At 41.4% G+C, this 144,179-nt stretch overlaps 2 pseudogenes; one reads left to right on the top strand and one right to left on the bottom strand.

Annotated features, from left to right (window-relative positions):
* Positions 1-42,192: 42,192 nt before the first annotated feature.
* Positions 42,193-48,180, bottom strand: LOC147430334 (uncharacterized; annotated as a pseudogene).
* Positions 48,181-54,287: 6,107 nt separating this feature from the next.
* Positions 54,288-95,411, top strand: LOC147430333 (uncharacterized; annotated as a pseudogene).
* The last annotated feature ends 48,768 nt before the right edge of the window (positions 95,412-144,179 follow it).

Here is a 144,179-nt window from a genome sequence, read left to right as displayed (position 1 = left end):
CATTTGTTTGTGCATGCATTCTGCTCTCTGTCGAGTGTGGAAACACCGACAGTGTTTGTTTGCAAAGAAGTTGATGTGGATGCAATGTACACCATTCTAGGTGTCAATTGGGGCTCTGTTGATGGTTTGCATGATGGTGACTGTTACAAGTGCAATGTGTTCCCCACACAGCTTTGCCTTCGACATTTGAAGGCAAGGTGCACTTTGTATGCACGGTTTAGCTACGAAAGGTGGATGCACAAATGTAGCAAATGGATACCCTTGTAGCTGACGACCAAAGAGGTTCAATCCTTTGAAATTCGTGTGCGCATGCCCAATAATGAGGTGGAGATGGTTGCAGTGAACCCGCATTGGACTCTTGCCAATCTTCGGGAACATTTTGTCATAATGGGATTCGAGGATGTCGGTAATGCAAGTATCAAACTGGAACAACACAACATCTGCTTTGTGCTTGATTAGCTACCTTTTCTTAATTTTTCTAGGTATTTGTATCTTGATTGTCCATTTTTTGGTTGTGTAGATTGGAAGGTGGATGGAGGCCACTATGCTTGTTTACAAAGATTGGGCTACAGACGAAGTCATCTTGTCTAAGTGAATTGGCTTGTAACTTTACTCTTTTATATATTGGATATTTTATTAAAGATTTTGAAAAATTTTAGGGTGTTGTACTTGATTTTGTACTTGAGTTTTAAGGTGTTGTGTAATTTTATTTTTAAAACGCATATTTTTTACTCCTTTCGAGAGGGAACATGTCTATAAACGGGGGACCACCTCCTCATTTTACCATTTTCATCCCATCATTGCAGAGAGACCTAGCATACCCAGTTACGCAAAGAGAAAGCATGGCTACAACTAGTGCTTTAGATGCATTCCTTAGTGAGGCTGGTCATGCAAATCACCCTCAGCTTCATGCATTTTTCACAACCCAACCCGATCTGGAAACCACCTTGACCCTCCACTCTCAATCTCTTAAGCACATCACTTCATACATTTCCACGTTCATGGGGAGATTCATTGTTGAGTTACCAAACCGGCAAGGGCAATGGGTCCTTGAGGGCCTTCTGCACCACATCTACAAAGGGGACATGCCATTTCATCAGCGGCTTGCACGCTTTGCCACCATAGCACAACCCGCCGGACAATATGTGCGGCTTGAAGATGATGATGTGAGAGCAATGTGTAAGGGGAAGATCAAAAACACTTTTTTTTCTTTGTCCAGGCCAAAATGATCTTCCTCCTTCACGAGTGCTCACCAGGCCCTGACGTCTTGCTACCACACTTGCAGATCAGCGGGGTCCTGGCTGATGTGAAGGACCCCAAGTCCGCGCCCATTGACACATCCGTAGAGGAGAGGACGCTTGCCTTGACCTACCTTGTAGGAATTCAAGGCCTTTTGGAGGTTTCTCCATCTGTCAATTTGTCCTCGGGGTTGCCAGAAGGAACCAGCACTCGGGATGCCATCCCTGAGGTAGAGATTACCCGTTTCTCCTGCATTGTGGTGGATGGGGAGGAGTTTGTGTTTTTGCATGATCTGGAGAAATCCTTTGAGCTTGGCATGGATGAGTGTTTCGCCATCCTTGATGCCCATGGCAAGTTTGAGGTTGATACCAACACCTCCCATGACGATGATCTCCTACTGCCCATGGGGAATACTGTGGTGGACATAGTGGTGATCGCACAAGCCGAGGTGGCAGCGGACGAGCAGGCCAAGGTCTCTGAGGAGGAGTTTGTGGCCGTGCAAGCCATGTGTTTAGCTAAACGCACAAGAGTGATTCACTGCTACAACACCTGTTTTGCTTGATCCAAAGGGGAAGTCAAGTGTGGATCTTTACTTGCACCCGGATGCTGATGAGGAGGATCGTAGACAAGAGGTATAGATGCTCACTTAAATTTGATTGTTACAAATGATTTTGTTAATGTTATAACTATTTTTTTTCCATATTTCTCATAAAACCTATGTTTTGCAGGATGTTTTGGAGGTTGACACCTGGGTGCAACGGTCAGGGGGGAGGAGGACGCTGTTCGGACCTCAAGCGGCACTTGCTCACTACCTTGGTACACTTCCGACTAGTGACATGGTGTTTGTGCATGCCGACTACTCCCCCAATGGACGCTACAACATTTTTGCCCTTTGTTCACTCTCCAAGGCGTTGTGCTTAACAACCCTTGCCCAATCGGCCAACCTTGTAGTGCTTGTAAAGAAAGATTTTGCAATATCCACTTTCGGCGTCAACTTTTGCGGGCGCCTCATCGCCCATGTCAACATGAACCAAGCTGTAGGGGTTAATGACACCCAAGAAATCACAACCACTTTCCTTAACAGGGAGCCACCCCAAAAGGCCAAGTGCCAGAAAATTGTAATTCGAAAGATCCTAAAGCAAAAGCCGGATATCATGTAAAGCGTTGATTTCCTTAATCGATCTACTTTTTGGTTTCTATGAATCTCTCTTACTTGCAAGCTTTTGAATTTGTTATATGTTTGGTTTCCAATGTGTATGAGAAGCACCAAAATTATTGATATGCCTACTGAAAGGCTTGGGAGGCCCCAAAATTATTGATATGCCTACTTTGTTATATGTTTGGCTTCCAAAGTTATTGATATGCCTACTAAAGGGCTTGGGAGGCCCCAAAATGGGCTGCCACAAGGGCGCGCATTTGGGTCTTCCATCAGCATATGGAAGGGGCAAATGCGCGCCCTTGTGGCAGCCCATTTTGGATCATCTCAAGCCCTTATAAAGGCTTATCAATACCCATATAATTTACAGTTGCAAAACCCAATCACAAGAGACAACCATGCTTCAAAAATCTATGCTACATGGACTAAGTGGGGCATGCACTTCCTAATGCATCCATGCTATGTGAAGCATTGAAGCAAGGGAAATATCCCTAATGCTTGGTAAAAGTTTCTGGAAAGCCTTGGAAAGGGCTTGGAATGCCCTAAGAATGGCTGCCACAAGGGCACGCATTTTGTCCATTCATTTGCCTTTGGAAGCACCAAATGCACGCCCTTGTGGCAGCCACTTTGGGGGCATTCCAAGCCCTTTCCAAGGCTTTCCAGAAACTTTTTCCATGCATTAGGGATATTTCCCTTGCTTCAATGCTTCACATAGCATGGATGCATCAGGAAGTGCATGCCCCACTTAGCCAAGGTGCTTAACTTAGGCAAGTTTTCACAATGCCAAGCTTTAAGCTACATACATACAAAAGAAGGTAGACAAAACATGGACCACTGCTACATTGCATGGTACACAATTAAAGAAATACAATGCACAAAGAGTGGGGTATACAATCAAAAGACGCTTATATTCAAATTCTTCCCAATCTTGGAAGTTTCGTAGATACAAAAAAGGTTTGATGACTAATTACAAGCTATTGCTCATGGCGCAAACGGCAAGCAAGCTGCATATCCTTGGGCATAATTGTTACACGCTTTGCATGGATGGCACATATGTTCGCATCCTCGAATATGCTAGTTTCCCTTGAACATTACCTAGGACAACTCCCCCCTGGCAATGTTTCTATTGTCCATAATGAATTTACTCCCCAAGGACATTTTATGATGTGGTCGTTGAAAGCTTTGAGCAAGGTTTTGTGTTTGAGCACCATTGCTCAAACTGCGCATCTTGTGTTCCTAGTGCGTAGATTCCTTGTATGCACAACATTTGGCACTTGCTTCCATGGTAAAGTGCTTGCCCAGATAGGGGTACATGCTTCCATTGGCTCAATTGACCCAAAGGCCATAGCACAACCCCTCTTGACTGGGGAGTTGCCTTATGCACAAGAGAGGCGCCAAGAAATGGTCAAGAAAATTATGAACTCCTCATACGTATGATGTAAAATCAACTTTTTGGAAGTAATAAAAAATATTTAAAATTGTCTCTCTATCTTGTACATTCTTTTAAATCTGATCTATCAATTTTTAAAATTATTGTAATTAGTTATAGGTTTCAATAAGCTGTCTTTTTTGCTTGAAGTAACAACCCAGCGGAAGTTGGATGCACACGATACTCCTTTCAACTTACCTTAATTATGGGAAAAGTGTAAAACAGATCTGAGTGAAAAGAAGCGGTATCTCTACAGTAATGCTACAAAAACAATTGCTTTCACTTAATATATATTTTTGAAGTATCCTGGGGGGGCAAGAAAGCCCACCAAGTGCAAAAAAAAGGGTGGCAGCAAGGGCATGCAAATGGCCCATCCATTAGTTTTGGATGGCCAATTTGCGTGCCCTTGTGGCCGCCCTTTTTTTTGCATATGGAACCTATGTTTGCACTCAAGGGTCAGAGTGTGTGAGCAAAGGGGGTGCGTCGCACTCTGCATTGGCGCCATGCAGCATGCATGGCGGGGCCTTGCGACATTTTCCACTTCAATAGCAATCTTGGATTGTCGCGCACGCTCCATTGTGAGCTTATGAGCAAATGTTGTGCCAAAAAACCAGTTGAACATCTCCTTTAAATAATTGGAATGCACCATTCCACCACCATGTCGAGTATTTTTTAAGTACCCCCCCCTTGCTCGATAATGGGACTTCTCCATGCCTTGAGTGCTAAAAATTTCAAGTGATCCATCTTTATGCATAAAAAATGCACCATGCGTAAACAAGATATATTGTTCACATGAGTAAATGATCCACATCATTGAATGAAAACAATCCCTTGTAATAAGTTCACCATGTAACATGGCTTACCATGTAATGTGTGATGTTATTTTCACCCCAAGGAAGGGTGAAGACCTTGGTAAAATCCACCACAGCTTCTTGAAAGGATTGGCGTTCTTCTTCTGTTGTGTTGTTAAGGCCCATAAGCTTGACAATTTATCAAAATGTGCCCAAACTTGCTTGCGCTTGTTTGCAAGCTCGCCATTTGAATAATTGTTAGTAGTAGCTTTGCATAACTCCTTCCAAAGCTCCCAAAGGTTACTTGCATGTTGGTTGCAACTATTTTGAGTAGCATATCGACCTAGCTTTCCTTGGGAAACTTTATTCAAAAAGTGTTTGATTTTTGTCCACTCATTGACACTTGTTGAGCAATTTCATGGGCCTCCCCTGTGTTCTTTGCAGCAATGATAGACACATTTCCACCGTCACAGCCAATGGAATTCAAGAGTGCCTCCACTCTTTCAATCGCATCCTGGGACTTTTCCAATGGTTTCATTGTGAAATCATAGTCAATGTGGAGCTTCAATAGCCTATCAAAAATGTGCATCAATGCGTGTAATGTACAAAAATGTACATTCAGTAGAGGAAATGGAAAGATTGGATTCCAAGTGTGGTCCTTTTAAGCACGGTCTGGGGCATGGAGCATGGGACATCTCAGAATAGACGCTTTCCATTCTCTACTTTCGTCTTTGACATTAGACAATCCAATTCTTGTTCTCCATGCCCTTACCATGGAAGCATGGAACCAACCTTTGCAGTGTCCTTGTGTGATTTTTGTTTGTTAGGTTTGTACCCTCGAGTGCAAAATGGACAAGGCATGAGAGAATAAGCCCCTTGTTTTTAGGCAAGCAAACACTTTATGGTCTTCAAGTCTCCACCTAAGTGCCACTCCACATCATAGCTACCAAAACCCTCAACCTCCAACTTCTGGCCTACCATTTGGGAGTGTATTACTTCTGTGATCCATGGAGCTCTCTCAAAAATCCATGAAAGTACTCCATTAGTCTCTTTGGGCACCTCAATAACACCCAACCACCAAATGTATTTCTTTGATTGCACTCTAAAAGACGGAGTGGGAGATGGCTCGACTGAATCCCTTTGCTTGGTTTGGAAAAGGGCCTCATTCATTAGAGTGACACTTAGCCTCTCTAACCTTTGACCTTTCACTATTTGACACTCATCGAGTTTCAACACAAAAGCAACCTTTGTGTTAAGCACTGCAAAATAAACAGCGCCAAGACCTTATACTTCAAAGTCTATGATAATAACACAACCAAAAGAAAAACGTATAGTGTGTCATCTTCTTCAGGTAACTCGTAAAATCTAAGCATGGCTTGTTGAAGTCTTCTAAGGTCCACCAAAATATTGTTTTACATTGTGTAAGGGAAGCCATTCTCCAAAGGTCTTGTGGATTGTTTCTTACCTTTTCCCCTTGCCTTTGTTGTGCACGAAGCATAAAGGGAAGTTGGCATTGTGTCCTCAATGTGTAGGTATGTCCCAATGCGGGAGAACACATCTTCGTTTGTGGCATTCTTTACGAGCTTGACCTTATGTGGAATGGGAAATAGGTTTTCCACAATGCCATGCTCTTTGTGGGCATCCTTTAGGAGTTGGAAAATAGCCTGATAGGCTTTGGTGTTGATTCCAGTCTCATCACAATCTTGTTGCACGTCATCATCACTAACCACATTTCTCAATATACGCATAAGGTCTTTGGTGACTGCATCCTTAATGTGTTTACCTCCAGGTGATTGTAAGATAGAAATCACATCCTGGGTATTGAGACAACTAGTGAGAAGGTTGACTCGATCATCTTGGCTTGTTCCACCGCATGCCTCCTGGATGAAGTTTCTAGCAACCAATAAAAATAAATGTTAGAAAATAGTTTGAAGTAAGAATGCATCATGCAAGTAAAGACCAAATCACCTTGTGGTTGTCACTCGTAGTTTGTGTGCTCCACCCAAATGTGCAAGAGTTTCAATGGATGAATATGTGGGTTTGTGTTCCCTTGCACCAAGGGGTGTTTCTTTCAAGTATGTGATGGTGTTGGCAAGCTTCATAATGTGGGATTCCTTTTTCTACATTTGTTGTTGAAGAGTTTCAACCACCCTCTCCAAAGAGGAAATACTCTCTTGTAATGCCGCCGTCTTGAGGTGAAGAGCTTGACATTCATGCATCCACATATGCAAAGAAGAACCTGCACCCATACACAACCGCTTGCAATAGACTAACAAGCCTGCTTCTCCCCTCCCAAGAAATTGAAGAAATATCAAAAGGCTATTAAAGGATGGATGGAAGCGGCTTACAGGATCGTAAGGGTACAAATGGCCGTCCACCCAAATGTCAACACTGGTCTCACCAACGGTGCGACGTTCCTATGATGACCTTTGATCACCCTCACATACATTCGTATGATGACCTTTGATCATCCTCACATACGGCCTTTGATGCAAACGTCGTGGGTAAGCAAATATGTATGCTTTTGCTGTGTGGAGTACGTGGTGATGGAAGTATTTTTATGTCCGTGAGCACCATGGAAGTTATTGCATGAGGAAGCAAAGAATGAAAAGATAGAGGGGGAGGGGAAGGGGGAGGGAGAGGGAGGAAGATGGGAGGAGAGAAGGAGGGAGGGGGGGGGAGGGAGAGATTGGGGAGGAGGAGGAAGGTAGGGGTAGGGAGGAAGAGGAGAGGAAGAGAGGAGGGAGGAGAAGGAGAGAACAAAGTGTTTTTTACTTTTTGCAGGAAAAGTTTTTTGAAGAAATGGACTTTCTAGGCTTGTGGGAAAAAAAAAGGGTCAAAAAATGATTTTTGGATGTGTATATATGTTGGGAGGGAGTTTTAAGTAAAAAATAAGTAAAAATGACAAATTTTGACTCTTAGTGACCCACATTTTTGCTTATGTGGTCACACCCCTATACTTCCTTCACTTTAAAAAAGCTAGAGAGAGAAAGTAACCCCTTAGGTCCACATCCTACATTTGGTTTTGAAAAAAGGTTAGAAAAGCCTACTCAAAACTACATTCTTCAACGCCCTTGTCCCCTTAACCCCACACAACATTAGCCTTAATTCCTAAAAATTAGGATTCCTTACAAGGCCAATGCAAGGTCCATATTTCTCCTAATGTGTTGTCAATATGGTACACACAAGGCATGGAAAAGACCCACTACATGGCAAGAATAAGTTACTTTAAGCACACCAGACATGAGGTAGGCAAAGATAGAGACAATAGCCTATTAGACTTACACCAATGGACTTATAGGCGACTCGATGCAGGCTTCTTGTATCTTCTTCTTCTCTCGCTAGAGGAGATCCCCAAGTGGAAAATTTAATCTCTCATTCTCCCCCTCTCGTCTAATAGATATTTATCAATAGTCGTCGGGGGGTGCAGTCGTCACCATTACGGCGGTAAGGGAAGAGATGACCCTTACGGAGGGAGGGATGGGGACACACTTTGGTGCCAGCGTCTCGACCAATGGAGGTGCAGTCATCACCATCACGGAAGCATGGAAACATTAGGAAAAATATGGACTTTGCATGGGCCTTGTAGGGAATCCTAATTTTTAGGGATTAAAGCTAATGTCGTGTAGGGTTAAGGGGATGAGGGCATTGAATAAGGTAGTTTTGAGTAGGCTTTTCTAGCCTTCTAGACAAATGTAGGATGTGGACCTAAGAGGTTACTTTCTCTCTCTAGCTTTTTGAAAGAGAACGAAGTATAGGGTGTGGCCACATCAGCAAAAACGTGGGTCACTAAGAGCCAAAATTTGACTTTTTTTCAAAAGCTCATCTTTACTTAATTTTGACTTAAAACTACCTCCCAACATATATACATATCCAAAAATCATTTTTTGACCCTTTTTTTACCTACAAGCTTTGAAAGTCCATTTTTTCAAAATCTTTTCTCCCAAAAAGTAAAAAAACACTTTGTTCTCTCCTCCTTCTCCCTCCTTTCTCCCTCTCCTCTCCCTCCCTACCTCTACCTTCCTCCTCCTCCCCAATCTCTCCCTCCCCCTCCCTCCCCCTTCTGTCCTCCCATCTTCCTCCCTCTCCCTCCCCCTCCCCCTCCCCCTCCCCCTCTATCTTTTCATCAATTCCTTCCTCACGCAATAGCTGCCATGGTGCTTATGGACATCACAGATCATTCGCTTCCACCACCACGTACTCCACACACCAAAAGCGTACATATTCGCTTGCCCACGGCATTTGCACCGAAGGCTCAATCTGAGGGTGATCAAAGCTCATCACAGGAACATCATGCCTTCAGTGAGACAAATATTGACAATTGGGTGGACGGCCATTTGTACCTTTACGATCCTATAAGCCGCTTCCATGCATCCTTTAATAGCCTTTTGACATTTCTTCAATATCTTGGGAGGGGAGAAGCAGGCTTGTTAGGCTATTGCAAGCGGTTGTGTATGGGTGCAGGTGCTTCTTTGCATATGTGGATGCTTGAATGTTAAGCTCTTAGCTCAAGATGGCGACATTACAAGATAGTATTGCCTCTTTGGAGAGGGAGGTTAAAACTCTTCAACAACAAATGCAGGAAAAGGATTCCCACATTATGAAGCCTGCCAACACCATCACATATGAAAGAAACACCCCTTGGTGCAAGGGAACACAAACGCACGTATTCATCCATTGAAACCATTGCACGTTCAGGTGGAGCACGCAAACGATGAGTGATAGCCACAAGGTGATTTTTTCTTTACTTGCATGATACATTTTTACTTCACAATATTTTCTAACATTTATCTTATTGGTTGCTAGAAACTTCATCCAAGAGGCATGCGGTGGAACAAGCCAAAATGATCGAGTCGACCTTCTCACTAGTTGTCTCAATACCCATGATGTGATTTCTATCTTACAATCACGTGGAGGTAAGCACATTAAGGATGCAGTCATCAAGGATCTTATGTGAAAATTGAGAAATGTGGTTAGTGAAGATGACGTGCAACAAGCTTGTGATGAGGCTGGGATCAAGACCAAAACCTACCAGGCCATTTTTTGACTCCTAAAGGATGCCCTCGAAGAGCGTGGCATTATGGAAAATCTATTTTCCATTCTCGGCACAAGGTCAACCTTGCAAAGAAGTCCACAAACGAAGATGTGTTCTCCCGCATTGGGGCATACCTACACATTCAGGACACAATGCCAACTTTGCTTTATGCTTCGTGCACAACAAAGGCAAGGGAAAAATGTAAGAAACACTCCATAAGCCCTTCGGAGAAGGGCTTCCCTTACACAATGTGGAACAATATTTTTGTGGACCTTAGAAGGCTTCAACAAGCCACGCTTAGATTTTACGAGTTACATGAAGAAGGTGACACACTATACTTCTTTCTTTTGGTTGTGTTCTTATCATAGACTTTGAAGTATAAGGTCTTGCCACTATTTATTTTGCAGTGCTTGGCACAAAGGTTGCTTTTGTGTTGAAACTCGATGAGTGTCAATAGTAAAAGGCCAAAGGCTAGAGAGGCTAAGCGTTGTGAGCGGGGGGAAAACACACATAGCGCCTCTATAATGACCCGACACACACTCTTGGAATGATACACACACACACACACACACTAGGGGGCACCACTCGGCTTACACAACACACCTGGCCGAGACAGGGAACACACCTATGGAGTGAGAGGAGAGAGACTATCCATTTACCCACTCCACACAAAGAGATACACACACACACACCCAAAAAATCTCAGCTCAAAAGGGGAGAATTTATGATGTTTAGATACAAATGATCTTGGGCCAACACCAATGGGACAAATAGCTCACACAATATGGGTAAAATAAGCCAGATACAATCACAAACTGGAGCAGAAGCCTCGCTCATAGGAGAAACTTACACAGCCAAAAAAACAGAAAAAGAGGGAGGAATTTGGAAAAATGGACAGCGCCATCGCGTCCAGAACGGCCCGAAACCCCAGTCTACAATGTCAAAGTGCTCAAATCCGACCTCGGATGAGCAGTTTACGGCCAAAACAAGCTCTAAAAACCCCAAAAACACACCTTCGACTGTTCCTCCTCTCTTCTCCACGTTTTTTCTGGTCTTCTCTCAGGTTTTTCAGTTCCCACACTTAGCTTTATTAGTTGGTCACCCTTGGCCTTTTAGATGACCTCAAACGGACCCCAAACAAGCCAAAAACTGACCTCGCAGTGCATAGTTGTCACCCTGCTGCATCCATACGCACACCTGGCACACAACTTTTTTCAATAATGCATCCCGCCACCACGTGAAGTGGCCCCAAAATATGGTCCTCATGATGACATTTCTGCATAATTATCACAAGAAAACATCCACGTTGTGTCCGTACTTCTCCGCGTGCAAGTATTGACCCCATTCGCCCTCCTGACGCCACTAGATGCCATCTGACGCATCTGCTTACCTCATGTCGTCGGCCCACAGATAGCTTCCTTGAAAAGTTTTACACGCTACCAACTCCTCATTATTGTAGAAAAAACACACTGGTACTGGTAATAGTGAAAATCGATGCACTATGTACACATTGTCCTACATGTACACATGTGGGCCCCACATAACCACCTGGCTCTGAAAAATGGGTAATCCTTTATTTGATGCACCATGCATGTTTATGTACATATGCGCAATCCCTTGCTCCAAAAAACTCTTGACAGCGTCACTCTAATGAATGAGGCCCTTTTGCAAACCAAGCGAAGATATTTAGCCGAGCCATCTCCCACCCCGTCTTTTAGTGTGCAATCAAAGAAATACATTTGGTGGTTTGGTGCTATTGAGGTGCCCAAAGAGACCAATGGAGTACTTTCATGGATTTTTGAGAGAACTCCATGGATCACAGAAGTAATACACTCCCAAATGGTAGGCCAGAAGTTGGAGGTTGAGGGTTTTGGTAGCTATGATGTGGAGTGGCACTTAGATGGGGACTTAAAGACCATAATTTGTTTGCTTGGCTACAAACAAGGGCCTTCTTCTCTCATGCCTTGTCCCTTTTGCACTCGAGGGTAAAAATCTAGTGAACAGAAATCACACAAGAGCTTTACAAAGGTCGTTTCAATGCTTCCATGGCAAGGGGATGGAGAACAATGGTTGGACTGTCATGATGTTGGAGATGAAGGCAAAGAATGGGAAGTGTCTATTTTGAGATGTCCCATTCTCAATGCCCCAGACCGTGCACAAAAGGACCAAGCTTGGAATCAAATATTTCCATTTCCTCTATTGAATGTACATTTTTGTTTATTACACGCATTCATGTGCATTTTTTATAGGCTATTGAAGCTCCGAATGACTATGCTTTCACAATGAAGCCATTGGAAAAGTCCCACGAAGCGATCAAAAGGGTGGAAGCACTCTTGAATTCCATTGGCTGTCACACGGTGGAAATGTGTCTATGGGTGGATGCATGAATAGATGGCCCGGTTTTAACCGGTTGAAAGTTGCTTTTGGAGGCTTAAAATTTAGGGGGTATGAAACTGGTGTTATGGGCAAGAATTATTTGAATTAAATAATCATGTGGAGGATACAAGATCTTAAAAATTGTGTGGAGGATTCAAAAACACGTGTGGAGCCCACGTTAGACGAATGTTCAGTCGAATGTTTTCATGACTGTACTTCTCCATATCTCTGTGCCTTTCTCCTTCTGCACCTTTCTCAGCTCACTCTACAGCCCCTTGTGCACGCTTCTTATCTTTCACTATGGATAGCAACCTAAGAAAGAGCCCAAGGAATGCATCCCGATAGGTCTCCCCCATAAAGACCCGAAATTCTCCCATGAAGGTATGTCACCTCTCTCTGTCTCTCTCTCTCTCTCTCTCTCTCTCTCTCTCTCTCTCTCTCTCTCTCTCTCTCTCTCTCTCTCTCTCTCTGTTGTGTACATCGGACCTGTATGTATAGTAGAGTATTGAGGTGTGGATACATTGAGTAATGAATATGGATTTATTTCTTTCAGAGACAGAAGTTACAACCTCCTCCCAAAATCAGCCTCTTTGTTCACCCCAAGGATGTGGAGGTGCCATTAAAGGCATTTTGCACGACAAAGGAGGATTTCATAGGGAATATGGGTTAAGTCTTAAGGGGAAAGATGTTAGGAAGTTGACAGATGCAGATGTGCCCATATCCGACTGGATGAAAGTTTTCACGTGTCTTCCAGTGAAGGAGAAAAAAGTGCCGATAAAAACAGGAAGGCTACAAGGCACTCTACCAGCTCTACAAGCAGGTGTACCAATCCAAACCACCAAACTATCTGCTGGGAGTCAAGTTTGCACGCGGATATGTTTATTTTGTATGCACAGGTCCGATAAAGTGGGCTGAGTTTGCATCTGAGGTGGTGAAGAATGTGACCAATGAAGGTCACTTAGATAGGAAAAGAGAACAATGGAAGTTAGAGACTTCCCAAGTATCCATAGGAACCCCAAGTGGTTCTGCCATCTTCTTAGTAAATACCCCATCCGAAAGTACACCAGTCGGAAGTGGGCTTTTTGCGACAACTCAGTCTGCGTTTAGTGTTGAAGTATCAACTTCCTTGCATGAACTACTTGTTGAGGTTAGAAAATCTCATGACAATGTATCAGCCGAGTGTCAGAAGGCTAAGGATTCTGTAGTCAAATCTGTTGTTGATGTGCACCGTTGTGAGGGTGCCCTTGAAACCATCTGAATGCACTTCCCTGATAATGCCAATGTACCAACAGGCTTGCTTGATAGCCTCCAATTAAAATTTGACCAAGCAAAATCCACCCTACAACAGGCACAGGTATGCTTTTAACTCCATCTGATTGTAGTATAATACTTGCAAAGTACCGTACGGTATGATTATAATAACCATACTGTAATGAAACTCTAATAGTGAAAATGGTATTATAAGTGTTACAATACCGGTATTATGGCTCTATCATACCGGTATAGGTAAAAAGCGGTACCACAAGACCGAATAATAAAAAAACATAATATTACGACAATGACATCAATTCGGTAAGGGTAGATGACAATACCGGTAGGATGTAATCATACCGGTAGGATATAATCCTACCGATATGATAACATTCTACCGGTATGATTATATCCTACCGGTATGATTACATCTTACCGGTATGGTTATATCCTACCGGTATGATTATATCCTACTGGTATGGTTACATCCGACCGGTATGGTTAGATCCGACCGGTATGATAAAATCCAACCGGTTTGATGTTATGCTTCCGGTATAATGTTATCCTACCGGTATGATGTTACTGGATTTTATCCTACCGATATGATGTATATACTATCCAGTATAATAACATCATACTGGTGGGATAACATCATACCAGCAGGATGTAATCATACGGTATGATAACATCATTATATCGATCTTCAAGCATTCATACCGATTTTATACCTGTCTGACATTGTCCGATAACAGAGGTCTCTTGCCTATAGGAAGAATTATCCAAATGCTTGGAGCGTGAGGAAACCTTTGGTCTCTGTGTCACGTTTGTGACAGACATGATTAGTCAACCAATGCTACCTAAAACCATAGTCTTGCCTGCACGAGTTTCAGCTCCTGGACATAGTGTTGTTCTCATTGATGTGTGCAATGCTTGTGGTGTAAAAATTCATGATCACAATCGCTCAAGCCATGTTGTTCTATTGCCTTGTTCACATGCATACCATGAATTCTGCTATGATCACTTGGCTGAGAAAGGAAAGTGCCTGCTTAAGGATTGCCCCGGAGTTATTTCTGCAGAAGACCAATCCCTTCTAAAGAAGAAGCCAGTTGAACCATGGCCAAAAACAGGTGAGAAAATTGTTTCAATGGGTAAGAAACACACCATTGTTTTAATTAGGTGGTTGATTTTTCTCTTCTCTGATGTTTTTTCAGAGTCAAGCTGCTTCAGAACTACTGTCGGTAAAGACACAGGGAACGATGCAGTGACGCCTGCATACAAGACACTTGTGGAGGTTTTGCTTGATGAAAGTGTCCCTGGTAATGCTGAGAAACCTGTTTTGGAAACAACAAAAGAAGAACAAAACTTTGAGGTAAAGGAGCAGAGTACGACTGGTGCTAAAGGGAAAACCCAGAATGAGGAAGACGATGTGTTGCTAGACACTAGCGTGCGGGTGACAAGATCAAAGACCCCGAGAAAACGAGGCCAATGTGGCAAGAGTAAGTTTTTTCATTGATTAAGGCTCTAATAAGTGATCTTTTGCTGCACAGCTTTCTAAAGCTGATGGTCGTGTAGATGTCAGGCTGGAGGGAAGTCCCAAGGAGACCCTTGCTCAGCATATAAGAAAGGCAAAAAAAATAAAATCGAGAAGACTGCAGATTAGAAGTCTGATATGGAGCAAAAAAGCAAGGAAGAGGAAGTATCCCAGGGGCAGCCAGAAGAAGAGATGGACATAGAAGACACTAAGGAGATGCAAAATACCGGCACAAGTTCTGACCCTAAACCCAGAGCCTGCAAAAGATTATAGTTTGCCCCCCCTATGTTTCTTTTTATGTAACCACTTCTGAAATTAATATAACTTTCTTTCCCATTCAGTCGATGTCTCTTTCATCTTGTGACTTTTTGAACATTGTGTATTTTTATTGTATGATTTCAATCTGTAGATATGTACTAATTGCATATTTAAATTTGAGTCTTGTGTAATTTTGCATCTGCAGATATGTTTTCAGTTGAAGAATGACACCTTGCAGATAGGTTCAGGGCTGACAAGCAGGATGGCAGGGCTAACATTCGTGCAATATGGAATTGCTTGTTGTCTCCTGCAGTGCTCGTGTTTCCTCTATGGTATAGACTAATTAAAAGAATCCCACTGATATGGCCAAGGGCACCACCTCTGTTGAGCGTCCAGCGTAGGGTTCTCATTTTGGACCTTAATGGATTACTGCTCAAGAAATTTGATGAAAAATATGGTGAAGAATTGCCCTACTGGCCAGAAATGCGATATGTTGTTAAAGGGGATACACAGTTTTGGGTAAGGCCCGATGCAGAAGTGTTTCTGAACTTTTGTTTTAGATGGTTTGAAGTGCGGATATGGAGCTGCTGCGAGTTTTGAGAAGCTCAAACGCACGCTAGCGACAGTTTTCCCTGACCACCACAAAAGATTCAATAGAGTGGTAAGTTAGGCGTAGTGCACAAGGGCCCCCTTTAAATTGGGCACGACAGATTAACCAGTGTTCCACAAGAATCTTGAAATTTTTCCTGACCTACCACCTGACACGCTTATCTTTAATGATTCTGGATATAAGCTAATGTTTAATCCATTGGGGTCATTTCTTGTTTTTCCCAAGCTAGAAAAGCAATCTAAGGAAGTGCGCGCCTGTTTTCTGTCAACCACTACCATAAACTGGCTGGCACACTGGTTGATCTCTAAGGATAGAATTGAGTATACAAAAAGGACTATAATTTGTGAAGACGGACAACCTGATGATACCTATTTGCGTCGTTTTTATTGGAAATGGCGGATTGACTTTTTCCAGAAGAAAAGAACAGATTTTTTAAATTAAAAAAAAAGGACTTTTGTCGACACCGGTATGATACTTAGAAGTGACACACACACACACACACACACACACACACACACACACACACACACACACACACACACACACACACACAGAGAGAGAGAATGTATGATACCGGTATGATTCTGAGAAATGACTGGTATGATACCGATATCATACCGTTATGATACCGAGAAGTAATTGGTATGATACCGGTATGATACTGAGAAGTGACAAAGAGAGAGAGAGAGAGAGAGAGAGAGAGAGAGAGAGAGAGAGAGAGAGAGAGAGAGAGAGGGAGAGGGAGAGGGAGAGAGAGAGGGACTTGTATGATACCGGTATGATACTGAGAAGTGACTGGTTTCAAACACAGTTCAGTTTACAGTTAAAGGCAGATATACACAAAATTATGCATTATGTATTTCTTAAGATGGTTACAACTCAAAAGGCATACTATTGTAGATAGACTCACTGACATCAAATGATATAGTATATAGTTTTGAGTTGTTGGGATGGGGTATCATGGGGATTTTGATTACCCGAACAAGATGTGAATATATGAACACCTCTGGCTTTTTGTCCAAAAGCTCGTAGGTCTGCTCATTTATCATACAATAGTAAAACCCTTTGATAGCATAGGATCCTCTCCCAATGATATTGCCCCAGTCATCTTCAGCATCTGAATGAAACTCCTGAATAGCTGCAGTGCATTTCACTATATAGAAATCCACTTTTTCTTCATTGTCATTTGGTGCGGGAACAACAAAATTATCACCAACAATAAGAGCTTGATTGAGGGTGTCATAGTGTCCTTCATACATTGCATCCTCATTTATTTCATCGTCATCGTCTTCCCCTTCTTCTGTAGGCTCCAAAATAAGGTCCAGAAAGGAACGTGTGACTTGCTCACACATCTCCTCCACTTTCCCTGTTTACATGCACTACAGAAACAAGACAGTGAACGTGTTCTCAAAGCAGTTGTATCATGCTCTGAATATGCAAAAACAGAGTGCATTGAGCGGGTATTTTTTACAGCCTTCACATCCCAATTTTTTCCCCTTTCGACATCCCCCAATTCAATCACCCAAAAAATCCTGCTTACATAACGGGCCTCGGATGCATAGGTGGCTGTAGCACCATCTGACAAGGTCCGTCTCAATAATGCCACAACATATGCAGCACAGTCTATCTTTGGGCAGTTTGGCTGCAATTGGTATTGAGTTAAAGACCTTTTTATCACTGCTCCCGCACCGTCGTGTTCTCCCTTACCATGGCCAGATCCAAAAAAGTTCCAAGACATTTTCCATCCTGTAAAAACACTGTAGCTGCATTTTATTCAATGGATAGAAGAAGATTAATATACTCTTGGCATGATAAAATTACCAAAAAAAACATGTATTATAATATTACTGATGTTAGACAAGCATTTTATTACAACTTTAATGCCAATATTATAAGTCTCTATATTAAAACCACCTTCAGATAATGTTTGTTAGAACATGGTATACCTGGCAAGGAAATAGAATGGTCTTCTTGCTTTGAATTGTGAAGCTGCTCCATCAGACCATACCCAATGACACCTTATGTTTATACCAAATTGCTTTAGCCATTCTGCATGTTTCAGAAAACAGTGTTGAACAAAATGTGTGTCATGTTGCTTGTCATCTGAAATGAAGAAGTGAATTGTCTTGTGGATGTCACCTGCATAATATAAAAATCATAAATTATTGAAGGCTTAATACAAAAGAAATAATACTGATCTAGGGTGATGTCGTTACCTGTAATTTGAAAATATGTTATGTGCACAAAAATAGTTACTTGATTTGAATACCAGTGCATGGACTGAATCTCATTTTGTTCTTTGAAACTAAAATTTTCAGCAAAGTCAACAACTGACACAACAACATCTTCTGGAAAGCTTTGTATACATTCCTTATATTGTTCTGCTTGCCATCTATACACAAAATTATGCATTATGTATTTCTTAAGATGGTCTTTGAACATGACTGAGAGATCCTGGCATGATATTTCCTTATGTGACAAGACTTTCCTTTTCTTCTTCTGACCGTCACGCGCAGTTCCTACTTCTAGGTCCTCAAAAATATTCACCACAATCTTTTTAGCAATAAATGCAGCCTCTACAACACAAAAATCTAACTTATCCGGGCCACACCTTTTACATTGACCACTCAAGCAGGCAAAGGCATGGAAGGTGGACGTATCTGATTTTGGACACAATATAGAGTCCAATAAGGCTGTTGCACTCTTGATAGGGTTTTTTGGTGCCTTGCATCCACCATTGTCTTTGCATATGTTGCATTGACATTGGCAATCTTTTCCATGCAGACCGAATACAGAACTTCGCATGTGATTTATGGCATCCTTTAGGAAGGACATTTGAACATGTGAAATGCAGCAGCAAGTATATCGGTCTCTCAATTTCTGCACAAAATATGGCTTCATGTACTCAAACGCACGCTGCCTTATTACAATTTCAGGGTATTGTTCTTTGAAGTTGAGAAAGAGCTCCACCTACAATGAAAAACATATATGGTTAAAGAACATTGAAGAAAACTGCAGGTTTTTATTATCTTTGGAGAAAACATGTGCATTACTATAAACCAGTATTTTTATTTCAAACCAGTATATTTTTTCACTTAATTGGTTAGGCAAACCAGTACATATGAACACATGTCCTTGGTACGTACCAGTGGTATATAAGTGTCAACCAGTTCAAATGTTCTTACTGCTAATGTAAACCAGTCTTTTCATTTAAAACCGGTAGTTATTTACCTAACCAGTACATGTGAGCACTTAACCACGATGTATACCAGTGAGAAATAAGTGTTAAAAAAAATGAACACATGTCCTTGGTACGTACCAGTGGTATATAAGTGTCAACCAGTTCAAATGTTCTTACTGCTGATGTAAACCAGTCTTTTCATTTAAAACCAGTATGTTATTTACCTAACCAGTACATGTGAGCACTTAACCACGATGTATACCAGTGAGAAATAAGTGTTTACAAAAAAATTACTGGATTTGTAAACCAGTATTTTACTTTCAAACCGATATGTTTTTTACCTATCTGACATGACAAACAGTACATGTGAACAATCGACTAGTACATGTGAACACTTAACCACGATGTATACCAGTGAGAAATAAGTGTTAAAAGTTTTTCATTGGTTATGTAAACCAGTTTTTTACCTAACTGGTATGACAAACAGTACATGTGAACACTGGACCAAGATGTTTACTGGCATAAAATGTGTAAACGGTTTTAAATCTATTTACTGGTTATGTAAACCGATATTGTAATATCAAACCGCTATTAGTTTTTATATAACTGGTTATGTAGCATGTCTACTACATACCACATATACTTGACCGAGCTGTAAACTACTGTGAAAATGTGTTAACCAGTTGAAATTAATTTACTCGTTATATAACCGGTCTTTTCATTTCAAACCGGTATTAGTAAGTGCATAATTGGTCGGGTTAACTAGTACATCTTTCACATACCACATATATACACTTGACCAAGTTCTATACTAGTGGGAAAAAAGTGTTAACTAGCTAAAATTAATCTACTAGCTATGTAAACCAGTTTTTTCATTTAAAATTGGTATTAGTTATTACATAACTGGTTAGGTTAACCTAGCATAGAGAACCTAGCACAAACCTGCATACTGAATTCGCTACTAGTGCTAACTCGGACCTGTCAATTGGGGAGCAACTACCATGTGGAAGAGATAAGGCAAGGCGGCAAAGCAAGGAAGGGCATACTATGAACGCTATGCAGGCAGGAGCAGACTCACAGAGTACAATCGCTAGGAAATTTGGGGTTTTTAATTTTAGTCCCGTTTGTTTATACATATCATACGCGTGTGAAAGTATGCGTCTGCAAACGTATGTTTCAGCAAACATACGCGTATGATAAAAACTATGTTTCCATTTATATTCTCCTTCACATCCAATATTTATCTACTCTTAATCTAGGACCAAATACAGATTCCCCTTATTTCCATTTATAACTTCCTTCATATCCGATTTCATATCTACTGTTATCAACCCAATTATAGTGAATCTAGGTAATGAATGAAAATATTAGAAAACAAAAATGGATATAGTGAAGCAAGTTATTACTTGAGATTGTTCAAGAAGATGCACAGGATGTTTGACATATGAATTTCTTCCAATACACTTTCTGTACACATCCTTCTTATTGGGTGAAACACGAGTGTTAGACATCCAAAAAGAGAAGATCAACTCTTTCTCATCAGGTGTTATGAAACCACGATCCATGGGCTGTCGAGCACACAAAGAGATTGGAAAATTGCCATCACCTGCTACCCTCAATCGATTCTTTGCAGCTATGAAGTTCCTCTTGTGCAAATTTAGCAATTTAGATGTAGCTGAAACATTCACTTTTGAGGTAGATGTACACTCAACATTCATAAGCATTGTGGTGATGAACCTTTTAAGAAAGAGATCCTGTCCGCTCTTGGGTAATTTGATTGCATCTATTGTGTTGCGTATGGCTTCAACAAAGGTTGTGTATGCCTTGGGAATTTCAAGGTCTCCAAGAGAAGGATAATTGACAAACTTGCACAAAATATCTGAGCGTGATGCAACATCGAGGGCCTTTGTACGCCGATTGAAGAGCATAACAAGGTCATTGCAAAGTCTTTGACGCTTTGCATCATCAGCACCATTTTGATCATTATCTTCCTCACGTGCTACCTGGTCAAGCTTGTTCTTAGCACGCTGCTCCCTCTTTCTCCTAGCATGATATTCCTTGACCGCATCAACAGCATACCTAGCACACAGTTCACAGTGAGGCTGAGAGCAGTCACATACACTGTGAGATTCTTGCTCCATGCTAGAGAGGGAGATATTGAGCGAGGTGATAGGCCTATAGAGAGCAAGAGTAGTATATGACAGCAATAGATGTGTGATAGGCCTACAAAGTAAAACAGCAATCTGTGCTCCTACACAGAGAGTTAGAGAGAGACAGGAAAACGAGAGAGCGGGAAGACAAAGAGCTGGCTGACGTGCATAGTTAAGAGGTACAGATCCGTCTTCTATATTTAACAAAATGCTGTGGAAATTCTATATTTAATTAAAAATATGTTCAAAAGAATATATCGAACTGAACTAATATAGATGGTTTTATGTACCGGTTATAAAACCTCTGTCCGGGACAAGGTTTTTGGTCCACATATTCATGCATCCACCCCTATCTTTGCTGCAAAGAACGTAAGAGGGAGGCCTATGAAATTTTTGAACAAGGGTCAATGAGTGGACAAAAAGATAGACACTTTTTGAATAAAGTAACCCAAGGAAAGCCTGGTTGATATGATGCTCAAAACAGCTCCAACCAGTAGGCAGGTAACCTTTGGGAACTTTGAAAGGAGTTATGCAAAGCTACTATTGACAATGATTCAAATGGCGAGCTTGCAAACAAACGCAAGCAAGTTTGGGCACATTTTCATAAAATGGTCAAGCTAGCACAACAGAAGAACAATGAAAATCATTTCAAGAAGCCTTGGCATATTTCACCAAGGTCTTCACCCTTTCTTGGGGTGAAAATAACATCACACATTACAGGATAATCTATGTTACATGGTGAACTTATTACAAGGGATTGTTTTCATTGAATAATGTGGATTGTTTTCTTATCTGAACAGCATATCTTGTTTGTGCATGGTGCATTTTTATACACCAATATGGTTCACTTGAGATTTTTAGCACTCAAGGCATGGAGAAGTCCCATTATCGAGCAAGGGGGGTGTACTTCAAAAATACTCGACATGGTGGTGGAATGGTGCAATCCAACAGTTTTGGATGGCTCACCTGCACGCTCTTGTCGCCACCCTTTTTTTTGCATTTTCTATCTTTGTTTTCCCCTTAGGTTATCAAAAATGTTGATATATAGTGAAACCAGATGTTTATGCACCATGAGACTAGATTTTTATATTGTCCCATGTGATTTGGCCTTTCGTTGCAAGGAACTAGTAAGTTGAGTTGAAGGAAGGCATAATGTGCTTGACAAAAATCTTATGTTCATCTTACCTTTTCCAGGGTCCTAGAGTGCAGCAATAGCCTAATTATGCAAAAAAAAAGGGTCGCCACAAGGGCGCGGAGTATAGCCATCCAAAACTTTTGAATGAGCCATCTACGCACCCTTGTCTCCACCCTTTTTTTTTGCATTATCTAGCCTTGTCTTTCCCCCAAGATACCAAAAAAAGTTTAGATTAAGTGAAAGCAAATCTTTATGCAACATGACAGTACAAATTCCAATTCTTTTCACTTAGATGTTTTTTGTATTGTCCCCAAAATTAAGGTAAGTTGAAAGCAGATATCATGTGCATCCCACTTCTGCTATGTTGTTACTTTAAGCAAATAAGACACAACTTATTGAAACACATCACCAATTTCAGCAATTTACAAGATTGAGAGATCACATTGAAAAGAATGTACAAGATAGAGATGCCGTTCAAAGTAGATTTTATTACTTCTAAAAAGTTGATTTTACATCATACATCTAAGGAGCTCATAATTTCTTGACCATTTGCACGTAAGGCAACTTCCCGGTCAGAAGGGACTGCGCTATCGCCTTAGAGTCTGTTGAGACAATGAAAGCATGTATCCCTATCTGCGCAAGCACTTTATCACAGAAGCCAATTCCAAATGTTGTGCATACAAGGGATCTACACACTAGGAACACAAGATGTGTAGTTTGAGCAATTGTGCACAAACACAAAACCTTGCTCAGAGCTTTCAACGACCACATCATAAAATGGCCTTAAGGAGTAAATTCATTATGTACATTGGAAACATCGCCAAGAGGGAGTTGTCCTAGGTAATGCACAAGGGAAGACTGGGGTCCAAAGCCCGCCGTCGGGAGTTTCTAATCACCAAGCAAAAAAAATCGAGTGAAGATAAATCCAAGCAAATTGATACAAGAGCAACAATGGTGAAAGAAAAAAATTATGCCATGCACATTACTTTCACTACCATGAACCTGACACTTAATAGATAAAAAATGATATTTTAGAACCATTATGAAAATTGAATACTCGAGACACACACAATCTCTTCATACTTGAAACGCATATAATTCATTTTCATGTGGCATACCTAGATTTTGTAACGTCAACACACAACCTCGTAAGCCTACAATGCTATGTGAGAGCCTCCTAAAGCTTGAAACAACTCCAATTTTGTAGGCAAGAAAAAACAAGTTCCTAAAGCAAGCGAAAACAAGCGCACTCTCACTCTCTCTCCTCTCAACTTCGCAATGCAACATCCTTGAAATTACCTCCCTTTCCCCTTTCCAAAAAGACATGGATCCGCCCACTACAACTACATCTATGATGTATGCAGTGGCAATGATGAAGTGATGTACCCAATGCATGATGAGCTCAATGCATGATGTGCCCAATGCATGATGAGCAATGTATGATGAGCTCAAGCATACCCAACTGCCTCATGACCATCTCAACTTGAGTATTAAGCTATGAGTTTTCTACTACTTTTTACCAGACTTGACTAATAGTTAATCCATGTTTTTAACACTAGTATTGTAATGGGCCGCAAAAGTGGCTGGTGCCCTTAAAGTGGCTCATGCCTAGATTCCAGTATTTTAAGCATAACTTTTCCATAGGACATAAAAACTTCATGAAACTCTTTGAGCATCTTGTTAGAATGTGTCTAAGGCATGAGAGTCTTTATGTAAGCAACATAGAAGTGTGATAGACTCATTACATATGTATTGAGGGAATTTTCAAAGAAGTGTTAGTCTTTAATTCAAAAACAAATTGATATACCATTAAATCAATCCAATAAACTTATACGCATTTTATTGAATTACTTTTTAGAGATGGACCTGCAATAAAGAAAACTTCAACCCTTGATTTATTTTCTTGACATTTTTTATCAACTCATACTATGTGTCGGGCGAATTTCTCTAAGAGGGTTTTTTGTTTAGACATCTAAATAGCTATTGAATTTTTTTAAAATAGAAGCCTCGTGCCTATACAAGACAATTAAATTCATTGAGAGCCTATTAACATATCGATATGTCATAGATCTACCTAATCTTGTGGTAATTGATTGTTATCTTTTGGATTTGTGAACATAGCTACTGACATACATGAGGTCTTAGAACATATTTTAAGGGAGGAGTCCAAGACAAAAGCGAAGCTGCAAGGTATTTCAAGAAGAGTTAGTAAAAGGGTTGTGGCAAGCTCTAGTTACCAAAAGTTCTTGTCTTGCTTAAGTTCCATGGCATCTTGTGCGTCATTGGCTTCTAAGATGCCTCTTAATTCTCTAAGACCTCCTTATCGCAAATTCAAGGATAAAACAAAGCTTGAAGAGGTTCCTTGTAGGGATCTCCAAAAGGAAGCTTGATCTGCTCATTTTTCTTCGTGAACCACTTTTTGTGAGGACAATTTCTTGCCTAGCTAGCCTTTCATGATCATTAAATAGAAGCGATCGGACCCAAAGTCAAATGCAAGTTCTTCTGCACAGGAAAGGCCCAAGTCTCAAGTGCATTTGCCTGCTAGATGGAGAGGTAAAGTCATGAAGCAACAAATTCTTAAAATCTCCTATGTTGTGAGTGCTCTCACTACTGAAAACTCCCAAGGTCCTAGGATATCTAGGCCAAGATTAAAGAATCTTTTAGTCCTAAATCACATAATGGAAATTTTAATCTTCTAGAGCTTGTCACCTTTACAATAGCATGTAAACAAGAGAAATTGTCACAAGTGCAGATCTATTTCTGCTACATGCCAATGTCTGTGGTTACAATTTAATGTCCTAATCCCTACAATCATGAAAATAAAAATGCCTCACTTTTCTTGTCATCACATTGCAATGGGGTTTGCACTGTCATCTATTCTCAACACCTCAACATTATGCCACCTCACAATTGTTTGCCTAAGGGCACGTATTTGACTGATCTCCTTCCGTAAACCATCTCCAGCGCCACTTCTTTTGCCTATGGTACTACTACAATAGATCCGTGGTCTAATTTACATTTTTTTCAAAAGAAACAACCGTAAAGCGCATGACCGTCCCCCTCCCTGGTTTGGTGCTGCAACCAGTTCGCGCCGTCGCGCGGACTGGTTACAGTAGCAAACCGGGGGCTTTAATGTCGTCACCATTTTAAAGATTGTTTTATAAGTGTAGTCGCTTGGCTTGCTGCGTACGCGCGCACGAGAGAGAGAGAGAGAGAGAGAGAGAGAGAGAGAGAGAGAGAGAGAGAGAGAGAGAGAGAGAGAGAGAGAGAGAGAGAGAGAGAGAGAGAGAGAGAGAGAGAGAGAGAGAGAGAGAGAGAGAGAGAGAGAGACCCTCGTCCTGTAGGTGGCCCTTAATGGCTCAAATTCAAAGTTCAAATCCACAACAAACTAGTCTTGCTTGGTGGGCCTTTCTATATAACATCTATAGGATATAACATGACATATGTAAATTGACATTTAGCATCTAGAACTGAAGGGAACAAGAGAATGACTAAATCTCATGGATAGCTTGTCTATAATTATAATGTCTGCCTCTCTTACGTCCAAATATCGCTCATTGGCCTTATGAATAGAGCGGGGATACTGTTGATTCGTGGTTGGTATCTTGGATTGGTAATAGACTATAGATTCAATGTTGCTAAGTCTCGTTGCTGTCGCTAAGATGGAAAAGTGCCCAGCAGTAATACAAAAGCAAGGGCAACAAGAGTGTCTATTTCATTTTTCTAATGACCTCGAAAATCACTATATATGTGAGGTATGCCGCTCTGCAAGAGGGACATATTTCTAGATTGTGAGCAAAGATTTCACATTGCATGCTCCAATCTTTATACAATGCAATAATTTCAAACCATGACCTAACATATGGACGATAAGCTAGCTTCAAGTTGGTTGCAGTTTTCTCCCTAGCTTATTAACGATTAAATTGTAATCTTCTAGGTCTTGAAAACTTCAAACATATACCTAGTATGGGAGAAACAAGGACATGTATAATAGGGAATCAATTATTTAGAGCTAAAGTAATAATGCACAAGGTGAATTCATTATTGTGATACACCACATGCATTCTACTTGTGTAGTCACTATTGTAATACATCACATGCATTGGCTAGCAACCGTATGCCAAAAATAGCATGTGTAAGTAACATGTGCAAATGTTGATTGACATCGAGTGTATAGTTTTGAAATGAGATCCAAATAAATTGAAGAAAATGAGGTAGTGCAGAAAATTCTAAAACAAGCAAATAGATAAATCATGAATGAAATGCAACAATAGATGAGGTGCTTTACTGACCTGCAATGTTGTACTGATGCTTTTCGATTGTCCAATCTACAAGCCGTTATTTGAGTCAAGCTACAAAAAGCAATGTGAATAGTTAAACATATCATCGTGCAATGAAACGTCACATATTGAAAGTGCAAAGTATACAGTGCACGTCATACAGAGGTGCCATACAGAAGTATGGTGGAGAGCTGGCACTGTGGTCTCTCCGAAAAATTATAAGAAACGGAAGCCGTGCCCTGCCCCGTAGCGTTTATGTGTTGCGCCAAGCAAACGCATGCGCATGGAAATTGGATGCAAATAACGGACCTTACAGTGTTGTCGAGGTTGAGTTGCGCTTGCGTAATTGGAACGTACAGTGTTGTGAATATATGTCCTCCCTGCCATACACAAAACACGCAGATGTAACTTTATGTTCTATGTCCTTTGATCAGTAGTACTATGTAATGGAATTTGCCTATTCAATTTGAGAATAGCGGAATTTAATGAGAGTACTTTCAAGAAATGATTTTGTGAGCATAGCGGGTAGACATAATTGAAGATAGCAACATAATCATAGCAATTAGTTAACTTGGCATAGACAATACTTTTGCAAGAGAGAGAGTTTAAAGAACATGACAACAATTGAGGACCGGATTTATGTGGAGCCGGTCCCCCCTCCAATAGGCATTTGTATTATGATTTCTCCCATAAAGAGAGACTTGTTACAATATAGTCTTTGTGTTCCTTGTGACCTAGGTGATGCCATGAAGATGGAAGGCTTCATGCACCACAAACATAACATAAACTTGAAGAAAGCTTTAACTATCCCAAGCCTCAGTCCCAAGACCTCAAACACCTTCGAAGGTGGAGGGAGCTAGCAGGGAATGAGGGTAGGGAAGAGGAAGAAGGAACATTTCGTAGGAGAAAGAATTAGTTCCTCACTTATCATACTCTTGTTGCTAGCATACATAATAGCATAGTAATGAAGAAGAAGGATATGGCAAGCTTAAGCATTGAAGCATGGCTCTTGGTTGGATTTGCACTCCATAGCCAAGAGTGTTGGTGTAGGCTCTCAACCTCTACTTGCTTGGAGAGGGAGCTCTTGCACTTTGCATATCACACAATGAGAGTGCTTGTGAGTGTGTGTGGGTGAGTATACCCCCTAGGCACCCCCCTAGCTTGCTTGGGTCGACCCCCCCTTGTAGCTCATGCCTGAAGCTCATTGGACCCCTCCAGGCCTAACCAATCACAAGCAAGAGCCATTACAAGCAACATGGGTAGCCTTGGGACAAGTGTCCCCCTTTCCCCTTTGAGAGAGAGTACTTGATAAATGCTAAAACAATTAGATAATTCATGTAATTTATCATTGGACCCCTTTGAAGCCTAGCCAATAGGCTTCAAGCAACACATGAAGGTAACATGGGTAGGGGCCTGACATGTGTCCTTGCTGCCTCTTCAAGTTGGGCTTCCCTTGTGTGTGTGAGTGGGTGTTCTCTCTCTAGCCCCTAGGAAAAGGGCTCGCCCCCCCTCTTGTAGGAATGCTTTTGACTTTTAGGTGATCAAGCACCTTACTCACCAAGCATGACAAAGCACTTGAACTAGGGGGTGTTCCCACAAACATCTCAGGCAAGCTTCTCAAGGCACCTCAAGTACTTTAATCATGCAGCAAGTCAAGCACCTCAAGCATGGAGCCAGTCAAGCACCTCAAGCATCTTAATCAAGCACCTCAAGCATGAAAAACACCTCAAGCATGACAAGCACCTCGAGCTTGGGCCGGGTTCCCACCTCAAGCTCAACCCTAGCTTACTTAAGGTCAAAGGACTTTTACACACATTTATTGGAGGTCTTCAATGAAGCTAACCCTAAGGTCTTATGCTCCATTGGTTAGCCTTGCTCTTTGATAGACCATCTCCCTTTTGGGCCCCTTTACCATTGGCCCCGTGTTGAGATAGATCTATAAGCACATACCTATATCTTAACACTTGTTCCCGTTTATTCTCCCACATTAAGTGATCAATTTAATATGAGAAAATCATTTGGGTTAGTTAGATATTAGATTTTATGACATTACCTCTCTCTTGAAATCATAGTCGTCCTCGACTATGAGGTAGAAAAGATAAAGTCTTAGTCATTAGTCAATCGTACTTAGCGGGTAAAGGATCTCTTTTTACCCTATGACATCTTTCCAAGATGGATGACTAATCCATTTGGTGCTTGGGAGACATAGCTGCCGCAAGCATGTCTGCTCTTTAGTCCATTTTATTCTCCCAAAGTAGAGTGACAAATTCTACTTGGTGTTTGAGAGACGTCGTCATCACAAACATGATTCTAAGCATGCATACTAGTTAAATTTTGTGCACAATTAAAAAGAGGACTAGTCATATAAGACAAAAACATGAGTTATTTAAAAGAAATTTGTACATTTGCTTACTCTAATGTAGCATTGTAAGCATTGACAAGGTTCATACTATCCTTAAGTTGTACTCCTTGCATCCATTTAGCATCTTCAAAAGGATAATTTTTGAACTTAATAAGATACCGTCGGATAATCTTACCATGTCGTAGTACCTTGTCTTCATGCCGAAGGATAGCTTCGGGTTGTAGCACCTCTTCTTGGTCTTCAACTTCGGGAGGGTCTTCAATAATTGGTTCAATTGGTGGCTCTCCTTTGTAGGGCTTAAGTAAGCTTACATGAAAGGCATTGTGTATAAGCCAATGGTTGGGCAACTTGAGTTGATAAGCCGTCTCATTGATAGGCTTCAAGATTTGGAAAGGACCATAGTATCTTTTTGCTAGTTTAGCATAATACTTTTGATGGCCCGTAGGATTTTTGCCCGTCGTTTGCCTTAATCGAGCCTTAGGAAACTTGAGTAAGACCCAATCATTTTCTTTGAACATTAAGGCTCTTCTGTGCTTATCAGCAGCAGCTTTTTGCCTTTGTTGAGAGATGGCTATAGCCTCCCTAATCTTTTGAAAAGATTCTTGTAGGTCACGGCTATACTCATCGGCGGCGAAGATTTTCCCATGTACTTTCAGTAGCAAGGGACTTTTAGGTCTTCCTTCTATGATCTCGAAAGGTGCTTTGCCCGTAGAAGTATGTACAGTATTATTGTAGGCATACTCTACTAGCGGTAAATACTTTTCCCATTGTGAGCGTTGATCTACTTCGGTAACATAAGTCTTGAGTAGATCGAGTATCGTAAGATTGGCTATCTCACTTTGGCCATCCGTTTGTGGGTGATAGGCCGAAGAGAAATTCAATCTTGTTCCTAGATTTTCAAAGAGACCTTTCCAGAAATTACTGGTCATTCTAGGATCTCTATCTGACACGATGGATGTGGGTAATCCATGGTGTTTGAAAATCTGAGATATGAAGAGAGTTGCCATTTGATGTGCCTTAATAGTCTTTTTGACAGGAATAAAATGTGCTTGCTTGCTAAACCTGTCGACTATTGTCCATATTCCTGTATTCCCATGGATAGACTTGGGTAATCCAAAGATGAAATCCATGGATATACTCTCCCATGGTGAATTTGGAATAGGCAATGGCTGGAGTAATCCAGGTTGCTTCCCTCTATCATACTTGGTCTTTTGGCATACTACACATTTTGAAACATACTCTTGTATGTCCACTTTCATGGTAGGCCAATAGAAATACGTCTCTACTCCTCGGAGAGTAGGTTGAATACCTCTATGCCCTGCATATGGAGGAGCATGGGATTCATACATGACCTTCTCACGAAGGGAATGGGTAACACATAGCCTATTGCCGTGAAGAAGATAACCATCCTGCAAGGTGAATGGTTCCTCTTTCTTCCCCAAAGCAAGGGCTGACATTATGTCTCTAAAGTCAGGGTTAGTAGCATACTCATCTATCATAGAGGATAGATCATTGTGAGTAGCTATAGACACCGCATTAACTTTTGGTCGTCGTGAAAGTGCATCGGCAACTTGATTGTGCTTACCAGCTATGTGAGCAATATGAAAATTAAATTGCGAAAGAAAATTTTCCCACCTCATTTGTTTGTCAGAAAGCTTGGTTTGCGTCATGAAATACTTGAGACTTTGGTGGTCGGTTCGTAGGATAAATGGAGTCCCCAATAGGTAGTGCTTCCATGTGTCTAGGGCATGTAGAACAGCTAAAAGCTCTTTCTCATAAATGCCCAAGAATCGTTCATCACCATTGAGCCTTCGGCTCTCATATGCTATGGCATGCCCTTCTTGAAGCAAAACCGCTCCAAGGCAATCACCACAAGCATCACATTGGACCTCAAAGGGCTTTGAGAGATCCGGAAGCACGAGGACTGGTTGGGAAGTAAGCTTCTCTTTGAGTTTTTCAAAAGCATTTTGCTCCTTAGCAGTCCATACAAACTTAACGTTCTTCTTGGTTAAGTCGTGTAGTGGTCCTGCCACTTGAGAGAATTTTGCTATGAAGCGTCTATAGTATGCACACATACCAATAAAGCTTCTTAGCTCATGTAGATTCCTTGGGTTAGGCCATGATTTTATTACCTCTAACTTTGATGGATCCATACGAATACCATCGTGAGAGATAATATGGCCTAGATATTGAATCTCTTGAAGGAAGAATTCACTTTTCTTTTGGTTGAGAAAAAGTTTGTTCTCCCTCAAGGCTTGAAAAATCACTTGGAGATGTTGCTTATGTTCCTCCAAAGACTTGGAGTAGATGATGATATCATCGAAGAACACTCCAGTGAATTTTCGATATGGTCTAAAAATTTTCTCCATCAAACGATTGAACGTAGCTGGTGCATTAGTCAAGCCAAAAGGCATGACTAGATATTCATAAAGACCAAATGTTGTGCGAAACGCGGTCTTTAAGATATCCTCATCCACTATCCTTATTTGATGATAGCCACTCTTAAGGTCAATCCTACTGAAGTAGGTAGAGCCTTGTAGCTTATCAAACAGATCTTCTACCCGAGGTACGGGAAATCTGTTTTTAATAGTGATATGGTTTAGTGCTCGATAGTCCACACACATACGGTATGTACCATCTTTCTTTTGCACTAAAAGGACTGGAGAACAAAAGGGAGAGGAACTAGGCCTCACCATCCCTTTGTCTACCAGCTCTTGTACTTGCCTCATGATCTCCTCTTGTTGAGCTTGTGAGACTCGATAAGGAGGTTTGTTAGGCGGTGAGCTTCCTGGAAGGAGCTCAATACGATGGTCATCATCCCCTCGTTTTGGAGGTAGGTCCATAGGGATATCATCGATGAACACATCTTGGAATCCTTTTAGAAAAGTAGACAAGTCTAACTCTTCTTGATTCCTATCATTTTCATTTGATGAAACATTATTAGCTTTTAGAGACTCTTTGACATAAATCATGTACGCAGAAACTGAGCTCTTCATTGATTTATCAAAAGAAAGAGGATTTACAAGTGGAATAGTGCGACCACGCTCACTAGCATCTACATACATGTTCTTTCCCCTGTAGGTGAAGTAAATTCTCCTTTCAGGGAACTTCATGTTGGCAGCCATGCGATCAAACCATGGTGCCCCTAGGATAACATCCTGATGTTGGAGGGGAGAGATGAAGAAGTCTTCTTTGTCGACATAGCTTTGGACATGAAGCCTCAACTTCCCAATCAAGGGAGTAACGGAGGCTTGTTGTCCCTTGAAAGCTGCATCAGCTGTTACTATATCTCCCATCTCAAAAGCTTGAATGCCCAACTTGGTGGCCAACTCTATTGATATGAAGTTGAGAGTAGAGCCAGGGTCAAACAAGATGAAGGCATCATGCTCTCGTACCTTTCCCCAAGCATAGGAGAGTGATGATCCTTTGCAATGAGCATCCTCTTTTGGAGCTTCGATGGTGGAAGCCCTAGGAGTCTCATTGCGAGTATTCTTCTTGGGGCAAGAACGATAGCCATGTCCTTGCTCCCCACACTTGAAACACTTATGGTCCTTGCGAAAAGCTTCAAGCTCTTCAGGAGAGAGTTTGTTTTTACCTTTGTAAACTCCCTTCTCCTTGGACCGATTGTTGTTGTTGTTGTTGGAAGTGCCTTGGGAATTATTTTGAGCATTGGATTTCCCCTTTGCATCATTTTTATCTTTGTTTTCCATGGGCTTGACATTACGTCTAGCCCCTTGATGGAAATTGATGCGTGAAGCAACCATGGTGTGGTGGATTACTTCGGTAATAGTACCGGGCCGTTGAGAGTTGATATATTCGGCCATCTCTTCAGGTAATCCCGCACAGAATTGCTGTCTTTGCTCGGCAAAGTCTATCTTTTGAAAGACAGTAGCTTTGAGATGTAAATCCCAAAACTTATCTACATACTTGTTGATAGACTCATGAGAGAGGAGCTTCAAGCCGCGCCATTCGGTAAGAACTTTATCTTTAGTATCGCTTAGAAGAAATTGCTTCATGATGGAAACTCGTAGAGTTTTCCATGTCTTTGGGGCTTCTCCATTGCCACGAAGGCTAGCCCACCATTGACGAGCTGATTTTTGGAAGTGCATAGCTACATGGCGTAGCTTGGAGGACTCTGTGAAGCCCTCGTCCCCAAAGGCCGCATCAAATTGCTGGATGAAGGCCAACACTTTGTCGGTAGCACCAAAGGTGCCATCGTAGGTGAGAAAAGAGATACTCTTTCCTCCCTCCTTGAACTTCTTTAGCTTTTGTGACCTTCGCCATGCAGGAAATGATTTGCGATGCCCTCCCCTCTTGTATTCTCTAGGAGAATAGCCATAACTTTCATCGGAAGAGAAGGAAGGTGAAGAAGAAGGAGAAGAGGGTGACCTCTTCCTAGCCCTTTTCTTCCTTTGTTTCCTCTCTTGCCTTTGAGAGTGATGAGGAGAAGGACTATGGGTTGATCTTTTCCTCTTGGGAGGAGTAGGCGATCGTCTAGACCGCCTTCTTCGTGGAGCCACATCTTCAGAAGAACTTAGACTTTCATTGCTTTCTTTCTCTTTGGATTCCTCCTCTTATATGGGAGAGAGTCTTCTTTTGGGGGTCTCTTCAAGAGGCCTCCTAAGCTCTCTCTCCTCTTGGAGAGGAAGGGAAATTCCATAGGCACGAAGTTGTTGAGTAACTTCGGCTTGCAAGGTAGGGTTGCCCATAGCTTGTTGCAACCTAGTCACAAGATAATTCACAAACATGGGAGCATCATCATTAGCACCTTCATGTGCAAAATCAAAGCTATCAATGTTCATTCTACTCTCTTGATTATTGTCAGCCATGTTAACAAAATTTTATGTATGTACTTAGTGTATGCTTTGGCAATTCAAAACCTTAGTTGCCACTCCTCTTAGCCTTTGAAAATCGGCTCTTAAGTATCTACACCCACGGCTCAAAGTGGTTAATTATAGAGAGTAGAGGAGTAGGTCTAACATAGCAGAGTTGCCAAGGGCTAGCTCCTTTCGGACTTCTTATGGCTCAATAATGGTAAAGCCGTAGGCAAGTCTAAACAGACTCCATTATTAAGTCCAAAGCTCCCGAGGTGTGCACCATCCCCCACATAGTGGGCTTAACAAAACCGGTATTAGATCCCAGTTCCACTTACTCTATTATAATTAACAACATCAACCATTTATAGGCTACTTAAGGACCTCTCTTCTTAAGCAAGAAAAGAGAAACCAAATGCTCTGATACCAATGTAATGGAATTTGCCTATTCAATTTGAGAATAGCGGAATTTAATGAGAGTACTTTCAAGAAATGATTTTGCGAGCATAGCGGGTAGACATAATTGAAGATAGCAACATAATCATAGCAATTAGTTAACTTGGCATAGACAATACTTTTGCAAGAGAGAAAGTTTAGAGAACATGACAACAATTGAGGACCGGATTTATGTGGAGCCGGTCCCCCCTCCAATAGGCATTTGTATTATGATTTCTCCCATAAAGAGAGACTTGTTACAATACAGTCTTTGTGTTCCTTGTGACCTAGGTGATGCCATGAAGATGGAAGGCTTCATGCACCACAAACATAACATAAACTTGAAGAAAGCTTTAACTATCCCAAGCCTCAGTCCCAAGACCTCAAACACCTTCGAAGGTGGAGAGAGCTAGCAGGGAATGAGGGTAGGGAAGAGGAAGAAGAAACATTTCGTAGGAGAAAGAATTAGTTCCTCACTTATCATACTCTTGTTGCTAGCATACATAATAGCATAGTAATGAAGAAGAAGGATATGGCAAGCTTAAGCATTGAAGCATGGCTCTTGGTTGGATTTGCACTCCATAGCCAAGAGTGTTGGTGTAGGCTCTCAACCTCTACTTGCTTGGAGAGGGAGCTCTTGCACTTTGCATATCACACAATGAGAGTGCTTGTGAGTGTGTGTGGGTGAGTATACCCCCTAGGCACCCCCCTAGCTTGCTTGGGTCGACCCCCCCTTGTAGCTCATGCCTGAAGCTCATTGGACCCCTCCAGGCCTAGCCAATCACAAGCAAGAGCCATTACAAGCAACATGGGTAGCCTTGGGACAAGTGTCCCCCTTTCCCCTTTGAGAGAGAGGACTTGATAAATGCTAAAACAATTAGATAATTCATGTAATTTATCATTGGACCCCTTTGAAGCGTAGCCAATAGGCTTCAAGCAACACATGAAGGTAACATGGGTAGGGGCCTGACATGTGTCCTTGCTGCCTCTTCAAGTTGGGCTTCCCTTGTGTGTGTGAGTGGGTGTTCTCTCTCTAGCCCCTAGGAAAAGGGCTCGCCCCCCCTCTTGTAGGAATGCTTTTGACTTTTAGGTGATCAAGCACCTTACTCACCAAGCATGACAAAGCACTTGAACTAGGGGGTGTTCCCACAAGCATCTCAGGCAAGCTTCTCAAGGCACCTCAAGTACTTTAATCATGCAGCAAGTCAAGCACCTCAAGCATGGAGCCAGTCAAGCACCTCAAGCATCTTAATCAAGCACCTCAAGCATGAAAAACACCTCAAGCATGACAAGCACCTCGAGCTTGGGCCGGGTTCCCACCTCAAGCTCAGCCCTAGCTTACTTAAGGTCAAAGGACTTTTACACACATTTATTGGAGGTCTTCAATGAAGCTAACCCTAAGGTCTTATGCTCCATTGGTTAGCCTTGCTCTTTGATAGACCATCTCCCTTTTGGGCCCCTTTACCATTGGCCCCGTGTTGAGATAGATCTATAAGCACATACCTATATCTTAACACTTGTTCCCGTTTATTCTCCCACATTAAGTGATCAATTTAATATGAGAAAATCATTTGGGTTAGTTAGATATTAGATTTTATGACAACTATCTATGTGTGTGTGTGTGTGTGTGTGTGTTGTAAGCTGCTTCGGTCATCAATTATGTCTTCTTGCCTCCTTGCTAGCTAACCCGAGTTATGTATCGTGCTTCCTAACTACACATGATAATGGGCATCTTGAGGTTAGCATCCCCATAGCGGAAGGCACTATATTCAATCCGCTCGTCAATAATCAAAATACGCATCTGGTGAACTACTATCACATGACGCTCATGGGCATTAGTATGGGTGGCGTTCCACTCGATATCATTCACCAATGCCTTTCCCTCGACATTGAGTTGTCTGCCACTAATCCCGTCACACTCTTTGCTAAAAGTGCAAGCAGCTAACCATCATAAGCTTCGGTGTGTCGGTCGATCTTGCCAAGCTTTTCTGTCCTCATCTCCACTTCGACGATTACTCTTTCTATTTCTTTGGCCTCTCTTCCGTCTACATCACCAACAACCTGATAGCATCAAAAGGAAAATGTGTTGAACGGGTCTGCTAAGGCAATGAGTTTTGGTGATTCAACTCTAGATTAGGCCAATTGATCATCGACTGAAATCTGATATCTTTTGTTTCAGTATCACTAGAACAGACCACTGCCATGGATTGATCGCACAAAATATTAATCTTTGAGAGTGCTCATCATGTCCAGCTTGTACTACCATACTCAGCTCGTTTCTGCAGGTGCAACTCGCTCCAACTATAGCTCATGCAGATTCAACAACCTTGTGCCCTCGGCCATCCTTCAATGTTCATGGAAATAATATTTTGCAGCAAGTCCCCATGCGTAATTCTAAAGATTCACACCAATTCTTTTCCGCGATGTTTGTCCGTGCATCAGCAAGCCGGGCAGAACCGGAAAGGAGTACTGGAGACCTTTCAAACCTGGTTATATTTGCAGATCATCAAGATGGAGGGTACTTCGGATGCTTGCAGACGTAGTCCTCGAGCTCAAAGTATGGTGTTGACGGGGGCATTGACGAGTTGATCTGGAGATATGTGTGTGTGGAAGATAGAGAGAGATAGATCGGGGCGGCTGTATTCAGGCTTCATTACAAAAGAAGGCCGACTCTCTACCTTGCTCAATTGCTCTCAAAAGCAGCTCGATCTGGACTTCGCAGGTTCTAAGCATCTTCGAGCTTTGTCTGCAGGTTTGTTCGTTGCAAGCAGCTTTTCACGTGGAGTCTTTTTTATTTAGAGCCGTTCATGGCAGCGATGTTTATTTTTTTAAAAAATATATAAAATCTAATGCCACGTGGTGGCTTCTGCGTTCAGATAATAGAAAAAGAGCCTTTGGCTCACCAAGTAAAGAATGCGCTCTGTGTGGTGGTGGTGTGTTGTGTGTTTGTGTGTGTGCGCGCGCGCGCGAAGGTTTCTGCGATGGCAATCACTTCTGAAAGGGCACACACATGATTCTCAAGATTCATCGCAGCGGGAGAGCAGCAAACAGGGCAATGAAGGTCAAGCGTGAGGAATGGGGGGCGATGTTATGATACTGATTATGACAGCCAGCCTGTCTACAAGAAGCGTTTCTACAAGAAGCTACTTTTGCCCCCATGGAGTTTTCGGCCTCTTGATGAAAAGGAAGGGACCTCAGGGCAAGGCTTTCGTCCACTATTTGCCACTTTATGGCGTCAACATGGAGCATGTGACAGAATCCTCTCTTGATCAGCTCCAACTCTGTAGACCCCCAAGGTCCTTGCTCACAATGAGGCCTGCGCATTGTGACTTTGGCAACCTTTGAGGAAATACAAAAGCCACTATGGCTTCTTCGGTATTCTCATAGAAGAGTAGAGCTCCACCTAAGCCATGCTAGATAGAGGATGTGTGGAAGTGGATCACGCATGCAGGCGGTGCAGACTGAACAAGCAATCGGAGGTGTCACTAGTGCTGTTTGTGGTGTTTGGGAGCTTCAACCGTGCGTGAAGCTTCTACAGACCCTCACGAGGCTGCGTCTCCCTCTCGCTGCCTTGTCCCGATTTCCCCTGCTCTGTCCCGTCACACGCTTGCCCTATCCCACCTCAACACTACTCTTCCCCTGTCGTGCCTCAACACTGCTTGCGTCCTTTGTCTGCAGCACGCCTTCACTGGAAAGCTCAATACCCAACACAGAGAGAGAGAGAGAGAGAGAGAGAGAGAGGGTTCACACCTCCTCTAATTTGTGGTTATTCCCAAAATACCTCTCTAATTTTAAAACCTCCCGATAAACGCCACCAAAAATTCCCAAAATACTCTACAATTTCTTCTAATTTAGCCTTGCTTGGAAATTTGGGAAACAACATTTTTGTCTAACAATGTTCTCCTGTCATGACCGCCCATGACATTTATAACCTAGTAAACATCTCTAAAAACAAAAATTTGAAGTTTTTTGCAACTTTTCATAGGAAATTGGTTTCTTCCTCAATAGAAGATGATATAACTAGGATTTGATATGGTATTGTGGTCTCTTAAAATGAAATTGATCATCTTTTTTAGACACCAATGTCTCTACTTGTGACTGCATTGGTAAAGAGTTTGGTCTAAAAAACTCAAAAATAACTTTCCCTTGTCATAAATATAAGTATATACAAAAATGGAGGCTAACCCATCCCAAATGGTACAAGGATATATTAGGAATTTTTGAAATTTGAGGGGTACTTTGCGTATTTCCAACAAATTAGACGCGTATTTTAGTAACTTTTCCTTTGAAAATATCATTATTCTCAGTAGATTCTATGTTTTGAGGTTTATGTAAGATCATGCATGCATATCTCCTATTTTGCCTTACTAAAAATCTCTATTAATGAAGAGTCCTTTCTAAGGAAATCACTAGGATACTAGCATTTAAGTATGCCTCAACTTCACATACTTGTTCGGAGATAGAAGGGTACTAGTCAGAGTTATACTTTGCCACCATAGTAGTGCACACCCTTGTCAACACATTCCCCTTTTTAGGAGGCACATGAGAGAGAGAGAGAGAGAGAGAGAGAGAGAGAGAGAGAGAGAGAGAGGAGAAAGTTCATAAGGCCACAAAAATAATAGATAGGCTCCATAATATTCTTCGAGGGGTAGATCATATTATAATTATGATCAAGTCTAGCATCTTGATGTATCGTTCCAAAGTTCTAATTGTTTTTGGAAGAAACATGAATGAGCAATTTCTACTAGGATAATTGGTGTCCACAAAAAAAGGTACAAATTTTGTCAGATAATGGCTATTATTTTGGTGGAATAAGCTCAGTTTTTGGTTTGCTCAAAAAAACTTGCTCGGTGTTCGGTAAAACTCCCTCCGTCCTGCCAGTTGTCCTTGTTGCAAACTCATCAACCTCCAGGATGTCTTATCATAAACCAGTCAAGGTTAAGAAAAAATACAATGAAGGGTAAAAAAAATAACATGAAAAATAGGATAGAGTTTACCTCCTACTCCTTGTCGTCCTCCTCCCTGTTGCCCTTTCCACCCAAGTCGATGCTCCCTTGCACTGCACCTACGAGCTTTGGATCATCAAGGTGGGGGTTACGCAGCGGAGTAGGCATCCTAGCGGCCTCAGCCTTGGCTTATGTGGCCTGGAATTGTTCCTCATCCACGTGAAACTACTCTACTGCCAGGACCTCTGCACACACAAGTGCAATAGTGTCAATAACAGAGTCCCCAAGTGGCAAGAGCTTGCTTTCAAGGGTATTGGCGCACTGTCCAAGGAAAATTTGGTGCTGGTGCATAGCAGGCTCAAGCATTCATCCATGCGTAGACCAAATTCTTTCTCCAAGTCATGCATAAACATATACTCCTCCTTATCCACTACCACTCACGAGAAGTGGCAGATTTCTACCTCTAGGATAGCCTCATCCATTAATGGTAGTGGCACTGGCGTGTCACTAGGGCCAGCCACAACGATGGATTTCTCAACCACCTCCTCGAGCCCCCTGGGGTACTTAAGACATAGTGTTTGTCCTTCCAGTGCAAGGTTCAATGGGACAGCCTCCTGCTCTGTGGTGTCCTTGATAAAGGACCCAACCTAAAGGTGTGATAGGTGGAGCCCCTCCAAATTAGGTTCCTTGCTCACAAAGAAGATGAATGTTGCGAGCCAAGAAAGGTACTCCCCCCCCAACTTTGCACTTCTCGAGTGCTAACACCCATGGGGCTTGCTCGTCCAAGAAATGGCCTGCGTTGGCAGCAATTTCTTGGAACCGTCTCAACCACTTGAAGAATGGGCAATCACCTTTGTGTATGTAGCACAAAAGATCGCAACACACCCAGATCCCTGCATGTGGGGAGATAGATATGGAATATTTTATGATGTGCTCCTCTATGAATGCTGAAATCTCGGAAAATGCATCCATGTGAAGGGCAATTGTGTCATCAAGGTCGGGGAGACGAGTAAAGAACGTGTGGAGGTTCAACTTCCCTTTGTAGCTGGTGTCCTAAAATAAGAGGATGAAGCGTGACAAAGGGGTGGATGTGGGTGCATATGCAAAGGCTGTGGAGGCGTCCATGTTTAGCCTAGGGTGAAGATGGAGAGTGGAGGAGCTCAAGTGTAGCAAAAGTGAAAAGTGTGGATGAGTTATGGAACCCCCCTTTTATAATGGTCCCTTTTTTAATGAAGGCACTTTCCCCAATTTAAAAAAAGGCACTTTCACCAAACATGAACTTTCATCTCAATGTGAAAAATTATATTCAAAGTCATAATTTGCCGAAGCAAAGCATATTGATTACATTGGGGATTTTTTTCCCAAACTGCAAGAGATACAGAGCACTAGGAAAAATATGGACTCTCCATGGGCCTTGTAAGAATCCCTAATTTCAAGGAAGCCTGCCAAGATTAAGAGGGACAAAGGCTTTGAATGGGGCTGTTTTGGTAGGGTCTCCTCCACCTTTGACCACTAACAAGGTAGGGGGAAGGGGGCGGGTAACCATTTGAAAAGTAGGGAAGGGGGGGGGGGGGGGGTGGTTAAACCATTTGTAAAGTAGGGGGGTAGGGGGGAGAATTCTATCTTATGTCTCTAGCTTTTTGGTCAACTTGTAAGTGGCCTCTTAACTCTCCCATGCCACCTAATCAAATCCGTGGGTCAAAGAGGTAAAAAAAGTGACTTTTTTCAAAAACTTTCAAATAAACTCTATTTCCCCCTAAAAAGTGGCCCCAACATATATACATATAGAAAAAAAGATTTTTAAGCTAAATTACTCATAATTCAGCATTTTTTGACTCCCTCCAAAACTTTTAAGAAATTCCCCCCAAAATTGATCACCTTCCCTCCTAATCTAAGCTCCTCTCCTACACCCATCCCCCTTGCACCTTCACCTGCTCTGCTGCACCTACACACCCATCTCCTTTCCATCTCTCCATCCTTCAAGCTCCATCCTACAATGCCTCTTGACGATATGACCAATGTCCCAGCAAGCTCTTCATGCGGTAGGTCTCCAGGGATTTTCCTGCGCCTACCTCAAGAGGAGTTAGGTCATGGAGCGAGCTTTTTTTTTTTTTTTTTTGCCACCCTCCTTAGCTCTACTTCCTCCTCCTTCCTCCTCTTTCCGCCCATGTGCCTCGTCCCCTCCACTTGCTTCTCCTCCTCCAACATCCTCCCTCCCCTCCACCTTCTTCCTGCATCACCTCCTCTAGCCACCATCCTCTTCCTCCTTCCTTATCCATCTCTTCTACCTCATTCCTCTCTCTCTCTCTCTCTCCTCTTGTCCCCCCCCCCCCCTCTCTCTCTCTCTCTCTCTCTCTCTCTCTCTCTCTCCTCAGACCTTCACTCTTTTCCTTTTTCACACTATTCCGCATACCGCCCCCCACATTGCAAAATGTTTTTTATATAATTGAACCAAAAAGAAAACAATTACTCTGACTTGGGTGCATGTTCACGCTATCGCATGCTAAATTCATTTAGGCTACAATATTCGCACTCTCTCTCTCTCTCTCTCTCTCTCTCTCTCTCTCTCTCTCTCTCCCCCCTTTTCCACACTATTCCGCATACCGCCCCCCACATTGCAATATGTTTTTCTAACCCCTATACCCCCCTCTCTCTCTCTCAATCTATCCATCTGCTACTACCCTCTCTATTCTCCTCTACCCCACCAATCCCGACCCCTACCCCCACTTTGCCATGTGGTTTTTTATGCAATTTACCAAAAAAGAAAACAATTACTCTGACCTGGGTGCATGTGCACGCTATCGCATGCTAAAATCATTTAGGCTACAGTATTTTCATTCTCTCTCTCTCTCTCTCTACCCTCCTTTCCTCCAATGTATCTCTCTCTCTCTCTCTCTCTCTCTCTCTCTCTCTCTCTCTCTCTCTCTTCTGTACATATCTAAAACCAAATAGATTAAAACAAAGATAGAGAGTGGATAGTAATAAGTGACCCAAATAACTGTATTTATTTGATGACGTTAACAGCTAAACAATGATGTGTCCATAATTATCTTGGTCCCTCATCACATGTACATATCTAAATCCAAATAGATTAAAACAAAGACAAAAAGAGGAGACTAAATAATGACCCAAATATTTTTATTTATTTAATGACGTTCAATTACAATATAACAGCTAAACGTTGCTGTGTACACAATGTTCTTGGTTCCCTCATCACATTTTAGGATATGCCATAACCGCATCTCCTCCAAGACCAAATGTCGCATCCATTGTGTGCTCAACTTCCCCACCATGCGCTGCAGAAACTACAATTAAATTTTGGTTAGGGACAACGCTCTTAGCAAAAACTACAGCAATATTAAAAGTTAACTAAGAAGCCGTAGAAGACAGTATTTGAAACCAATCACCTATTAAATGAATCCTATGACACACATTGCATACCCTGTTTGAAAGGCGTGTTCTTGATATAATCCGTTGCTAACCTAGGATATGCATGAAGACCTTCTAGATATGGGAGTAAATTCATGAGGAGCACATTGTCGTTGCTCGCTCCATTGTAACTCCTTACTGTGACAAGCGTATGTGGTGGGTTTTCAATTGCCTTCTCAGAATTGTCATCTACTAGAATGGTGTCCAGAGGGTCCTTGATGTATGAGGCTACCAATTGAAATCTAAAGTTCTTCACAAACACCAAATTGAATTTTGGATGCTTGCCTTCGCAGTGCCTCTCTTCACAATGTCCTTGATGCAGACAAAACTTGAAAAATGTCTCACCATACCCAGCCTCTTTGTATTTACTCTTAATTAAATTGATAATGGGGGTCAGATTTTGCTCTTGTATGGAGCTCCAAAGCCCTACGTCAAATAGCTCAAACACCACTCTCAACAATTGCAATATCCTTGGTCGCAATGACACACCCATTCGGCCTACATTTAGAATATTTACAGCGTGGGAAGGAGCACTTTCCCACCTCCACCGTTTCAACAGGACACCGTTAACATCGAACACTATGAGTTTCCTTTTCGCATGGCAAGAAGGAAGTGTGCCTGTGCCTTCACGACGATCAATTACCAAATGGATCTTACTTAGCATCATATTAGGAGGGATACATAATTCAGTCTTTCACACTAATCGAGGAAGAAAGACACTTACCATTACATAGATGTTCCAATTCTTCCATTGACTCTTGTCGATCTAGCAACAGTACATGTCGACCCATTCGTAGCCCCGGACGTGCCAGAAGACCGCAACCAACATACATTTGTAATACTACATTACCCTCCGCTATATAGAAAGAGAGTAGCTTCTCGTGTAAAGTTGGACTTCTCTCCATGCCCCCTGAAGAGAAATCATCATTCTAAATGTATGAATGGAAATTTAGATAAGCAAATACAATGGAGGTGAACTTTTTGAAAACTCACGGCATACCTCGCCAAGGACAGCCATCCGTTTTGAGTTGCCAATGACTGGCGTTGTAGTAATCAAACATAACGTCCGAATCAGGATTTCGATTCAATCTATAGGCACCAATTTTGCGGAATACAACGATTTCCAAGCATTGCATCTGTGGGACTTAAGACTCATAATGAGGAAGGAATCTATCACGCACTAATTTTCCAAAGAAAGCAAGTAGTTTTACCTACCGTAACACCACCACGGAGGCTGAATGGAGTAGCACACAGGACGATAGTTGTATGGTCAAGATAGTACCCATTTTGATTTGCTAGGCTCGATAATACCCATGCATGTTCTCGACGACATATCAGCACTAGATTTCCCTTCTCATCAAGATACTCCCTGGCAATACCAAAAACCTTTTGGATATGATTTATTTCGAAATGGTTCCATTTGGGGATATTGGGTGATGTTATCCCGACGACGCTTGTGTTGGTTGGTAGATGACAAAATATTGCATCGCAACCTACATTTGTTGTCCCGCCTCGCACCCGAAAGCTTCGCGTAGCTACTATAGCAATTTTTGTGAGTAGGGCACCTACATCTCCTTTGCCCGTCTCATCAGCTGCTCCCATAGGATCAATAGATAAAACCGCTGAATCTGATTTTAAAGAAATGAATATCCAGTTAGTAAGGTGAGACAATAATACCAGGAGTACCTCTGGTTGTTAGCATACCAGAGCTATGTGCCATTGAATTCTGCGCTTCATCGGGAGGGGGAGCGTTGCATTGCACGTTGCATTGCACCATGACATCTAGATATAACAAGCAGGTAAGTGATTGTATTTTAAATACTTAAAGATATCGTCTCTTTGTTGCTACACACTTTCTCACCTCCAACAAGAAGAGCAGGCTCCCCATGATGACCAGTCTCTGCTACATTAGACAATCCTGTTGAAACTTCGGTTATTGTGACGTTCGCATCATCTGCATCCACCCACTACAATAAATACATTGCTTATTGCACAACACATACCACAATCAATCATTCCATACTTACGAGGTAGACCGATAATTGTCTCCATTTCATTAGAGCGTATGGAATCCTGCAATCCTTCACTTTCAGTGGTCGCCTGGCGGTGTAAATGAGCAGGCTCTATATTAATTCCAATCTCTGTGCACTGTCGTTGTGCCTACTCAGGTGCCTCGTCATGCGAAGGAAGAACATGAGGCTCTGAAATGGAATGAGATGCTGGTGGAGCTTGTTCAGGCTCTAGGAAATGACTATGAGCTTGGTTTTTTAGGCTTCTAGGTGTTAATAGGTTCTCTCCCATTGATTGTGTGTCTCCCTCTTGACGTGCTTTCGGACTTGATGTACTTACCTTGTTTAGAGGCATTGGAGTATCTCTGTCCATTACTTGACCTTTACCCTTCTTCGTGCTGCTCTCCTGTCGAGAGCATATAAATTACACGAGTACTATTAGTTCAACCTTTCCATTTAAGCAACAACAAGGGTGTGCGAAAACTTGCCTGGGTAGTTTGTGGGGCTCTTGTAGGTTTAGCAGTTGGAGAAGGTGGCACATCACTTTTGTCTTCATCATCCTCAAACTCCGAAGGACATTCACCATCGCTGCGCCTTGGTTCACAATCCTCCTCCACCTCTTCTTCGTTATCTGTCTCCTCAGTCACAACATCTTTTCCTTTTAGGGAACGTAGGTTCTTACCCTGGCAAAATTAATTTCACGTGCTGCAGTTAAATCCTCACATGACTAGAAAATAGTTTAACTATGGTTTTGTATGCTTTTACCTCTTCTTGATGTCTTTTAACTCTACTGGTCTCTGCCTCCTTGAACTGCTCCTGCTCGTTGGCGGGAAATGTGTCCTTCGCAAAGTCAATGAAAAGAGGACACTCAACATAAACTTTTTTGGGCCACAATGCTGCACGTTGTTCATCCGTATACATGCATGCAGTGTGCTTCACATTGACCCACTCTTTTGTAACTGAAACTTTATCTGTCCGATCCATGATCCGCACCCATCTGGTATACGTTTGCCAAAATATACTTATTGTCATCCACTCAAATTTTTTTAAGATTTAGAAACCAAGTAGGACAAGATTACCTACCTGTAAAATGCCCGTTTGGCGGCCATGTACCTTTCAATCTCTCACACTCCACTTCAAACAATGTGCCACTGTACCACGATTTCCACTCCGTTATAGTTGTCACTAGGGTGTCGTTTTCAAGGAGGCGGCACGATTTCTTCAGCAACGCATACTGTCTCGTAGCCTCGTTCACAAGTCAATTCCACCATGTCTCTCGATGTAACCAAGTGCGAAATACGGAGTGGTCGTCTACATTATTAAACAACTACGTCATTGTTTACTATACTCTTTTTATTTGAAACATTTATAAAAAAATGACCTTACTTAGCGCTGATTTTAGGCGTGGATATAATGTGGTTGGATCATCGCTAACCAAGGCCCTTAGCACATTGCTACGATGATCGACTGGTAGATCGGCACATGCAAGACTGTATATTCGATCATCTATCAACCACTTTGGTCTCCTACTCCAATCTATGTCCATAAGCAATCTAGCAACAAATGTTAAAATTTTTTAAGCAGCACGTGAATGTAAACTTAATTCCCTTTGAAAGAAACCCCTATTTATCTTACCTCCACCACTCCTCTCCTAAGTTAGGATCCGCAATTGCGGATGCCCGTTGCGTATTTTTTCGGGCTTTCTTGTTAGCCATATAGAATGCGTTACGATAATAGGTAGTGAACTCCTCCGTTGAGAGCTCATTTTGCTTATTGCTCACAGATTGCAAAGCCTTTGTATACTTTGCCTGAACCGTGACATTAGTTCATTCTTTGTTTGATCCACTACATTGTCATGGTGAGAATAACGTAAAGGACAATGAAACTTACCGGATATAGAAGTTGGGATAGCACGATAAGAGGGACCTTGTACCAGCGTCTTCGCAACCCCCCACGCTTATTCATTTCAGCATCTAATTCTCGTTGCAACCATCCTGGAACATCTTCCTCCAAACCCTTAAGCAATGTATCCATGTTGGTTGTACCCATTGCTCTTACCATACATAGCATATCTATGAAGGAAGTTTTTACATAGCCTTTGTCATTAATGCTGTGACAACAAAACTTACACCATTAAAAGACTAGGAAGCGATAACCATGCTATAGCTAAGCTTATCAAATTGACTAGGAAGCAAAACTCATGCTATGGCTAAGCTTATCGATTCAACTAGGATGCGTTAATTATGTTATAGCTAAGCTTACCGATTCAAGCGTGCCACCACAGTGAGAACTTCTCCCTCGTTCTCTTTAGTGACCTTAACATGCAAGCTTCCACACAACAATGGTACTTAGGCTCCTCTTTGTGAACTGCAGAGAAAAATTATCTTGCATAGTTTCACAAAATTCATCTCATCTTGATATTGAGTCAGAAACAAAAGTGTATAAAGTAATCTACCTGTATCATTTTTTGCATTCCATGCCCAAAGACGGTGATTCCCATCCCATGTGTACAACATTTTCCCTTTCAGGTCCCCCCACCCGGATTTATGCAAATGTTTCTCAAAGTCCTCATTAAGTTGCATCCAGATTGGATCCCAGGTTTTCCGAATTGCATGACTAACTTCTACTGAATCTAGATCTGGAGTCCTTATTGAAAGCATGAACCTGGCACGATGTGGAACATATCCATTTCTAGAGAACTCCAAAGCTAGATTGTGCACACGATCTTGCACTGGCCGTACCGCTGGATGTGGTAACAAGCGGCACAAGGGCACTGGTGGCAGTGGTACTTTGCGAGTATCCTGTGTAACCGTACTTGAATAGCTTTTGATCTTGTAGTTTGAAACAGGAAATATTAGAGGAGCATACCATTTTAGAAATTACCAACCTGAAGGCGGTGCAAAGTGTCATCGAGCAAATCCCATTTCAGCGTGGATTTCTCGGTAATAGTAAAAAGACCGCAATCTTCATCCCCCGCATCCTCTCTTTCGTCATCTTCTTCACTTGAGTTGTTCGCAATAGGGGCCTTGTCCTTTGATGACGCTGGTACCTCGGATTTTGTAGTGCCCTTTGCATTGGCTTTCACTGGCTTTTGCACTACTTTCACTTTGGTGACTTCTTTCTTTGTGCTAGCACCTTCCTTTTTCAAAGGAATTCTACCCTTTTTCTTTGGGGGCTCCTAGCTAGGGTCCTCTTCTTTATGTGCTCATGTGACCCGCTTGCTTTCAACGACTTCACTTGCTTGATCTGCACTTCTTTTCTTGACACCCGTCGACTACTTGGCCATAGGAAAATAATTATTAGGCTAGGTTACTGGCAAACAAAGATTAATTTCATGAGTAAATACTGTAATAAACTCCGGTGGCTTACCTCTGCAACAAGAGTCTTTGGAGGAGGCTTTGAAATGCTTGGTTTGGGCATTGCACCCGATGCTATGCTAGTGGCTCTTGGAGCGACAAGTATTGAACCCTTGCCTCCAGAGGATACAGTTCGTTGCCCTTTTGCCTGGACACAAAATTTTCGATGTTTCTTTCAAAAGAGAGCATGTAAGACTGAATAAAATTAAGAGGTCTCATTACCAATTCTCTTATCGGCCATGCCACAACTGTAACCACTGCTGCACCTAAGGTGCACACATCATCGTCATGGGTGGAACATGTGGCAAAATGAGACCGGGAGCTGATGCCGATTGGACGGCTACTCCCAACGTGCCTCTAGGCAACTCTCTTCCATGTAGCTTTTCGTGGGTTAGAGATTGTATCATAATTCCTTTCCCAACTTCCTTGCCCTTGCTTAAGAGCACCACGTGCTCATTCTTGCTAAAAGACAAATTTTTCGTAGCCATCTGTTTTCCGCAAGAAATTGAAACTGTCATCAATGCACAAATGCTATGAAGATGGTAAGCTGTATATTAACTATACTAGATTGCATGTGAATAATGAATCTCAAAAAAACAGAATGCTTCGGCATTTGTTCAAAGTCTGACCTGTACAGCCGAATGTGGATGAATGTCCTCTAGATTTTGTTTTCTCCATTACTGCAACACCTTCAACAAAGTAAAGTGGGTTTTGTTTAGTCTTACATCAACATAGAGAGAGAGAGAGAGAGAGAGAGAGAGAGAGAGGGAGAGAGAGAGAGAGAGAGGACAGGGGGAGAGAGAGAGGAAGAGGACGGGGAGACAGAGAGAGAGGAGGTCCGAGAGAGAGAGAGAGAGAGAGAGAGAGAGAGAGAGAGAGAGAGTGGATGATCGACAGAGAGGACAGGGATGGAGAGATGGAGAGAGAAAAGTAGAGGGTGAGGGAGGATGACCAAAAGAGTACAGGGATGGAGATAGAGGACTGGGAGGAAAGGTGAGGGAGAGCAAGAGGAAGAAAGAAAATTGGTGGGAGGGATACAGGAGGAGGGAAGAGGAGAGAGGTGGAGAGGATGAGGGATAGAGAGAGGATAGCTAAGAAGGGAGGAGATGGTGAGAAGGTAGGGGGTATAGAAGTAGGAGGATGGGATGAGGTGGTAGAGAGGGAGGAGGAGGAAAGAAGGGAGGACCATACCTGTCTAGAGCAACAACATAAAATGGTCCTCTCAATCTTTACTCTTCTTTTTATACTATAGAGAGGGGAGAGAGAGACACACATATAAAACACACTCACACAGACACACAATAAAGGCCGACACACTTAAGAGCATTATCACATGGAATCTTTCTTACAACAGTATAATGACCATCACCACTTCCAGGAATAAGGTGAGCGTATGGGCATTCCTCAACTCGCCTAGCACACCTTCCACGAGTAAATCTTTGCATTCTTTGCCCATACAAATTATACCCTGCTTGCCCACCATGCAAGCACAGCTAGATTGAAGGCTAGAGTCTCTCTCTCTCTCTCTCTCTCTCTCTCTCTCTCTCTCTCTGTGTGTGTGTGTGTGTGTGTGTGTGGTGTGTGTGTGTCACGGTATAATGACCATATAAAATTACCAAACCTCAAAATAAAAAAGCAGCGCTCTCTCTCTCTCTCTCTCTCTCTCTCTCTCTCTCTCTCTCTCTCTCTCTCTCTCTCTCTCTCTCTCTCTCTCTCTCTCTCTCTCTCTCTCTCTGTCACGGTATAATGACCATATAAAATTACCAATATTTTGAGGTTTGGTAATTTTATATGGTCATTATACCGTGACACAGAGAGAGAGAGAGAGAGAGAGAGAGAGAGAGAGAGAGAGAGAGAGAGAGAGAGAGAGAGAGAGAGAGAGAGAGAGAGAGAGAGAGAGAGAGAGAGAGAGAGAGAGAGAGAGAGAGAGAGAGAGAGAGATGGCCCTTGTCGGCTAAGCCCGCTGACTGAACATAAGCTAGCCCCTTGTCGGCTTAGCACGCTCACTGATCTCTCGCGTGCCCATTGATGAACACACTGGCCCTTGTCGGCTGAGGCGGCAATACACGCCAGGCTTGACTGCTGCCCAATTCACGCCATGCTTATGACTGAACATAAGCAACTTTTGAGGACGCTTTAATGAACATAAGCTGCCCCATGCTTTTTACTGAAACGGCAGAGGCGGTGGTCAAGAAACGACAGAGGCAGCTGACTGCTTGAAGCGCCGATCAGGACTGTATTTATTTATTTATCCATGGCTCTTGAAGCACCAATATCCTTACTCTACAGATTCCATGTCTCTTGCAGTCGTGGGCATGGTAACAATGGTGGCCTTGATCACGTCCATGTGTGCGCAGTTGCATAAGAGAGTGCAAAAGAATCTCTTGAAGCGCCAAGTGCAAAATAGGCTCTTGAAGCTCTACTTACTTGATGATGAAAGAGATGAAAATGAGCTCGGCTGAGACAAAAACAAACTGTTGCTCTTGTAGTCGTGGGCATGGTAGCAGTGGTGGGCTTGATCACGCCACTAACAAGGCAAGGCTGCTAAAAAAATCGCTTACAGATTAGCCTCAATTGGGGGCTGCCTGCTGCCGTGCGAGGTGTACTTGTGCCCCTTGTCGTCGACCTCTTGTCCCCCTTGCCTGCTGCCTGCTGCCGTCTACCTCTTGTCCCCCTTGTCGGCTAAGGACGTGTCTGGACAGCAGTCGGCTAAGGCCGTTTTTGGCTTCACAGTAGTCGGCTAAGGCCGTTTCTGGCTTGCAGTCGGCTAAGGCCGCTTCTGGACAGCGCTTCTGGACAGTAGGCGTCACCCCTCTGCGGTTCGATAGAGGACCGCTTGGCGGGTGAGAGAGAGAGAGAGAGAGAGAGAGAGAGAGAGAGAGAGAGAGAGAGAGAGAGAGAGAGAGAGAGAGAGAGAGAGAGAGAGAGAGAGAGAGAGAGAGAGAGAGAGAGAGAGAGAGAGAGAGAGAGAGAGCTTACCTTTTTGTGAGCAGTCGGCTAAGGCCGTTTCTGGACAGGAGGGTGGTAGAGAGAGAGAGAGAGAGAGAGAGAGAGAGAGAGAGAGAGAGAGAGAGAGAGAGAGAGAGAGAGAGAGAGAGAGAGAGAGAGAGAGAGCTAGCTTACAGGTTCGTGAGCATGCGCAGGAATTGTTGGCTTTTTAAGAAAACACAGGGAGCAATAGCGATATCGCTATTTCTCCCTTCATTTTTACTTAAAAGTTGGCCAAAAAATTCAATTTAACCAGGCAAAAATCCCCAAAGTTCAAGATTACATCATCTTTATTCCGTGTTGACAATTGAGATTGTTTTTTGCGATCATGTATAAACTTAATGAAGCAATTCATCTTCAAAGCTTACGTAATCCACCCTAAGCTCCACTTTTAGCTCGACTTAAAAAAGGCAAAAAAAAATCATATTTTTGATTTTTAAAATGCCAAAAGATCATGTCCACAATTGACATCGGTTATTGAGATCATGTTTAAAATGCCAGGAATTTATCTTCAAAGCCTACGTAATCCTAGGTAAGCTCTACTTTTAACAAAACTTTATAAAGGCAAAAAATTTTCATTTTTTTTATTTTTAAAATGTCAAGCTATCTATACAAACCTCTATCCACTCTACCTCAATTCTCTCCTCCAACCTCTCTCTCTCTCTCTTGACTATCTATAACATCCTCTATCTACTCTAGCCCATTTCTCTATCATCTTTCCCTCCAGCTGTCCCACATACCTCTCTCTCAGCTGTACTTACATCCCGTGCTCTGAACACCTTCACCACTATCTCTTTCTCTTTCCTCTATCTCCCCTTCTCATCCTCTCCTCCTATCCCTCACTTTGCCAACACATTCCTCCCACCTCCATCTCTCCTCTCTCTCTCTTCTCTCTCCTCTCTCTCCTCTCTCTCTCTCCCTCTCCCTCTCTCACTTCTCTCTCTCTCTCTCTCTCTCTCTCTCTCTCTCTCTCCTGGAAAGCTCTCATTTCATCGTTCCGTGGGTGGTGTGGGGGTTGGCAAACCACACCACCTATCATCAGAAGGATCTTTGTTGGTTCTATCTGGAGCTGACATAAATGCACCAGCTGGTTATAATGTGTTTGCCCTAGCAAAATCTGTTGAAGGTGAACCGTCAACATTTCCTTTACAGAATGCAAGAAAAGGTAATAGCTCTCCTCTTTATGTTTTGGATGCTAAAGTTTCCACAGAGTATGTTGCATTCTTGGATTCCCCTATGAAAGCTACTACAACACTACAATCAGCCGAAATACTGTTGCTTTCTTCTGATGAAGAGAAAGAAGAGTTTCACTTTGACCCCACCAACAAAACAACCCAAAAATGTGGTGGTCGACCTAGACTCCCCACTACATAGGATGTAAGAAAGACCGGGCACCGATCGTGTGATTCCTTTAGCATAGTGGAGCTAGCGTTAAATCCCAATATGAGATCTCCGAAGCTGAGACCTTGATTGCAACATCAGAATGGGAGTGGGTGGAAGAAATTCCATCAAGCTAAAATGGAAACATGGTGTTTCACTTTCCCACCTCAGCCTAATATCAAATGTCAGCTATGGATGGAATGGAGCAATCAGTGGATGGACATGTGTGGACAAAACCAACAACCACAAACATCAAATTACCACACAATAAGGAAAAGCTATTGCGGAGGTGATTTCGAATGTGTGTTGCAGAGTGCTCGAAGTGTTATCTACAGGATAACCCAAACCGTTCGTCTTGGACAGGTATTCATTATTTTTTTTTTTCATGTACAAGGGAAGAGTGTCAAAATCACAATTGTAGGCATGGAATAACAGTAAACTAATGAGAGACCAATGCCTAAATGGTGACTTGCAAAAGTATGGAACCTTGAAGTGCTTCTATTGTCAACATGTGCCTGTATTCGAAAAACCTGCGACAGCCAGGTATACTACATAATGCCAACCGACAAACGCTATTCTCGAGCCATGGTGCACCAAGGCTTCCATGACCATGATGTCAAACTAGGTTCATCCAAAAGTACATTGCAAGGGTGAAGTCTTTGGTGCTGAGGCCGTTGATTCGCTTGGCATCCAAGCTGGGCCGAGAAAAATCCAAATGGAGGTGGTTAAGCTTATTTTCCAAACTGTCCTTCAACCTTCTTCAGGTGAATGCACTTCGCTTGGACAAGTAGAGTTGTCAGTTCTACTTCAAGAAATATTTCCTCTTGTTAAAAGCCAAAGGTATGGGAAATGCATTTTAATATACTTAATAAACTTAGAGTCTTATATATTTCTAAACTTTCATGATGTTCTACACAAAATTAAGAACTGGGTGCATAAATTTCATGGGGAGTCGAGTGCTCGTGGAGAGGAGTCATTGATAATTGACTTAAAGAGACACTTGACATTTGTGTTTATCCACGGAATGCTTTTTCCCGGTCAATCTGATAGAGAGGAGGATAGATGTTTTGTATTCAAGATGTCGACAACAGGTCTTGGCTCAGGCATAGATCTTGTCAATAGAATGCGAAGAAATGGAAATGGAGATCTAAAAAGAGCGTGGGTTTGCTTTGATCACGTTAGACGGGTAGAAGGATGGACAACCATGGCAGCCCATGTTTACAATCCAAGGCAAGTTTTAATTTAATTCTTTTAATTTTATGTTCAATACATCCTACAACCTATTCTAGAACAAATTCTAGAATACTAAACACATATTGACACATACTTAAATGTTAATGTGGCTTTGTCTTGATGTTCAGTGTCCAAGAATTAATGACAATTGCCATATGTGAGATGAAAGAAGAGGACACTATAGCACAGATGATATTTTGGCAACAAATGATCATCGTGCTAGAGCGCAATGGGGTGCCCCCACCAGATTTTGCTGGCTTTATGGCAGATGAAGCCCAAGCAAACTGGAATGCGGTGCGTGCAATTTTCAATGGAGGTCTGGATATGGTGATGAAAGGTAGGGAGAGATCATGCCTTTTCCATTGGGAACAAAGTCTAGGGATCCACACCACAAAATATGTTCTCAATGCATTTCAAGACGAGCACAAACGACTGTGTCGACTGTGGTGGTGCGCGCGTAGCAGTGAAGATGCAGAGGGCCAATATCGGCTCATTCGAGCTTGGTGGGAAATAGGAAAGGTGGTAGATGGGAATCTAGGCCCAATGGAGTGCTGGTTGAGTTGGTGGCATGTGAGGTACCCTCATTGGAGGAAGGAAATTGTTGGTGTAAGTTTTCAAATTTATTCTACAATAGTTTGTAGGATGTCCATTTAATTAGACCCTTCATGATATCAAATAAGTAAATTTATTTATTTTTTTGTAGGATTTAGATGACTATTGCATCGAGGTCGTCCCTCGAACAAATCTCTCAGAGTCACGTCACGCTTCATGGCTAGCAGGCGAAGGTCACAAGCCTAAAATTTCTTTGTACGATGCAATAGTTTCGGATATTGGGAACACTCTTCTTCAACAATCCAAAAGAATGGCACATACAGAGGGTAAGTATATAGGAAGCGGACCAAGCATAAGCAAGATGATAGACAAGGCACCTTCACAACAATTTCACACACCTACTCCATCACAGAGTAGCCGTGCTGTGAACGATGCAATTAGAAGAACTGATCTTCCAAAGGCGCCAGAGTTTTTTGGAGACCGGGTTACAACGACAAGGCGACGCAAGACATTCGGCAATGTTATAGGCGAGGAGGAAAATAGTTCACACAGGCCAGAGTATGTCACTCAAAATGTTGCTCAACAAAGAAAGGCTCGAAAGTTGTGCATTTGGAGATGCATCACAGGTAATCCAAGATAAGTATATGGACGAGGAGAATGAATGGGTGACAATTAGGGCCATCGAGGTTGACATAAATGACACCATGTGGGCAATCCGCAGGTGCAAACCGGGGTCTAAGTTCACTTGCCAAGGAAAAATCAAAGGAGGAAAGTGCAAGAAAAAGGTGAATTTATGCAAAGAGGGAACAACGGCACCAAGTTTCTGGGGGAAACGCAACTGGGAGGGGCGTAACAATGAGACATGGGTATGGTTTTGTAGTGATGATGTCAAACATGTGTGGGATGTTTGTCCATATATTGTAATGCGGCCTCCAAGCCCCACTTGAGTGGCCAGTGGCACAGGGCACGGACTTAACAATGCATGAAGTAAAGTCTTTGCAGCTAGCGGGGTTTCATATCGCAACAGAAACTATGGAAGTTCAAGGGCAAAGGCGTGCCGGCAGGTATAGGACAGGTGTTTCTGAAGAGGCATCGAAAAGGATCGACAATGCTTTAGGACTAGAAAATGGTCATCGAACAAGTGGAAATGGTAAAGATGGTAATCGGTAAGCATGAAGTCTTCATTGCAGTAACACCAAACTCGAAGTTACGTGGTGGAGAAAATATCAAGTCACAGTAGCTAGGAATCCTAGTTGTACTTGCAGAGACTTACAAAGGAGGTTAGGGGAAGGAATGACCTATGTGGCTTGCAAACACTTGTATTATATCTACTTGAGAGTGTTTGGAATGGACATAAACAACAACATGTTCATCCATCAGTCTAGTCTGGCTGATAACGAGCTCAAAACTTTATTGAGTGCAAAAAGACTGTTGTAATAATGTAGCATTTTTTGTGCTATCACATTTACCTTGAGTTGTGCAAATGATGATATTTTGTTTTGAGTTTTCAACAAAATGAATTCTTTCATTGTTGTCTTTTGATATGCAATTAGTGAATGTGTGATGAGAGAGAGAGAGAGAGAGAGAGAGAGAGAGAGAGAGGGTAGAGATAGACAAGTGAGAGAGAAAGAGAGATTAAATAAAGAAAATAAAGAGAGAGACAGATTGATAGACAAAGAGAGAGAGAGAGAGAGAGAGAGAGAGAGAATTCTATCATTGTTGTCTTCTGATATTCAATTAGTAAATGTGTGATGAGAGAGAGAGAGAGAGAGAGAGAGAGAGAGCGGGGGTAGAGATAGACAAGTGAGAGAGAAAGAGAGACTAAATCAAGAAAATAAAGAGAGAGACAGATTGATAGAGAGAGAGAGAGATAGAGATAGACAAGTGAGAGAGAAAGAGAGACAAAATCTGCAAAATGTGGATGAATGTGGATGAGAGAGAGAGAGAGAGAGGAGGTCCTTGAGTAGCGATAAAGAAAGAGTAGCGATAGAGAAAGAAGGAGGTCCTTGAGTAGCGAGAGAGAAAGAGGGAGGGAGGGAGGGAGGGAGGGAGAGAGGGCGCGAGAGAGAGAGAGAGAGAGAGAGAGAGAGAGAGAGAGAGAGAGAGGGAGAGAGGTCAGCTATGACTAGTGAGAAAGAAAGAGAGAGGGAGGGAGAGAGAGAGAGAGAGAGAGAGAGAGAGAGAGAGAGAGAGAGAGAGAGAGAGAGAGAGAGAGAAGACAAGTGAGAGATAAAGAGAGAAAAAATCAGCAAAATAAAAGAGAGAAACAGGATGAGAGAGAGAGAGGAGGTCCTTGAGTAGCGAGAGAGAAAGAGAGAGGGGGGGGGAGGGAGGGAGAGAGGGCAAGAGAGAGAGAGAGAGAGAGAGAGAGAGAGAGAGAGAGAGAGAGGGTAGAGAGAGAGAGAGAGAGAGAGAGGAAGAGAGGAGAGAGAGAGAGAGAGGAGTTCCTTGAGTAGCCCACTAAAATGAAGAGTGGGAGGAGAACCAGCGGCAATGGGCGGTGGTGGTAGGAGGAGGAGTGGCAGATGGTGATAGTGAGCTAACACCACCAACCACCGGTGGTGGACTAGGGTGTTGGTTGTCATGGGGGGTAAGGGGCGGCAATGGGTGGTATAGGTGGTGGAAAAAAAAAAACAAAAAAAAACTCGCTCTAAAGCTCGCTCCATAACCACCCCCCTCAAGAGTATGTTCTGACAAAGAAGACATGCTTGGGTACATTACCTTCAGCCAACGAACGCCGCGCTCAAGGGGAGAAGAATGTGGATCTCTGGACAGAGGGATGCTTGTACCCAAAGGATCCTTCTCTCAATGTCCATCTGCCTTTTACAAACCTTCCATCACTGTTGCAATATGTTGGAAATGGAGAGTAGGGCTTGTTGGGCTACTGCAAGAGACTCAACAGACACGAGATTGCTCGGTCCGGGATCTACTTGCGTCATTGGCAGTTGCTGAATCGGAGTTTCCACAATCTTTAAGATCAGATGCAAACAGCTACTAGTGCGCTCGAGGAGGCAAAGAGCACCATCGCAACCAAGGAAAATGAAATTAAAAAACTTGAGGATACTCTCTCACACATGAAAAGTACTGCCATGGGAGGTAGGGTGAGGAAATGGAAGTTGTCCAAAATTCAGACTCTTGCACCACGTGGTGGGGCAAGAAAACAAAGGGTGACAGCTATGAGGTAAGATGTTTTGTCCCTCATGTTGTTTAAGTCTAGTACCGCTCATCATTGTTGTTTTGGGTAGTAGGAACTTCGTCCAAGAAACGTGCGACGGCAAGAATGCGTCAGCTCGGGCATCTTTACTTTGTTCTTGTTTCAACAAAGAGGACTTATTGGGATGCTTGATGCTCCAGAGGCAAAACACTTGAAAGACACAATCACTAAGAGAGTTCTTAGTGATTTTTCTAATATTGTCACTGACCTAGATGTTTAGGATATTTGTGATGCTGTTGGGATTAGTATGAAGGGCTATCAAGCAATACATCAAGTGTTAAAAGATGCATTAAGAAGCCGAGGAGTCACGGAAAACCTATTCCCACTTCCTCACAGAGTGGCGTTTGCCAAGAGGGTGTCAAATGAAGATGTTGTTCACCGATTAGGGGACTACTTGTATATTGAGGACACAATGTCTCTTCAGCAGCTCCGTAGCAAATCGCAAGGAAGGAAGGGCCGCGGGAAGGGAAGCGGTGCTGTTTCTAATAGTGTGTTGTGGACCGAAGGCTTTGTTTACACCAAATTCAACAATATCTTTGTGGACTTGATATGATTGCAGCAGTCCATGGTTGTTTTCTACAATTTGAGTGATGCAAGTTAGTTTAGGGTTGACTACATGCTCTATGATGTGTCATAACATGCATTCTAAGGCTTTATATTGTTGGCAGTTCTTGAAGGCAAGCTTGTGTTTGTGCTGAAGTTGGATGAGTGTGTAAAATTGTAAAAGGGATAAAGTTGGAGAGAATGAGCATCACGCTTATGAATGAAGCCCTAGCTCATGCCAAGCAATCTTGCAGTTCGATTGAAGTGACAAAGCCCTCTTTTAGTGTGCAATCAGAGAAGAATATATGGTGGCTTGGTGCAATTGAAGTTCCGAAAGAGACACATGAAGTCGTTGCATGGATTTTTAGTAGAATCCCATGGGTCATAGAGGTCATTAAAGCTCAAATAAACGGTGAGAAGCTCATGGTTCCAGGGCGTGGGGAGTTTGATGTTGAATGGCATTTAGGTGGTGATCTAAAGACCATAAAGTACATGCTTGGATGCAAACAAGGTGAAAATTCTTTACTTCCCTACCCATTCTGTGTGAAAGGGCACAAGACAAGTCGAGCAACTCTAGTGGAAGGTCAGGACGAAGATAATGATGATCATATAAATAGGGAGTGGCAAACTTCGGTTCTTTCATGTGATATACTAGAGGTGCCCAATAGGGATAGCAAAGATCCTGGGATAATTCTTAGGATGTTCACATATTTAATGACCCATATAAAATTCTCCCTAAATGGATCACTTATGTTCACATCACATTGATGAATATTATAGGATGCTCAAACAATCAACAATCAACATTCACTACGAAACCAGAGACCTCACTACAATCAAAAGACTCCTTGTAGGGGGTGGAGACGCTCCTTAATGAGATTGGATGTCACCGATCAAGGGTGAACATTGTAGCAGAGACTTGTAGGAAGAAGACATATGAGGTGGCACAGAAGGTTTCCATGAATGGAGCCAAGGCACGTTGATTTTTCAAGAAGATGTCCAAGTCTCCGATGCAGGTACCCAAGGCAAGTGTCGATCTACCAAGTGAGAAGCGGTGGGAGTTGTGGAAAGATTTGTGTTCATGCACGACGGACAAAGATCCCAATGTGGAGGTTGCTAACCAACGCAAGCTAGTATGGTCATTCTTTCAAAAGGTTGTGCACCACCATTGAGCAGCGAGAGGAGTTCAAGAAGGTGCTTTATGAGTTCACAAAGGCCGCTAAGGACGGATGGTCTGAAAGCAAGATTACACACTACATGGTTTGTTTTAACGGACTTAATAGATATGCAATGTTTGAAAATGCAACTTCTCTATTGGCTTATCTCCTTTTTGGTTGTTTTAGCACATTCTCTATGCGCACGGTGCATACTTTATGGACCGCTATGGTTCGCTTGATATATGGAGTACACAAGGCATGGAGAAGTCCCACTATCAAGCAAAAGGAGTCTACTTCAAGAATACTCGGCATGGTGGTGGTGTTCACACTCCAACTACCTCCAAGAGATGTTTAACTGGTTTTTTACGCACACCTTTGGGAGAAATCGCACTATTGAGAAGGCAAGAGAGTCGATGCTAGAAAAGCAGTTATGCAAGGCCTCCCATACTGCAACATCCGAGAAGTGGAAATGCTCGCGAGCGGCCCTAGGCCATGAGGCTTGGCGTGCAACTAAGTATCAAAAAGGCAGCGTTTGGGTGTCGCATCAACCGTCTGCATGATCCAGGTTTACTTGTTAAATTCAATTGGTTTATTTGAGCTTTTCACTTAATTGGCCGCATAGTGTGAAAGGGACCAAATCTCAAAAACCCCTATTTAAAGGTTGAAAGCGCTCATTTTGTCATTTTCCATACTAGGTGCTACCATGGCAAGAACAAAACAAACGGCAAGGATTGCATATCCAGAGGGCCGGGATGGCCAATGAATCCAAGCTACAGCAACAGAAGCTGGAACTTCACAAGCTCAAGGTGAGGTTCACACAGAAGAAGCTAGAGCTTCAAATCAACATGGTGAGTCCTCTACAGCAGCAAAAGAGAGAAGGAAGCATCTCCTTGTTATCTAATCATCGGACTCCAACGATTCTGAGGGCAACACGACGGATGAGAGAGACCAAGGCAAAGAAACAAACAACCAAAAGCAGCCGCCGTCAGAAGGCTCCGAAGAGATGCAAACGGATGAAGATCCCCCATGGGTTGGCGTCAAAATACAAACTTGTCCCGCTCACATGTCTATTGGGGGTAAGACACTCCCTAAAGGGAGTGGACCCACACCATCACATCCGCTCAATAGTGAAGAGCATGAATCAGATGAAGAGTGGGTGGAATCGGATTATGAGGTGTTGGAGGTGCCTGTGCGGCCGAAAAAGAGAAAGAGAATTGTCTACAAGAAGAGGAAGCAAGCTGCCCCAACTCGTGCAACAAATGCACCTCCCCGTCGAACTCAGAAGGTGCAAAAGCCGTGCTTTTGTGGAGATTCGCCACTATCAGAACAGCACCGAGCTCTTGATTCGGAGGGCCCCTTTTGCAAGGGTTTGCAAGGAGGTTTTGCAAATGTACAACACTCAGTTTTGGATGGGCACCGTGGCCATAGAGGCAATCCAAAAGAGGCACAGACCCGTCCGCCTGCCACTTGTCCTTGCTACAAAATCATCAACCTCTGCGACGTCCTGTCATAAACCTATCAAGGTTGAGAAAAAAGACAATGAAGGATAAAAAAATAACATGAAAATTAGGATAGAGTTTACCTCCTACTCCTTGTCGCCCTCCTCCCTGTTGCCCTTTCCATCCAAATCAATGCTCCCATGCACCACAACTACGAGCTTTGGATCATTAGATGGGGGGTTGCGTAGTGGCATAAGCATCCTAGCAGCCTCAACCTTGGCATGCGTGTCTTGGAATTCCTCCTCAGTCACGTGAAATTGCTCTACTTCCAGGATCTCTGCACACACAACTGCAATAGTGTCAGCAATAGAGTCCCCAACTGGCAAGAGCTTGCTTTCAAGGGCATTTGGCGTATTGTTTAAGGGAAATTTGGTGTTGTTGCATAGCACACTCAAGCATTCATCCATGCGTATGCCTAATTCTTTCTCCAAATCATGCATAAACACATGCTCCTCCCCATCCACTACCATTGAGGAGAAGTGGTTTATTTTCACCTTTGGGAAATCTTCATCCGTCGATGGTAGTGGAACTATAATGTCACTAGGGTGAGCCACGACAATGGATTTGTCTATCACCTCCTCAAGCCCCTTGGGGTACTCAAGATGAAGTGTTTGTCCTTCTGCTGCAAGGTTCATGGGGTCAACCGCCTTCTCCTTGGTGTCCTTGATGAAGGACCCAACCTAAAGGTGTGGTAGGCGGAGCTCCTCCATATCAAGTTCCTTGCTCACCAAAAAGATGAATGTTGCCAGCCAAGAAAAGTACTCCACTCCCAACTTGCGCTTCTTGAGCGCTGACACCCCTAGGGTTTGTTCATTTAAGAAATGGCCTGCATCGGTGGCAATTTATTGAAACCGTTGCAACCTCTTGGAGAATGGGCGATCACCTTTGTGTATGTAGCGCAAAAGATCGCAAGGCACCTAGATCCCTGCATGTGGGGAGATAGATACATAATATTTTATGATGGGCTCCTCCATGAACGAAGAAATCTCGGCAAATGCATCCATGTGAAGGGCAATTGTGGCGTCAAGGTCAGGGAGACGAGTAAAGAAGGTGTGGAGGTCCAACTTCCCTTTGTATTTGGTGTCCTCGAGGAAGAGGATGAAGCGTGACAAAGGGGTGAATGTGGGTGCAGATGCAGAGGCTGTGGAGACGTCATGTCTAGCCTCGGGTGTAGATAGAGAGTGGAGGAGCTCAAGAGTTGCAAAAAAGAAAAGTGTGAATGTGTTATGTGGCCCCCCTTTTATAATGGTCCCTTTTTAAAAGAGATTTCTTCCAAAAGAAAAAAAGGTACTTTCACCAAAAACTGATCTTTCATCTCAATGCAAAAGAGTATATTCAAAGACATGAAATCATGTTGATTATATCGTGGATGGTTTTCAAAATTCCAAGAGTTACAAAGTTATAAGGATATCATAGTTCCATCCATGCCCCATTCCTCCTCAACCTTCAATTTGTCTTCCATTCTCTTCCCAATCTACGTACATTCATTACAATAAGCATCCAATGATCGAGAAACTATGATGTATTGAAAATGTGGTGGAAGGATTCTCACCTTGTGACCTTGTAACCAAAATGGCGCTTGTTGAAGGGCCTTAGAACCCATAATAACCAAATGTCCTCGCATATTACTGAGAGTCCAATGCTTGTTCACTTGGACTGCCTCCAAAGCATCGTTGGGCATCCTCATTGCAATGTGAAAGCTTGCAATAGTGCTGTCTGCACTCTGTAAGGGAGTCCACACTCGAAGCTTGCACATCCAACGATCATAGGGAAATATTGTGTACAAGGAGGTGCAGGATTTCAAATAGCGCATTCGAATACCTGAAGCTCCAACCTTACAACGGTACCGGTCCCCATTTTGCATGCCCTCCACAAAACCCCAGTTCTCTTCTAAAAGCCTTCCTAATTCCTCATAATGCACATCTTTACATACAAGCATTGTGGTAGTCTCCACAAATCCAAACTCTTTAAAAATGTGCAAAAAACAATGAATTGGCAAACACCAACTCAAGCCCATAGACCTAGAAGCTTTAGAGTATTTCAAAGAGTTTTGGACATCTATTATCATCTTTTTTTTGGAAGATGCTACCGACCACAAATCTGGCACAGGCCACTCCATACTTAATAAGGAAGTTACTTTGATGGGTTCAAGTGTTCCAAACTCTTGTGTAGAAGTAGGCACAATATAGGAGTGAGAATAGAAAAAAGTCCTTCTTTGAACCAGTTTGGTTGGGCAAAGATGTGCAAACATTGTTACTCCAATATCCGCGTGTATAGCATTGAATGTGCCGGAGAGACTATGCAGCGGTGGCTGCTCCTCCACCAATGTGGATGGAAATAATTATTTACTATAAATGCATGGAAAATCTTAAGTATGAATCCATAATAACATTACACTGTGATTTCACACCTAGCTTTGTATTTTCAAAACATGTACTGACAATGTGTTGGAAATCGAGGTGGTTGTTGCAATTGCATGCTTGACATTGAGAAAACATGTTGCACAATGGCTACGCTCCCCTTGTCTTTTTGGTTCTTGAAGCCAAGGAGATTTCCTTTCCAATGATGATCCAAGTTTGCACGATTCCGCACATGATGAGGGCCAATAGCAGATGGTTGCATGTATACCCAATCACCTTTTCTTAACTCTTGTGGAACACACTCATCATCTATACCTCTTTTGTTGTGGCATGCAAGTGCTGTGACCTCATCCTTTGGCCGCCTTTGCGAAGTAGAGCTGGCCATGGTTGAACAAAGAAAAGTAGTAGGAGGAGTAGGACCTTGCTTGTTGCTACAATGTAGGTGGGATAAAGTGATAGGAGAAGGTGGTTAACCTTTGCTTGGTGTGGCAATGGGAGAACCTTTGCTTGGTGTGGCAATGGAAGGTGGTAGGGGAGGAGGGAGCGAGCTTCCTTGCTGCAGCAATGGAGATGGTGAAGAGAGAGAGAGTGTTGGAGTAGAGAGTGAGTGTGATGGTTGCAACCAAGGAGGGGTTGGAAAAGAGGTTCTAGAGAGAGAAAATCACTTTTTGCATAAGGACTACTTTTGGGGGGGCTCTAGATAGTAAAAATAGAATTTTTTTTATAAAAAAAATAAAGTTTTTGGATGCACGTTTTGACTTTTTGAGTCAAAAAGTGATTTTTTGATCATAAAATAGGTTTAGGGGGGGTTTTAAGAAGATAAGATTTGAGTTTTGAAAATTTTGGAAAATTTCAAAATTTTGGAATTTTTACTAAACCGGATCAAAAAGGAGGGAAGTTGGAGGTTCCATATGCCCCACCCCCCCCAACCCCACCTTCTCACTAGGTAAGAGCCCATTAAGAAGTGTAAGACTACTTTGTCCCCCTACATTTTTGAGGGCATAGAGTGTGTCAGCCACCCTCTTCTCATTGGCTGGCCTCTAATTAACCTTAATCCCAAAGGGACCCTAGAGGGTTCATATTTTTCCTAATGGATCCGTATGTTTTGACAAAATTTGGACCATGGTTGAATAGTATTTGCTGCATTGAAATAAAAAAAATGGTGAGTAGAGTAGGGATTTAGGGAGCATATGTTGTTTTCATATCAAACATGCTAACTCACCATGTAATGAGTGATATGTTGCCTACCCCACCCTACCAGGTATGCCTTCTTCCGATCCAGCAAGGCTGCTTGAAATGATGTGAGCTTACTTTCCTGCCACAAATGATGCTCAACATAGTGGAAGATTTTATCAAGTGATTTCCACATGTTTACCTTGTGATTTTGGATTACCCCACCACCATTTGTGTGCATATGAGAAACACTTGGTTTTTCATCACCCTCCCTCCTAAGAACAGGTCGTTCTTGAAGAACCCCATTTTCGCAGTCTTTTGAACCACTTTGTAGACCTTCCCTGCCAAGCCACCTATTGCCAGACACTCTTTGAACAAGTGAGGGAGGTCCTCACTAGCCGTTTTGCATCTCGAACATCTATCAAAGCCAATACCTTTGGCTAGAATCTTTACTCCTGTCAACAAGGCCCCCCATAATACCTTCCACAAAAGGATCTTCATCTCGCTAGTGGCCATTGTGGGTTGTAGATGGTTCAAATTCCTCACGGTCAAGTTTTATGTGCTAAAAATTGTTCTATTATATGAAAAAGTATGGAGCATTGTCAATGCTTCCACTGATAGCACACCCCCCCCCCCCCCCCCCCCCCCCCAACTAACCTCATGAAACCATGACCTCTAGACTGGCTCTGACATCTATGTACCAAGTTGAAAACCAAGCAAAAATTGCATTTTTAAGGAGACATTTAGAGTTAGAGAAGATGCGGAATCTCTCCAGAGGATCCATCTAGTCTGGGTAGAGTTTGTGGGCCTACCTAGTTGGTTTTGGAATAACATAAAGATGCCTGTAAGCCAACTGGGAACCCCTCTATTTTATTCCTAACAAAAGGGGATTTGGTAGAGATTCCAACCGGGTATGTATAGGCTGGAATGTGGCGAAGACACCACCAAAGAGCATGGTAATCAATGTTGGAGCCGGGCTCATAACTATCCCGCTCAATTTCAGGACCTACTTTGGGGCATGCTTTGATTGCAATAAATTTGGTCACTTTGCCAAGGATTGCCCCATGAAGTCTAAAGAAAATTCTTGTCCTAAAGTGCAAGATTCTATTGTAAGGGACCGTAACCAAGCCTCGTGATAGGGATTCAGTGGTGGACAAGAGTGAGGTAAATAAAAAATAAGATTCAAGAGCAATTGAGGTAAAAGAGGCCATTAAGTGCGTCAAAGTAGATGTACATACGTAGGTGGAGAAGCAAAGTGTCACACTACAATCCCCTGATCACCCAAGAAATAAAAATACTCTTATCTTTCTGACATGTACACATAAACTTTTCTCGACTACGTCAGCCTTGCAAGTCCCTGGGCTGAAGAGGGTGAAAAGAGTGAAGGTGGTAGCAAGAGAATCTAGCCGCTCGAGGTCTGCACACACACATTGTCTCTCCATAGACGCACACATATGCGTGCATGCATGTGCGTGCATGCATGCATGCACACACACACACACACACATTGTCTCTCCATAGCCATCGTAACCTCCTCAGTAGCTTTGAGAGACAGAGAGTGAAGGCAAAGCATGCATTGAGTTTCATTTTAAAAAGAACTTTTAAGTCAGTCCTTAGCAAAACTCTTAACTCAATCCTCGACTCTTGAGCTACCTTCTACATTCACATCCTACCTGAGTGCGAGGTTCTACCCCTCCACGAGAGAGAGAGAGAGAGAGAGAGAGATTGTGTACCATGTGTACGTGGCCAGCTTGCCTATTGCATAGTGCACCCCTCATATTCGAGCCGTCATAGGAAATCTCTCTCTCTCTCTCTCTCTCTTTATTGCATGCCCTGTGCAGTTTCCCACTTCACTAGCTTCTGCTTTTTAAAAAAAAGGCATCCCCTTTGATTCACTTACAAGAAAACCATCCAAAATCATTCTAAAAAGAAAGTCTTAAGAAAAACAAAGCCTCTCCACTAAAGGATTCACTAAAACAAGAGAGAGTTTTTCAAAAACAAAAAAAGCCTCCTAAAGGATCTAGGCCGGTGCAGATGCTTTAGGAGGTTTTGAGAGAGAGAGAGAGAGAGAGAGAGAGAGATTGTGTACCATGTGTACGTGGCCAGCTTGCCTATTGCATAGTGCACCCCTCATATTCGAGCCGTCATAGGAAATCTCTCTCTCTCTCTCTCTCTCTCTTTATTGCATGCCCTGTGCAGTTTCCCACTTCACTAGCTTCTGCCTTTTTTAAAAAAAAGGCATCCCCTTTGATTCACTTAAAAGAAAACCATCCAAAATCATTCTAAAAAGAAAGTCTTAAGAAAAACAAAGCCTCTCCACTAAAGGATTCACTAAAACAAGAGAGAGTTTTTCAAAAACAAAAAAAGCCTCCTAAAGGATCTAGGCCGGTGCAGATGCTTTAGGAGGTTTTTTTCTTCTGAAAACTCTCTTGTTTCAGTGAATCCTATAGTGGGGAGTTTTTTTATCAATTTTTTAACTCTTTCTTTTGTAGTGATTCTTTAAGGAGGCTTTGTTATGCTTTTCTTTTCAAAGGGCCTTCAATGTGAACTTTACAACGAAATCCTAGGTGTCCTACATCCTCTATATGCCTTTTATGCATAAACCAAGAAGGTCTCGAGGCAGCAGTGGTTTTTTTTTTGGGGGGGGGGGGGGTCTTTGGTGGTGGCTCGGCATCGATGCCTGCAAAGCTGGGATTTTAACTACAAAGGGGTGGAGGATCTCCCCGGGGTGGGGGACCGTGGAATCGTGATAACGGATGCTCTTTTTTTTGGCCTCCCAATTTTGAGCGTGGTAGGTGATGGAGATTGAGGGCTCCCCCCTTTTCGTAGTAGAATGTGTTTCTTCAATCATGTCGATCGTGCACGAAGGACATGGTGGATGGAGTGAGAGGCCACCAACATGGTGGGATTCCTCTGGCAGATCTTGATCTTTGACTTTATGTTTTTCTTTTGGCTATGTTTAGCTTTGCATAAGTGTTTAATTGTGTGTATGGGTTCGAGGGCTCCCTATAAAACCCAATGGACTAGTGTCGTTTGATGGTGATCTCTAAGATGCCCTAGCTTAGTTAATAATTGATTACTCAATGTTTGGTTGTTTTGCACATGGCTAGAAAAATACATTTTTCCTAACCAATGAAAATAAGGGCAAACTTGAATTTCTCTCAATTTTTAAGTAAAAAATTGAAGCTTTGCCGATAATTACATTAAACTCGTATAAATTTCCTAGTTTTCTTAAAAGCAAGCTCAAAATGTGGCCCAAATTTTGCAATTTCAATTGGTTAAAACACGCTGAAGAGTTAAAAAAAAACGTTCATTCACTTTCGTATTTTAGAATAGCTTTTAAGTCTCTTGTCACACTAGGGCGCCTATGCCACCCTCCTTTTGGAGATGGTCGTTAACGTTGTTTCCACACTAGACTTGAAAACAAAAGCTATATATTTTTCTCAACGAATGGGAGTAGCTCAGGTGGTTAAACCTCTGCCTTAGACGCTGCCTGTCAGGGTTCAACGCCTCTAAAATGAACTCATGTATGCACTTTTTGTAGTTGGTGGATGCTTGGAGAACTTGGCTGAGGATACAAGGCCATCCCTCTGACAAGGGGTGGAGGCCAACTTTTTTGTTTTCATTTGCACATGGCTGTCCCTACCACATTTGCATGGAAGAAAACTATAGACATGGTCCCTAGGTGGCATGCCCCCCTCTGCTTCATGCTTGATGTTGAGGATGGGTCTCAAAACCGGAACACATAGGACAACACGAGACTATGCCGTATAAATATTTTCTCGAATTTTGATTAGCTAAAAAAATGTCATTTGGTGTATGGTAAGACTCCTCTTGTACATATTATGGTTCTCGTAAGTATGATATAAGATTTGTTTTTTATGGTTTGGCAATTGTCTTCATCTAGGTGCAAATTTTTTGAGTATGAAATAAGTTGAAAGCATAAACAAGATATATTTTCATTTAGTACTAAATTCCTTTAATTCAATGCTAGGGTAACACACAAGTAAATAGCCTTTACATTGCTACACAAGAGAAGAAATTACTATTAAAGCAAGTCCAACTCCCTATTTTCAAGGGAGAAGGACCCAATCTAGAGCGGGATGCATAAGCATGGTTAGAGGCTATGGATGATCATTTCATAGCTGTAGGAATTGCTCAGGAAAACCAAAACAATGATGGGTATGTTCCGCCTCAACGGAGATGCCAAGCTGTGGTGGAAACAACACTACAGAGATAATCCCACTAGTAACCCAACTTGGGAGAAGATGAAGCAAGCATCATAGAACGCTATCTCCCTTTTTCTCACCAAGCCATTGAGATGAATGAATTCTTTGGTCTACGCCAGTTAGGATTTTCACTAGAGGAGTACTATATCAAGTTTGTGTCTTTATGAAATTATGCTCCTCAGATGACCATGGAGCAACAAAATGCCCTCTTCTGTCAAGGCCCCTCAACAAATCCCTGAGTACACATCTCAAAGCCATGAGGCTTATATCTATTTAAGATGCCCTTCTCGGGACCAAGCCTCTCACAAGTGAAGGAACCAACCCTACCAGGAATTATACTGGTTTTAACAACTTTAGGGAAGAGCTAGGGCAGCCTAGGGGAACTTTCAACCAAGAATACCAACAACGTGGAGTAGCTGTGGTAGTGAACTTGGAGTAGATCTTCCTAAACATTAGGTGCAATGGATGCAATCAAATGGGGCACTATAGAAATAATTGTTCAGAAGATCAAAACCTTGGAATTACGTTAGAGCCATCCCTCAAACTCATATATATTAAGGAGACAATCTAAGAGGAGGTAGGAATGGAGGATGAGGTAGAGGAAAAGCAAGAGGAGCCTGGATGTTAACCACCGATGCCACCAAGTGACCACCTTTTATGTAGCCACGGGCCGGGCTTGTCGGATCCGCTAGTATGTATTATGCTATTGGCCAGGTAGGAATGGATAAGAGTGATTCCCGATGAGAGGCACACTCTAAAACTAGAACCTATAATGTTTGGGTAAGGTTGGCTAAGTGTGGGTGCCCAAATGTGAATGGGCAAGCCCATATAAAAGTCAATCTAAACCTTAAAAACCTCATTCTCTCATTTGTGCAATGCAAGAAGAGTGCTCTTGCTCCATCTCCTTCTCCGTCTCCCTTGTGTACTAGTGTGTGTGTGTGTGTGTGTGCTTGAGAGAGAGAGAGAGAGAGAGAGAGAGAGAGAGAGAGAGAGAGAGAGAGAGAGTGATCAAGCATTGCGGCGGCATGACAACGGCGAGGCGGTTGAGCACGGTGTAGCGACGTCTCCCTCTTCTTTGCGGCGAGGAATCCTCCACAACAGGAAGCATAGAGTGATGAATGACACACCATCGTCATCTTTGAGCCTACTAGTCACTAAGCTTGAATGACACTCTCTACTGCTTTGTGGGGCAATTTCAATCGTAGGAAAGGTAGAGAAGGAAGGTGTGTGTGTTGAGAAGGAGTTCGTTTTGCTAATGTGTATTGTTTTGTTCACCAACAATATCTAAAGGGTTTTAAGAGATATCATACCAAGAGTTCTTTTGGTTTCATATTAGTCTCGTGCATTAATACTCCGTTTCTAGGTCATTTTTCAAGGAAGTTTGTCCAGCACACAAGGAATGTGAGTTGGTTTTTGGATAACTTATCGTGTTCTTCTTAAGATTCGGATTCTGCCTTCCTGTCGAGAACACTTTCTCTTTTGCTATTTCTACCCTTAAGTAATTTGGAAAAGAAAATAATGTAATCCATCATAATATATTCTAGGATTGCTAATTGTGGCCAAACGAGTGGCTCTTAAATCTTCCTCGTTCATTAAATTTGGTTCTCCCCAAATTGCATAAATCCAGTGTGCGCGTCTGTCGCACGTGTCAATACAAGGAACTTGCCGATATACTGTGTGCAAGCCACAAATGCTACAAGCATGCAACTAGCCTAAACTAGTAATCTCAAAGATGATGATGGTGTTTCACTCACTGCTCTACGCTTCTTGTCGTGGAGGATTCCTCGCCGTGAAGAAGAGGGAGACGCCACTATGCCACGCTTAACCGCCTCGCCACCGTCGTGCCACCACAATTCTCTCTCTCTCTCTCTCTCTCTCTCTCTCTCTCTCAAGCACACACACACACACTAGTACACAAGGGAGACGGAGAAGGAGATGGAGCAAGAGCACTCTTCTTGCATTGCACAAATGAGAGAATAAGGTTTTTTTAGGTTTAGATTGACTTTTATATGGGCTTGCCCGTTCACATTTGGGCACCCACACTTAGCCAATCTTACCCAAACATTATAGGTTCTAGTTTTAGAGTGCGCCTCTCATCGATGATCACTCTTATCCATTCCTACCTGATCGACAAACCCGGCTAATAGCATAATACATACTAGCGGGTCTGACAAGCTCGACCCGTGGCTACATAAAAGGTGGTCACTTGGTGGCGTCGATGGTTAACATGCCCCCCTTCCTGAAGTAGATTCCACTCTTGGAATATAACAATGCAGCATCGGGATCCATGATAGGAGTACCTGTAGTAGCAGAAGAAAACAACATTGTGAAAGCTCAAAGGCAGCACGTGCAGGCGTGTAATAAGTGAGATGCATACATTATATTCTAAGAAATGCAAAAAAAGTTCATGAATTGTCACATTGCCAACTAGAACAAGCGTAGTACCTGAATGAAGTACAATTGAGTTAAGGTCTATTAGGTTGACCCTAAGAGAAGTACTCAAGAGCTAGGGCTAAATTAAGTACTAGATTGACCAACATTAATTAAAAAATTTTGACTAAAGAGTAGTTAACCCTAGGAATGCTCGTCGAGATCTAAAGAATAGTGATTTTGTCACTTATACCACTTAAGTGTGATCAACATAAAATACAAGGAAGTTTGTGCTATTTGCTTTCTCTTTTCTTTTTTTTTTCTTTTTTTTCTTTTTTTTTCTTTTGTTGTCATAGTTGCTACAAGTAGCTGGGGGACTCGAGGTCTCAAATACCAACAGCTGGGAGACTCGAGGTCTCAAATACCAGCTTAACACATGGACTTCCACAACACAAGTCACACTTAGACCTGTAATAAGCTAGAGAGAACTATATCTTCATAGCCTAAAACATTACTAAAGTTACTACAATTAATAGACTATTTGGGAATTAAAGTCAGCAATTAAGCTGGCTCGTTTAGCCTAAGGTCCTGATACTTACTTAAAGCCAACTAATAGACCAAAATCAAAGAGAAAAACAAGGTACTAGAAGTTTGAAAAAATTATAGCATCTAAATTGGCAATGTCACAACTTCATAAATTTTATGCATTTTTAGAACTCAAATGACAAGATGCAAACATGTAACTGTGGAAAGCATAGATAAAAGGAAGTAGTGCACCTGATATAATGGGGAACATCCACTTTAACATGTAAACATCCATTGTTGCTGTCCTTCGAAGGCATCCTTTAGAGAGTCAAGGGAATAGGATATTGTAGAGATTGGGCGGAAATCCTAAGGCTAAACCCCTATCCTCATCGTCGCAAGAAACAAAGTCATCATCCGTGAGACCATATGTGCCATCCGTGTAACCATGTAAATTGTCTTCATCATTAGAGGCACCAATGTTTACTAAGAAGGTCACTAGACGTCTATAGTCATCTTGGTCAAAAGGGTAGGCTTGTGTAATGGGAGAAATGCTCTCTACTACGTATGGATCGGTCGTGGTCAAGAGACGTATCAGCCATTCTAACTCATCAAAATTTCTCTCACATGCTAACGTACCTACCAAATCCCATTCACAGGCAAGCACCGGAAAGACCATGTGAAACACTTGTGAAAAGTAACGAGGATACATCTCACCCAAGGCAGGAGTGGATGACTCTAGCGTACTAGCCATATCAGTACACACAGATAGATGAAGGTTAGAGTGCAAATATTACAAGGGTCGTGTCAAAAGGTGGTGCCCTTGTGCATAATGAGTTTTTATGATTTTGTGCTACGTATAGAACTCGTAGGTTTCAAGATTTTTGTTTGGGGGCTCTTGCTCTTTTACTTCTTTATCTTGTTTTTGTAAGTATAAGGCTTTATATATACATTCCCTAAGATTGGAAATTGAGAGGTCAGGGAGGAAGGTTGAGAGGGAAGCAAGTGAATGATGGACTCCCCCCTTTCTTGGGTAGATCATACCCTTTGGAATGATGTCGTCACCTTTTGGAACCAGTTGTTCCAAGTTGTTATGGGTGAAGGCTTTAACCAATAGTTTTCGACCTCCCTATGTGTTGTTGCAAGGGTGGTAAGGTACTCTCCCATGATTTTATTTGCAACGTTGTTGTAGGTGGTGAACTTACAACGGGAGGTGCAAACTCTTCCTTGTTTGTATGGATATGTACAACGGTAGGTGGACTTTGTGTCAAAGATTCTATTTTCGTATAGAAACTACATGAAGAGCAAGAAGCTTCATTTGACTTCCCTGTTCCTAAGCTAGGTGGAACAAATCGTTCTTTTTTCGGTATCCAAACTAGCTCTAGAGCTGGTGTGTAGCATTCTGTGATTTTTTTCTTTCCACGATCTTCAATTCGCTTTGGAGCTACAGGATTGGGCTCACATGGGTCAAGTGACAAGGAAGAACTCAATTTATGTTTTGGTATCCATATTTTATCATTTCCTTCATAGTAGCCTTGGGCTTCCAATAGTTTTTTAGGAATCCAACGCAACGTTTCTTTACATTTCTTGGGATAGGTGGGATGTCTCTTACCCACCTCTTGTCTTTGAGCACTAGCTATGGTCGCTAAAGAAGTTTTAGGGACCCACTTGTATGTTTTCTTTGTTATATTAGGATGGGTCTTATGTGTCTCAAGATTTGTTTCAACTACAGCAGAGTTGAAGCTCTAGAGTGTTGGGCTATGGGGACATATGGTTCAACCTCCTGGACATGCAATGTTTTGGGTTTTATTTCCTTAAGAGGCAATATCTCAGGGACTATGGCTTGAGTGGCAAGGCAAAGAGTTGGTTTTTGCGTTGTCACACCCCCAATCCCCCAATCGATAGTGCATTTGGTGGCTATCATCCACGTGCATCCTAGGTTTATATTGCTCTCCATAGTTCCAGCAGGGATGGCCAAAAAGTCTTGAGCTACAACCCCATTGTCATAACTGACCGAAGTGTGCTAGATTCCAAAAAGCTCAGTTTTTTTCTTGTTGTTTGACACCCTTGACTTGGATAATACTCTCCAATAGAGGTGGCCTTCCCAACTCACACCATACTCCATATGACAACATATTATATTTAGCACCTGTGTCCAATAAGGCGTTATATAGCACTTTTCTATAGGTGCTATTTAGCTCAATAGGGTATCGTAGAGGAGTGTCAGAGTCCGCGGACCAATCATTCTCTATTTCAACGTGAAATGCATGTGTAACTCCAAGGTTAGCCTCTCGTTGGTGTCTTATACGTTGTTGTCTCTCTTTAGCATCAGCTTGAGCTTGTACCTTCTTCAATTCTGTTTATGCCTTGGCTGCCTTTTTTTGATGGGTAGCACATAGCTCCTCTTGGCTTAAAGGATCATAATATCTTTTAAATTTTCTCCCATTGAGGAATCCAATGGTTTCAACTCCACCAAGAGTCTCCACACGAATGGTCCCTTGTGGGGTGATTTCACATACTCTGTTTGGTCCTTTTCTCCCATATTCAACTTTTTCTTTTCATTGCGCACTCCATACATAAGGACTTTATCACCCACATTTGTTCTTTAGATGACGGTCAAACCATTTCTTCCTCCTATCTTTCTCCACAAGTGCATTTTGCACAACCAATTGCCTCTCTTCATCTAGCCTTGCAAGGATATATAATCGCTCAACTAAGGGTTTGCCATCCCAACCTTCTTGAGAAGATACTCGAAGACTAGGAATGAAAAACTCCCATGGCATAACTGCGTCTTGGCCATACACCATCTTAAACGGTGTGCAGTTAATGGAAACTTTGTATGCAGTACAATAAGCCCATAAAGCTGAAGTCAGCTTTAAATCCCAATCTGTGCGATGAGCCTCAACTGTCTTTGTCAAAATGGAAATGAGAGTTTCGTTGGTACTCTCAGCTTGGCCATTTGCTTGTGGATAATAACGTGTGGACTTATGGTGAGCTATCATGAAGTTGGTAGTGAGTTCTTTTATCACTCCATTTATAAAATGAGTACCATTGTCACTCACAATCTCAAAGGGACAACCAAATCTTGTAATAATGTTCTCAAAGAGAAACTTGGCAGTTGACCTTGCATCAGCCTTACATGTCACCCTGGCTTCCGTCCACTTTGTTACTTAATCAGTGGCAACTATAATATATCGAGATTGAGTGCTACGAGCTTTCGGACTAATGGGGCCTACAAAGTCCAAACCCCATTTTTCAAATGGTTGAGTCACTTTAACAGGATGTAAGGGCATCTTATCCTTTTGTTGTGTGACCTTGTAACGTTGGCATTCATCACATCCTTTTGCAAAAAGTGATGCATCCTTGAATAAGGTAGGCCACCAATAGCCTGATTGCAACACCTTTCTAGCTATTAGTTCCCCTGAGAAATGTCCTCCGGCTATACCCATGTGGTCTTCTTGCAGTACGTATAAATACTCATCCTCATGGGCACAACATCTAAGAATAGCATCCTTCCCAAGCCTGTAGAGAGTTCCTGAGATGAGAGAATAAAATTCACACTCTTTTGAGCTTTGTCCTTACGAAGCTCTTTGGGTGGAAAACCATTAACTAAAAAGTTCACAATCTTCTCACTCCATTCAGGTATGGTCTCGACTAGAAATAGAGAAGTATCAGACAATTCACCATCGACTCCTGTAGGGGCTTCACCATTGGGTAAGCGAGACAAATGATCCGCCATGACATGTCTTTGACCAGGTCTCACCACAACGGTAAAATCAAGCTCGAGAAAAATTAACAACCATCGTGTAATTCTTCCCGTGGAACAAGGTTTATTTACTAGATACAACAAGGCTTGATGATCAACATGGAAAACAAACTTGTTGGCCAGAAGGTAGTAGCAAAATTTCTTCACTGCATAAATCATACCTAAACCTTCTCTCTCTGTAGTGGTGTAGTTTATCTCGGTAACATTCAATTGACGACTTGCAAAGCTAATGGGGTACTCCAATTTATGTTCTCATGGTTGAGCTAGAACACACCCAATAACAAAGTGTAAGGTCTCCACCTTTCTCCAAAACCAATCCCACATGTAAATAATTGAACCCAGTTTTCATACTGCAAAAAGTTACTATTTTTGGCAATTTTTCTAAATTTGTCGCGGTGTCAAGATGTTTAGAATGTTATAGAGCTTTCAAAAATGAATAAAAACAATTTTTGTGAAAATTTTCCTAAAATAGTAAGTTTTTGGTCACCCGACCCGTCTAGTTTTGACCAGCTCGTCAAACTGCACCCGTATCCGGAATTTGAAAAAAATGCAATTATGGACATCGGGAGATGCTAAATATCCAGTTACTCGGTCCGCCTTAGCACAACAAGTTTCGGAATTAAAATCCAAGCTGTAACGACCGTCTAAGGATAAAAATAAAATTTTTCCTAAGGCTAGCGGGGGCACCGGCACTCGGGGACTGGTGTGTGCACAGGCTCTAGGCTACTGGGAGCTTGCTTTAGCAGTTAGAGGGCATCCCCACTCATCTAGGAGCTTGTGGGAGAGTTTCCAAGCAAGAGAGAGAGAGTGAGACTTAGTTAAAACAAGCAAATTGGACACTTGCAAGCTATGCACTCAAGCTGCCATGCATGACCAAAGTGCTCATTCAGATGCAATTAGGAGCATATTTTGACCTCTTGAGGTTGGGAGCCTATTTAAGGACCTGTTCCCACACACACACACACACACAGAGATACTCAGTACACACACACACACACACACACACACACTCCCTCACACACATACCTTGGGCGAGGTGCTGCCGACATACACAATCTCTAGGAGAGGATTAAGGGAAGGAGGTGTTGCCAATTTCTTGTCGGATTAGGCTTCTTGGATCAGAAATTAAGGTCTTAATCAACTCAAGTTACGATAATCTCGAGTTAAATTCATGCTTACATCTTAATCTCTCCATGAATCCCTTATTTTCCGCTAATACTATGCATATTCTAACTACTCTACCTAGTAGCAACTCTCTAAATCACCTATGTGATTAGTCTATTTGACTTTCTTAATCCCATTAGCTAAATTATGCATCAAGTCAACCTCCTAATCACAAATTAATCCATGGTTAGTAAGAAGGAATTACCAGTTAGTCAATTCAATGATTGAGTGGTGGAGATTGACCCAATTTCTAGCAATGTAACTAATTAAACAACCCTAATCTATCATTTCATTAGGAATGAGTTTAGTTGTGCGCGTATGTCGCACGTGTCAATGCAAGGAACTTGCCGATACACCGTGTGCGAGCCACAAATGGCTCCAAGAACACAACAAGCATAAACTAGTAAGCTCAAAGAAGGAGATGGTGTGTCACTCACCGCTCTATGCTTGCTTCGTGGAGGATTCCTCGTCGCAAAGAAGAAGGAGCTGCCGCTTCCCCGCGCTCAACCGCTTCGCCGCCGCCATGCCGTCGTCGCAATGCTCAATCGCACACTCTCTCTCTCTCTCTCTCTCTCTCTCTCTCTCTCTCTCTCTCTCTCTCTCTCTCTCTCTCTCTCTCTCTCACTCATACACACACACATACACACACACACAAGGAGATGAAGAAGAAGAAGATGGAGATGGAGCAAGAGCACTCTTCTATTGCACAAATGAGAGAATGAGTGAATTTTAGGTTTAGTTGACTTTTATATAAGCTCGTCCCATTCACACTTGGGCGCTTATGCTTAGCGAGCTAATCCCTTGAATGTTCCAGTTAGAGTGCGCCTCTCATCGGTGATCACTCTTACCCTTTTCCTATTGGACTGACAAGCCCGATACCTGACTCTACCAAATAAATAATACAATGTCCGCCGTAGGTTACAACGTCTGTCGTAGGTGATAGGGTGTCCGTGAGCCGTGAGGGTTAACATGCCCCCCTTCCTGATGTAGATTCCGTCCTCGGAAGCTATTGAGTTGAAGCTCGTTCGTCAAGGTGGAAGAGCATTTGAGATGAATGTCCTTAGTCTTCTTCAGTCACTGCAAAATCAAACAACATTGGCACAGTAATTGCATTCTCATAAGCGATTAAAAAGCATATGCAGTTTTAGGCAGACAAATTGATTGGTAACAGAATTTTAAACAATTTGTCAGCAATAAACATTAAATTGCAATATAATCAAATGCATAAACAGATGTAAAGGTAAAAAATTAAACAAGTCTGGGGTCTCTAATTTAACGGTCGAAAGGCACTAGAGATCGACTATTAATACCATGGGTAAGCTTCTTAATTTTCTCTGGTCAATTAAGTTGTTTAATCGCGAGAGCCAAGTATTTCATGTTCGAGGGCTGACTAGAGGCTATACCTAGAAGACCTTGTAGTTAAGCTACAATAAAAGGAATTTCTCATGAAATCATCGCCTAACTGATTACCTTCTCTTTGACCCCCCAAAGTCTTTTCACAGTGATTCAATTTTGATGTGTGTGCTTATTTTGTATGCCTTGGGTTTTTTGCTTTTCAAGGAAAAGCGCCCACACTGGGAACCTCTAGGGCTCTAGTACCATAGGCGATACATGTGAGTGAAGTACCCAATCAAGCTGAGATTTCTCTTCCAGCTTAAGATTTTACATTGTGGCACTTTGATTTTTTGTTTGTTCATTTTCAACATTTTAATTTTGTAACTTTGGTGGGTCATATAACATTGATACACCTCCCCAGGCTTATCACACAAGTAAACTCCCTTTATAATACTTAATCTAAAGGTAAATAGGGCCAAGCCCACTAGAAAGCCCTAGTACATTTCACACAATGCTGCCTAAATCAGATTAAGAACATAAGTAACCATTGATCATTAGAAAGGCATTCCCCATGGTATTAAGAGAAGATCTCTAACACCTAACTTGGTCAAACTAGCCTAGTCGGACTTGCTTGATGTTTAAACCTAGACAAGTGATTATGAAAAAAAATGACATTGAATTAAATTTTTGATACTAAGCAAATGTGCTCGATATTATGCTACTTATCACAATCAAAGCAGACAATTATAGATGCAAAAAAGATAAGGGGCAATGCTAATGGACAAGAAACATCTGTTTGTGTTGATGGTCGCGCTTGATTTGAAGTATGAACGAGAGAAAGATTCCATGAAGGTCGAAATCCTAACCACAGCAACACGTTCCTGTACACACTAGGAAACACAAAGAATACCTCTAGGAGGCACATCAGTGGGAAGAAAGAACTTTGCTAATCGCTAAAATCTCAAACAGAGACACTCCTATCGTACTAATCTTACCTACCCTCCATCACTCGAGTGATGAGGATCATAGGTGTTTTATGACATAGGTTTTTGTTTCACTATACCGGATGTGAATGTTTAGGTTTGGTCAATGTTTTGACTTTTATTGTGCATACTCGTTTTCTAATTTCTCTTGCTCTTTATTATTTTTGTTTTTTGTGAGTATAAGGCTATATGTATACATTCCCTAAGATTGGGAGATTGAGAGGTTAGGGAGGAAGGTTGAGAGGGGAGTGAGTGAATGATGACTGTCAGCAAACACTCCCCCCTTCCTTGGGTAGATCATATCGTTTGAAATGTTCTCGTCACCCTTTGAAACCAATTGTTCTAGTTGATAATAGGTGGGGATTTTTTCCAGTAGTTTTCTATTACTTTAGGTGCCTCATCGAGTTGCAAGGGTGGTAAGGTACTCTCCTCGGATCGAACTTGAAGTGGTTCATCAAGTGATTCTTGAACACTGGGAGGTGTGGATTCCTTTGCACCTTCATGAAGGTCCACTTTTGTAGGTGGAGGCTGTGGAGAAGCTTTTACCTCTATGGATGCATTATATGAGGAGCTAGAAGCTTCATGGGACTCCCCCCTTCCTGAGCTAGGTGGAATAAATTGTTCTTTCTTCGGTACCCAAACTAGCTCTGGAACGGGATTGGGCTCACATGGGTCAGGTGACAAGTAAGAACACAATCTACATTTTGGCACCCAGATTTGATCATTTCCTTGATAGTAGCCTTGGGCTTCCAATAGTCGTTTAGGAATCCACCGCCACGTTTCCCTACATTTCTTGGAGTGAGTGGGACGTTTCTTACAAAGCTTTTGTTTTTTAGCACTAGCTATGGTCGCTAAAGAAGCTTTAGGGACCCACTTGTATGTTTTCTTCGTTATATTAGGATGAGTCTTGTCGAAAGCTATATGCATTGATTCTAGCATATTTAAGGGTACGGGCATTTCATCCCCCTCAGGTGTTACCCAGGTCGTCCCCCTATTTCCCCAAGTGTCTATAGTTGCTGCTAGGTGGACCCAATCCACATTGTCCGACTCAGTCATCCCAGATAGTACATCCATATAAGGAGAATCTTCCCCAACATCAGTGTCCGCTTTACACGTATAACAATACTGCAATGGGTCCGAGTGAACTATGGTGTCAGATCTATGATCAATTATAAACCTGTTTCCTAGAGGATGTGCTTGACCCGTCACAAGATCCACTCGAATGATAGAATCTTGGAACTGCAAGTAGACATGGTTTTTAGACCAATCATGCACCATTTTTGCTTCCCTCATGAAAGGAAGTCCTAAGATCATCTTAGATGCCACAGTGTGTTTGGAGAAATCCCTAATAATAAAGGTAACTCTTATTTTATGTCCAAAGACCTTAATCTTAAGATCTTCTAGCATCCCAATAGGTTTAACAATAGACCCATTGGCCATCTTCACTACTATGGTTGTGGTCGCAAGGTGAGGTCTTCCCATAGTTTCCCAGCAATTTTTAGTCACAATGCTAACCCCAGCGCCACCATCAAGGATTCCCTTCACAGTTAATCTCTTAGTAGTGATTGGTATAGTCGCATTGGATTCATCACCCTCAAAGTATTGTCCCAACTTGTTAACAAGTATTTCTATAACAAGGTTCTCGTCTAGGTTGGGTTGTGGATCTATGTATTCCTCCTCTATTGGCATCTCCCCAGCTCCATCCATCTATGCAAATGGTAGTCTCCATGGTTTTACCTAAATCAGAATCTTCTTCAGCATCGTTCATATATACGGGGTCGTCACCAGTCCCTATGTTGGTCTTTGAACTGGGGTCTGACTTCGCTACTTTTTGCGATCTCTTTCTTCGTGTTTTCTTTTTTTTCTGAGATTGGGCAATTGATATAGATTCGTCTCTTTCCTCAAGAATATAGTTTTGTTTTTGGAGCATCGATCGTGTGAGTACGTTTACTAGTACCACATGTCTACTTTGTGATGGCTCCTCGGTAACTTCAATCAAGTTTAATGGCGCCATCTTTGGTGCATTTGGGTTATTCGGACATTGGGCAATCAAATGATCTATGCCACATCGATTACACATGAGTATTGGCATTGTAGACGTGCTCGCTTGATTGGTTTGCATAAGTGTGGCATTCTTTTGTAGCCTAATAGGACACTCAGCTACACGATGTGGGCCTCCACACTCATAGCATTGAAGAGGTGGTCTCTTAGCAGTGTAATTGATATTTTGGCCTCTTGCCGCAAGAGCAACTACTTGATATACAGGTTTGACTTGTCCCCAATAGTCCTCCATGTAGTATTATGGACTTTCTTCAAGCACATCCAGCCCATATGCAATATTAGGATCTATATCTTCCTCACAACCTTCCAAACAAGAAATAGATGACTCACAACCCACTTGATTCACAGAAGTGATTCTCGGATGTGGTGGTTGCGGTCCTAGCACTGGAGGTGGTAAGGCTGTTGTTTGGACAACATTTTGGGTCCTAGGGACCATGTGTTGTGCTATTTGTTCAAGAGGTGGGGCCGGAATCAATGCAGGCACTCGAGGTGTGTCTGTCCATGATAAGGTTAGTCTATTAGCCATCACGCGCTTAAATACTATGCAATCCTTAGCTTGACGACCATACCTCCCACAGGCATTGCAATTCCCATTGAATTTCACTCTAAAAGTAGGGCATTCACTGGTACTATGTGGTCCATAGCATACTGAGCACCATTGTTGCTCCCTTCTTGGATACATATGATTGTTCTGTGGAGCACGATTGTCTCTAAGACTCTCTTGAATAGCCTTGGTGAGATCTGCTAAAGTCATCTCAGATATCTTTGGTTCCTTAGCCATAGGCTTTAGGTTCATTGGCTGATGCCCTGATGCTTGCGAGCTAATAGATTTAAGCTCAACAGACACTCTTTCTCCTTGAATCATTAAATTATCGTCCAATTGGACCGCATTGGTGGTGACTGCTTCCCAAGTGGTGATACCTCTAATGACTAGGCCATTGTAGATATCCTCATGTCGTAATCCCCTAATGAATCTATCAAGAAATTGGTTATTATTGAAGCACTCATTTGGATTACAACGAGAATTCAAATGCTTCAAGCGACTGATAAAGTCTCTCACGGACTCTCCTTCCTCTCGTTGGGCTTTCGGGAGCTGAGAGGCTACACCCCAAAGTACTCCCTCTCGTATGTATTCTTTTAAGAACAATCTCCTAAGAGTAGGGTAAATCGTTTTTTCTTCCACCCTTAGGGTTCTATACCAATCCCCAGCCTTTCCACTTAAGGTTAGTCTTAAAGAATTGCTATTATGTAGGTCATTGTGTTCTCCTAGAGAATTGCATATTTGTTCAAACACTTCGATATGATTTCTCACATCCCCGTCTCCACTAAATTTTTGTGTGAGCTTGGCTATTTGTATTGCCTTACTTCTAGGCTCTCTATCAGGCGCGTAACGCATATTCTCAGCAATAGATCGACCCCGATAGCTTGAGCAATGTTGCCAAGTCACCTAAATGAGCAGGCACCGTGGGTGAAGGCGCTCCAGAGACTACATGTGGAGTAGGTATTGGCATTGGGCTTGGCGCATAGGAAGCCCTTGGGTTCCACGTTGGGTACGATGTTGTGCCATGTGGTGGTCCATAGTTCATATGGGTGGCCCTAGGCATAGCAGACGTCGGATGTGACCTGCTAATGCTAGCCGGTATAGTCCCATGGAAATAAGAACTTGTGTATTGTGGTTGTGGAGCATAGGTAGTTGAAACAATGGGAGGGGTAGGGACTACATGAGTGTGATGACCCATAGGTGCATACGATTGGTACACACTTGTAGGTACTGTTGCAGGCATTGAGCTCCATGTAGTGGTGCTTTACTAACAAATGAGGTCCATGGTATGTTTCTCGGCATGCCCATCATTGGGGTAGGCATGGTAGCCATGGTGTCATCAAGAGAAAGATGAGCTAGACTTGGAAAGGTGAAGCTATCACTTATGGGCTCAGATTGCACTGAGACTCCTGGAGAAACAACATATGGAGGATCCATCAGACTTACTGAGTGAGTCTCCATTTGCGATAAGGTCGGTTGTTTAGTGTTTCCTGTATCTAAGAATCTCATGAGACCCATTGAAGGCATGTTGATCCCCTTGTTCTGTCTCTCTAACTCGATGACCCTATGGATGACCTCACAAACTCTTTGTTGTTGATCCTCTACACTAGTAGCACCCATTGTGGATTGTAGGACATCTAACCAACCCACATGATAGGTGTGACCTGTGTATAGGTCGGTCAGAGTCTCTGTTTCTAATTCATACTCCCAGTTCTCATTTAAGAACACTCCATCTAGGATTGAGGTGCTAGGGGTGTCCCTTGAGCTAGATGCAATGTTGCTTTCTTGGGGTTGGCCCTTAGCAGTTGCTAAGTCAGGAGCACTCGATTGCTCTCTTAGCAAGGATATTAACATAGCGGCTTTTGCTTTTAACTCTCTTCGTTGCTCTGCCTTGCGTAAGCTCTCGACTTCCTTTTCCCTCGCTGCAAGGATATATCGCTCAACCTCTTGCACTTCGGCAAGGCTTCTACCATCGGGTAATATGACCTCGGAGGGAAATAACTCTGAAGAGTCAGGAGGTGCAGTGAATGAAGTATTCACGTGCACATTCTCTAACGGTATAGGGTCTACGTTTGTCACAAATGGAGAATTTACTTCCCCACCCCCCTCAGTTACATCATTAGCTCCATGTTCGGAGTGAGTGGCTCTACTAAAGGTTTCCTTCAGGTGGCTAAGCACGCTCGGCCCGGACCGAGGACCCATGGCATGCATGTCTTGGCTCGAGCTATCGGGATTAGGTATTTGGAAACCCTCCATGACGTCGTGGTCAGAGCAAGAGTCACTAGCCGCTATGTTCAGGTCTTGGTTTGTACTACCTTGGGTCCCCGCGGAGGGCCCGAAATCTAAAGTAGGTGGATATTGAGAACTCGCATAAGTCGAAATTCGCTCTAGTTGCTCTGTCTCTAGCACACGACCAGAGCGTAGATGCATGTGCCTTTGGCACCCTACAAACGTCGGCGAATAACCTCGAAGGTTAACCGCTTACCTTTTTTAAGCGTCCGTTTTCACTTGTGTTTTTTATGTTTTTAATGTTTGATTTTTTTATTAAAGTGTGTGATAGCTCGAAATGAAGTGTATCACTTAGAGGATCGTTGTGTGCTTTACAACACAATTTTCGGGCATCTTACGTTCCGTTGGTCCTCAAAAAATCGATTTTTAGCTACGTGTGAAGCTAAAATTCTTTTTTTTTTAAAAGGCGCCTGAGGCCTAGGCCTTAGCGTGAGCTTGGGCTTGGGTCTGAGCTTGGGTCTGGGAGATATTCCCGATCCCGGTCCTACCTTTAAATTTTTATTTTTTGTTTATTTTTTATTTTTTTCATAATAATTTTTAAGGATAAGGTCGCCGCGGCCTGCGCGAGAGCACACACACACTCTATCTACCTACGTCTAACTAATACACCTACTGTTACACACTAACACACTCTATTAACTCTCACAGATCTACTTTTGACTTACTGTACACAGAAAACTAACTACCTTAATACACAGAGAATAAACATAGTACCTTTGAAAACTCCATTAACAAAAAAAAAAACACAGTATAACACCAAATCCCTCTTCTCAACACACACACCCTCCTTCCTTACCTTTCCTACAATAGAAATTGCACCACAAAAGAAGCACAGAGTGCCATTCAAGCTTAGTGTATGGCAATCCCCGGCAACAGCGCTAGAAATGTGTACGTATGTCGCATGTGTCAATGCAAGGAACTTGCCGATACACCGTGTGAGAGACACAAATGGCTCCAAGCACACAACAAGCCTAAACTAGTAAGCTCAAAGAAGGCGATGGTGTGTCACTCACCGCTCTAGCTTGCTTCGTGGAGGATTCCTCGTCACGAAGAAGAAGGAGCCGCCGCGCTCAACCGCTTCGCCACCGCCGTGCCGTCGTTGCAATGCTCGATCGCACACTCTCTCTCTCTCCCTCTCTCTCTCTCACGCATACACACACACACACAAAGAGATGAAGAAGAAGAAGATGGAGATGGAGCAAGAGCACTCTTCTATTGCACAAATGAGAGAATGAGTGAATTTTAGGTTTAGTTGACTTTTATATGAGCTCGCCCCATTCACACTTGGGCGCCCATGCTTAGCCAACTAATCCCTTGAATGTTCCAGTTAGAGTGCGCCTCTCATCGGCGATCACTCTTACCATTTTCCTATTGGACCGACAAGCCCGGTACCTGACTCTACAAAATAAATAATACAATGTCCGCTCTAGGTTACAACGTCCGTCGTAGGTGACAGGGTGTCCATGACCCGTGAGGGTTAACATTAGTTAAAGGATTAAACTCACATTGCAAGAGATTAATGTGTAATTAGAAGAGTTAATTCCCCCTCTCAAAATTAATTGTCACTAGAGAACAGAATTTCTTCCGCATATGCTGATGGGGGCTTTTCACAAGCCAAGCTCCCATACCCCTCTTCTCTCGTCCCCACCCCATGAAAACCCCCTCTTAGGGAGGGAGTGATAAAAGGCATTGGAAAAAGTAAGAAAAAAATAAAGTATGATTATGTAAATATATGAGAAAGGTAAAATAGGCCACCTCATGCCTGCGGGGCAGCCCATCCCCACCTTGCCTCCTTTTTCTTCATTGTTGCCCCACCGTGTGTCCCTTTTCCTCTCCTCCACTCAAAAGGTCAACCCCCTCTCTTTTCCCCTTGTCCTTTCTCCTTTCTCTCTCCCCTCAAGCTACCCCACCTCTCACAAATAATGCATTCTAACTCACCAATAATGCACCCTAACTCACATGCAACTTATGCTATCTTTCAAAATAGTATACCCCACCCCCCCTTTTCTCTCTCCTACACTCTCCCATGATCCAAATAACCCCCCCTCTCTCTAAAATTCGAAATCTCTCTTGTCTTGTAGCCAGATGGCCTCCCCCACACTCACACACACTCAGTTTCACTAAAACAAGTGCCCACAGACCCATCCCCACCCAGTGGTTACCTGATTTTCTTGTGTTCACACACTTCTGCACACAGATTCACCTCTGAACACACTCCCCTCTCTCCCCTCTTGTAGTTACTTTATTCTCCATGTCACCTCTCTTTTTTCCATTCACCCATCTCTCTCTCTTAGTCTCTCTCATGAGACTTCTGTTCTGGCACATATACACACAGCCAGACAAGTGGGGCCCACAGTCACATGGCCTGTGTAGATAATGATTTCTTCATTTCTAAATTCTAGAATTTCTCCCCCCTCCTACCCTATATAAAGAGGGTTCACCATCACACTAAACACACACACAACATCACCAAAGAACACACTATGCACTGTGTGTGCCTAGTGCACACACACACACACCCACACCATCACCATCACCGCAATCACCATGCTCGTCTTGAGCATGACCTCTACACCCTTGGCTATGGAAGATGAAGGGCAACTAAATGAAGGATGATGTTCATAACCCTCGTGCGAGTCTTCGCCATCAACTCCCACCTATCCGCCATGTGCTCTACCACTCTCTCCCTTCTCATTCCCCTACCCTATGCTCCCAATTTCATCACCTTATTCTCTAAATAAAGCTTGAGGTTTTGTGAGTATGTTTTCTTGCAATGTTTGCCCATGTGAGGTGTGCGGAATCGCCACCTAGTCTTGTGTTTGGAGTGAGCTTGTGTATGTATGAAGGGTGTGCGGATTCGCCATCCTTTTGTGGTGCCTAAGTACTAAGCCGCTATACCCCCTCCCTCACTCTCTCTCTGTCTCTCTCTCTCTCTCTCTCTCTCTCTCTCACTTGATCTCATTCCCTTTCCTCTTCATCACTACTCCCAAGCATCCATCTATCTTGGATGAAAAATTTGTTATGGTGGTGTGTTGTTTGCGTCCTAGCCGCTGAAGCTAGGTGGTGCCCCCTGTTTGCTTTACCGTGACAGGCTCGAGGCGCGCCATTCGGTCCCTGATGTTTTAGAGGCCTTCGGGGTTCGGGGTTCGCTTTGCTCCCGTCATTTGGTGCCCCCACTGAGGAGGTCTTTCTAAGACCCTTCAGTTTACAATGCTGAAAGTGACGCCCACTATCAATCATGGACGAATGGATGAAGGAATTTTTTAACTGGAGGACGGAAGAAGAAGAGATGAAGGAGGCACTAGCCGCCTTCATTGAGGTGCTACTGCCAGGCTGCAGTGTCGTCAGCATTCAAGAGGTAAATTCTTCATCTCGTGACGCTCGTTCTAACTATAAATTGAGAGCATCAGGTGGGAGGACGGTGAAGTGCCATCACTGTTGTCAACCAAGGCACACTGTCAATGAGTGCCAGCAACGAAGGCAGTGAAAGGGCTGAAGTCATCTACATCGACATTCATCGCAAAGAAGTCATTCACATCAAGGAAGGGAAGCAAACGGTGAGACCTCTTTTCCCTAAAGAAACTACAGTCAAAGTTATAACTCCAAAGTGGCCTAAAGGGGCTGCTCGAGCCAAAGGCAAGGAGAAGATAAGCAAGTCTGGAAACACATGACCCCGAAGGGAGAAGCATCTGGCCAAGCAAGTGCTTCAAGCTTAGAAAGCCGGGTTGTACCCAGTTTGCCAAAGAGAAAGTCATCCGAAGCTAAGCGGCGAAAGGTCGCCTACCGATTTGCACGACGCATGCGAGTGCTACCAATCCACTTCGACAATCCGGAAGAAGAAGTGGTAAGAAGATTCCCATGTCCTAGAGAAGAGTGGTTCGGCTACTGCTCTCGCTGTTTTGAAAAGAGAGTGGAAGATCTTCCTCCTCTCCCTGCACAACTTATCCTGAAGAAGCTCTCTACCACGGGAGAAACCCAGTGGGCTGGGGACGAGTTGCAACTGAATGGAGTAGAATTCATGCAACACGCCGACTACGGAAATTACCTGCAATTGCTGTTAGCCAAGAGGCTGGGAGTGGTCAGACGCGTCGCCATCACCCCGTACGTGCTGAGCAACGAAGGAAAGGTAGAGCCCATGAAAGGCGAAGACCTCTTGTGGATGTGCCGACTCATCAACACTGGCACGGTAAGAGTATAAGTAAGTATTTCATCCTCTGTGCATGATGGAAAACGGGCCAACGGCATTCTCGTTCAGATTCTTGCAGCATATGCATGTGAATATCTATGTAGATAGGAAATTCTTCTACCAACAGAAGATCGTACACCTATTCGGTGCGGCGGTACTAGGAGAAATCCTCAATTCCCCGAACCCTATCATTCTCCCCATATTAGATTACCATCATTCCTTTAATGTTTCTATCTTTATCTTGTTTTAACCTATCCACCCACCCTTGTAAAAAAGCTGCTATGAGCCGCTACTGTTAATGTAATGTTAAAAAAAAAAAGAAAAAAAAGAAAAATAGGTTTGCAATTTCCTGAGTCACTACCATGGCAAGTGTTTCTTTCCCCACGTTCAGTGGAAAGAAGGGAGAGGATCTCACCACCGACTTTTTGGATGATTTCGACATTGCTTGTATCGTCTCCAACAAAGATGACGACGCTTCACGACTTAGAATTTTTCCTCTACTGATGAAAGTAGAGGCCAAGTCCTGGTATAATGCATTGCCCCAGGCCACCAAGAATGCATGGGATGTGTTAATGGCTGCTTTTGTAAAGAGGTTTGGTGGAGGCACAACCTCTGAGAGGCTATGGCAGTTACTGACAGAATTAAAGCAGGGAGGCCTGCTGGAGTATGCCACCTACGAGTCTAAATTTGTGGACTTATGGGAGAGATGGGTTGCCTCGCTGGAGGAAGGTGAAGGAGCGCCTAGTTTCCTAAAGAAGGACCGTTTCATTGCTGGTCTATGGTCGCCGCTCAGAGAGAAGGTGAAGGGAAGGTTTCCTGCAACATATGAGTTGGCAGTCGAAGTAGCCCGCCTTAAAGACAAGAAGCTACGCATGCAAGCAAGAGTAAACGAGTCAGAGGAAACAAGCTCGGCCCAACCAACCCCAGTGACTGCAACAACCAATCATAGAGTCCAACCACGGGAGGCATCAGACCTGCTGAGTCGCATCACCACCCAACTAGAGAGTTTATCTGTGCATCTGGTGTAGCAAGGGCATACACCTGGAAGGAACCCAGAACAAGGAAGAGGACAACGAAGGCAGAACCCAGAGTACCATTGTTACAACTACGGGGAAGATGGCCGTGGAATTTACTACTGCCCACACCCGAGGAGGCAGAATTTCAATAGAGGGGGGAGACAGAATCAGATCTCTCCACCAAGAACACCACCGCCTTTTAGGCAACCAATCCCACCTGTTCAAATCCCACCACCAGCGGTGCAACCACAGCTAGCCACACCAGTTCAACGCTAGTCACCAATGCAACCACCGCCACAATCACCACTTACAATCATCCTATGCCCACCATCAATTGGTACCCGCACACCAAGTATCATTGGTCTTGCAGAAGAGGCTAAGATGAAGGTAACCAAAGAAGGATCAAGCGAGAAGTTTATTCAAAGAACTGAAGCAGTGGAACAAGAGGTTAAAGAATCAAAAGATGCTACCCAAGTGAGGGAGGTAAGTCAAGAAAATTGTGTTACAAATGTGAGTACATCTTTAACCTTGAATGAAATAGGCACCAAAGCGATCAATCGACAGCATTGGGCAGTAAGCGTAAGAAGGTGTAAAGTGTTGATTAGGCCTCGTCAGAGTAAGAGGAATACAAAGGGCATGAAAGATACAAGAGAAGAGGAAAACCAGCCTGCTAGCAAGGCTTTGCAGAAGGTGGACAACATATCAAGCAAAGGGGAGGGCTTTGAAGATGGAAGCCTGTGCACCACCATGTACCCAGGACAGTGTAGCAAGCTAAAGGAATCTTGCATCAAGGAAGTTTCACTTGAGGAACATAACGAAGAGGTAAGTATGACTGAAGGTTTGGAGTCGGATATTTCTCCAGAGGCTTGGCAGCCGAGCAAGATTTTATTGTGTAGTGTTATAGACTTGGAGATGGGTAATGCCTCTAGTCTACTGAAAGATGTTATAAACTTGGAGATGGGTAATGCCTCCAGTTTATGTGAGGATGTTCATAGTAAGTTTGATGATCAATATGTTGCCAACCTTTTAAGGATATTCCAAACTCCTCCACAACACAGCATTGTGTTTGCATGGGATGCATCAGACCTATGGCTATGGCTAGCTGCTATAACATATAGAGAGAAGATCAGCATGGAGATAAGAGCAAAGAAGCCATGGATAGACAAAAGCCTAATAGAATGCAAGAAGGAAGACCTCATTCGCAATTTGGTACAATTTTTTACAAATAGTGCATCCTCTCTTTGGAGAAAGGTAAGTGGATTACGCTTGTATTTGAGCCGCAAGGTAGGTGGCTTGCTATTAGCATCAGTAAAGGAAGCTGACATGTTTGAGCACACCCAAAAGAAGCATGATATACTTGCAATTTTTTCTAGTCATGGTAGTAAGCAGGATTCTGAAGAAAACTTGAGCTCACCACACCAACAAGGCGGCCATATATGGTGGATTCTTGGTACACTCTTGGGAATCATAATTTTCAGTTCTGTCTTTGCAGGAGCCAAGATGCTCATTTCCCCTCTCGCTACTGGTGGTTACAAATTTGGTCCAATTTGGCATGCAAATTTTATTGTTCGGACACTGCAGACAATGATCCTATTTTTCACTTGGGATCCAGGAGGACACTGGCACAAAGTTCTGGAAGCCATGGGCTTCCCCTTTAATAAACCGACACTATTCCAAGGAACAAGCTATCACCCGGACCTGTTACAGATTCATGAATATCCCAGAAATCTCACCAATGGCCAAATGGAATGGCTAATTCAGAAGGCAACTCGATATCGGATCCTAAAACTAAGCGGAACTCGACCACTCTCTCCCTTCTCATTCCCCTACCCTATGCTCCCAATTTCATCACCTTATTCTCTAAATAAAGCTTGAGGTTTTGTGAGTATGTTTTCTTGCAATGTTTGCCCATGTGAGGTGTGCGGAATCCCCACCTAGTCTTGTGTTTGGAGTGAGCTTGTGTATGTGTGAAGGGTGTGCGGATTCGCCATCCTTTTGTGGTGCCTAAGTACTAAGCCGCTATACCCCCTCCCTCACTCTCTCTCTCTCTCTCTCTCTCTCTCTCTCTCTCTCTCTCTCTCTCTCACTTGATCTCATTCCCTTTCCTCTTCATCACTACTCCCAAGCATCCATCTATCTTGGATGAAAACTTTGTTATGGTGGTGTGTTGTTTGCGTCCTAGCCGCTGAAGCTAGGTGGTGCCCCTTGTTTGCTTTACCGTGACAGGCTCGAGGCGCGCCATTCGGTCCCCGGTGTTTTAGAGGCCGTCGGGGTTCGCTTTGCTCCCGTCAATGCATAAGACATAACTTCATCCTTCCGTTCATTTTTAAAAAGGAATTAGTACACTAAAATCATCAGACAACCACTCTAATTAAGTAAGTAACTACCATAACTGAATTCTCCAATTGCCTAAGCTAAGAACCTTAATTCAGATTCAAATTTCATAAGTTCAAGAGAAGATGCTATCCTAAATTGATGTAATTAGAATTGACGTTAGAATTGCTCATTACACCAAAAGTAGTGAAGTCCCAAGTGTACGTGCCTCTGAAAGCATTAGGGAAAAAGGCACTTGAGACTTCTCTCCTTCTGGAAGGTGAGTCTTAGGACCGATAATTGGTTAGACACGCTTTTCCCTATGGGGTAGAACTAGATCTCATTGCTAGTAGGCTCAACTCAATTTACTTGGTGATGAGAGGTCGTCCGCTAGTTGATCCCTTAAACCACTTTGTTTGCTTCCGCTATAGATCTAGTGGCCACCACGTTTAGTATCAGAGCCTAGGTTTAGGAACTGGAAAATAATGTTGTTTGAAACTTTTAGAATAATAAATGTTAGCAGGGTAGACGTACTCAAGGACTGAGCATTGATGTTTCAGGAAGATGCCAAGATTGCTTACTGCAAGTTTAGAACATTTGATATAATGTATATGGAGGCGTGTCGTTCTCCAAATTACAATTTCCTCCAAAGCATGATGGAAATTTTAATGAAGGCCTTTGCTCCTCCATCAATGGGAATCCATCAAGGTCGGGAGATTACATGGAATAGTAAGGGTGGTATCTTCTACATCAATGCCACAAAATTTGAGTATTTGTCCACTAACTTGAAGAAGCTTCGTTGGGCACATGAATTGCGGGTTATCCAAGTTTTCTACTTCCTTGGAACTTTTGGAGAAGTTAAGATCACTGTAGTTGGTCTCAAGACAACCTTGAACTGATGGGTCTACGATCAAGCAAAGAATGTGATCCCTAGTGATAGAATTAAGCCTAATGCCATTCTGGATGTGTTTCCTCCAAACGAGAATCTTGTAATATTTGAGCCTATTAGCAATGTGTACAAGAAATACTACTCTGATGAGATAGTAAACTATAAGCATTTGTCTTCAAACACTTATCACTTGTACTATTGTGCTCTTGAACAACCAGTAGTTAGAATCCTTTAACTGTTGAACCAAGCTAGATTTGTAAATACTTGGCATAAATAAACTATGGAACTCGACTTGGATAAGGAAATTTTGTCTTGAGTCTTTTGTCTTGTGTTGTTAAAGTTTTAAGTTGTTATCCTAGAACGGCCTCAACCCTCTACCATCAGTGAAGTGTGAGAATTTCTTGAGATTACTGGTTGGTGTATGATTTGTCATAGATTATGCTCTTATCATAACTCCTATAACAGAAGTACTAAAGAAGGAAATAAGGATTGAGTGGAAGACTGAGCATGATTCTAGTTTTTCCAAGCTAAAAGGATTCCTAGTTTTGCACCTACTCCAAGGTTTCTAGATTTTGCTAAAGGATTCGAAAGTAGTACTAATGCCAATAAATTGCCTTAGGAGGAGTTCTTACGCAAGAAGTAAAGACCTGTAGTTTGTACTACATGGAAGCTGAGAGATCATGAAAAGAATTAATCAATTCATGATTTAGAACTTTTAGCAATTATTCATGCCCTTAAGCTATGGAAACATTATCTGCTCGGGAAAATGTTGATAACAGATCACAAAAGTGTTAAGTGGATATTCAACCAACCTACTCTCAGCATGTGATTTTACAAGAATTTGATCTTTAAGATTTTCTTAGACCAACAAAGGATAATGTAGTAGCTAATTCCCTGAGCTAAAAAGCATTCTAAATGCTATTTCAATTGATGACAGCCCAATTCTTAATAAGTGAGATTAGCCGTAAGGAACAATTCCAAGTATGAGAAACTTTTGTCTGATGCTCAAAATGGAACAACATAAGAAAAAACATGTTGTTAAGAAATTTTCTTATAATGAAAGATACCTTACCATAGAAGGAGCCTAAGAATTCCAAAAGATCTTTCACTCAAGAAGAGCATCCAAACAGAAGCTCATGATAATTCAATTGTGAGACATCCAAGGTACATAAAGGACCTCAATGCTATAAGGAAGAGCTATCACTAAACAAACTTAAGGGTGATGTGCTGCGACACATGCACCAATATCTTTCAAGATAGCACATCAAAGTCAAGAGGATTAAGATGCTGTAATAAGAAATACAATCATTAGACATTCCTCCAATGAAGTGAGAGTATGTAAGTATGGATTTTGTTGCAAGATTATCTCTACTCAAGGAGAACATGATCCAATCATGGTTGTAGTTGGTATACTCACTAAAGTGACACATATTATCCCAGTGCAAGTCAATTATACAGCCCCCAAGATAGATCGACTGTTTATTAAGAAAGTACTCAAGTTTCATGGATTGCCAAAGAGAATAATAAGTGATAGGGATGCTAAGTTTACATCTATGTTTTGGGCATCATTGTTCCAAGATGTTGGGACACAATTAAGATTTAGTACAGCTTATTATCCTCAAGCCTAAATACAAACAAAGAAAGTCAATCAAGTTATTAAAAGATATGACACAACAAACTAAGACTGTAAGGAAATATACTCAAGTTGCCCAAGATAGGAAAAAAAAACTTTACATCAACAAGAAAAGATATGCCAGACCATTCAAATTCAAAGTCAAGATATTTCTTCTAGAAAGACCCAAGAAAAGAAATTTATATTTGCGAAATAAAAAGAAGCTAAGCCCAAGATATTGTGGACTGATGGAGTTATCAAGGAAGTAAGTGATCAAGTTTTCTATTTAAAAGTACCTACCATTCTCAAGATTCAAGATATATTATGCTCCTAACCTTGATCAAGCTAAGAGAAAGACGATCATCGAACATTTGGACAAATGGAAAAAAATTATCCCAAAGAAGACTCTACATGGGAAGATCATGACTCTTCAGAAGAACTATCTTGACTTACCTTTGAGATGAGGACATCTCAATTCTTTTAAGTTGGGTAGAATGTAAGGTCTCCACCTTTCTCCAAATCTTCTCTCTCTTAGAGAAGAGGGATCAACAAATAGGCTTTTGAAAATTTTAACAGTCTCAGAGATGAATGGATGTCATCCTAAGGAACATTACACTTTTTTGAATTTTTAAATGCAAGATTGTTCAATAATTAAGATTTTAACACATGGCACTTTATGAAGCCCTCATTATCCCTCTTCTCAGTGCTCTCATTACCTATCTCTCTCAATTATAAGAGTAAGATACTATACATATTATGAAGATTATATATATATATATATATATATATATATATATAGAGAGAGAGAGAGAGAGAGAGAGAGAGAGAGAGAGAGAATAGAAGAAAAATATAGACATGGTCTCTATGTGGCATGCCCCCCTTTGCTGCATCCTTGACGTTGAGGATGGGGCTCAAACCGCACCACACAACAAAACATGGGCCCACTCCGTATAAATATTTACTTCGATTTTGGTTCGCGAAAAAAATGTCACTCTTGAAGAACAAAGCTATTGATAATGACAAGGCCTTTGTCAAGCAGCAAGGCCATAAGTTCACTTACAAAGACCTGGTGTATTCAAAGATTGAGCTACCATTATGGTTGATCTCTCCTAGACTCAGAGATCAATGGAAGAGGCACAGAGACTTAGAGAAGAACGATGACAAAAATTATCTGAAGAAAAGAAGAAGGTGGAAGAAAAGGGTGTGGATGCGGATGACGAGGAGGAGGATGATCAAGATAAGCCTCTAGAGCAAAGAAAAGTCAAAAGACTAGAGAAATCAAGCAATACAAGAGGAGAATAGGTGCCAATAAAGTGGAGCTTGCAGGCACCATGCAACAACATACCCACAACTTTCTCAAGCACAAAGCAAAACAAAGAGCTCAGGAGGAGTCAAAAAAGCAAAAGACTGATGACCTGGGATCCTTTGTGTTTCTGTTGGAAAGCGATGTGTTGAGAGAAGATGGTGCAGTGTGAGTGTTCCCTCTCTTGGTACGTGGAAAAGAAAAGCAGTGGTTTGATGAACTACCTGACAAAGAAAAGGTGGACCATGAAGCATTAGAAGCAGATTTTTGATGCCACTTTGTGCCATATGTGCAGCTGGACGAGATAAAGAGAAAGCTCAATGGGTTGAAGCAAAGAATGGAAGAAGATTTCCAAGCATTCACATGGGAGTTTCAAGCCCTTTGATCAAGGTAACAACTCCTAAAACTGTAGATGAACTTAAAATGAGCAAATTTTTGGACTGCTTGCATGAAGAAGTGTCAGACAAGGTGGAGGTTGATGGCCCATCATCATATGACGAAGCGGTAGCTCTAGAGAAAGGATGGACCAAGGAGATATTGAAGAAACAGCAAGTGAGGTAGGGTTTTCCAAATGCAGTGGTGCCAACGTGGATTGAAGTGAGGAAAGTTGAGCAAAAAGTGGTGCAAAGAGAAGAGCCAGTGCGAGAGGAGCCAAGGGTCTTATGGCCATAGAGAGACAGAGCCTTGATGCCAAGGATGACAGAGAGGGCAACTCCAATTATAGAATAAGTGAAGGTGGCTCCAAATCGGTTAAGAGAGGTGCTATCAAGCCAAGGCATGGATGGTCAAGTTCCTTTGAAGTGTGTGAGGATTCAAAGAGTACGGTTTGCAAATAAAGTTGAAGCTATGAAGCTGGAGGAAATTATTAAGCTCAAGATCGAGGATGAGGATGTGCCGAGTGATTGTAGCTCTATGAATGCAGATACAAGCTGGGAGAAGGAGTCAACCCAATCAAGGTAAGAAGAAATTGGTCTTTTGCAAGTGCTTGGAGATATTGTGGATATGTGTAAAGAGCAAGGAACAGAGCAAGCCATAGTGCTTAATGGAGACCAAATGGAGGATTCTATGCCTACAAATGGAGGCATGCGAATAGAGACATTGCAAATTATTTCCACAAGGGGTGAGTTGGACCTGCCTATGGATGACGACCAAGAAGATGCAGCGTGGGGAGAATTTCTCTCTACCTTGGCAAAGCATGCTGCAACGGTAGAAGAGATGATTGAGGTGCGATCATTTGAAGATGAAAACCAAGTGGGGCTGATTGACCTTGAAGATCATGTGGTTGAAGCAGAAGTGCTTGATGATTTTGGAATCAAGTGCATTGCCAGTGAAGAGAAGGTTGTGTTGCCAAATATGGTGGAAATTCCAGTGCCGCGGTCAGGTACAATGATAGATAAAGGAGGGTCCCTGATGGTGGCTTTATTTCCATTGAAGTTATGTGAATTCTGGTTGATAATTATGGTGGTAGATACAACTATGTGATGTATGGTTCAACACGTGTAGGGGTATATGGATGAGACCTCCACTTTACATATATATGGTTTTGGTTTGTTGATAGTGTTTGCCAAGTTTGTGCAGTTGGCATTGGAATAAAGCTCTTTTGTGGTTGAACATAAATGTTCAACAAGGGGGGTAGGCAATGATGGTGCAACCAAAGTCGGTCAACCATAGAAGATGGCATGGGAAGATATGTGTAGGCTAGCAGAAGCATGGCAAACAATTGGAGCAGCTACAAAGATCTTTGGCAAAAAAGTAGCACTGGGTGTGTGCCTGATGAAGTTTTATAGACCAAAAGGGCTCCAAGTTTTGAGCTCGTTGAAGTTGTGCCAATGGAGCATGTTTGTACATGGTCAATTTGATAGTGGGAGCCATCATTTTTGTCATTTGGTGTTGATTTCCCTTCCCATTATCTTCTCTACTTGTATGAGTGTGTTTCTAGGCATGTGTCAGCATGTGTGCCCTCCCGAGGTCTATTGTGCAAAGAGGGATATAGAGAGGCTGTGTGCGTGTGGAAGGCTACGAGTTGAGAAGAGCAAGATGATTGAGTCTGTTTGGTGTACTGCAACACATATGTGCATATGGTCGTGTGCAAATGGTGGTTTGATTATGGATAGTGTTGAGTTTTGAAGGTGACTCTAGTGGATTGGGGCCTCGTGTATACCATGGGCTATAGTGAGGCACTGTGTTGTGTTCTGGGTGTGTTTCCCTTTCCCTTTCTCCGTCTTCTTGTGAGGAGCTGGTTGATGCTCCTCTAAAAGTTGAAGCGACGGTTTTGCCGATGTCAAAGGTACAAGATTTGAAGAGTAGGTGTTGCTAGCATGACATGGTCGAGACTCCCAATTTTCATTGGGGTTGAAGATGCAGAGGTATGGCTACAAGACTATGGATTGTTTCTGCTATAAAGTGGTGTGTCAAGAGAAGACGGTGTTGTGCGAGTGTTCCTGCTCTTGGTACGTGGAAAAGTAAAGTGGTGGCTTGATGAACTACCTGACGAAGAAAAGTTGGACTATGAAACATTAGAAGCAGCTTTTTGATGCCAATTTGTGTCAGATGTGTGACTGGACAAGGTAAAGAGGAAGCTTGATGGGTTGAAACAAAGTCTGGAAGGAGATTTCCAAGCATTCACATGGGAGTTTGAAGCCCTTTGGTCAAACTTGATCAAGGTAACAATTGCTGAAAATGTAGATTATATTAAAATGAGAAAATTTTTGGACTGCTTGCATGATGAAGTGTGAAACAAGGTGCAGGTTGATGGCCCGGTTTTATATGACAAAGTAGTAGCTCTAGAAAAAGGACGAACCAAGAAGATATTGAAGAGACGGCATGCGAGGCAGGGTTTGCCAAATGTGGTGGTGCCAAGGTGGGTTGAAGCAGGGGAAGTTGAGTAGAAAGTGGTGCAAAGAGAAGAGCCAGTGAAAGAGGAGCCAAGGGTCTTATGACTACAGAGAGATAGAGCTGTGTCGATGCTAAGGATGCTAGAGAGGGAAACTCCAATTATGGAAGAAGTGAAGGCGGCTCTAGATCAGTCAAGAGAGATGCTATCAAGCCAAGGTATGGATGGTCAAGTTCCTTTGAGTGTGTGAGCAATCAAAGAGTACGGTTTGTAGATGAAGTTGAAGCTATGAAGCTGGAGGAGATTCTCAAGCTCAAGACCGAGGATGAGGATGTGCGGAGTGATTGTAGCTCTATGGATGCATATACAAGCTAGGAGAAGGAGTCAACCCAGTCAAGGTATGAAGAGTTCGGTCTTTTGCAAGTGCTTGGAGATACTATCATGGATATGTGTAAAGAGCAAGGAATGGAGCAAGCCATAGTGCTTAATGGAGACCAAATGGAGGAGTATATTCCCACCAATGGAGGTATGCGGATAGAGAGTGCAAATTCTTTCCACAAGGAGTGAGGTGGCCCTGCCTATGGATGATGACCAAGAAGATGCAATGTGGGGAGAATTTCTCTCTACCTTGGGCAGAGCATGATGCAATGATAGTAGAGGTGATTGAGGTGCGAGCATTTGAAGATGACAACCAAGTGGAGCTGATTGACCTTGAGGAGCATGTGGTTGAAGAAAAAGGGCTTGATGATGCTGGAATCGAGTGCATTCCTGATGAAGAGAAGGTCGTGTTGCCAAAGATGGTGGAAATTTTATTGCCGCACTCATGTACAATGATAGATAAAGGAGGGTCCTAGGTGGTGGCTTTATTTCCATTGAAGGTATGTGAGTTTTGGTTGATGATTATGGTGGTAGATACATATGTGGGATGGATGGTTCAACAGGTGTAGAGGTCTACATATGAGGCCTCCACTTTACATGGATGGGAGGAAGGGTCAGATATATTGTCAGGTACATTCATTCTGAGTGATGGTGTGTTTGCTGGTGGTCGGTATGAAGATGCTTGGATTCCAATGGGTGCATGGATTGCTGAGGGTAGGCCATCGTCGACAGCCTATGGGTATGATGGTTTATGTATTGAAGAAAGGCAGAAAGGGATGCAGTTACAGGTGGATGAAATATCTCAAAGCCAATTTTTTGATCCAAGTGGAGACCAGGTTTGACGCTGGGGGTGGGGCAACCCACATGAGGTTTGATAGTAGGACAGAATAAGACTTTATATATGGTTTTGGTTTGCTGATAGTGTTTGCCAATTTTGTGCAATTGGTAGTGGAATGATGGTGCAACCAAATTAGATCAACCATAGAAGATGGAATGGGCAGGTATGTGGAGGCTAGCAGAAGCATGGCAAAGGGTTGGAGCAGCTACAAAGATGCTGGGCAAACAGGTAGCAGTGGGTGTGTATGTCTGATGAGGTTTTATAGACCAAAAGGGCTCCAGATTTTGAGCTTCTCGAAGCTGTGCCGATGGAGCATGTTTGTACATGGTCCATTTGATGATAGTGGGAGCCATCATTGCCTTCATTTGGTGTTGATTCCACATCCCCCTTCTCTGCTTGTGTGCGTGTGTTTTCGGGCATGTGTCAGCATGTGTGCCCTCTCGAGGTCTGCTGTGCAAAGACGGATAGAGAGAGGTTGTGAGCATGTAGAAGGTTGCAAGTTGAACAGAGCAAGATGATTGGGTCGAGCAAGATGATTGGATCTATTTGGTGTGTTGCAACACATATGTGTGTATGGTCGTGTGCAAGTGGTGGCTTGCTTATGGATAGTGTTGAGTTTTGAAGGTGATTCTAGTGGATTGGGGCATTGTGTTTACCATGGGCTATAGTGAGGCACTCTGGTTGTGTTCTGGGTGTGTTCCCCTTTTCCCCTCTCCAACGTTGCCCTTTTCTCTATCAGATTCTTATGCTTGAGTTCGCATTCAGAATTCCTCCCCCCTCCTTCCATGAGTCCTCCGAGACAATAGAGTATAGCCCGGATGTGCAGTGCATGGGTGATAAAATTGTTCTCATGCAAGGCCAAGATTGGCCCTATCATGCTACTGATGTCAATGCATGTAAAAACACTATGCGGTGCAAGAGGTGGGTCTTGAGTATTGTACTCAAGGGTTGTTGATGGAAAAGCAGTCTATTTTTTAACTCTTTTGAAGAGTAAATCTTGTAGCAATTGAGGTCGTTCTTTGATAATACTATACGTATTGGTCGTAGCCATTGTGTTGGGAGTGGTTGAATTTGTTGGTATTGGTGGTGGAGTCTTGGGTACCCATTGATATATCACTCCCTTTGGATGTGCATAGAATTCTCTTTTGTGGATAGTTGGCAGCTCGGTCTTAGCTTTAGATTCCTGCTTAGGCTTCCATACCCATTTTTTCATATGTAATTGCAATTTCTATTGTTGATGTGGGTAAGATGGGGCCAAAGTAGTCTTCTTGTTAGTGTGTAGTAGAATTTTAGGCACCCAGGTTTGTGTAGGATTGGTTATTTGGTGAATTCAAAGATTTGAAAGTGGCTTTCCATTCCTCATGGCTATGAGAAAAAGGCACTCATAATTTGCCATCCTTGAGGGTTAATTCAAGAACTTTGCCATCACAGTCTTTGGACTACTTTGTAGTGCGCATCCATGGAACCTCTAGCACCATATCTTCATTCATATGCTCATATGGAATGCAAATGAAGGTGTGTGGGCACAAAAAACCATGCACAAAGACGTTGAGATTGATCAGTCCCAATGTTGGTGTTAGCTCTTTATGAGAGCCTTGGACTTGCACTCTGTAGTATTCTAGTGGTTGGGTTTTTGCCTTTTTGTAAGTTGTGTGAGCCCTACACCCATATCAGCTATGCTTTGACTTTGAATCCATCCTTCAAGGTTACGGTTATACACATGCCCAATCCATCCTGCCATTCGTCATTGGCCTCTACCTCATTATCTGCTAGGGGTTGAATCTAGAGAGTATTGAGGGGTAGAACTTGAGGGATTGGTTTCCTTGTTACTTTCTATTTGAGAACTCAAATGTGCACTTCCTCTTAGGCTTCTTCAATCACCTGCTTCCATTTAAGGTTACATTCCTTTCCTGCATGCATTCTGCAAAAGGTCGTTAGACAAAGGTAGATGATATCTTCAAAGACGACATCCACTAACCCAATTTTCCATGATCTCTCCATCTAAGGTAGCTATTTTTGATGGCAGCACTCGGTGAAACATCCTCAATGACAAAAGGACCGTGTCCGTTTTTCTTGAACTTGGGTATATGTTGTTTCAAAGAGTAAACTAGAACCAAATCCCCTTGTTTGAAAATTTTTGTCAGAAAATGTGAGTCAAAAAACTATTTTTATTTTTGTTTTTATGCATATATATATGGGCAATGGCCGCTAATCTTTTTTTGTCAAGTTGCTCAAAGTCCTCGAGTCATTCTGACAACTTGTGTCCTTTCCATTCCAACTCCTGTGCAACTCTGAGAGTGGGTAATAAAAATCCCATGGGTAGAATTGTATTTAATCATTAGACCAAGTGAAAAGGAGTTGTTTTCAAGACTATTTTGAATGAAACTTGATATGCCCACAAGACTGAATGAAGATGCATCTCATAATCTATTCTACTTGAACTAATAATCTTGGTAAGCACAGAGCTTAAGATCTTGTTTGTATGTTCTGCTTGACCGTTTGCTTGAGGATGATAGGGTACGGATTTTTTATGTATCACAATGAACTCACATAGCAAATGTCTGATCAGTTCATTGAGGAAATGTGAACCTCTATCACTTACAAACTCAATAGGAAGTCCATACCTAGTGAATATGCATTCCTAGAGGAATGCAACAATGGTTCTAGCATTGTTCTTCCTAGTGGCTCTTGCTTCAGCCCATTTAATTAAGTAATCCATGGCCACAATAATATATTGCATTTGTGTTTTGTATGTTGGTGGGTGTATTGGACCCAAAAAGTATATACCCTACTTAGTAAATACGCATGCTCCCATCATAGGCTACAATGGCATACTATCAATTCGTGTTGGCATCTTTGTTCGCTGACATGAATCACATCATTGAACAAAGATGCCAACATGAAGTGAAATTTGTTCATTGTCATGAATCACATCATCAAACAAATTATTTAGCATCGGCAAACAATGTTGGTCACCATATGCCTGCCCATCAATATAGCATTGGACGTGGTTTCATGAGAGAAATGGCCTCTTGCAAGACCCACGTGTGCTTATTTCAAGATAGGAAGGTGTCCTCTTCATTGGGACACAGCCTAAGTTGTTGGTCCTTCCCTCATTGATAGAGTTGATTCCCAATCATTGCATAGTTGGCTACTTCAATCTCTATTTCTCTTTGTCATCGTTTACTCATATCTGTAGGGAATGTTATGTTAGTTAGATATTCCACCAGTGCTTCATTGTGGTGTCATTGAAATTTGGAATAGGGTGTTATGGGGTATGGTGGCCTTTTCCTTACATTAAGGGCAACTATTACATGAACTTCTTTCTTCATGGTAGGCCAATAAACCCCTAGCCAAGTCAATCATCATAGGGATTGGTCTTTTGCAAATGGAGTCCCACCACCTTAGTATCAGCTTGACTCAAGTAAGTTTCTTGTTCCTCTAGGTTGATGCACAAAAGAAGAATTACATCCTTGTTCTTTCAATATAGTCTTCCAACCATACATTAATATAGGTCTAATTGCTCTATCAATCTGATGTAATAGGAAGTAGTATTCGAGAATCTACTTGCACTATGGTCATTAGGGATACAAGATCTTTCGACCATCTAGGAATCATTTTCATAGAGAATAGATCAGCATCTAAAAATCATCATCTACCCCCCGCCAGATGATCCGCTCTTTGGTGAGTGGTGCCCTTTCTAACTACCATTGTGAAGTAAAATTCAAGTAGGATAATGAGCCATCTTACTATTCTTCCTATATTGCACGGATTGTTCACCAAATAGAGTAAGGCTTGATGATCCACAAAAAAGACAAACTTGTTAGCTAAGAAGTAATGTCAAAATGTCTTGACTACTACGTACACCATTCCAAGACCTTCCCTCTCAGTGTAGTTTTCTGCTAGGTTTAGGTGTCTTTTGGCATATGAGATAGGAAAATCCATAGTTCCCTCTCCTAGCTGAGCTAATATGAAACCAATAGCAAAATTTGAAGCATCCACATGCACATGGGAAATTTTGTTCCAGTATGGAATTTTCAATATTGGTGATGTGGTCAAAGTTGAAGCTTCTGGAATGATTCCTCGCATTCATCTGTCCACTCAAAATGTGATAAGGCTATAAATGGATTTGATTATGAATGCATACATGTAGATGAATCTACGATAATAGCCACAATGTCCCATAAATGCGTGAATTCCCTTTACGTCTATCTAGCCATTTTAGTGATCACTACCACCTTCTCCATGTCTGTGGAGATCCCATTTTTTGATGCAATATGTCCAAGAATTTTGCTTTGTCTAACCATAAATATGCATTTTTTAGGATTTAAACAAATCCTATATAGATGGCATTTCTCAAAGACATGTCGTAAACGTTTGAAATGACTCTCTCTTTTTGTAGAATGTACACAAACATCATCCATGTATACTTCTAGGAAATTTCATAGATATTCCTAAAAGCATGGATCATTAGCCTTTGGAATATTGTCGTTGCATTGGTCAATCCAAAAGGCATGACCCTACAAGCAAAAAATCCCCATTCCGTGACAAAAGCCGTTTTATGTTGATCTTTAAGATCTATGGTCAATTGGTTGTAAACAAAGAATTCGTCCAAGAAACTATAAGCCTCCTTACTCGTTCTAGCACATGGTCTGTGATAGGAAGAGGATAGTTATCTCCTCTTGCAACAAGTCCCAATGCTCTGCAAGGTCAATTTTTTGGTGTTCTCTAGCCCTTCATAGAATTTTCTTGGTTCTTTTGGGTGTTGCAAGGGTTTCTCAACAATGATTCTCGATCTTGCAAAGTGTATTTTTTTGTAATGAGATGGAACACTGATTGCTCCTAATTTATAGGGTTTTGATTCCATCTCTGTGGTCCAAACTTCTTTCAACTCCTTATATTTTGCTTTGCATTCAATTCTATCAAGCTTACCCGATTTTTAATTTGTTTTGATTTGTTGATCTGAGTTTTTTGTGTTTGTATATAGTCCCGTTATCTTGTCCTTTATGCAGTCTCTTGCATCCACTTTCATCAAGAATTGAGTTTTGTTTTCCATTGTAGGTTTTGATGTTTTCCTTTTCATGATATCTTTGTTGACATCTACGATGCAGGTTTGGAAATTAAAAAAAAATCTTCTCCTCCTCTAAGTAGAAGTTTTTCTCTTATGTGTTCTTTTTTAGAGTCTGATTCCTCTATTGCAAGTGTATCTTCTTCCAAATCATCAGTGGGATCATAGTGGTGATCAAAGAATACCTATTACTCCTCAATTATTTCAATATATACGATCCAGATAGGAGCTATATCATAGCCGTCCTTATCACAAAAGTGTGTGCGGGTGGTTTTGTTAACACACACGTCCATGGTATCCAAAATTTGAGTCCACTCAAAGGGTTCAAACAAATGTTCCGGTAATGGTGCAGGTATGTATTCCACATCATTCACTTCTTTGTCCAAGACATAGTCTTCTCATTGTCAACTACCTTATTCAAAAGTCCCACACATCCAAATTGAAGTATCCTTTTGTATCCATGATGGCAACTTAGTCTCCGCCGAGGTTTTAGAGTCTAATGTATAGGTATTCTCAGGACATCCTTGTAAGAATGATCCTTCAAATTTTTCAAGTAATTACTCAAATTTGTTTCAGGTAAAGATAATCATTCTCAATCCTGGATTGATTGTATTTTTAACCATGAATGGTCTTCCCAAGATGATTTCATAATTGAGTTTCTTTCCAAAATCTGCAATAGCAAAAGTATGTTGGTAGTCAACTCCACAGGAGTTGACTATCACATTTTCTAATAAGCTTATTGATCTCTCAATGTGTCCATCTACCAGCTGTAGTTTCATTTGTGTTTGTCTAATTGATGGTTCTCCCTAGGATTCCCAGATAGATCTCGTTGCTAAGACTATGCGTGCTCCACTGTCCAAAATAGCCATGATCGTTACGTCATTGTGTTGAACTGGAAGGGTCATGTTTCCTTTGTTCCCCTCGTAGTAGTCTCCTACTTTATTCATGGGCACACAGTTAGCGAGTTTAGCCCATGTCTCTTTGTTTTGCAATTCCTCTAGGTTTGTTCAGGTTACTCCCTTTAAGCCCATCTTTTCCATAGTAGATTGTAGATCTCCCCATAGGTGTGGTCGTATATTTACTTATCCAATGTGATTGTGCATTGGATTGGAGTTGACATAATAGATTGAAAATTTGCCACACCCAAAGCTTGTTTTGGTCTTTTAGTTTTGTTATTTTGCACACCAATGATTTATCTTCATTTTCTTCTAGGTACAAAGGTAGTGTCTGCAATCTTCCCCCTTTTGATAAGCATGAGTGCTCTGATCCTCAATCTCCTTACAAAGAATGTTCGTTTAATTTCATAGGTGGTCTATCTAGCCATACTTCTTAATTGGAGTCGACTTCACCGTCAGAGACTCCCATCTTTTGCTTCCCTAACTCATTTGCACATGTGGTATGGCCAATCCTCCTCGACTATGGGCACTTCGTCCCATCTTTCCTCACTATTAGGAACTATCAAGTTAGGTGATGGTGCAATAGAGTCTCGTAGATTTCTATTCAACTCTTCCTTCTCTTGTGTTTTTTCCTTATTGGCTTTAGTCTCAATTTCTGTTGATTTTTGTATGATTTCCAACTGAGGTTTCTGTTTTTTTAGCATAGACTGTGTTATTTGGACTAAATTTTTGTACACTTCTAATTTAGCATCTTCCATATCAAGTGCACTTCTAATTTAGCATCTGAAATATCAAGTGCAAGATAGTTTTTCCATTTGGTTTCCAATGTCTGACCGGCTTTCAATCTGGCTTGGAAAGCTTCCAAGGCTGCATTGATTGGTTTGTATATTTTGTTGAACAATATCGATCCTACTGATTTGGGTTTTGGTTCTTTGAATTTTGATGACAACATGTGTATCTCTTCCTATACCTTCTTTTTCACTTTCTCTTCAGCCTTTGTACGTTGTTTTTGTCTTCAAAGATTATATTGTTTGTATTGTTATTTCCTAGAATATTTTGTTGGCCCATCAATCGTGTTTGACCCACTAGTATTTCCATGTTTATTCCCCTTAACATATGGCCTAGTTACTTTTAAACTAGAACTATGGGTTCCCCCTCAAAGGAGCTACTTGGCACAACTTGAACTATGAACTATGTTTATGGCGGTTTTCCCTTTGTTTACTAGATTATTATGATAGTATTCTAGAATAGTATGCCCTTGCAATCATGCACTCCACAAAATGCCTCTACAGGTCTCACATTGTTATCTAATTCAGGACAATCATTTTTCCAATGGTCATCTCCTCTGTTGTTTTGGCAATTTCTGATTTTTGGTTTTGGCATGAGTTTGATCATAGGAGGTCTAGCTCCCTGGTTTTCAATGAAGTAAACAGGTGCCACCTTTGGATATTCCTCATAAACTGGTTCTACTATCACAGGTGTCAATTGAGTATACTATTTTTCCTCTACCCCCATCGGTATAGAGCTCGTGTCAGGGTATGGTGTAATTGGTACCAGAGTCTGTTCATCCACCTGTCCCTCAAGGAACATGTACTTGACTCGTACAGTACTATTCCCTGGTAGTGGTGGCTGCTAGCCTAATATAGGTTTTGGTCTCTCCATGTTCATAGGATGCCACTTCATTGGTTCCATGTTTGGTAGATATCAATGCATAGGTTGTCCTTGTGGCCGGCCTCATTGGAACATACTAGATGTTTCCATCATATTTGGGCTTATAATAGCACTCATTTGTCTTGTGATTTTTCCAATTTCCTTCAATGGCACAACATTTCAATGGTCTATGTTGTCTTAGAGGTTGTCTCGATGGTGGTCCTTGTCTCAGTCCTCTCATCAGCATCCTTTGCATGTTAGTCCTCATGGAGTTCATGCATTGAAGCATATCTTCTATAGCATTGGCAGGACCTGCCACAATTGGTCCTACTTGTGTTGGCACAATAGAAGTGGTCCGCTTACTTTGTGCATCCTGAACACTGCTTTCCTCGTTGAAAATCTTGCAATTATCTCCAAGGCAATAGCGTCCAGGCTACATGTCGTGTGTTTTTTGCTATACAAAATAGCATGCAAATCCTTGTTTAGTAATCCCTCTAAAAACAATGAGACAAGTCACTCCTCAAGTGTAATTTCCAATTCTAGACATCTATCAATGTATTCTCTCATTTGACTCACACAATCTCTTACCATTTCTCCATGTTTTTGTTTAAAGCTATAGATTTGTGCCACAGTGCTATGCTTGATTCCCATTTTCAAGCACGGATCTACAAATCTCATGGCCTAGATTGGTAGGTCAATTATTGATCTAGGAGGAATGGTCTAGAACTAGGTCAACAGGTAGGTCAATTATTGATCGAGGAGGTATGGTCTAGAACCAGGTCAAAGCTTTGCCTTCTAAGGTCATTCCCAACCCCTCAAATTGTGTCTGAAAGTTGGTTATGCATTCAGCTCTCAGAACTTGTCTGAAGCATGCTAAGTGGTTGTGTGGATCCCTATTCTGTAGTAATTTTCAATCCATTTTTGAAAATCTAGTGGTTTGACTCTATGGTTGTGTTTTTCACTTTCTCTCTTGGTTGGTGTTTCTCCCATTAGGCCTTCAAACCAGCGGTTTGGTAGGTGTGACTCATGTGGACCTCTTCTTGTCCTAGTGTCACACATTCTTCCCCTATTAAAGGGGGTTTCTGCATCCCTACCCCTGTTTCCATCATTGAGGTGATTGCCTCTGGTTGTGTTTCCTCTTTGATTGACCATGATAGAATAGGCTCTATCATTTGGCCCTATATGTAGTTCAGTTTCAAGTATTGACTTCTCAAATTGAATGTCCTTGCTATTTGGTCTGTTCAATATCCTTTGGAGTCATCATAACAAAATTGTTGTTATAACTATCCCTTAAGAGCTGGACAGAAAGTTCTACTAAAACCTTCTCCTTGATCTTGAAAATATACGATTTTCAAGAGTGTTAACTGCCTTGGTTTGGCATGAGTAGTCCAGATCAAGTCTGTGACATTGTTGGCTTCCCGACAATAGACTCCAAGCCTAGGGTTTTTAGTGGGTATGCACTTTAGAGGTTTAGTATCTATCAAATTTTATCCTTCTAATTCTAGCATAGGAGGTCCTTCCTTCACAACCTTGTTTGGAACTATAGTGACAAATTCCAATTGCCATCTATCTGCCAAATCAAGATCTTGTATCTTGAGGTATTGCACCCCCATTTGGTCCATATAGAAGGTGTCTTGTTTGTTTTCCCTGACCTCCTCTTCAAACTTGATGGTATGGTCATCTAACCTTACAAAAAAATCCTTGTTAGGATCCAAATAAATATGGCCTTTGTACTTGTTAGTTTTAAAGAAGGTAAGAATATGCTTGAACTTAAGTGAGGTCCCAGTTCCTGATTGAGGCAAAAAAGAAGACATCTCAGAGCTTGAGTTGGAGTAAGTATCTTGTACTTCTTTTGCTATGGTCTCTAAAGGTATTCATTGACTTACATTCTCCTCCGTGGATGCCCTACTCTCGGTTTCTGTATTACCACCATGATTAGCAAGAAAATGACCTGACCTTAAGTACAAAAAGACTTGAAATCTCAATGGAAAGGAATACATGGCTTCCCGTACCACTACTAACCCTTTTCAAATGCAATCCTCTCAATCTAGCAATTTGCAAAGTTTCCTTCCAATTTCATGTTTGATCAAAGGTGTATAAGTTAGTTAGAGAATCACATAGACATGCAGGAAATTTTGATGCAAATTCTTGCTTGATCATGTCAAAACAGTCAACCTTATCCATCTACAAACTTCAACTCTAGAATACTCAACTTTAAGCATCAAATAATGTCCAATTGACTCCAAATTTTTCAAGCTGCCTATAGGGTGAATCTACTAACACTAGTGACCAAATATGTGAAAAACACTACCTCTAGCTAGCAGGAGGTATTGATTGTGATTAATAGCTCCTGTCTGGTTCCCGGGGTTAAGTGTATGTCCAAAAAACTCTATGTCTATTTTCAGTAGTTTTGGAGAAGTTTTGCACAATTTTCCCTTGGTTTGGATGATTTCTAGATTCAAATACCATGCACTAGTAAATCTTAAGCAATGCCAATCCAAATCTTTTGAAATTTGGCATAGGCACTCAATTACTACCACTGTACCAAGTTCTATTGAAAAGATTCCAAAAAGTGGACTTTTAAGAGTGAAAGCTATTAATTGCAAAATTAATAGCTCTTAGGTTAGAATCATGATTTTGTCCCATTCTTTGGACTTGTACTAGATTTTCACTCCTTAACCAAATTGGTTGTCAAGTTTCATGGAGTTTGGTTCAGTTTCCAATTTCTTAGGGAAAATTTTGTGTTTGTTTCTAGGCTTTTTGTCCCAAATGATAACCTATAGGTCCAAATGGTCTCAAACTTGAATCAGAGTTCCTTTACCCTATTTTCTAGCATGTGGTATGGTCATAGTGTGAAAATTCTACATTTCCATGTCATTAGATATTAATCACGATTAATAGCCTTTTGACCAAATTCACACTTTTTTCACCTTTTTGTGACAGATTCAAAAACACAGTATTATAAAGCATGTCTCAAGGTTTTTCCCAATTTGGATTCAAATTGCAACTCTAGCCTGTTAATTTTCTCCTGAAGAAGAAAAACTAGTGTCAGATTGGAATTTCATACACAATTGAATTCCACTCCATGATATTCCTTGCAAGAAAGGTTTGGTCTTTACCTCGTAGGGGTTTGGTGAAACTAAAGTGAATTTCTAAGGTCCTAGCTATTAATCGTCATTAATCGCTTCTGGGCTACAGATGGACTTTTTTGAACTTTTATCACCACTCAGGTTGCAAACAGAGAATTTCAAAAGATTTTGGTTAATCAAACTCAAATTTACAAGCATAAACCATCAAGGAGCTATATATCTGAGTTTTGGTCAATCTATAAAATCTTCTCCTAGAGTTGGTTCTTTTAATTGCCAAAGCTTTCTCATGGATTTCTTAAGATTAGTTATGGTTTGAAATGCTGATCTCTTTGGTTTTCCTAGCTTTTTTTCAAAGGTTCAAACTTGAAGTCTCTAAAATTTCCCAAAAGCAAGTTTAATGATGTCGAATTAGAGAGTGAGAAGGATTGGAAATCTCCCTCGGGCCTCGATTCCTAATCACATCAACTGAAAAGTAATGGAAAGTGTCCACCAACACTAGTTTTTTTTTTCTTGAAAAGTTTCGTGATCCTCAGACTCTTACATAGTCTAAGATATCAACACCTGGAAATCAACATAATCTAAGCCTAAAGGTTCTCGAAGAGCACGACTACTCCCAAGACACCTCTACATAGCTGAACTAGACATGCCTCAACCGTGCAATTTCTAAGTGATGAATTTTTAACTCTAGGCAAACCTAGAGTAAGTCTTTGGACAATGTTACTAGAACTCTGAGAATTTTTCTAGTTTAGATTACCTCGTCCCCGACAACGGCTCTAAGACATTGGGTCCTTAATGTGAGTACTTTTTCAATTGTGACTATTTTCTTGTAGCTATTGATAATAAAGGATCCCTAAAATTAATCATCCATTGGCATATCAAATGGATGTTTCTTGACAGCCAAGAGTGAGAGTACAAATTGTGAAGATGGCAGATAAATCTTATAATCATGAACCATTTCCTAAGCATCTATTTGATCCATTTGAGTGGAGAGAATTATTGGCCCCATTGGATGTGTGTATTACTGAGGGCTACAATTTTCTTCAATTAATATGGTTGAAGATGAGCTCAATCAAGAAAAACGAAGAATATAAATGAGAAACCTATATTGAGGATACATATAAATCCTTCATTGTAAATGTCAAATTTGATCAAGAAGTCATTGATGATTTCACTATAATGCAGTAGAGGGGGGGGGTGTCAAATTTAGACAAAAAGCCAGTGCAAGTGAAAATCTTAGGTAAGGATGATGGATCAAAGTTCTTTGAATTTTCAAACCAAAGGGAGTGAATCTCACAAAGGTACATAGATAAATGCAAAGAAAAACAATTAGAAAATAACCATTGCACTTAGTAAAAGGGAACACCCATTTCTTGATGATGGTAAGTGTACAAGACAATGTTAAGGACAAAGTGGTAGGAGATACTTGTCACTACCTGTAAAATCAATAAAGAAGACAAAAATAGGGAAAAAATACAAGGAAACTAAATCTAAACAATAGTAACCTAAACTAGAAAATATTAATGTAAAGCCGAATATTGGGACTTGCAAAAGACCCTAAAACAAATCTAGACAACACAATTTACCAGTGAGGATGACAAAGGGAAGGATAGTATTAGTCTAGCATACAATTATAATAAATGTGCAATCCAAGGTTGATAGATTGTGGTTCAACAACCTATGAGTGAAATAATTGAGCCTCAAAATTTTTATTACAACCTAAAATATGCCAAAGAGCTTAACCTAAAAAACCCAAGCTAAACCAACGTATGTTTCAACACATTTTGCTCTAGAATATCTGGGACTACTAATCAAGTCTCTCTAGAAATAAAGAGACGTGTTTGCTTGGTCATACAAGGACCTTAAGTTTTAGATCCATAAATTTGTTAGCACATTATCCAAAAGCAAAAAAATCCCAAACCAAGTTGGCAAAGACTTTAAACATGCAATGAAAATTTGCATGAAAGATAAAGGAGATAAATAAATTTAAAAAATAAAATTTCATCTATGAGATCAAACATATGAAATGGGTTTCACCAATTATGGTTGTGTGTGAAAGCAATAAGAAATAATGAATTTGCATTCTTCCAAAAAAGGTGAGCATAGCTACAATGAGAGACAACTATCCTCTTTCCATAACAAACCATGTCTTAAAAAAAGTCACAGGTAAAGAAACTTACAACTTCTTTGATGGCTTTCCTAGCCATAACCAACTAGGAATCCATCCTACAATAAACACAAAACAATCCATCCTAACAATAAACACAAAACAACTTTTGCAAATGAATGGGGCATCTTTGCTATGTAAGGATGCTATTTGGGCTATTTAATGCACCGATCACATTCCAAAGGCGCATAAAACATGCTATTAAAGAGTATCTATGTATCTTCCTCAAAGTATACATGTATGATTTCTATGTTCCTTCTTCCCTATGCATAGATCATATAGGTCACTTGAAGAAGGTCTTTGAAAAATGCCGTGTTTATAGAAATTTTCCTACCCCTGAATAGTTTTTATGGTAAGGCAAGACAAGATTCTATGTCTTATAATCTCGAAGAAAGGAATCTCTCCCTTCCTAGAGAAGATTAAAGTCGTCATCTAGAGTGAAATCACTACAAGATGTGCAAACTTTTATGGGGCATTGCATATACTTTGGGTGATTCATCCTTTTGCAATAACGCTAAGCTATTATACGGTTTTCTCTCACTAATTTCTCATGGATAGATAAATGCAAAGAGTCCTAGCGAAAGTTTAAGGTGACCTTAATATTAGATTTTATTTCAAATGCTCCATATTAAACAAGATATTACATCTATATATTGATGTCTCAAATTTTTATATTGATTGTGTCTCAACACACCAGCTAGGTGAAGCAAACATGGACTTTCCAACTTGTTATGCAAGCAAACATTTGAATAGTGCTACAAAGAGTTGCACAACTACAAAAATAGAGGTAGTGGGCATGAAACACGTAATAACAAAAAATGACAATACCCTATGCAAAACGAGTTCACTTTCTTTCTAGATCTTCAAGCATTTCACATTATATTTGGTGAATATGATTTGCAACATAGCTCAAATAGTGAGATTTTTTTTCAGCCTGTTGGAGTATGGCTCCACAATAGTGGTTAAGAAAGGTACAACTCATCAAGGGGATGTTTACATCTCTACAATCACTAATGGAGAAGAACCATGTTCATTAGATGATCAATTTCTTGATGTATATGTATTTTTAGTGGAAATCATTCTTAAATGGTTGCAACACTTAAGACACATTATGATGACTATTGCTTGGTTTGATGTATGTTCCATTGGGATAGAACCAAAAGTTGCTAGAGTAATATGCTCTCTATTTACTGTTGGCTATAAAAAATGGAACACTTATGGTTTGCATAGAGTGAAGCAAGAGAGAATTTTATGTTCCATAAGCTCATATCACCATTCTAGGTGTACATTTTGCGAAGTAGAAAATAGAGAGATGATTGAACTGGTTGGGAGTATAGTATGTAACATTTAATGGCCTAGTAACTTGTGTGTAGCGGAAAATAGCATGAACATAGTGAGCATTTCATTAGAATAGATTCCTAATGAGAATAACAAGAGTGCTTGGGTGGAGAGAGCAACAAAAAGTATAACACCTAGTTAGATAGCATGAACAATACTTCAAAAGAGAGAGAGATTAAGAAATTGACAACAATTGAGGACTGGATTTGCATGGAGCCGGTCCCCCCTCCAAAAGGCTTTGTATCATGGTTTTCCCATCAAGAGAGACATTTTACAATACAATTCTTTGTGCTCCATGAAGATGGAAACTTCATGCACTAAGCAAAACGCTTTATCAAACACAACATCAATTCCCTCACGGTCTCAGACCCAAGACCTCGCAAACCTTTGAAGATGGTGAGAGCTAGCGGGGTATGAGAGTATATTGAGAGGAAGAAGGAGTATTCTTACGAGAAATATGTACATCTCCTCACATAATAACTCATATTAGCATAGCTTAGCTTAGTAATTAGCATGGTAGAGGAGATGAGCATGCATTGAATCTTGGCGCTTAGTTGGATTTGCATCACAAATCCAAGAGTTGTTGGTGTAGGCCTCCCTTCTCACAAGTTTGGAGTAGGTGATAAGCTTTCCATTAAATCTTGAGAAGAGAGAGAGAGAGTCTTCTTGCTTCACAAATAGCTTGCGTGAGTGTGTAATGCAATAACTCCTTGAGAAAATCAGTACCCCTCTCTCTCTCTTGGTCGACCCCTCTTGCTATTTGCTCATGCTACCGCCCTATTGGACCTCCCTAGGTCTAGCCAATGGAAATTAAGCAGTATAAGTGATATAGCCTTCTAAATGTGTCCCCTTTTTCCCTTTTGTGAGAGCTTTAGGTAATAATAATTGCAACTAAACTCTTATTGGACCCATTTGCCTCCTGGCCAATAGGAATCAGGCAAGCCATTGGGCTGCTGAATGCTCATTGGACCCCTTGGGAGACTGTCCAATAGTCTTCTAGAGGGATTAATTCTTATTGGTTCTTTTAGTAAGTATTTTTAAATTGATTAAACGAGATTTTCTCTAGCCTAATTCTCATTGGTCCACCTCCAAGGTCATCCAATAGGATTTGAGTACACCTTGTGGGCATCTGGGCTAGGGAGCTGACATGTGTCCCTCTTTCCCCTTGTGTACAAGGGAAGCTTATGTGTGTGTGTGTGTGAGTTTCTCTCTCATCCCCCACTTCTTGGGCTTGCCCCCTCCTTTGTAGGGCTTGAGAAAGACTTTTGGGTCACAGACAAAGCATCCAATTTCCGTAGGCTTTTGACCTTTGGACACAACCTTTGAATTTTGGAACCTTAGCATTTTGGAAGTCTCAATGGGCTGAGCCTAAGGGTCTTTTAAGCCCATTGTTGCACATTGCTCTTTTGTAGATGGCCCCCCCCTTTGGATCCCTATTTTCCATCCTTTGGATCCCTACTGTGGTCGGTCTGCCAGCTTAACCAATAATCTAGCTTTTTCTCCCCTGGCACTTCTCCATATCAAATGATTAGTTTAAGATGAGAAAATCATTTGTGAGAATTAGATATTGATTACTATGACATTACCTCTCTCTTGAAATCATAGTCGTCGTTGACTATGAGCTAGAGAAGATAAAGCATATTCATTAGTCCTTTTTCCTAGCGGGTAGAGGATCCCTATGTTACCCTACGACATCGTTCTAGAATGGATGACTAGTCCATTTTGGGCTTGAGAGCCTAAGCTACCGCAAGCACATATGCACATTAGTCCTATCAATCTTCCATAGTAGAGTGACAATTTCTACTTGGTGTTTAGGAGACGTCGTCTTTGCAAACTTGATCGAAGCATGCATACTACTTCATTTTTGTGCACAATAAAGAAAAAGAGAGTCTTATAAGACAAAAACTTTGTTCATTTTTTAACATTTGTACATTTGCTTACTCTAGGGAAGCATTGTAAGCATTGACAAGGTTTAGGTTATCCTTTAATTGTACGCCTTGCATCCATCTAGCATCTTCAAAAGGATAACTCTTAAACTTAATAAGATATAGTCGGATAGTCTTACCACCTCTTAGTACCTTGTCTTCATGTCGGAGAATGGACTCGGGCTACACCACCTCTTCTTGGTCCTCGATCTCCGGTGGGTCTTCAATAGTAGGTTCTTGAGGTGGCTCTCCTTTGTAGGTCTTTAATAGGCTCACATGAAAATCATTGTGTATGAGCCAATGACTGGGAAACTTAAGTTGATAGGTCATCTCATTGATTGGCCTAAGAATCTGGAAAAGACCATAGTCCCTTTTTGCGAACTTAGCATAGTACTTTTGGTGTCCCGTAGGATTCTTGCTCGTCGTGTGCCTTAATTGAGCCTTGGGAAATTTTAATAAGACCCAATCATTTTCCTTAAAGGCTTGGGCTCTTCTGTGCTTGTCAGTAGCAGCCTTTTGCCTTTGCTGTGAGATAGAGATAACATCCTTAATCTTTTGGAAAGATTCTTGTAGGTCTCGGCTATACTCATCTGCGCAGAAGATCTTCCCGTGTACCTTAAGTAGCAGGGGGATGTTTGATCTTCTCTCAATTACCCAAAAGGTGCTTTTCTCGTGGAAGTATGTACGGTGTTATTGTAGGGATACTCCACTAAAGGTAAGTACTTCTCTCATAGGGATCTTTGATCTACTTATGTTACATAGGCTTTTAGTAGATCAAGAATTGTTAGGTTAGCTATTTCACTTTGGCCATCCGTTTGCGGGTGATAGGCTCAAGAGAAATTTAGCCTTGTCCCTAAATTCTCAAAGAGACTCTTTCAGAAATTACTGGTCACTCTAGGATCTCTATCCGACACTATGGACATTGGCAAGCCATGGTACTTGAAGATTTGTGATATGAAGAGGGTTGCCATTTGATGGGCTTTGATAGTCTTTTGGGCAGATATAAAATGAGCTTGCTTATTGAACCTGTCTACTATCTTCCATATTCCCGTATTCCCATGGATAGACTTAGGCAATCCAAAGATAAAATCCATGGATATACTCTCCCATGGTGAATTAGGGATTGGAAAAAGGTTGAAGCAATCTGGATTGCTTCCCTCTATCAAATTTTTTCTTTTGGCATACCCACACATTTAGAAACATACTCTTGTATGTTTGCTTTCATGGTAGGCCAATAGAAATATGTCTCAATCCCCTTTAATGTAGACTGAATCGCTCTATGCCTCGCATAAGGAGAAGCATGAGATTCATACATTACTTTCTCACCTAGTGAGTTAGTAACGCATAGTCTATTACCATAGAGAAGATAACCATCTTGTAAAGTAAATGGTTCCTCTTTCTTCCCTAATGCAAGGGCTGAAATCACATCTCTAAAATCGGGATCAATAGCTTACTCATCTATCATAGAAGATAGATCATTGTGAGTTGCTATGGAAACCGCATTCCCTCTCGAACATCTTGAGAGTGCATCGGCTACTTGATTATGCTTGCCAGCAATGTGAGCAATATGAAAATGAAATTGCGTAAGGAAATTTGTCCACCTCATTTGTTTGTCGGAGAGTTTGGTCTGCGTCATGAAGTACTTAAGACTTTGGTGATCCATTCGCAGAATGAAAGGAGTCCCCAATAAATAGTGCTTCCATGAGTCTAAGGCATGTAGAACTGCGAGGAGTTCCTTTTCATATATGCCTAGAGCTTGCTCAACAGGGTCGAGCCTTCAACTTTCATAGCCTATGGTGTGCCCTTCTTGAACCAAAACAGCTCCAAGGCAATCACCACAAGCGTCACATTGGACCTCAAATGGCTTTAAGAGATACGGTAATGTAAGCACAAGTTGAGAGATAAGGTTTTCTTTAAGCTTTTTGAAAGCATTTTTCTCCTTGGCAGACCATGTGTACCTAACGTTTTTCTTTGTTAGGTCATGCAATGGTCCTGCTAGAACTTTTCTATGAAGCGTCTATAGTATGCACACATACCTATAAAGCTTCTTACTTCATGAAGATTCCTTGGTTTAGACCGTCCTTTTATTACCTCTAACTTTGATGGATTCATTTGGATGCCATCTTGAGAGATAATGTGACCTAAATACTGAATCTCTTGCAAGAAAAAATCACTTTTCTTTCAATTAACATAAAGTTTATTCTCTCTTAGAACTCGAAAGATTACATGGAGGTGTTCCTTGTGTTCATCTAATGAATTAGAGTAGATGATGATATCATCAAAGAACACTCTAGTAAAGGTTCGGTGAGGCCGAAATAGATTCTCCATCAAGCAGTTGAATGTGGCTGGTGCATTGATCAAGCCAAAAGGCATGACAATATATTCGTAAAGACCAAACATAGTGCAAAATACGGTCTTTACAATGTCTTGATCAACTATCCTTATTTGATGATAGCCACTTTTTAGGTCAATCCTTGTAGCTTATCAAATAGGTCTTCTACCCGTGGAATGGGAAACCTATTCTTGATAGTGATCCTATTTAGTGCTCTATGTGCCGTCTTTCTTTTGCACTAATAGCATAGGTGAGCAAAATGGACATGAGCTAGGCCTAACCATGACCTTCTCAACTAACTCATGCACTTGCCGCATGATCTCCTCTTGTTGAGCTAGTGAAACTATATAAGGAGGTTTATTAGGCGATGAACTTACTGGAAGAAGTTCAATTTTCATGGTCATCATTACCTCGTTTAGGAGGTAGCTCACAAGAGATGTCATCAATAAATACATCTTGAAACGCCTTGAGAAAATTGGATAACTCTAGTTCCTTTTAATTGTGTACATTTTCTTTTGCTAAAACATTAGGTCCATTTTGAGAATCTTTAACAAAAATCATGTACACGGAAAGAGAGCTCTTTATTGATTTGTTGAAAGCTTGTGTATGTGTACAATGGGTATGGTGTTACCCATTTCCTTAGCATCTACATACATATCTTTTTCCCTGAACTTAAAGGAGATTCTCCTTTTAGGGAATTTAACATTGGCAGCCATGCGATCAAACCATGGTGCCCCTAGGATTACATCCTCATACTTGAGAGGAGAGATAAATAAGTCCTCTTTGTCCACATAGCTTTGGACATGGAGCCTTAATTTTTTGATTAAGGGAGTGACTCAAGATTCTTTCCCCTTGAAAGCACCATCTGCGGGTAGGACATCTCCCATCTCGTAGGCTTATATGCCTAGCTTGGTGGCCAACTCTATGGATATAAAATTGTGAGTAGAACCAAGGTCAAAGAGAATAAAAGCATCATGTTCTCTTACCTTCCCCCAAGCATGGAATAGAGGAGATCCTTTGTGGTGAATTTACTCTTCTTGGATTGGACCAAGGTAGCTCTAGGAGGTTCATGGTGGGTGTTCTTTTGGGAACAAGTGTAGTATGCATGCCCTTGCTTGCCGCACTTGAAACATCGGTTATCCTTGCGATAACGCTCAAGCTCTTCAGGAGAGAGTTGATTTTTACCTTTGTAAACTCCCTTCTCTTTAGCTTTGTTGGAGCTGCCCTTAGGAGACTTTTGGACATTGTCCTTCCCCTTAGGCTCATTGGAACCCTTATTTTCCGTGGGCTTAGAATTTCTTTTAGCTCCCGTTTGGAAATTGATTCGAGAAGCCACCATAGTATGGTGTATAACCTCCGATATGGTGCATGGCCTTTGGGAGTTGACATACTATGCCATTTCTTCGGTTAAACCCGCACAAAATTGTTGCTTTTGCTCTCCAAAATCCAACTTTTTGAAGACAATGGCTTTGAGTTGTAGGTCCCAAAACTTGTCTACATATTTTTGAATGGATTCATAAGGAGAGAGCTTTAAGCTTCACCATTCAGTGAGTATTTTGTCTTTGGCATCGATGGCCAAAAACTGCATCATAATGGAAGCTCTTAAAGCTTTCCATGTTCGTGGAGCTTCACCGTTGGCCCGTAGGCTAGACCACTATTGCGTGGTGGACTTTTGAAAGTGCATAGCTACATGGTGTAGCTTAGAGAACTCCGTGAAGCCCTCATCTCCAAACTTCGCATTGAATTGTTGGATAAAGGCCAAGACTTTGTCCGTAGCGACAAAGGTGCCATCATAGGTAAGAAAAGAGATGCTCTTCCCTCCCTCTTTGAACTTATTGAACTTGGACGACCTTTTCACGTGGCATAGAATTTCCTATGGCCTCTTCTTTTTTATGGTTCAAACGTTGCACCATCACTTTCTTCAAAAAATGAAGAATTTGAGGAAGATGGAGAAGAGGGTGACCTATTTCTCACCATTTTCTTGCCTTGATCTTCTTGGTCTTCACCATCACTTTCATAAGAGGAAGAGGATAAAGAAGATGGAGAAGAGGGTGTCTTCTTTCTCGCCTTTTTCTTTTCTTGCTTTTTGTCATCCCTCTTTGAATTATGGTGTGGAGAAGTGTGTGATGGTCTTCTCCGTTTTGGGGGTGATGAAGAGCGTTTAGCCTGTTGTCTTCGTGGAGCCATCTCCACCGAGGTGGCAGGAGACTCACTTCTTTCTTGTTCCTTCGATGGAGGCCCTTGATTTCTCTTTTGAGAAGGAGATGCATCATCAAGGAGCTAATTTTTGAGCCCTTCGTATGGATCCTTTTCTTCTTCCCAAATCGGAGAGAGGCCTCTTGTGGGAGTCTCACAAGGAAGTTTCCTAGGTTCTCTCTCATCATTGTAAGGAGCTTGGAGAATCCCATGAGCACGAAGCTATCGTTGCACTTCACTTTGGAGGGATGGATTACCCATAACTTGTTGAAGCCTAGAAACAAGGTAGTTAACAAGCATGGGGGAATCATTAGTAACCTGCTCATTAGCAAAATCAAAGTTACCAACATTAATTTCTTTACTATAGTCAGCCATTCTAACAACTTTTAGGTGTAAACTTTTTATGTATACTTTGGCACTTCAAGCCCTAGTTGCTACTCCTCTTTACCCCTTTAGAAAAAGCACTCAGCTATTGTACCCGTGGCTCAAATACCATTAATTGCAAGGAATAGAAGAGAGGGTCGTTCAACACCAAAATAGCACCGGCTCCTGTCAAGCTTCTAATAGCTCAATAGGGATTAAGCCATAGGCAAGTCTCACAGGACTCCACGATTAAGACCATAGCTCTCGACGGTGATGCCCCATTATCTGCACAAAGGCAAGCACACTGCAAGGATAGAAAATCCCTATTCTACTTACTCACATGCAATTAATAATACCAACCATTTATAGCTAGCTTGAGGACCTCCCTTCTTGAGCAAGAAAAGAGAAACCCTGTGCTCTAATACCAATGTAACATTTAATGGCCTAGTAACTTGTGTGTAGTGAAAAATAGCATGAACATAGTGAGCATTTCATTAGAATAGATTCCTAATGAGAATAACAAGAGTGCTTGGGTGGAGAGAGCAACAAAAAGTATAACACCTAGTTAGATAGCATGCACAATACTTCAAAAGAGAGAGAGAGATTAAGAAATTGACAACAATTGAGGACTGGATTTGCATGGAGCCGGTCCCCCCTCCAAAAGGCTTTGTATTATGGTTTTCCCATCAAGAGAGACATTTTACAATACAATTCTTTGTGTTCCTTCATTACTAGCTAGTGCAATGAAGATGGAAACTTCATGAACTAAGCAAAATGCTTATCAAACACAACATCAATTCCCTCACGGTCTTGGATCCAAGACCTCGCACACCTTGAAGATGCTGAGAGCTACCGGGTTTGAGAGTAGATTGAGAGAAAGAAGGAGTATTCTTACGAGAAATATGTACATTTCCTCACATAATAATTCATATTAGCATAGCTTAGCTTAGTAATTAGTATGGTAGAGGAGATGAGCATGCATTGAAGCTTGGCTCTTGGTTGGATTTGCATCACAAATCCAAGAGTTGTTGGTGTAGGCCTCCCTTCTCACAAGCTTGGAGTAGGTGATAAGCTTTCCATTAAAGCTTGAGAAGAGAGAGAGAGTCTTCTTGCTTCACATGAAGATTGTGTGAGTGTGTAATGCAATAATGCCTTGAGAAAATCAGCCCCCTCTCTCTCTTGGTCGACCCCTCTTGCTATGTGCTCATGCTACCGCCCTATTGGACCTCCCCAGGCCTAGCCAATGGAAATTAAGCAGTATAAGTGATAGCCTTCTGATATATGTCCCCCTTTCCCCTTTTGTGAGAGCTTTAGGTAATTAATAAGTGCAACTAAACTCTCATTGGACCCCTTTTCCTCCTGGCCAATAGGAATCAGGCAAGCCATTGGGCTGCTGAATGCTCATTGGACCCCTTGGGAGACTATCCAATAGTTTTCTAGAGAGCTTAATTCTTATTGGTTCTTTTATTAAGTGTTTTTAAATTGATTAAACTAGATTTACTCTAGCCTAATTCTCATTGGTCCACCTCCAAGGTCATCGAATAGGATTTGAGTACACCTTGTGGGCATCTGGGCTAGGGAGCTAGCATGTGTCCCTCTTTCCCCTTGTGTACAAGGAAAGCTTGTGTGTGTGTGTGTGTGTGTGTGTGTGTGTGTGTGTGTGTGTGTGAGTTTCTCTCTCATCCCCTACTTCTTGGGCTCGCCCCCTCCTTTGTAGGGCTTGAGAAAGACTTTTGGGACACACAGAAAGCATCCAATTTCCCTAGGCTTTTGACCTTTGGACACAACCTTTGAATTTTGTAACCTTAGCATTTTGGAAGTCTCAATGGGCTGAACCTTAGGGTCTTTTAAGCCCATTGTTGCACATTGCTCTTTAGCAGATGCCCCCCCCTTTGGATCCCTACTATGGCCGGTCTGACAGCTTAACCAATAATCTAGCTTTTTCTCCCCTGGCACTTCCCCATATCAAATAATTAGTTTAACATGAGAAAATAATTTGTGAGAATTAGCTATTGATTATTATGACATAGTAGGTGACCACTATCAAGGAACTTACCCATTTTTTATGCCATGCTCTCTCTATATCTCTCCTATTTCTAAGTGGAGAAAATACCCAGTTGACTATCTACCAGGAAAAACCTTTCTTAATCATATCAATACACAAAGAAGTCTATCTTAGAGCAAGCTCATGCAAGAATAGTATGTTTTCACTTTTTAGCCAAAATAGGTGCTAGATCCATTATGGCAAATATGTAATGCCCCAATCCCTTTAATAACTCCAAGGAATTTATGAAGTGTTGTGATGCTTTTCAAAGGGCATCTATGTAACAAAGAAAAAAGGATATTCCTTTTAGACCTATGATGCCTACTCAAACTTTTGTGAAGTGAGGAATTAACTTTGTGAGACCAATACAACCTCTTGCTTACAAAACTCAAGGCATGTACATCATTATGGAAATGAGTCATTTTGACCGAATGGATTGAAGTCAAATCTACATGAAAATAATATCCTTGAACTTAAACCTTCATTGTGTATGCATATGCATTAACTAGGTACGGATATCTTATTGAAATAGTTAGAGGAGGAGGGGGGGGGGGGGGGGTTTGGTTTGGGTGCACATTTCCTCAACAAGGTAATTGAAATTTGTGGTAATCCATAATAAAACAACTCCGTCGCATTCATTAGAAAATGAACAAGTTGAAAACACTAATAAGGTTTGGTGTGTACTCTTAACCAAAATTGTAAGCACTTAGCGATTAAATTGGAAAGTGTAGTTGCATTGTAGCACTGTGAGCTTATTGTGTGACTTATAAACCAACCAAGATTACTACCATATTCAATTTAGTCTACGGTTTAGATGCTACAATTCCATTGGAATTTATAATGCCTAGCTTGCATGTTCTCACTAAATGATGAGATGCTTGAGCATGTTCATGCACCTAAGAAAATTAATGTTATGTGACATAAGGTCATAGCTTAGGTTTACAGGAGGCTTGGCTTCCAAGATGGAGGATGTTGCATAGATAATCACAGAGTTACTCGACCATGCATTAAGATGTGTATGTTTGGAGTTAAAGAAACTTTTATTGTGGGCCACGTGTGGGCCATTCAAAAGGAGACCAAGTCTAAAGCTATCCAAAGGATGAAGGACTCATGCATTTCTATTATGCAAGGCTGAAGGTTCTTAGGTGCATGTGTCTACTACTTAATTTGGGTACCTCATTTTTCCCAATTGCAAAAGTATTTTATCAATTGCTACAAAAATTTAACTAGGAAGAAGTGCATACAACGGCAACAAGGAAGCTGAAGAAGATGTTTTCAAACTGTTTCAACATTGAGAAAAGCTAGTGTGGAAGGCTAGTTATTGTGACTATTGACACTAGCCTTATAGGACTTCGATGGCCAATTAAGGACCATGATGAGATTTGGCCCCAAGTATTGAGTTATCAACAACAAAGAGCTTATTCTCAAGTTAAAGGAGATCTCTAGGCTATTGTAACTAGCCTAAGGTGTGATAAAAAGTATTTTATGGGGACTACAGTGATGGTAGAGACAAATTTCTTGCCTCTTCTTAGAATGATAACAATTTCTCAACACTAGATATTGTTATGCTTTGTTGGATTGCTTATATTAAGCCTCTTAATCCTAAACTTCATTATCATGAAAAAAAGCTAATCCAATTGCTAATATGTTATGCAAGTCTAGGTATCAAGACGAAGAGCATAAGGCTATCTAGGGTGAAGATATGGGTTTGAAGTTTTCTTCTTCCTCACATATGTTAAAAAATTGGTTTATGCTCTTGAATCTTCTTTTGAAGAAGTGTATGATGGGGATTGGCTCCTTATTGGCCAATATTTTAGCACTTTAACTAATCAAGGAGAATGAAGTAACCAAGAATACAAGAGGGTATGTAAGAATGCTAATGGTTATTTTCTTAAGGATGGGCACATTAGAGAGTGTCTCTGATAAGGAAACTCAATTGTGGGTAACTGAAGGAGTTTAAGGAAATCTTTTTGGCTAGTCAAAGAGTAGTATGGGCTATTTTTCAAAGATCAGGGACCATTAGTAGTGGAAGAGGATACATAAAGGTGTGGTAAAATTTGTGGAAACTTGTGCTTCATCTCATATTTACTCAAATATTAGGCATCATGACAATTTGCATCCTACATATCCCTTGGCTATGCATTTTAAATGGGTTGTGGAGATTGATTACTATCCCTATGTGTCTTTGGAAGATGTGATATAATGTGCTTGTAGGGAAGACTTGACAAATCAAGTTGAAGGAAGAGATTTGAGAACAAAGGTCACAAGTGCTTTATGCAAGTTTTTGCTTGAGGATGCTATATGGAAGTATGGATGTATTGAGAAAAATAATTTTGATAAGAGGATAATCACATGCAAATGAATCTAGGGGTATTTTTATGCTCAAATAACTATTAAGTTGTCTCTCACTACGACTTATAACCTGGAGGGTGATGGAAAAAGTGAGCAAGGTCATCCTCCTATTATTAAAGCTTTGGCAAAGGCATGTAAAGGATGCATTGGGAAGTGGCCAAGGCTATCTTCTTATGTTTTATGGGTAGATTGTAATATTCGTAGTATAGCAATAGGTTATATGCCACCAGAGCTGATGTATTTGCAAAAGCTAATTATGCATACAAAGGAAGCACTATTAACTTAAAGTATTTTCACCTTGAGATATCAGAATGAACAAGGAGAATTTTCTTGCTTTAAGAATACAAAAATTAGAGACAAGGGATGGAGATGTTGAAGCTACAAAAGCTAGATTAAAGGAAGCTCATATGAAAAATAAAAGAGCATTTGATAAGAAACACAGGTTGTAAACAACCAAGTGCAATCAAAGAAAGGATTTTGGCATCAGTTTATAACATCAATCTTGATATTCAACATACATCATTGCAAAAGGAAGCTCATATGAAAAATAAAAGAGCATTTGATAAGAAACACAGGTTGCAAACAACCAAGTGCAATCAAAGAAAGGATTTGGGCATTAGTTTATAACAGCAATCTTGATATTCAATATAGATCATTGCAAAAGATGAGTAAGTGGTGGATTGGCCCTTATGTAGTCAAACATGCTCATAACAATGTAACTTGCTTGTTATGAAAGCTTGACAATACAAAGATGAAGGTATCTATTGCTTGGAAGAAGGTTAAACTATTCAAGAAGTGAGGTTCAAGCATTTAGTTTAATAATGATAGTTTGATTTTGTATGAAGATGAGGAGATGGATGATGGGGTTATTGTATCTAATGCCACTACCCAATCTAGATAAGTTTTAGAGTGGCACATGCCATAGGATGTGCTAGTTTAGAGGAATTGAATGTCTTCTTTCTTCATGCTGAAAAGGTAAAGTGTTGAGAATACCTAGCTACAACCTTCTTGTTTAATTGATGGTATTTTCCTTAATGTGTATGTTGAATATAGATTTGATTTGAATATCAACAAGTTCATGGCAGAGAAATGTGCACAAAAAGAAATTTTGTTTACTAATTAATGAATAATAGTGATTTGGTCAATATGTATGCCAAATGTGGTGCTTGTAGAGGGTTTGAAAGCCCTCACATATCCCTTAAATAGATTTGTAGTGTGGCCATATTTGGGTTCAATTTTCATCAGAAGATTTTTTTTTTCAAAAGTATTGGGGAGTGACATGGGGAAACTACTATGGAGGGACCGCGTGCTTCTGGATTTATCCCGTATGCAAGGCAAGGAGTATGCTTGTGGGGAATATATGCAGGAGGAGATGATGGCTAAGATAATCACAAAGAGGATTCTCCCAATTGAGGAGCTCTAAGAGGTGGTGGATATGGAGGGTGCTGCATGAGTGGGCTTGAGGTGCATATGTGCATGCATATGAGGCACTTTTTGTATATCTTCTTTGTAGCTGCTTGTGGGATGTTGTAGCCATTGTGGTGGCACTTGTAGGCTATAGATTTCCTAGTGGGTGGCCTAAGGCAGCCCTTATGAGGTTAGCCCTCTCCCCTTTTATGAGGTTGATTTGTTGCATGGGTGTTCATGCTTGATACTGCTCAAAATGAAAAAGAAACACATCATTTTTGTTTTCTTTTGAGTTGGATAAATATAGAGAGTTATTTGGGAAAATTGAGGAAGGAAGTGGTTCTGGTTGTTGTTGGGTTGTGCATTCTCAAAGGAGAGGAGGAAAAAGAGAGGAAGGAGCTTTTGGATTGGGAACGGAAGTGCTATTTTGTGACATTAGAGCATGCTCTAGGGAAGTGATATTTTTTGACATTAGAGCATGCTCTAGGAATAGAGAAATGGTGTGGAGGAAGACACAAAAGTGCACACTAGAAGGGAATAGTTTTTCTTTCATCATTGAGATGACTTTTGTCTTGTTCTACCCCTTCTTGAGCTATTTTGTAAGGAGAAAAGTGGAGGGGAAAATGTTGGCACTTTAGAGCATCTGGCTGCATTTATTATTGAAAAATACTTTTGTGCTTGATAGTAGCTCTAGTTGATCTTCTCAAAGTGTGTATCGATACAAATTTGACAGCATAGCTAAGCTAATTTTAAATATAAAGCTCTCCTAATGGCTTCAAAAAGTATATTTTACTACTTTTATAGTGCAAGGACACACTCTAAAGAGAAGAAAACACTAAAGGGAAAATAAGCAAAAGAAAAAGACATATGTATCAATGTGTACTTGACCATCTTCTATATGGACACAAAAAGACTTTTGACTTTCCATTGTCACGGGTCTTTTCATTTCCTAAACTTACCTTTCACTTATGCACTTAAGATGTTTTGAAAGGATTTTCATTTTTCTTAGATTGGGGAGACCTAATTATATTGGTTACTACATAGGATTCTAAATTAGTCAATAGACATATTGTTCCCTAATAATTTCTAATTGGGTACATTTCCTTTTTGTTTATTCTCTTTAATCTCTTCTGGTACTTGTCTTGGGTTAGGATATGGAGTGAGATTTTTTCATTTTCTTTTCTTTTTTAGGTGGCCAATGCACCACTAGTACTATCCTCCTTGGCCACCAAATCCACCCACTCTTCTCCTCCACCATGTCCACATACCCTCTCTCATCCTCTCTATTTGTCGCATGCTACTCTTTTGCTCTCACCCTCCCCCTACCCCACATATCTTTCTCACTGACTTCTTCCCTCCCATTCACCAATTCCTTATCTCTCTCTCTCTCTCTCTCTCTCTCTCTCTCTCTCTCTCTCTCTCTCTCTCTGATAGCCTCAATATCACCTCCTTAACCTCTACCCATTACATGTACCTCCATGTCTCTTTCTCACTTACTTATTTCCTCTCTCTTATCAATTCTTTCTCTCCCCTCTCTTCCTCCCTTGAGAAATACCCTCTCTCTCTCTCTCTCTCTCTCTCTCTCTCTCTCTCTCTCTCTCTGTTTGGGGTGTTGGGGCAATGGAGTCACATGGACTACACACATTATGCTCACTGCAAGTTTGAGAGTCTGAGTATCACACACTACTAGAGTGCTCAACTCTTGCTTACATCCAAACTTGCTTCCCTCACATATTTGGCCATGAATTAGACCAACACACTTTCCTCTCCTATGGTAGACTTTCCATTATGATTCTTATCATCATGATCCTTGAGCATTGAAAATCACTTATCACCCCAACACATAGAAATCACATGTATCTTTGGTTCCATATGCCATATTTGACCTTTGAAGACGATAATAAAATCTCTCTCTCTCTCTCTCTCTCTCTCTCTCTCTCTCTCTCTCTCTCTCTCTCTCTCTCTCTCTCTCTCTCTCTACGTTGCTCTCTTTCCATTTGACCCTCAATGCACCCCATGTCAGTCTCTCTCTCTCTCTCTCTCTCTCTCTCTCTCTCTCTCTCTCTCTCTCTCTCTCTCGTTTCTTTTTCTCCCCCTTCTCTCTTTACCCTAGGTCTCTCAATGACTCTTCTCTCTCTCTCTCTCTCTCTCTCTCTCTCTCTCTCTCTCTCTCTCTCTCTCTCTCTCTCTAACCATAAGGAGAAGCCATGCATTGTGTACAAGAATGAGATACTTGAAGCTGGTGAGATCTTTAAATACCTTGTCCTTGAGGTTCTGTCCAACCATAAGTGCCATGAATGTGCTATGTGTCATTTGAAAGCGGGAAAGAGGGCATATTATGCATTTGAGAACATGTGCAATGCACGAAACATCAAGTGTTGGGTCCCCACCAACCTGCCAACACCAAAGTCGAGATGGGATCCTTGACAGATCTCTAGGCCTATTAAAAGTATCTAAACAAGAAGGATCCAGGGAATTGACCTTTGATATTGGCAATGGCTTGGGACTATAGCCCTAGAAGCCTAAAAATCCAAAACTTTTTTTGCCCTACAACTTTTGCAAATTGGGCTAAGGTATCCTCAACCAACGCTTTTTTTCTCCTAACAGACATGAGGGCACAACCGTTGGTGGACTCCTCTTCCAATTGAAGAAGTCTTCTATATATTTTTAGTGCAGGAATATGGATAGCTACCTGACTAATCATGTACACCCATCCTTGATTGATTACCTTAGTCAATCCCCACTTATCACCCCGCACTCACACATGACTCTTTGTTTCCCAATTTCTACCACATTCTTTTGACATATTACATAATGGCTTCCTTTTTAGCTTTTTCGTCCATAGTTCATTAAAACAAGCCTTGAAAATTAGCGTTAGAAACAGTCTTTTAGCAAACAAACATCTTTAAACTTAAGACATCGTACTGCCAACCAAAAACATTTACCATAACAACCATGACCAGTATTCTTCTTGCCTCAAGACCACCTAAGGGTGAAAAATGGCACCGATTCCTAATTCATAATCCAGGATGGAAAACCATCACCCAAAGTTTGGGGTGCCCATACACGAAACCAATTTCCCATACAACCGGACGGCTCCCATAGGATAAGAAACGGTATCCTAACTTATGTAGAAAGATCAAGACATGATGAAGTAGAGACTCATAGTTCATAGGGGTAACATACTTTTTTGTGGTTGAAAATCCATCATTATTTATCAATATATATTAAGGAGTCGGAGGTCTCTTGAGACAAGTTGTCTTAAGGATGATCAATCATATCTTTCCTAAATTAACAAGCCTTAACCCAAATAATCCTTTCCTACTTTACAAACAAGTGTACATTGGTTTTGTAGAAGATGCCTTCCATTTTTCAGCCAAATTTATCTTTCCTAAATCCTTACCACTCTTTTACATGTGCAATGTTATTACTTTAAAAAAGATCTTGAATTATTCAACTTAAATTATAATAAAGGGGTTGGTTGAGTATCTGTTGCAGTACTGGGACTCGAATGCTTTCGTCTGTAGGCCTACTACTAGGCCTAGCGTTGTGGTCGTATGTTGCTTTAGACCTTTAGGGAGCATTGCCCTCCTCATCATACTGAGGTTTTGCTCAAATCCTCTTTGGAGCCATGACTTCTATCCTTTGTTAATCAGTTAGAGTGTTTTCTCTCTAGTAATTTTTGGGCAGAGTGTGTCTCTACAAGAGAGATGTGGCTAGATCTCCAAGTCTAAGTCACTTTGTGAAGCATAGGATTTTATTTATAGCTTTTCTAACACTCACAGACTCTCACAAGCTGAAATTGGCAGTTGCTTGCAGCTCAAGCAGCCCTCAGGCTCAAGATGGCACCCCGTGCTGCTAGATTGTTCTTGCTAAATCGTTCTTTGGTAGGTCAATGATGGCCCTCCTTAGCGCCTACCTTCTTTAAAAACAAATCTGCTAATTTTCATACCTAATTAATGCATAAACAATAAATATTTAGGAAAATATATGGGAAGCTATAAAAAGTCTTTTGCTTTAATGATTATTAAGATATTTTAATTATTTTTATTAGTTAAAGTAGTTGTAAAAACTTTCGGAGGCCATAATGGGGTTGGTTTTCACCTAAATTCAATTCTGAAAATTGCTAGCTTTAGGTTTGTCGAGCTTAAGATTCCAAAAATACCAATTTTGGCTACTTCTGAGATGGTGGTTTACGAGTTTCTGGGCCTACTGGTCTCAATTAAAGCTTTAGGGTTTATTTTTCGCTTCCAAAAAGGTGGAAACCTTACAATCACTCCATGTTAAGAATTTGAGATGTCCTCATCTCAACAAATTACAGAATTCTTTACATAGATAATTTATGGATCTCAAGTAGCATTTTTCAGTGGGTTCATCTTTCCATACAGCTACTTAGTCCTTAATTTCTTTATTTTTAATAACCTTCTTTATCTTCCCTCAAGATTTATTTTGAGATCCCACAATTCCTTACTTTAGCATTACTAACTACTTGCTACTCAATTTATCCAAGAAACTCTCATTGTTGAGCCCATTTTAATAAAAACCTTTATAAACCAATCCTATTATCTCAAAAACTAAGTTAAATCGATTCCATAAAAGATCCATATATCCACCTTGTCAACATGAACACACTCGATCTAACTAACCATTTAGAGCGATCAGCATTCGACAAGTATTATGTATTCCAACTTTGCCAATCGAAACACGCTCAGTATGTTCCCGTCATTTTGAGCAATTTGTGTTCGGCGAAAGCTTCCACCATTGCACCAGAGGCACCTCCTCTGCGCTCTAACTTGAAAGGTACTGGTTTTCTCTGTGATAAGGTGTTAGTATTAAGGTTGTAGATCCATAATGTTAGTTCTGTGTAAAGTACAGTAAGTAGTTTTGTTAGCTAGTGAGTTGTTGTAGTAGTGTGTTAGTGTGTAAGAGTAGCTGTATTAGTTGTAAGAAGGTAGATTAGTTGTGTGTGTGCTCGCACGCACAACACGATCGGAGCGACCTTATCCAAAAAATAAAAATAAAAATAAAAATAATTTTAAAGGTAGGATCGGGATCGAGAATATCCCCCAAACCCAAGCCTAGAACCAATCCCAAGCTCACGCTCAGGCTCAGGCCTTAGTCCCCCTTTAAAATTATGTATTTTAGCCTCAAACGTAGGTAAAAATTGACCTTTTTGAGGACCAATGGAGCTTCGGGTGATGAAACACTGTGCTATAAAGCACACCACAATCCCCTGAGCAATACGCTCGTTTTGAGCTATCACACGCTCTAATTCAAAAACCGATTCATTAAAACACATCAAAAAATGAGTGAAAACGGACGCCTAAAAAAGTAAGCACTTAACCTTCGAGGTTATTTGCTGACGCTTGTAGGGTGCCAAAGGCACCCTACAAGCAGTTAGCCTTCGAGGTTATTCGCTGACGCTTGTAGGGTGCCAAAGGCACATGCATCTACGCTCTGGTCATGTGCTAGAGACCGAGTAACTAGAGAGCATTTTGACTTACGGGAGTTCTCAATATCCACCTACCTTAGGTTCCGGGCCCTCGACGGGAACCCAAGGTAGTACAAACCAAGACCCAAACATAGTGGCTAGTGACTCTTCCTCTGACTATGAAATCATGGAGGGTTACCCAATGCCTAATCCTGATAGCTCAAGCCAAGACATGCATGCCATGGGTCCACGGTCCGGGCTGAGCGTGCTTAGCCGCTTGAAGGAAACCTTTAGTAGAGCCACTTGCTCCGAACATGGAGCTAACGATGTAAATGAGGGTGGTTGGGAAGTAAATTTGCCATTCATGACCAATGTAGACCCTATGCCCTTAAAGAATGTGCACGTGAATACTCCATTTAGTGCACCCCCTGACTCTTCAGAGCTATTCCCCTCCGAGGCCATATTACCTGATGGTAGAAGCCTTGCCGAAGTACAAGAGGTTGAGCGATATATAATTGCGGCTAGGGAAAAGGAAATCGAGAGCTTACGCAAGGCGGAGCAATGAACAGAGTTAAAAGCAAAAGCCCCTATGTCAATATCCTTGCTAGGATAGCAATCGAGTGCTTCTGACTTAGCAACCGCTAAGGGCCAACCCCTAGAAATCAACATTCCATCTAGCTCAAAGGACACCCCTAGCACCTCAAGCCCAGATGGAGCGTTCTTAAATGAGAACTGGGAGTATGAACTACAAACAGAAACTCTAACCGGCCTATACACAGGTCACACCTATCACGTGGGTTGGTTAGATGTCCTACGATCCACAATGGGTGCTACTAGCATGGAGGATCAACAACAAAGAGTTTGAGAGGTCATCCATAGGGTCATTGAGTTAGAGAGACAGAACGAGGGGATCAACATGCCTTCAACGGGTCTCATGAGATTCTTGGATACAAGGAAGGCTAAACAACCAACCTTATCGCAAATGGAGACTCCCTCGACAAGTCCGATGGATCCTCCATATGTTGTTTCCAAGTCTAGCTCATCTTTCCCTTGACACCACGGCTACCAGGCCTACCCCAATGCTAGGCATGCCAAGAAACATGCCATGTACCTCATTTGTTAGTAAAGCACCACTACATGGTAACTCAATGCCTGCAACAGTACCTACAAGTGTGTACCAATCGTATACACCCATGGGTCCTTGTACTCATGTAGTTCCTACCCCTCCCATTGTTTCAACAACCTATGTTCTACAACCACAACACCCAAGTTCTTATTTCCATGGGACCATGACGGCTAGCATTAACATGTCACATCCAACGTCTACTATGCCTAGGGCCACACATATGAACTTTAGGCCACCACATGGCACAACATAGTACCTAGCGTGGAACCCAAGGGCTTCCTATGCACCAAGCCCAATGCCAATACCCACTCCACATGTAGTCTTTGGAGCACCTTCACCCACGGTGCCTGCTCACTTAGGTGATTTGGCAACATTTGCTCAAGCTATTGATCGATCTATTGCTGAGAATATGTGTAACACGCCTGATAGAGAACCTAGAAGTAAGGCGGTACAAATAGCCAAGCTCACACAAAAATTTTGTGGGGATGGGGATGTGAGAAATCATATCAAAGTGTTTGAACAAATATGCGATTCTCTAGGAGAACACAATGACCTCCATAAGAGCAGGGGATTGGTATAGAACTCTAAGGATGGAAGAAAGAACGATTATCCTACTCTTAGGAGATTGTTCTTGAAAGAATACATACGAGAGGGAGTGCTTTGGGGTGTAGCCTCTCAGCTTCAGAAAGCCCAATGAGAAGAAGGAGAGTCAGTGAGAGACTTGATTAGTCACTTAAAGCATTTGAATTCTTGTTATAATCCAAATGAGCGCTTCAACAATACGCAATTGCTCGATAGATTCATTAGGGATTACGACATGAGGATATCTACAATGGCCTAGTCATTAGAGGTATCACCACTTGGGAAGCAGTGACCACCAATGCGATCCAATTGGAGGATAATTTAATGATTCAAGGAGAAAGAGTGTCTGTTGAGCCTAAATCTATTAGCTTGCAAGCATCGGGGCATCAGCCAATGACCCTAAAGCCTATTGCTAAGGAGCCAAAGATATCTAAGATGACTTTAGCAGATCTCACCAAGGCTATTCAAGAGAGTCTTAGAGGCAATCGTGCTCCGCAAAACAATCATATGTATCCAAGAAGGGAGAAACAATGGTGCTCAGTATGCTATGGACCGCATAGTACCAGTGAATGCCCTACTTTTAGAGTGAAATTCAATGAAAATTGCAATGCTTGTGGGAGGTATGGTCATCAAGCTAAGGATTGCATAGTATTTAAGCGCGCGATGGCCAATAAACCAACCTTATCATGGACAGACACACCTCAAGTGCCTACATTGATGCCAGCTCCACCTCTTGAACAAACATCACAACACATGGTCCCTAGGTCCCAAAATGTTGTTCAAACAACACCCTTAACACCTCCAGTGCTAGGATCACAACCAACACATCTGAGAATCACCTTTGTGAATCAATCCCAGTGGGTTTTGATTCATCTATTGCTTGTTTGGAAGGTTCTGAGGAAGATATAGACCCTAATATTTCCTAAGGGATGGCTGCTCTTGAAGAAAGTCCACAATACTACATGGAGGACTATTGAGGACAAGTCAAACATGTTTATCAAGTAGCTGCTCTTGCTGCAAGAGGCCAAAATATCAATTACATTGCCAAGAGACCACCTCTTCAATGCTACGAGTGTGGATGTCCACAGCGTGTGGCCGAGTGTCCTATTAGGCTACAAAATAACGACACACTAATGCAAACCAATCAAGCGAGCACGTCTACAATGCCAATACTCATGTGTAATTAATGTGGCATAGATCCTTTGATTGCCCAATGTCCGAATAATCCAAATGCATCGAAGATCACGCCATTAAACTTGATTGAGGTTACCAAGAAGCCATCACAAAGTACACTGGTGGTACCAGTAAACGTACTCACACGATCGATGCTCCAAAAACAAAATTATATTCTTGAAGAAAGAGACACGGCATAAATTTCCCTATCTCAGAAGAAGAAGAAAACTCGAAGGAAGAGATCGCAAAGAGCAACACAATCAGACCTCAGTTCAAAGACCAAAATAGGGACTGGTGATGACCCCGTATATATGAACGATGCTGAAGAGGATTCTCATTCAAGTGAAACCATGGACACCAAAATGACCACTAGGAAAGAAACCAACAAGGAAGATCGTCATGAGCCACAAGGACCAAGATGCAAGAAGAAGATAGGAACTTACCCAACCCTTACAGAGGAGATCAAACGAGTCAAGCAATCAAGGAGTTTGGTAGAAGATACCCCAAGGGATCTAGAGCCAGCACCTAGGCAGATTTAGATTACAGACATAGTGTTTCCTACGCAACAACAACCTCACCAAGTCCATAGACCCTTAGCCATACCTAGTGTCATCCAAGAAGAAAGTGACTTAAAGTCATGGGAAAGTGGACGTACTCACTTCTTGATGGAAAGAATGTTTACGGAGAGACTACCTGACCCTATCGAAGAAATGGAGATCCCATCTTCCCCACGTCAAGGGACTGAAGTCCAAAAGGTGCCATTAAATATTTCTAAATTGATGGATTACATAGCATCTTGTCCAAACTATATGGAGACCCTGAGCTATACTTAGCTCTTTGAGCTTTCTTCAATGGAGAACTGAAGGTCGTGCTACCACAATTTGCACATATGGATGCAGCTAGGGAAATGCCAATAGAGGAGGAACACTTAGATCCATAACCCAACCTAGATGAGAACCTTGTTGTAGAAATACATGTTAGCAAGTTGGGACAATACTTTGAGGGAGAGGAATCCAATGCAACCATACCAATCACTACCAAGGGATTAACTGTGAAGGGAATCCTTGATGGTGGAACTGGGGTTAGCATTGTGACTAAAAATTGCTGGGAAACTATGGGAAGACCTTACCTTGCGACCACAACCATAGTAGTAAAGATGGCCAATGGGTCTATTGTTAAGCCTATTGAGATGCTAGAAGATCTCAAGATCAAAGTCTTTGGAGATAAAATAAGAATTACCTTCATTGTTATGGATTTCTCTAAGCACACTATGGCCTCTGAGATGATCCTAGGACGTCCTTTCATGAGGGAAGCAAAAATGGTTCATGAATGGTCTAAAAACCATGTCTACTTGCAGTTCCAAGATTTTGTCATTCGAGTGGATCTTGTAACGGGTCGAGCACATCCTCTAGGAAACAAGTTTATAATTGATCATAGATCTGATACCACAGTTCACTCGGCCCCATTGTAGTATTGTTATATGTGTAAAGCGGACACTAATGTTGGGGAAAAGTATATATATACAATCGTCGCCGTATTCAATCGAAAAGCATTGTGGACTTTCTTGGAGTTTGGAGAGCTTGGAGCTTCTGAGAGTTTGCCAGATAGAGACAGCGACTTTGATTTACAGCGGTTTTCAGGTATATTTTTAAAATTTTCAATAAATATTAACTTTTTTTTTGTGTTGTGCCAGACTTGTGTGGTGCAGTAGTTTCGGCTCTCACCACAAAGTTGGCTTAATGCAGGTCGTATACCACTTTGTGGTGTGTAGCCATAGGACCATATGGCTCACTCCAGAGGTGTATAGAATATAGTTTTCTTTCCCGTGGTGTGTAGTTATATAACTCACTCCAGGGAAGGCTTAGGGTAAATTTAGATTCTCACTCGTATGGTGTAGTAGTATATCTCTCACCATAGAGATGAGTTAGGATTAGAGGTTGACTCGTGGAGTGTAGTAGGCATGATGCTACACCTCTCACTTCAGAGTGGCCTATAAAATTTACAATCTTAAAGTAAATCATTATTGATTATTCTACATAGAAGCACAAAAATTAACGTTCGTCATTTTAAGAGTGTAGAGATGCATACTTTATGCCCTCTTCATCTTAATACGACTTTCGTTATTTTTGTGCTTCTATTTCTGTAGTAACATCATTGTTCATCAGCAGATAACTTGGTGTTACTCTGAACGTAGATATATACAACAATTGATTTACATTTGAGATTGTTGAGCTGTTTGATGATGGTTGTGTTGTGCGTGCCACACACTCCATTAGAAATAGCTTATAAAATTTACAATTTTAGATTAAGTTTTTCTGTCATATGTGTTACATAGAAACACAAGCGTTACCACTCGTTATATTAAGAGTGAAGAGATGCATATTTTCATGCCCTCTTCATCTTAATGTGACATACTAGTTACTCGTGTGTTTCATATTCCAAAAGAACATCATTTTTCATCATTAAATGACTTGGTGTTGTTTTGGACGTAAACACATACGATAGGTAACTTACATCTGCAATTGTTAATTTATCCGCTGATAGTTGTGTTGTGAGTTCCACACACTTTATCAGGGATTATATGGATAAAAACTATCAATCTATTTTACAACAGCATCCAGGACTTGTGCTGAGAATATCTCACACTATCTGAGATGTTCACATATACGATTTTCCAACCCTTTAGATGTAATTTCTTTCATCATCTCACACTTCTGCACATAGCAGGGTCCAGTTCTTGTGCTGAGAGCATCTCACACTCGTGGCCTATTTCTCTCTGTCTCTCTCTCTCTCTCTCTCTCTCTCTCTCTCTCTCTCTCTCTCTCTCTCTCTCTCTCTCTCTCTCTCTAAATTAATTTTCATGGTCGATTCGCACAATGTGGTTTGTAATCATAAGATTTTCTCTTTAATTTGCAATAATTTAGTATTGTTTAATAAATTTTAATCATCATTTAATATATATATAGGGTTAACACTCATTATATAATAACTATGTTACTATGGTGTACAATCATTTCGTAAGATTCTTAATTTATAATTTTGTCATACAGATATGGCAGACACAAAGCTAGCGAAACATCAACGAAAGTTCGTCTCCGAAGTGATTGTGAGACACTTCCATTACTCGTCAGAGGCAGAGATTAGGCATTGTTTAAACCTTGTCGCTCTGGAGCATTTTTATCAGCTTACAGAGACTCTAACCAACTCTGTGTTTGAGCAGCTCCAGGCAGAGTTTGCACCAGCTATTTTTGACATAGCCCTCCTGACATCAGGTGCTTTAGTAAACATGGTCAAACAAACCATTGGACAGATCATGAAAACCTTTCAAGAACTAAAAATCCTGTAATTACTTCCTTGCCAAACATAGCTGAGCGTATACATCTTATGCAACAGCTTTACACGGAGTTCAAGAGCAAGGAAAATTTAGAAAGAGCAGCAAAACATGCAAGAGTGGAAGCCAGCTCTTCTGAAGCTGTTGTTGAACCAGAAATCATTCTTAGAACAGAGCCTGCAACGTCATCCGTTGCTACATTAGACCTCTCTCAACTACCACCTATTTTACCCGACACATCCGTCTTCAATATCTAAGCTCCACAGCTAGGAGAGGGAAGATGGGCACATGTGAAGCGTGTGGGTGTCACACATCCCGCTTTCAAAGATCAAGTGTATGCTGCAAAAGTGTTCAAAGTACACTTACATGGGCCCACCATGGAGCAACAGGTCAAAGACGAAGCAACAATTTTGAATATTTCACATTGAGGTATTATCTACCCTCTTGCCATGGTGCGCCACGTGGAGCGACCAATGCTCATTTCACGATTTTGGAATGGCGGCTATGTGGAGCAATGGATCAAAGAATGCACTGCAGACGGCAGCCAACCTGTCATCCATGATTATGTACTCACTGCAAGAACAGTAGAGCTATTCCAAGAGAATATTTTGCAGATCATCAATGCTCTCCTCCAAACTCTAAAGTATATACATTCCCATAACTACCTCCACAATGATCTACACTCTCGGAATATGATGCTGCATTTTGGCGAAAAAGGTGTTTATGCCGGCATTGTGGATTGGGGTTCATGCACCAAAACAAATACCACAGCCGGTTTTCCTCCTCTATGCGATATGCAGATAGAAACTAGAAAACAATATGAGAGAGATTATCCATGGGCAGCCCCCGAATGTATATCTAGTAATCCTCCCTCCTGGACCAAAGCTATGGATATTTATTCCATGTGTCATACATGTAAACGCATTTTGAAGTGCTTACCAGAGCCCCAAGAACAAAGCAAGAGACATTTTTTGAGTAATGTACTTGCTCATCTTGAAACCGGCAAGCGCCTAAACCCCAAAACCCGGCCTAACGCTTTTGACCTCTCCTTATGTCTAAATGGTGCCCATAGAGTGGGTTACAACATTGTAATGACATCTGGCTTACGACCAGCTGATGATTAATGAAAACACAAGTCTCATGATTTCATCATTGTTTTACTTTTGGTGTCAGATTTAATTGTATGTTTAATTGAACAAAATATCTATGTTTGTCATTTGATATACTGTCCAATGTCAAATTAATTGAATGGGTATTTAAAAGTAATGACATGTTCACCTAATATGCAGATATGGAAGAAGAACTCAACCACGCTGAAGCTCATGCAATTTTTAAAGAAGAACAAGTTAGATGTGGACAAGCAGATCTTTCTACTATTGCGAACATTGAAGAAGATGAATCTGAGCTGCAGGGCGAACCACTAATCCTTAAAGAGTGCAAAAATCTTTGCCCTAATCACTTTGTACGCCATCAACTATTTCAAATAAGTGGCAATGCAAAAGATACAGCTCTATTAAAGCTCTCTGATTTCCAACATAAAGGATTGGCACGTGTATTGCTGCAAAGGTTTATACGACAAGAGAGATGCGTACCAAACAACAACAAAGTAGCAATTTACTTTATCCAACAATGCTATGTTCGATATGTTTTGCTGAAGAGAGTGGATTGGTCAGATCGTCCAAGCACCGCTGGCGTTGGATGTGGACGCATTGCAAAAAAGGTGGCAGCACGCAATGCAAATAATCCAATGCCTCCTCGCAAGCGTCCTATTGTTTTACTTCCTGAAGAGTCAGAAACACTGACAGAATTAGCCAGCCAAGGACAAGACCTTGCCAGCCAAGGAGAAACACCGGACATGCTTCGTGGCCGTATTCTTGAGCTTGAAATAGAGTTAAGTGATGCACAAGCAAAGCTTCAACGATATGAATCATTGTATGGACCTTTTCCAGATGATACTACCACTTCACATAAATATGGTGATCAACCATCCCCTGAGCTAGGAATTACAGATTTTACCATAGACCAGCTTATAGAAAATCTATCAAACTCATAAGTCACTCACAAGCTTTTTGTAATCTCAAAATTATATCAAACTCTTTTCGATTGAGTAATTTCCCAGAACCTTGTTGTAATTTCAAACCTACATCGACTTTATGTAATTGTTATTCGACAAGATATTATCGGCAATTTATATTTGTGTGTGAGTAAATATGTGCGTATGAGAGAGAGAGAAAGAGAGGTTTTGATGTGAACGACAACGAGATACCACTTTCTTTCATCATATGAAAAAACTTGTTAAGTATTACAATGGTACTCTCACAAATCATCTCCATCTTCAAAAACTGAAACCATATCATCTACTTCGTCCATATCTGAGCATTCTGAAACTATCTCCCATTCCATATCATCTTCATCATCAACTTCTACAGCAATAGCTTCATGCGTTTGGAAGACTCCATATTTCTTTTGAGCGGCTCTAGTTGCAATGTTTTGAGGCTTATAAATAAGTCTCATATTGCAAAAAACATACACCAAATCAGCAGCCCGTTTAGTATGAAGTCTGTTTCGCTTTTTCGTGTGCGCAAAGTCGAATGCTGACCAATTTCGTTCACAACTTCCACTTGATGCAGCTACTGATAAAACTCTAACAATTGTAATCATGGTAGCTTTATCCTTTGCACCAAAACTGACATTTTCTCTTAGCTTGCGTATAGCCTCTGACATATACCAGTAGACCCGACCAAAAATAAAAGAATCTGTGTCAACTGCTCTCAAAAGATCTGCAAATGGCTTAGACACAGTTACTATTCTTTCTACATTACGCCAAAAGACTAGCGAGTTTACTATTTGTGCACATCGACCAGCTGCTTCCTGATAACTTGGATACTTGCTGAGCCATCCATCCCATCTTCTGTTTGCTAAGGTTTCCATCAATGCAGGATTCAACTCTTGCAAAGCAGCAAGAACATAGTATGCCATAGCAAACCTTGTTGCACAAAATATTTGCAGAGCTTTATTTGGTGACTTGGTTCGAAAAAGAGCATACGAAAATTGATGCTCTCTAATGAATTTCACCACATGATTTGCATCCAATAAAGTTTGCTTCACACATGCCATTTTACCAATATCTTTTAAAAGCAAATTTAAAGTGTGAGCTGCACATGGTACCCAAGAAATCTCCGGATACTTGACTTGAATAGCTCTTCTTGATCCTTTGTAGTTGGCCGCATTATCTGTGACAATAGCAGTCACATTCTTTGGTCCACCTGCCTTTGCAATTGCACGCTCATACACCCCTGCTAGGTAGGTGATAGTCTTCTCTTTCAATGAGCTGTCAATTGCTTCCACGAACATAGCCCCTCTAGGGTTAATAAGCATTACATTGATTAAAGGTTTTTTCTGACAGTTAGTCCATCCATCCAATGCTATGGTGCATCCGTATGCTGGAACAAACTCTAGGACTGTGCGTTTGAGAATGGCTTCAGTACTATCTTTGACTTTATCAAGATATTCAGTTCGCATCTTGTTATAGTCAGGAAGCACAATCCTTTTTTGGCTGTACTCATCAAAGCATCTTGAAATATTGGATTGTGCATAACATTGAACGATATGCCACACGCAACAAATGCTTGTGTCCATTTTAAATGCAACTCAAGCAACCATTGTTTACCTAATGCTTCAGGCATTGTTTGTCCATTGGATGACGCTCTGCCGGATTTACTTGTGCTAGGAACTCCTCCTGATGTAGAAGCATGTCCATGAAGAGGGTTCAATTGAGAACTTTGATCATTTACTTGAGTGGTACACACCTCTTCTGTTGCCTCATTGCATACAGATGGTTCAATATTCGCATGAATATCTTTAGAAACATCACCTTTATGTTTAGCTGCAAGAATCAACTTTACTTTGCGAGAATACATGGCAAATTTTTCATGAATATCTTTTGGTGGTGCCCCGCACTTTTCAACATTGCCAGGGACTTTAAACAAATGCTCTTTAATTCTGGTTGCATTACCACTGAACTCGTGGCCACAAGATTTACATTTAAGTCGAGATGTATTTCTCCCAGCTTTCAACTCATGCACATAACTCCACTCTTGTCCTTTCACCATGATGCACAAAAATAGTTTGCTAGTAAAAACAAAGTCAATGATCATTTTCATAATCAAAATCAATTAAAACATTAAATTAATTTAACTAACAATGATTGAACGAAATTAAAATAATTAAAAACAATGATTGAACAAAAATACAATAATAAAAAACAATACCATTAGATTACATATAAATTGCATCGATTTATCTAAAGTGCAAGCTTGTATCTTTAACACATTACGATAATCAATAATTACAATTAAATCAAGTATTAAAATGATTATCATTATAAATTACTATACATACAAGAGCTATAAGTGACATTTTTAAATGTCAAAACGATAATCACTTACAATACTTGATAATTATCGTATCTATGTAAAGTGCGAACAAAAAGTTCTTACACTTTACCATAGATTTTTAAGCGATTATCTATCTACAATGCGAGCATATGTATGCTCTCACACAGTACGGTAGATTTTGCAGTCCAAATAAAGATAAGAGAATATCATTATTTTTGGACATGTTTTTCTTAAATTTTTACTCTAGTGAGAGCATAGCAGTGTGAATACCTCTACACAAAACGTAAAAATATAATTTTGTTTCATTATATTCATTTTGAAGTGAGAGAAAATCTCTACACATCAAAATCGAACTTTAAATTACATAAAATTAATTTTTATGTAATTATATTTTTAAACTAATTATCTCATGTGAGAGTACACTCTACACACAAATATAATATCTTACTTTTTTTTTATTAGTCACTTTCAAGTGTCAATTAATTGAACACATTGACAAGGATTCTTATAATTACAATTTGTATCAGGTGAGAGACTAAACTCTTCACAAAATACAAACTTTCAACTATTTACTAAGTTTTTCAAAACATATTCATATATTTGAATCACAAAACTTAAAATTCTATTGAATTTTAATTTTTATTGCATTCAAATTGTTTTATTTTTTTACAAATTACATTTTTTGATCGGTTGGTGAGAGTACTCACATGGAAAACACTGACTTTGAAAGCTTGTATGAGACCTTTCGCGTGTTGCTATATATACTAACATATTCGATCGTTATAATTTTAGATCGAAAATAATTTCGATCGAAAAATTAAGAAGTTATACGATTGGCCGTTTTTGCTGATGTGGCACCGTATAATACGGCCATATAATTTAGATAAACGAATAATACGCCCATTATTCGCGTATTATACGTCTCCCGAATAATGAACAATGCAACTTAGCTCCTTATATGGATTTACTACGTCGGATGACTGAGTCGGACAATGTGGATTGGGTTCACCTAGCAGCAACCATAGACACTTGGGGAAATAGGGGGACAACTTGGGTAACACCCGAGGGGGTTGAAATTCCACCACACGTACCCTTAAATATGCTAGAAGTAATCCCGGGGCGGTCACTTTTAGAATGTGTATGCTATCACGTGAGTTAACCAGAGAGGATTATTAAATGATCAAAATGTATACGTTTATGTATACATTAGAGGGGGGTGGGGGTTTTCTAAATAGGCACGTAGTGTAAATATGGTATGTATATTGAGGAATTATTAATAACCTCTTGAACGCACGTGATATAGGAAGCTTTTGATAAGTGACTGCCCCGGGGAAGCAATGCATATAGCTTATGATGACCTACAAGATGAAGGTTTGACTGGCATTGTAACCAGTAGCGTCTCACAAGACTATAGCCCACACGATTTGGGGTCGGAAACATCAATTGAAATTGACTGTGAGGACGAAGAATCGGAGTTAAATCTTAGTGCAAATGTGGGGACAAACCATTGAGGACCCAGTGCTACCCTAGATGACAATCTATCCAAGGGAGCAGAAGACACAAGTAGTGATTCATCTAGTGACTCTTCACTAGAGATTGGTCGTAATCGAAAATTAGACAAGAAGAGTAAGAAATATAAGAGGCGATGATATCAATCAATGTGCATGCTAGAATAAATGAAAAGAAATCTACAGTAAAATGGCTTAATTATATAGGGGCATGTGATGCTCATCAGACGTTGGTAGATAACTGGGGTGAATATCTTCAAATAATTATGTGGTGTAGTCCACAACCCATTGAAATCACACAACTAGAGGCTACATCAACAACAAATGGAATCGGAAGTGAAATCACAGTCCACAGAACAACATAACCCCACAGACTTACACCCTGCACGTGAACATTTCAATTCCTACACCATAGAGGAACGTAAGGTTGTGTATACAAAGGCCCAAAGAAAACCTATCTATGGAAGCAATGGAGTCGATGACGGTCTAGCGATAGTTAAGGAGATAGAGCTAGCAAAACCAGGAGAAGAGTCCAAACCTATTTTCATTGCCCAAGATCTGACAGAGACTGAAGAGTGCGTACTCAAAGAACTTCTGAAGGAATTCAGAGATATATTTGCCTGGACATATCATGAGATGAAAGGTGTTCCACCTTCTGTGGTGCAACACACAATCCCAATGAATAGCATGGCTAAACCAGTTCAGCAACGATCCTACCCAATGAATCCTAAATATGCAAACTCGTTCAAGAAGAGATGGAAAAGCTTGTGAAATGCGGATTCATATACCCTATTGAGTACTCAAAATGGGTGTCTCCAATAGTGATTGTTCCAAAAAAGAATGGGAAGCTCAGAGTGTGCGTGGATCTCAAGAAGGTCAATGCCGCCACTAGGAGGGACCATTACCCCTTGCCATCTTCAGAACATGTGCTTGAAAGAGTTGCAGGGAAGGAAGCTTATAGCCTTTTAGATGGGTACTCTGGATACAATCAAATCACAATTGTGCTAGAGGACCAAGCAAAAACAACCTTTATAACCTAATTTGGAGTGTTCGCATTTCGTGTTATGGCTTTTGACTTAACCAATGCCCCTGCTACCTTTCAAAGATTAATAAACACTGCCATTAGAGAATATTTGAGGGAGTTTTGCGAAGCTTTCTCAGATGACCTTTATGTCTATTCCTCTTGGGAAGAACATCTATCATGCTTATGAAAAGTGTTTGAGAAATGCAGATTGTATCGCATCTCCTTAAACCCTTTCAAATGTCAATTTTGGGTTAAGCATGGAGTCATTTTAGGGCATATAGTG

This window comes from Adiantum capillus-veneris, chromosome 22, assembly GCF_014529385.1.
Source record: "Adiantum capillus-veneris isolate H3 chromosome 22, ASM1452938v2, whole genome shotgun sequence".
Taxonomy (NCBI): Eukaryota; Viridiplantae; Streptophyta; class Polypodiopsida; order Polypodiales; family Pteridaceae; genus Adiantum; species Adiantum capillus-veneris.
Note: the sequence above shows the minus strand (reverse complement) of the source record. Positions and strands in the feature narration are given on the sequence as shown.